This window comes from Nelumbo lutea, chromosome 5 (assembly GCF_056320005.1).
Source record: "Nelumbo lutea isolate HS-2025 chromosome 5, American lotus-T2T, whole genome shotgun sequence".
Lineage (NCBI taxonomy): Eukaryota > Viridiplantae > Streptophyta > Magnoliopsida > Proteales > Nelumbonaceae > Nelumbo > Nelumbo lutea.
In genome coordinates this window covers 41641788-41785966 of record NC_142688.1, presented here as the reverse complement: position 1 = coordinate 41785966, position 144179 = coordinate 41641788, and the positions used below count along the sequence as shown (strand labels likewise).

General features: G+C 36.8%; 2 protein-coding genes, 2 long non-coding RNA genes and 2 pseudogenes across 5 annotated transcripts; 4 read left to right on the top strand and 2 right to left on the bottom strand.

The window, feature by feature from the left end:
* LOC148851963 (trans-resveratrol di-O-methyltransferase pseudogene) overlaps positions 1 to 927 on the top strand; it is a 4958-nt pseudogene extending 4031 nt beyond the window's left edge.
* A 12804-nt stretch (positions 928 to 13731) lies between these two features.
* LOC148851962 (trans-resveratrol di-O-methyltransferase pseudogene) lies at positions 13732 to 14904 on the top strand (annotated as a pseudogene).
* A 37745-nt stretch (positions 14905 to 52649) lies between these two features.
* On the top strand, positions 52650 to 78668 carry LOC148851961 (ARM repeat superfamily protein). The gene is made up of 21 exons (XM_088946248.1): positions 52650 to 53315; positions 54242 to 54374; positions 67413 to 67549; positions 67664 to 67709; positions 73037 to 73249; positions 73348 to 73851; positions 73935 to 74069; positions 74174 to 74389; positions 74516 to 74605; positions 74705 to 74952; positions 75033 to 75121; positions 75859 to 75899; positions 76215 to 76245; positions 76352 to 76474; positions 76572 to 76789; positions 76897 to 76992; positions 77095 to 77207; positions 77497 to 77632; positions 77740 to 77844; positions 77955 to 78232; positions 78319 to 78668. Exons 1-20 carry the CDS (start codon positions 53041 to 53043, stop codon positions 78153 to 78155), a joined length of 3150 nt encoding a protein of 1049 aa, XP_088802374.1. The 5' UTR covers positions 52650 to 53040; the 3' UTR covers positions 78156 to 78232; positions 78319 to 78668.
* Positions 78669 to 89446: 10778 nt separating this feature from the next.
* LOC148851960 (transcription factor bHLH160-like) lies at positions 89447 to 90535 on the bottom strand. Its single transcript, XM_088945725.1, has 2 exons — positions 90440 to 90535; positions 89447 to 89905 (listed from the first exon to the last, which is right to left on the bottom strand). The coding sequence occupies exons 1-2, from the start codon at positions 90500 to 90502 to the stop codon at positions 89447 to 89449; spliced, it is 522 nt and encodes a 173-aa protein (XP_088801851.1). The 5' UTR covers positions 90503 to 90535.
* Positions 90536 to 93900: 3365 nt separating this feature from the next.
* On the bottom strand, positions 93901 to 95518 carry LOC148851959 (uncharacterized). The gene is made up of 2 exons (XR_016099478.1): positions 94765 to 95518; positions 93901 to 94110 (listed from the first exon to the last, which is right to left on the bottom strand). It is a non-coding gene; the product is annotated as an uncharacterized LOC148851959 (long non-coding RNA).
* A 20987-nt stretch (positions 95519 to 116505) lies between these two features.
* LOC148851958 (uncharacterized) lies at positions 116506 to 129469 on the top strand. 2 transcript variants are annotated; one of them, XR_016098694.1, is made up of 5 exons: positions 116598 to 116835; positions 123968 to 124059; positions 124440 to 124579; positions 127958 to 129159; positions 129273 to 129469. It is a non-coding gene; the product is annotated as an uncharacterized LOC148851958 (long non-coding RNA). The 2 variants fall into 2 exon arrangements; XR_016098696.1 differs by lacking the exon at positions 123968 to 124059 and having other exon boundaries at positions 116506 to 116835.
* The last annotated feature ends 14710 nt before the right edge of the window (positions 129470 to 144179 follow it).

The window sequence follows — 144179 nt, the reverse complement described above, 5'->3', positions numbered from 1 at the left end:
CTATTATATACAAGCGTTTTTATAAAGATTTAAAAAAAAATCAATATAGACATATTTATAAATAAATATATTAATACATATATGTCTTTTTAAATGTAAATATGTTTATATATAGGTGGGATTGGATAGGGGTGATCTGTCTCTGGTCCGATACTCCTATTATCTAATCCGATCCAACCGCAAAATCCATCAAAGGTTGTCCAAATTCAACAAGAATAGAATCAGATCCATATCAAATCTTGATCTGATCCATTTGCTCCCCTAATCACAAGAAATTAGTTAATAGGGTAGACTAATTGATCAAAGTTAATTTTGTTAATAAAAAAAATGACACATGTAAACCACTTCTGTAATCTAACAGGGGAATCTCATGGTATGAATTCAGGACATTGTTCTAAAAGTAAGGAGAGTTTCAGCTAATAAGCCTTAAGGCTCGGTTTGGAAAGACTACAAATACAGATTTATAGAATGCAAAACCTTATATTTTCTATTATTTTATATGTATTTGCACTATATATATTTGTATTTGTACTCCTAAACTGAGCCTAATTTTTTATCTACCGCATTAATTCAACCTTTTCACTAGTATGCTTTCTAGCTATAATTTTCTCGTTAAACTTATGGCAGTGGGTTCTACATGATTGGAATGATGAAGACTGTGTGAGAATATTGAAACGGTGCAAGGAAGAAATTCCCCCAAAGGAAGACGGAGGAAAGGTGATTATAATCGACATAGTTGTTGGAAATGGAGATGATGATAAATCTTTTGAGGTCCAGCTTTTCTTTGACATCACTATGATGGTGCTATTTGGGGCAAAGGAGCGCACAGAAGGTGAATGGAAGAACTTATTCATGGAAGCTGGTTTCTCACACTACAAAATAAAACGTGATTTGGGTTTTCGATCCATCATTGAGCTTTATCCATGATTATTATATGTATCAAAAGCTTGGAATTTGAATCATATCCTTCATATAATAAGAGATGATGCAGACATGGGGTTGGAGGTACTGTTACTAATTAAGATAAGATGGGGATGTATTGGGTTCAAGCATCATTTAATTGCTTTCATTATGGGTAATCTTTCAGTAATGTACTTGGTTTCATTTTATGTATCTTGGTTCTGAATAAGTTGGTTTTCCACCATATCCTCTATGTTTCCTCCTAAAATTGCTTTTATTAATGTGTTGTAATCTATTAATGTCTTGTAATCATAAATGAGCTTAACCACTAGGTTTAAAAACCAATTGGGAAGAAATTAACCCACTTTTCTGTCTAGGTGGCTTGTCAACAGTTCCGTAATTGGGTGAAGGCTTCCACCTAAGCTAATTAATGGCTCTAACGGGCAGGGCCAAATACTTGCAATAATGGCTCTAACCGGTGAAGGCTTATATACCTTAATAAGGTAGGACATGACAGTTGGGGATGAAGACAAAGATCATGATGATAATTGGAATGATGATAGTGAACAAATGAACTTTGGAACAACAAATTTTAAAAATATTATAGTTGATAGGATGTGGGAACAATACAAGTCATACTAGTTTGATGCTTGACTTTTATTATTTTTTACTTAGTTGTTATTTCATCCCTTAAATTTTTAAACTCTTTATATATACTTGGAACCATATTAAACTCTTAAATTTTATTTATGGGAAAACTATGGGCTTAGAAGAAATCAACATTTTTTGGGATTGCACATATTAAACTAATTGACTTTGCATGGAAAAAAGTAATATTTAATTAGATAAATGTATATTTTATTTTTATTATTTTACATAAATAAATAGTAGTAATGTCAATAATATTTTTATTAATTAATAAGTTTTAAATATTATTTTTACTAATATTATTAATCATTGGTAATTGGTAATTATTAAAAATCAGTAACAATATCATTAAATATTTTCAAATATTATAAATATTATTATTAATATTGTTAATTATTTTTAAAATTATTTTATTAATAATAAATTATTATTGAAATTATTTTATTAATGATTAATTTTTGAATTTTATTTTTATTAATTATTAAATTTTTTGTAATTTATCAATATTTTTCTATTATATATATATATATATATATATATATATATATTATTAAAAAATAAAATATTCTTTTTTATGATTAACGGCATAGATAATCTCACATGTTGTAATTGAGATGTATGGAATCAAACACAAGGTGTGGACATAAATGTACTACACCTTGCAGAATGCACATTGAAGTATGGTTTGGATCAATCCACACATTTTTGTCTATAGTACAAATAACTATCATGTTGGAGTGTGATGTGTTTTCATCCACACCACACCTATGTGGATGAAAACACACTACCCAATTTCAATTTTACACAACACTCCCTAAATAACCCCACCTGCCCCTTTAATTAAGTACACCAACCTACTTTATAAAATTCTCCAACATCCAATACTATTGAGTTAAGAAATTAATGAGGAAGAGATCTTATTTTCGGAACAAAAATATCTTGGACCTCCACCCTAACGGCCTAACCCAACTTCATTCCTATATATTTCACACTCATCTCTAAAACTTCCCATTGGGTTCAGTTTGGTTTAAGGTTGGTCCGACTTCTTTACTTCTTAATATACTTGTTTCCAACACTTATTATGGGTCCATGTTAATTCAATATTAATATTATTGTGCAAAAGAAAATAGCTATTATGTTTAAGAAAAAAAATACCTTTTAAGCTTAAAACTTTTGACATACAACATATAATGTATAGATAATATATGTATATCTATACTACTTTAAAAAGTACGATTGGCCTCAAGAATATTTCTGGAATTTTCTAAGGACAATATTTACCCCTGTATATTTAAATTTAATGATAAAAAATAAGGGCAAATAGGATAATTGGTTCTTGATATTAAATGAGATGAAAATAGGTAATTTAAAGATATTCAATGCATTCAATCCTCTCTCATTAAATCCAACATTTAAGTTATTAACTTGCATTTTTGTTCATTGAATCATTTTTTTTTCTTCTCATCATTAAGTTCTATTAATTAAATTTATGCTTAATAAATTAATAATTCCTATAACATAAAGCTTATACCTTTAAAATCTACCTAGTAAAAATAGTGTTTTCATCTAAGTGGTGGTAATAAATTAAATCATTTTGGGTCAAATGGGTTATGCCATAGTTAAATAATAAAATTAAAAAATTAGAAATTAAAAAATTGGGAACATTTTTAACATATATATTAAACAATAATAAGTATGTTAAATAAGAAATGTTTTTATTAATGATGAAAATTGAATGTAAAATTTAAAACCAATTGGAAATAAAAATATTTTCCTATTCTCTCTCATTAAATTATATATTTAAAATATATTTTTCTCATCACTAAATTCTTGTAATTAAATCCATAATATTAATTTTAATAGTATAAAAATAAATATTTTAAAAAGTAATTTGAAAACAAAACCATTTTCTTCCCTCCTAGTGGTGAGCAAGCAATTTGACCATTTGAGGTCAAATGGATTAATAAATAATGCCATAATTAAATAATAAAAAATATAAATAAATAACTATGAAATGTAAGAAGTATTTTTATTAATGATGAAAATGGAAAGCCAATTTCAAAATCTACCTAGAAATTCAATAATGTCATAGTCAAATAATAAAATTTTTAATAATAGAAAATACAAAGAATCACAAAAATAAAAGAAAAAATTATAAGAGAAAATTTTGGGCACATATCTAATTTTGTATATTTATAAAAAATAAAATATTGGGTACATCTATAATATTGTACATTCATTATATTGAACAAAAATAAGTTTTACACATAAAAATAATTTTACCAATGGTGGAAATAATACAAAAGTTATTGTCAACATAGAAATCAAACAATTTTTATTTTTACAACATGGTTTAGTGGTTTGAGTAAAATGATACCTTAGACAAACAAAAGTTAAGTGTGAAAAGAAAATTATTTTATATAATGTAAATGAAATATATAATTTAAAGGGAAAATTATAGTCAAAGTCAGTTGTACATTTAAAATTAGGTTGTAGATTGGTACAGAAACCAATCAAACTCTGAAAACCGGCTCTACATTTCAAATTATAAAACTCCTGCCATGTCATCAAAGGCTTATGTGGTTGTTGCCAACATGGGACTCTTATTCCATTTTAGGCACAGCAGAAAACCTATATCGGAAATAGGTTTTCAGTATCTCACCCACTCCCTCTGTTTCTCAATCTCCCTCCCTCCACCGACACTCTCATAGTCATCTCCCGATCTCTTGCTCCCTCTATCTCTCCCACTCTCTCTGCTTCGGTCTGTAGCCAAATCAAAACCTCTCTCTCTCTATTGTTCTCACTCAATCTTTCTCATTCTTCTCCTTCTCGGTCAAAATTTACTTATCCCTTGATATCTATCGTTCTCCAATTGGTGTAAATTTCATACTTTTCTAACCTTAATCCAAATAATTTTGGGCTGGGTTTAGGCTAACCTGGCCAAGTTGTTGACCTAATAATATTCTTGGGTTCTGGGTTCCCTTTCAGGGTGGATAACTAAGCCACATCTTCTTAAAAGTAGCTATTTTTTCTCCACAGGCCAATGTCAGCGCTCATTCAAGCAACGAATTCCTCAGTTTTTTCATTATAAATATGTGTGTGCTCTTGGCAAGGAAGCAGACATCCTCGGGAGCATACAGATAAACGCTCTCGTAGACTCTAATATCATGGCGCTTGTAGAAGAGGAAACTCATGATGTGCTAATGTAGTCTCAAGTCCAAGTTACGGGCCACTATTTTAGCTTCATAAGAGCCACTGTTAAACTAGGAATACCAGAAAAAATCCACAGGCATGGCCGACCTATTTCTGTCTGAGTTGGTTTGTGCTCTTGGGGTCCCCTCAACAAAATCCGATTGGTTGCGTCGCCTCATGCTCGTGTTGGTCAACTCGAGCCTTATCACAGTCGAGAGAAATGAAAGTGGAGAGGAAGAGTTGTATTTTCTCTCCCTCTGGTAGACTTCTGCTGAAGGATCACCCATTCAATATCCCAAGCTTTGCATGGTTCTCCTTCCCTGAATTAAATTGGGCAGGGCAATTCTTGAGCAATTCATTCCATCAAAGTAATTCTGTTCCCTTTCAGATGGCTCATGGCATGAGTTTCTGGGACTTCATAAGCAAGCATGATGAGCTTAACACGGGGTTCCAGGATCGAATGATCAGTGACAGTCGTTTGACCATGAGTGCAGTGGTCAATGAATGCAGTGATATTTTTCAAGATTTGAAGTCTTTGGTCGACGTTGGAGGAGGATCTGGAACTGCAGCTAGACTGATTGCAGAGGCCTTCCCACATGTGAAATGCACCGTCTATGACCTTCTTTGTGTGATAGAAACCATACCAGAGAACACACGCGTGGTTGTTGATTCATTGGAGGTGACATGTTTGAATACATCCCCCCAGCTGATGCAGTTTTGCTCAAGGTAATATATATATATATATAACTCGGAGCTTCTCTCATATCTTAATCTATTTAATATACTATAATTTGCAATAATATTATATTATTGAAAAAAAAAGCTATTTTTGGGTGGGGAATTAAAAAATTCTCCTTTAGTTTTTGGGTATCATCTGAACACCCCTCCACTTTTCTGACTATAATGAGCCTCAATTTCAAACATTTGCTACTGCAAGCTAGAACCAACGGTTGCAAGATTTATTACAATGATGCCCCTATATTCAACTCAAATTTTTTATCTAACTAGGCCCATCAGTCTCTTCCTTTGCTCCATCCATGCTGCCTCTGTTGCGATTGCAATTGTTATGAGTGAGGTGTTATGGTGTGACCATACTATAATTGTTGATGTCCTCTTTGAAGCAAACTTGACTCGTTTGGGGTCTTCGTTTAGTTGCAAACTTAATAAATTTGAGATTATACAACGGGTTTCGGCCTGCCTGTGGTTGTGTTGATTTTGATCCGGTATGTTGGAATTGGCCATCCTTCGGGTGGTAATTAAGGATGAAAAAACACTCCCATAGAGTCGTGTTTGGTTTTAATGCCGTTTGCTCTAGAAAACGTGGCACATCAGGGCCATGTTGGAAAACCGGTGCTTCAGAAAATGGTAACATGTTTGGAATCATTTTTTTCATAAAAAAATTGCTCTAAATCATGTCTTGGAAATTGACAAGACGTGATTTGGGGAAACGTGAAATTTGACGTTTTCTCAATTTTGGAATTCATTGCTGCCAATGCATGGATTTCCCATAATGGATACCAGTGCTAAAACATATATAGAGCATCGGTACCAAACAGAAGATGTTATGCTTTGTTTCTGAATTATCATCAACCAACTTGCAAACTAGTGCTAAATGTACGAATTCACAAGTTTTGTTCCCTATAAGCTAAGTAAATATGATCCTTACAAGGCTATGTTTTGGATTGATTTGAGATTTTCCTTGTTTTTTGGGTCATTCACCGGTTTTTAATTGGAAAACGCTTTTTTGAGAATGGAAAGTCTAAGGTTTCCAAGGGACTCATTCAATGCCAAACAAATTCATGACCTTAAATCGATATTGTGTTCTCTGTTTAAAGCAATGTTTTAAAAGCCAACTTGGAAACGGAATCTCCATCGAGGGCTTTATAAATTTATGCAAAAATATTTTTGTAAATTTTTATCTGATTTTTTGAAATACTTTTTAAAAATTTATTGCAATATTCATTGGATGCAATGTTTAATTTTCCTTTGATTTTGTTGATAATTTTTTTAGTTTGTTTGCAATTTTTTATTTTTTCTAAAATTTATATATTTTTTAAAATAAATGAGCATTTCTTTTTAACACCCGTTAGTCTATTTAACATCAAGTAGTGATATGGTGAATTTTAGACAATTTCCCTTCTTTCATGTTTTAAACCTCAACTCAATTTTTTAGTAACAATTCACAATTTTCTGTTGGATTACCTATCATGATTACGGGTCCCATCTAGGCCCATCTGTACTAAACACTGGCGTGTCCACTTATCATAGATAGTCCAGCCCAATGAATTCACATCTGCGCCCCACAACGTCCGACAACACTTCCCTGCCGTGTATTGAGAACATCTCTTGATGATGTATCAGAACCGATAATGTCATCATTGGGAGATGTTCCCAATACACAATGGGGATGTGTTGTCGGACGTCGTGGGGCACCCCCTTGTAGGGCACAGATGTGAACTCCAGCTCTGTGTGTATTATCTTATCCAAGGTTTTAAAAATCGACCGGAAATGGAACCGTTCTATCTACCGGTTTTCGGGTCAGCAGTTCAACCATCCGAGTCAAACGGTTCAGACGGTTTGCATATTAGGACAAATATTTTATATGAGTTATGATATTTGAGAATGGAGAGAAGAGATGTTGGCTGAGAAAGAAAAAAAGAAAGAAGAAAAGAAAGAAAGAAAAGAGAAGGGAAAAAGAAAAGAAGAGAAAGGAAAGGAAGGAGGGAAGAAGGAGAGGAGGAAGGAAGTTCGACGCTCACCAGTGACGGCAACAATGAGGCGGCGGCAACAGACACAGATCTGAGATCTTCTTCTTCTTCCTCCTCAGATCTGAGACAGGAACTCAGATCCGAGACATGAACTCAGATCTGAATTCGTGTGTTTCTCTCATGCAATTTTATATTGTGAACTGCTATCTGGATCAAAAGAGTTGACGGTTTGACCATTTGGGTCAGCATTTTCTGACAAAGTCACGGTTTTTAACCCAAAAACGAGTTAAGGATGAAATAAAACCAGTTACTGGGACAATTTCCGGGCCGAACGGTCTGACCGTCTGAATCAACGATTGTTCAAAAACATTGATCTTGTTTCCCCCCACCCTGTATGGAGAAATCTATGTTGCCCGAAAAGACTTTTTTTTTGGAAAAAGGCCTGAAAAGACATTATACCGAAGGGTTTTGACCAAATAAAATCTTCCGTGAATATTGATAGAAACCACCTGATTCTTTTGTAGGATATAGGTTGTTAGTCACAAGTTTTTCCGTTCGGATACCATGTCTCTCCGATGTCACTGTTGTAAACGAAGTACCCTTTGACTAAATAACTCCATTTAATTAAGTACACTAACCTAATTTATAAATTTCTCCAAACTCCAACGCTGCTGAGTTAAGAAATTAATGAGGAAGAGATATCAATTTCGGAACAAAAATATCTTGGACCTCCACCCTAATCCAACCTCATTCATATTTCTCACTCTGTCACTCATCCCTAAAACTTCCCGTTGGGTTCAGTTTGGTTTAAGGTTGGTCCGACTTTTTTACTTCTTAATATACTTGTTTTTACACTTATATATTATGGGTCCATGTCAATTCAATATTAATATTATTGTGTAAAAGAAAATAGTTTTTATGTTAAAGAAAAAAAATATTGATACGCTCAAGTTATCTAACAAGAGGGAGAAGGATCCAGAATAAAGAGAAGAGAGAGAGAGAGAGAGAGTTTGTAGAAAAGCCAATGCCAACTCCATTCATTCAAGCTATATTTATAGCCTTATGGTGCTACAAACTGGGAGTAGAAATAGGAACTAATGCCCCTTAATCTTAGGAGCTTATCAACAAAAAAACAGAATGCACTTATCTAGGAACAGAAATTGAAGACTTATCTAATGCACTTATCTAGGAAACAGAATGCACTTATCTAGGAGCAGAATTGAAGACTTATCTATTCTAACAGAATTAAAACTGAATGGATAAGGCTTATCCCAACTAAGAGCTAACATGACCGGGTCTTCTACTGCTATCCACTTTGACCGGGTCTTCGGCTGCTGCATGCATGCACGTATCAAATACCTTTTAGGCTTAAAACTTTTGACATACAACATACTACGTATAGATAATATATGTATATATAAATGATTATATACATTTATGGATGCATTAGTGACTTATATGTGCATGAATATTAAATACACATATATAGCTACATGAATAAATACATACTTAAATAGCATTTGTATATAAAGTTAAGTCAGTTTTATACTTTTCTAACCCTAACCCAAATAATTTTGGGCTGGGTTTTAAGCTAACTTGGCTCAAGTTGAAGACCTAATAATATTCTTGGGTTCTGGGTTCCCTTTCAGGGTGGATAACTAAGCCACATCTTCTTAAAAGTAGCTTTGTTTTCTCCACAGGCCAATGTCACCGCTCATTCAAGCAACGAATTCCTCAGTTTTTTCATTATAAATATGTGTGTGCTCTTGGCAAGGAGGCAGACATCCTTGGGAGCATACAGATAAACGCTCTCGTAGACTCTAATATCATGGCGCTTGTAGAAGAGGAAAATCATGATGTGCTAATGAAGTCTCAAGTCCAAGTTACGGGCCACTATTTTAGCTTCATAAGAGCCATTGCCATGGACTGTGCTGTTAAACTAGGAATACCAGAAAAAATCCACAGCCATGGCCAACCTATTTCTCTGTCTGAATTGGTTTGTGCTCTTGGGATCCCCTCAACAAAATCAGATTGGTTGCGTCGCCTCATGCTCGTGTTGGTCAACTCGAGCCTTATCTCCGCCGATAGAAATGAAAGTGGAGAGGAAGAGTTGTATTTTCTAACTCCCTCTGGTAGACTACTGCTGAAGGATCACCCATTCAATATCCCAAGCTTCGCATGGTTCTCCTTCCCTGAATTAAATAGGGCAGGGCAATTCTTGAGCAATTCATTCCATCAAAGTAATTCTGTTCCCTTTCAGATGTCTCATGGGATGAGCCATCTGAAAGACTGAACAAAAAATACGACCAAGGGGTTCCAGGATCGAATGATCAGTGACAGTCGTTTGACCATGAGTGCAGTGGTCAATGAATACAGTGATATTTTTACCCTTCAAAATAATAGAATCAAACAACATTCTTGACTTCTCTAAGAAATCATTGTTTATGACTATAAAGTTTGTCGAGTAAACCAAAGGCATCCACCCCTAAAGACTGAACAAAAAATACGACTCCAAAGCTGCTTGTGCTTCCATTTAATCACACTGTAGGACAATTAATGGATTTATATTAGTGCATAAACCCAGCTAACCTAGTATAAATTCGGGTTAGATTGGACCAAATCAAACAAATTTAAACCTAGTATAAATTCGGGTTAGATTGCACAAAGGCAAAATGGGAAAAGTGGAAAGAATGAGAAAACTCTAGAAAATAACCTAAAGATAAATAGGGTCCATACCCATATGGGACCCATTAACAACCTATGGACAATACCCATTAACAAAAATGCATTAAACCCACGAAGGATCCTCTCTTCCCTCTTCCTCTCTCTTCCACTGGCCTCTGCAGCCACCGCCATTCCTCTAGACCTTCGGAGCCAGACCACCATGACCACCCCACCGGAACCGATAAGTTTATAATCACTATTGGCCAATTTGAGAAGCTATAGGGCCCACCCATGAATGAACTTTCTTTTATCGTCTTGAATCACCACCCCTACCCCTACATGTTTCTCACCTTAAGGCTTCATTGAAGTTTGCTCTCAACCCTCCAAGAGATTCAACCAAGATTGTGAATTCCATCCTGTAGTCTACCATTACCTCCATTCTCCAACTGTAAATTGATTTTGAATTTTACAATCTATACACCGGTTGCAAGAACCACAACTATTGCCTATTGGATCAAAATGGTTATTTTCAATAGTGGATGTATATAGACTCTTCTAGATTATGTAAAAGAGCCACCCATGCTTTAGCAAAAGTAGAGAGAGCGTTCTTAGGATTGTTCACATGCATGGGCTCACCTTACAAACCACTTCCTAAGAGATCTGCTTAGATCAGTAACAGTTTGAATGGATAGATTTGATGATAACTAAGCAGCTCTTAAGGCAGGGCAAAATAAAATGATTTAACTTTTCAACCTCAAACCCACAGAGGGCAAGAGGGGTCAAGCTATTCATTTGTAGAACTCAGTAGCAATAACCAGTAGACTATGCATTACACAATGCATAGTTGTTTAATGACAGCAAAGGGATAATAAAAGGGATAATAGCAGGTAAAGGAATAATAAAAGGCAAAATTGGGTTCAAAAAAAAAAAACCTGCACATGATGTTACATGCAAAGAAAGTGCTAATTGAAATGAAGAGGTTTTTGTCGATTGGATGGCATCAGTACCTCAAAAGGGAAGTCTTGGTCCAATTTGAAAAGGGAGGGGATGTTTCAGTATTCAGGAGAAATCTCAACTTCCAGTGGAGGTTTAAGTCTTTTGCCCTATAAATTTTTGTTAGATAGTGTAATTAATTGAGTTCTTTTAATAATTATTTAAATCAATTTAGTCAATTAAAGAAGCCAATAAGGTTAGTTAAGTTAATAATTGAGTTCTTTAAGTTTACTCAATTTAAATCTATTGAATTAAAGATGTCAATTAATTAAGTCAATTTCAGGTGGTTTTCATTGTTCTTTTGATATCATACATTTCTACCATCATGGGTATACCCTCAGTTAAATAACTTAACCGATTAATTTCATTACTTAGTAATTAAAAGTTAACTTGGGGTGGATTAACCCATGTTGGTATAGGTGGGGTCTTAGGGTTTGGGATAGATTGGATTAGGCCCAATTATGGCCATCACTTATCCCATCTACCTACTCTCTAGTCTCCCCAATGTGAAATGGATTTTGTAATTACTATATTCATCCAAAGAAAAACCCACCATCATCTCCTCCACCATTGATTATAAATCTTGCCTTTGTTAAATTACTTTTTTCTTTATTTTTATCTTCCTTAATTATTTTTTACTTTATCTTGCCTATTTATTTTTCTATTGTTTTTATCTTCCTTCATTATCTTAATCATCAATTCAGTTGGGTGATAGGTGTTAAAAGCAACCAATAACCCCACCGAGAAACTCAAAATCCATTAGTCAATTAACCTTCCAAGAGAGGCTTTAACATGCATCACGCATGATCCACTATCATACTAGAACCAATAGAAAAATTGGTCTATCTCTCTTACATATCAAGGTCAAGGGATTAAACAAAAAAAAAAAAAAGTAACAATTGACCACTGAGCATACCATATCATCATCCATTAATTCAATTGTCATTGATGATTGAATCAATTTTATTATGTGAAAGTCTGGTATATATGGACAAATCCAAATTTATCATCTTTTTCACCCATATAAAATACGGTAAATACGGACAGATTCAATGCAAATTTTTTATTTTCACTGCAGAATTATAGACATTTAAAATATCTAAAACCCACACTTCATGCATTCATATTTATCAGTGAATTGACATCAATTCTAAACTGACACCTACCTGCTACCTCAAATGTATTTTGAGCCTACAAATTCTGATGCTAGGCTGAACTATCATTCTCCCCTATAAAATAAATATCAACCATTTGTGACATTATTGTTATTTGGATGAAATTTTTGTTGACCTATCATAATAAAGAAATGAATTAAAACGGGAAGCAAAATAAATGGAAGAGAGTTGCAAACAGATGGTCTACATCAATCACAAGATCGATCCCTTGTCTCTCTCATTCCAATCCCCAAAGAAGAAGAATTCACCTTAATAATAAATCACCTATACTTAAGAAAACTGAACTGGTCAATTTTCACCAATTACACTCGCTATTAACACAGATTCGTAAGAACAATTTCAAAGAAGAAGAATTATTTAGGGCTTGGAATTTAAAAGTGATAGTCACGAAAACTCTCCGGACATATCAGTGTCACAAGTGCTGTTTGGTATATGCAATCTCTTTTAACAATAGTGACATTCAAATTTTATGTCGAAGTCAATTTACAAATTTCTGCTTTTAGAATCATGTGAGTACTGTTATGAGTCGTAACTCAAGAGGGGTTTGATTTTTTTTTCTTTTTTTTTATTTTTGGATAAATTATTGAAACCTCCCCTGAACTTAGATTTGGGAGACCCAAAACTTCATAATTAAAGGATAAATTACTGAAACCTCCCTTGAAGTTTCTAGTTGTTGGTGAAACTAGGGATAACCATTTAAAATCGAAAAACCAAAAAAGACAACATAGCCCATTAGGGCAATATTTGGATCCTAACTTTATAAGTGCATTAAATGTTCCTACAAAAATTTCCAAGATTTTTCCTTAAAAAGTAATCCAAGAAACAAACAACCACCAATGGATAAGATATGATAAGGTGGAAAACAAAAATAAACTACACCTACCAACAATGACATATACACAGAAAACAGCAACATTTTGAAAAACGAATTTGAACCGGAACAGCCTTGACCACCAGTTTTCAGGTCAGCGGTTTAATTGTCCAGTCTAGATGGATCGGATGATGAAAATTTTATAAATAAAAAAATGGTTTAAAAACTGTTGTCAAAACAGGTCAACAGTTCAATCCTCGAGTCAACAGATCACTAATCAAGTCAATGGTTTTTAACAAAAGAATGGTTAGGGGTGAAATGGAACCGGTATCCTGACTATTTTGTATGTCGACTAGCAAATTACAAGAGTTTATATACAAAGAATAAAATAATGATAAAAAGAAAAAAAAAATGAATAGGCATGCAGTTGCCTATTTACATTATTTCCTAAATAAACCATTGCCTTCTTTAGATGTTTCCAATCTTAGAGAGTTGCCTTCTTTGGAGATTTCTAATCCTGGAGAGTTGACTCTCATGGAATTTTCCTCAGCCCATAGCTTTCCTTTTTCACTATAAATATGTGTGATCTTGGCAAGCACACACAAACGCTAGCTCTCACTGTTTCACAACCCGTTATCTCATGGCGCTTGTGGAAGAGAAATCTGACGAGCTACTGAAGGCTCAAGTCCAAGTTATGAGCCACTATTACAGCTTTATAAGATCGTTGGCCATAGTCTCTGCCGTTCAGGTACAAATACCAGAAAAAATCCACAGCCATGGCCAACCCATTTCTCTCTCTGAATTGGTCTCAGCTCTCGGCATCCCTTCAACAAAATCGGATTGCTTGCGTCGCCTCATGCTCTTGCTGGTCCACATGGACCTTATCTCCATTCAAAAATGTGAAAATGGAGAGAAAGACCTGTATTCCCTAACTCTCTCTGCTAGAATCCTGCTGAAGGATCATCCATTCAACCTCGGCCCATCCTGGTCATGGTTCTCAAACCCTGCACTAAATATGGCAGGGCAATGCCTGTGCGGCTCATTTCATCAGAGCAATTCTACACCCTTTGAGATGGCACACCGAATGAGCCTCTGGGACTTTTTGAGCAAGAAAGATGAGCTTAACAGACAATTCAACGATCTAATGGCCAGCGACAGTCGTTTGATCATGAATGCAGTGGTTAAAGAATGCAGTGATATTTTTCAAGGATTAAAGTCTTTGGTGGATGTTGGAGGCGGCAATGGAACTGCAGCTAGACTGATTACAGAAGCTTTCCCTCATATGAAATGCACTGTCTATGATCTCCCTCATGTGATAGCAACCATCCCAGAGAGCACACACTCTGTTGTTGATTCCATTGGAGGAGACATGTTTCAATACATGCCCCCATCTGATGCAATTTTTCTAAAGGTACGTAATATATATTTTTTTAATTTATTGCTATTGCTATTATCTACTGCATTGATTCAACCTTCTATATCTAATTTATTCTTTAATTAATTCAACTTATGGCAGTCTATTCTACATGATTGGAGTGATGAGGACTGTGTGAGAATATTGAAACGGTGCAAGGAAGCAATTCCCCCAAAGGAAGACGGAGGAAAGGTGATTATAATAGACATAGTTTTGGGGAATGAAGATGATAAATCGTTTGAGCTCCAGCTTTTCTTTGACATAACTATGATGGTTCTACTTGGGGCGAAGGAGCGCACGGAAGGTGAATGGAAGACCTTATTCAAGGAAGCTGGTTTCTCTGACTACAAAATAAAACGTGCTTTGGGGTTTCGATCCATCATTGAGCTTTATCCATGATTTGCATGGCTATATGGTCAAAGCTTATAGCAGTATAAATAATTCTTTCTCAATATAATAAGACATGATCAATGCAGATTCCACTTTATTGCTTGTTCAATGGAGTTATTATTAAACTTGGAAGGGTTGTTCTTTCTGTAATTTATCTTATTTTCTTTGACATTTTGATTCCCAGTAAATTTTCTCCATTGATGTACCATAGTGAAAGATGATTTTTAAACATGGGTCATATGGAAAAATTAATTAATTAATTCCTCGATTTAAAGATGTAGAACCAGAGCTACTGGTCATGGGAGGAGGATCAAATGAGTGAGTGGTATACACTTTAAGACATAGAAAGAATGGTTGGAAAGAAAGCTTCTTAAGTTCTTATCTTTCCAACTTTCCATGAAGATTTTATCAGGATGAAATAGAAAAAAAAAAAACAGGCCAAGGGAGGATCAGATGGGTAAGTGCATTTATCTTTCCAACTTTCCCTGCAAACCTGAGTATAAGTTGAAGTAGGTTCATCAGTTTGTTTTAATTTGAAGAAATAAGAAAGATTTCTTCGGAAAGCCCTCAGTCAAAATATCAACTACTTGATCAATTGTAGTATGTACCGAACAATGAGATTCTAATTTGCAACTTTATCACGAAAAATGGGAATCGATCTCCAAAGGTTTTGTTCATGAGCAAAAGATAGGATTAGCCGTCAAATATGTGGCATTGCGATATCATACCATATAACAGGGGGAGAGGGAACGAAAGGCACCGATCGGAGCCAAGTAATCATCGTCGTTGCTGTGGCAATACTCGATATTCAGCTTTGGTGGAGGACCGAGCTAATAGCCTTCTCCTTCTTAGAACATCAATCGGAGTCTAAATATGCATCTAACGCCCTGTTCGCTTTTTGGTAAGTTAATTATTCAGGTAAATGGACTTACTCTGGTACTGGGAAACACTTATCGGGGTAAGTGCATTTATCTGTGTTCTTTTATTTCCCGTGAAAATAAAATAATGACCATTTTAGCCATAAAAATCCATTATTATAAGGGGCATTTTTGCTCCATTCAAGTGTTGGCAATTTTCCCCCAATGTGAGAAAGTTATTTACCCACCTAAGATTCCCTGGTCTCCACATAAATCTAAAAAAAGAACATGGGATTCTTGGTCAATAGAAATCAAAATCCCATTGGCCAACCTTCCCCCTCTCAAAATCCAGAAAAAGAATGCCCCCTAAGAGTAAACAAGGAGATGGATCTGATAAGTAAGCCATGATTATCCATTGTGTGTCCCCACCCCGAATCCCATTAGTGCTAGAAATCCCAACTCCATCCCCGTCCCATGCCCCTGTGGGGAATTCCTATTTACATACTTGCAAATTTATTTTTTTTCTGAAACCTACCTAAAACTATATTATATTTTGTAATATAATATAGTATACTATAATATAACACGATATAATACATATATTATGTAATATAATATAGTCAAAGCAGGTTCGAGGCTAGGGTAAAGGAAGGGTGAATAAATACCATCCCCATGTCCACCCTGCCTTGTCTCCAAGTTTCCCCAAAACCTACCTTGAACCCCGACCAATGGCTAAAAAATTTGCCCTGATTGGGCAGGGCAAGACGGATCCCCATGAAGATGAGTTAAATTGTCATCTCTATTGTGCACTTGAGGTAACAAAGCACCCTCTCAGTAGCAGCCCAACCAGAGGTAGAGGGGCAATGCGTGTGACGTGTGTTGACACAATTTTTTGACACAAAATGAAATATTAGGCCTAGTGATGGACAAGTATTGTAAAGTAAGACTATGGGTTTGGATCCATCCATATGAGTGTGATGGAGAAGATCAAGGAAATATGGTGACTTAGACGTAGAGCTGCATCGATGTTATGGGCCTCAATCCCCAATAAATAGTGCAATGACCCAAGATCCTTAAGACCAAAGTGGAGAGAGAGAGAGAGAGAGAGAGAGAGAGAATAGAAATTAGATGTGAGAAAGATGAATTGTTAACCTCAGTGACAAGGATGCCAACAATGCATATGAGAACGTAGATGGTGAGCCATTGCATATGCAAATAAAAATGAAATTTTCAGATTCCCACACATTACAAATTTTTATCTATTTATACAATTGGGAACAATGATAAGTGGAGGAATATACAATACAAGGGGGTAGTTTTAGATAAAATATGCCCTTAGATCCAATTAGATTGATGTACACAAACAATTCTATATGAATAATATAAGTGTATCATTGTTTTATGTTGGTGTGTTTCTATAAATTATTCCTTAAACTGAACACTTATGAAAATTGTGTTAGTTTAGAATGTTTTTAACCATTGAATAGACTTGTGGGAACTGATTTTCATCAGTCCTATATTATGTTTTTGAAGAAAAACATTAGAAAATACTAAATTCACATAGTTGCATCAGTCCAAGCAAGTTGGGGTTTGGTTTTGCTAAAACGGTATTATTGAATCAGCTTTGCACATACAACTATTCCATCTTCAGTTGGAGGCCGATTTAGGTATGATATTGGGTGTGAATCACTACTTTGGGAGCTTTGTTTTATGGACTCCATATCAATTATATCAGTTTTAAATTTGACTTTCAAATCTAGTCCAGTTTAGTGTAAGACCGATCTAGAAATTCAGATTTCAAAATACCAAAAAAACAGTACTCAGGTTGGACTAATCTTTTTTGTTTTAATTTTGACCAACAATTGTAACAAATTTAGTCATGTTTAATCAAATTTCTACCTCTTACAATAGGCAATACTACATCATAGGTGGGGATTTTGGAAAATAAAATTATAAAATAATTAAAAATTTGTTAGGTATGTAAGGTAAAGTAAAGATTTATCTAAGTAAAATATAAGGTATTCATCTTGGATCCAAGAAAGCCCATAGTCAGAAGCAAGTTGAAAAGGTGTTGAACGAGGCTCGTAGGGCCTATTTCAGTCCATATAATGATTTATGCACTAAACAAACATATTTTGTCTTGGTTGGATCAACAAGGGCTTGAAGTTGAGTCATATAGACTATTTATTGCAATGTTCCATGAAGGAAAGTGATGGTATGCGATCTGGTGCTCCTTGTTGGAAGATAGTTCAGATGCCTGGATGATGAGGCTGGCCATTGCAAGAAAAACTATCAGAGTACTCGGGTTGCTTTACCCGGTTAAGTCAGCGAAGATTATATGAATGCTTGAAAGTGAGAGAATTTAGAGTCTGGGAGCAAAAGCACGCATACCTTCTCTAATTAAAGGGACGCCTTTATATAGGCGTAGGTTGTCATGGGCTTCACGTCGCTCATCTGAGATCTCTGAGGGGACGTGGCTTATCAGTCCACCTCGCTTGGAGGTAGTTTCCTACTCAGAGACTACTTTTCGTGTAGAGCAATAAAGCTTATCTAGTTGCTTTTGAAGCGGTCAAGGCGGGAGTCAGCTCCGTTAAGGAGGCAACATGCTCCTAGAGGATTCAAAGACGATAGTCCACAAACAGTAGATGTCAATCACCATGTCGTGCAGGTCGCCAACTGCACCCCATCCAGGTTGGTGACAACCAGCTCACCATGTCGATGTGATCATAGGTCGGCCTTGTCAAGGTGATGCCATAATACTTAGCGTGCACGTGGTGTGCCTGAGGTGTGTTAGATGTAGAGTTTGCATTGAGCAAGATATAGGCGTTGCCTGCATGGCACTGCACTGCAATTCAAGGGTCCCAGGGTTCCATATGTCACAATGTCACTGGAAGGCCGAATCACCCCTCATAAAAAAGTATTGGAAGCATTGAGCTTCTAAATAGCCCAACTTCTAGACTTAGCATGTGAAAGAACTAGTTAAAAGGTAGTGGGTTTGAATAAAGGTTTAAAATTTCCTTGTAGTCAATACCCTCTCATTGATGAAAGCCCTTAGCAATTAAATGGGCTCTGAATCTATGAAAATATCGACTGATCCATCAAGTTTCTTCATCACCTTATAGGCCTATATACCCATTTATACACAATGACATATTGAAGATTGAGCAAGGTTCAAAGTATCAATACACCCCATACATACAAAAAGGTGTATTGGGTGTTTCACTATTTAATAACTTTGTTATTTTAGTATTTTTTTTTTTTCAAAATTGTATCAGGGGGTCGGTTTTAAGCATGCCTACCCCTTAAAAATGGTCAAAGTCCGAAGCACCTCTTATTTGAGGTTTCGGACAGTTTCCGACCCCTTGATACAATTGGCACATGCCATTCTAAATCAAGGCATTATATATTCGTTCACATAGTAGTGCGCCATTATACATGTTTTGAAGATTGAGTATAGATTGAGGTCGGGTTCCATCGGAGGAATGTACCTAAGGGGTGTCTAGTGGCATAATATATTTTAGTTTTACAAACACCTGTCTTGGACTGCTGGATTTGTATGGGATGGTGTTTATGGTAGAGGGTGGAACAATGAGTAAGGCTAAGCCATAATGAAGAGCACTAAATTGGCGGGTTAAGGTAAGTAAAAGTGGTAAAGTGGGTTAGGTTGTAGGCATAGGACTGAACTAGTAGTATTACAGTAGTGCAAATTGGGTTTGAAATGGGTGAGTAAAGACGGGTGTGGATATATGGGTATTAGATGGAGGTGTGGGTGTTGCATTAGTAGTGGATTGAGATGGGTGAAAGTAGGCCAACTATAGTGAAGATCCCCATATCACAATTCCTGAAGACTCATGGGAGTCATTTGTAGAAGAATATTGGTGAGTAGAAAAAGGGAACCATGTCATATCAAAAACCCGAAAAAATAGGTGGAAGTTGAGCATGAGAGAGAAATACAAGGATGCTTTACTTTAGAGAGAGTTTGATACTCTCCTCTCAATCAGATTGTATATGATTTTAACATTGCAATTGAAGTAAATTTCAACAACAGTCTTTACTTAATTAAAATATATGTAGAACATCATACTTGCATTCAAGTGAAAATAACCATCTATATTTCTTGAAGTCTTCAAAATAAAGAGTACATAGCCCCACAAGTCACTACAGAGAAGTGATAACTGCAAGTAGAACTATAAATTGGGCCGTGTCAAACTGGCATGCCATGACTTTGCGGGACACCCATGCCTAAGTGGGCTGGGCTGTGCCAGCCTCCAGGCCTAAGTGGGTCATTCTTGCTTGGCCTAGAACCACTAACAGGTCAAGCTTGGCATTTTCTATCACTTTTTTTTCCGAGTCTAAAGATGATACAAACTTTGGGAAAATTACAAATTTAGCAAAAAATACTTAACAAAATACAAAATGGACAAAAAATTGAAAAGAAAGTTTTAGAATTTTTATTTCATTTGAATTTAATGAATACATAGTAAAAAAAATAAACAATACAATGGAATATTGGAATTGGAGTAAAATATAAAAACAATATAATAAAATTGAAAAAAAAAATACAATGGTATTGAAAAAGTAACAAATAATTTAAATAAAATTAAAAAATAAAATTTATAATAATTTTAAAAATTCTATACAAAATATAATTATTGAGTATACAAAAAAAATATTGACTTCATTGTTTACTTCAGGCTCCACCTTCATTTCCTTGACCTTGATCTACATCATCTGCTTCTGGTGAAACATTAAGGTTATGTTTGGTTTGAAGGAAAAGGTAGGGAAAGGAAGGGAAATGAAGGAAAACTTATACAAGATTTGTAAATATTTCCCTTTCTTTCCCTTCCTTTCCCTATTTTTTCATCGTTCGTGTAGTTTTTCTTGCCATCCAGCATCTTAGTACTTGTACTAAAACAGGACTCCGATGGAATTATAGACACCAAGGGAATTAGTAGATTGCATGCCATGGTGGCAAAAGCTAGATAGTTTTTTTTAGGAAAATTGCATATTAGCACCCTATACTTTGGGCCTAGTCTCACTTTGGTCCCCGAACTTTAAAACATGTCAACCCAATACCTAAACTTTCAAAACTAGCCAATTTAGTCCAAAATCGTTAACTACCGTTAAGCAGCATGTAAAATGACACAAATGCCATTTGGGTGTCATCGAATTTTATTTATTAACAATTTTTTGGCACTAGTTATAATACATGGAGGATGATGCCAGAAAACTGTCCAAAGAACGTCATACTCAATTTCTTTTTATCACCGGCAAGACCAAGTGTTCACCAGCTCCGATCTCAATTTCTTATCTTTTGCTTTTCTTAATTTCTTTGGAGATTGTCCACAAAGACCATGTTTGGCTTGAAGGAAAAGGTAGGGAAAGGAAGGGAATGGCAGGGAAACTTAAACAAGGTTTGTAAAGGTTTTCCTACCTTTTTCTTCCTTTCCCTACTTTTTCCTTCAAATCAAACACAGCCAAAATGTTTCAGATTTTATGGTAGAAACCTATTGGACCAAGAACTAGCCACCATAGGTTGCCAAATCTTCATCCTCTTCAATTCAATGGTTGAGGTCGAGGTTGTAGAGGTTTTATATGATTTGAAGCTACAATCACAGTGCCCTCCTAACGAAGAAATCACAGTAAATTCATCACAGAAGTTGGATTCAAATGAGAATAATGGATTGAGTAATGAGGCCAAGTCAAGAGTTTTCTCTCTGGTCTAAATCTCATAATCGTCCGAGGCACCTCAGTCATCTTTGTTGCCTTAGAATTCTGGCACTTCGGCCACTCCGTTACTAGCTGTGGGTAAGTATCTTAAACTACTCGTCAAAAAAGTTGATTCATTTCCCAACTATTTTTTTGTTATTACATTGAAAACCTTCTGCGTTTGATCTTGCTGGGTATATACAGCCCCAAAGAGGAAAAGGATGCAACCTGTGAAGTTTGAGGAGAGCACCACTCATTTTCCAGTCCAAAATGGTTCCATTTCATCTGCTGCAGCTAAAGTTAAGAATGAATCACCTAAAAAAACGGATATTTCCTCCCAAAATTGGAGAAAATTTCAGGATGGAGCGAGGGAAATGGTGGGGTATCTTTGGATTTGTGTTACTCCCAAGCCATTGTTATTATTGTTGTATCATCATCGGAAGTCGGAACCACATAAAAATCAACTAAGCTGAAAAGCAATACGATCGAGTATTCAAAGCCCTTTGTTGAAGAATCAAAAAGTCGAGATGCGATTCAGACAAGGGAAGAAGTTTTGTCTCCGAAGATGGAATCTCCTTGTGCAAAATTGGACGTTGAACTTGAGGATAATACAATGACAAAACCGTGAGCACCATAGAGATCTATCGCCATTGCAGTTTTTTCTTCCGTCATATTGTTAATGTGATTTCTGAAGTGTTGATGTTTTGATCATACAGGGTCTTAAGTGGACCAGAGGTTGAAACAAGCGGGAGGAAAATTTTCAAATCGACTTGATGGTATGGATTTTTCAAACCCTACTAAGTATTTTGCAATCGTTGAAGCTATGGAGAGCAAGGTTCAAAGTATCAGTACATATCAACTGATATGTATCGTGCCGATGGCTTACCGATACGCCCCTCCAGGGGTTGTATCGGGTCAGTCACCGATTCAGATGGTAGTCGGGCCTTAAACTGACCCCTTTGAACTGGTTTCAAAAAAATAAATAAATAAAACTTCAAAGAATGTACCAACACAGGCCGATCTGTGTGGCCTGTATCGATATTTAGAACCTTGATCCAGAGCGTTAACATGTCCCTTGGCATTAAGATGGGAGTGTAGTACAAGTAATTTGGCATGATTTAGTCTCTTGCTCTGTTTTTCTTCATCTCATGTGTTTATATTTTTTCCTTTTTACTCTAGCATTTTGCAATTGTCGAAGTTGTCTAGAGCATCGACATATCCCTTGGCATTAAGAAAGGGTTCAGTAGTAAAGAACCGAGTTCAAATCAGCCCCCCCCCCCCACAACGTCCCACAACACATCCTTGTCGTGTATTGGGAACATCTCCCGATGATGATATCATCATTTCTAGTATTATCATCGGGAGATGTTCCCAATACACGGCAGGGATGTGTTGTGGGACATCGTGGGGAGCTGATTTGATCTCTAAAGATCCCTTCTTCATTCACTCAACCTAGCTCAACTCTATATTTTTGAAATGGAAAGAACCCTAACTTTTAACATTTAAAAGAAACAAGGGAAAAATGGTCTCAAAAATATTACAAAGGGAAATTTTTCCATTTTATAAATATTTAAGTCACACATGGTGTCACATGATACACATAACTAACTGTTGGTTAACAGTAGACAGTGGTGGATTTGAGTCGAGCCGAGTCAAGCCAAATACTTGGCTATTTGAGCTCGGCTCACAGGAATAGTATTAGGCTCAAACTCAGCACGATTCATAGCTTGCAAGTTTGAGCTCGGCTCGATTAGCAAACGAGCCTATATATTGGGTTGAATTCGGCTCGAAGCTCAGTTTAAACCGAGTTGAGTTGAGCCGAGCACAAATAGCTTGTGAAAGGCTTGGCTCGTGGCCACCCCTAACAATAGATACTAAGTTGGCATGCTTTGAAAGGTTAGGTATTGGATTGGGACATTTTAAAGTTTGGGGATCAAAGTGAGACTAGGCCCAAAGTATAGGATACTAATCTGCAATATTCCCATGTTCACTCCACTAGACTAATATTAAAATTATTTAATTCCTCAAAGTTGAGGGAATTGGTTAAATTAGAAAAAGTAGCTTGTAAATAAAAAATTAAGTTCAATAAATGAATTTGATGTTGAATTGGCAATAGATTTCCGCCTTTTATTTATTAAAGACAATTTTTTCTCTTCTACTACTAGAATTTGATGTTTCAAAAGCGGAAGTTGTTGTACGTATACAAGCTCTCCCATGCCTTAATAATTGAGATTCATTTAAATTGTACATTTCAAATAAAAAAATTTATTAATTTCCTCTTTTTATTTCTAATTCAGCTCTCATATTTTCACAATAAGATTCAGGTAAAACATTTAAACCATCTTTCCAAATCGTAGGATCTAATATTGTAGCTAAGAAATATAGAGGTCATTATTTTTTAAATTTAACTTCGATTATTTCAATAATACTATGAACATTTAAATTACTTCTATATTTTGAAAAATATTCACTAATCATAAATTAATGATGAACTAAAATATAAAGAGTTAGGTAACAGGCACCCAAAAATTCATTAGTTGTATCATAAAAGATTTGTAAAAGATCTTTTATATAAATTTCCATTTTCTAGTCATCATCAGTTATAAAACCATGTAGCATTTTCTCATTATAAAAATTAGTAAGAATATCTTTGTATGAAATACAACTTTCTAACATAGAATAGGTTGAATTGCACCTATGTTGAACATCTAATACAAAATTTTTATTTTTAAACCATGTTTTGATATAAATTTTTAAATTCTTGTTTTCTTGTTCCATTCTTACATACTACAATTTTTAACTTTAGAAACATGATGGAAAATAATATTTAAAGCATCTTGAACACATAAATTTAAAATGTGACATGCGCATCTAATATGAAATATTTTACCATTTAAACATGGTTTTTTAATTGATATTTTAAAATATTAATTGTTGAATAATTATAACTAGTATTATCAAAACTAATAGAAAAAAAAAAACTTTATTTTCAATTTCATAAGTATGTAAAGTATTTAGGGAAAATTCCAGATCAACACCTTATACTTTAGGGATAGTCTCAATTTAGTACCCAAACTTCAAAACGTGCTACTGCAATACCTAAACTCCCAAAAGATGCAACTTAGTTCAAAACTGTCAATGACATTAATGACATTAAGTAACATGTAAAAGGACACAAATGCCCTCCAAGCGTCATCTAACTTTCTTTACCTACCACTCCCACATAAACCAACTTAAACAAAACTTTTCCAACTAAAAAGACTATATAAGGATGGAAGCATCCTTCAAATGATTATTGGTTCATAACTTTCAAATGAGAATATGAAACTACTTTGGCATCCCCAATGGACAGTCCATCGAAACCTGATTGCTCTATCTCTCTTTCTTTGTATACTTACTGATGTAGAAATCTAGTGGAAATGCCACTTTCGCGTTAGGAAACCATTACCTCAATGAACAGAACCGACCCTTTTATTTATTTATTTAATTAATTAATTAATTAAATATTTACCTTTAATTTAGAAATCCTGATTATTTGGTTGTCATATTACAAAGCACTGACGCATTGTGTCCTTATTTCTTATAACTATAGGTAAGATTATTGATCTTTTTCCTTTCTCTCCCTTGTATTATTTTCCATCTTCCCATTTTTGCGTTTCATTTCTTTCTATAGTCAATTATGTACATTCTATTCTATTTGTCCTTCATTTCTTTGCTGAATTTCATCGGTCTTAAGGTTTTAAGACTCGTTTTTTCTTTTTGGATTTTATTATTTTTGCCATTATATAAATTGGAAATTTGATTCTTTTGGAGAAAGGAACAGGCCAGTGGATAGATAGAGATTCATTGATTGGTTGGTGATGAATAGTGATTTGGCCCGACCTCATAGACAGACGACGCATGTACATGACTCAACGCAAGTGACAATTTGGCATAAGCCAGATCGGTATAAAGCGAGCTCGGGTATGCTAGTACTCCAAACTGGGATCACCACGACCCAATGACACTTCGGCAGTCACAAGGGCAGACCAAAGCACGAGCTCGAGAAGCTCGCTACCAAGCAGCCAGGTATCCTGCAGGTAGCCCATCTACTATACAGATTTCCGCATGGCCACCTCGAGGAATACACCCCCATCCTTGAACCCTGCAGGATCGTACTTATAATGGTAACATTAGTTCACCAACTCCCTGTTCTGACGGAAAGTGATAGTACTACCGTTTGGTGGCGCATCAACCACCTAACACGCGACAGGTCCCATCGTAACAGGGGTTCAGTGACCGTTCCACCTACCCACCTGAGCCAATGTATAAAGACCCCGCTCTCACCAAGGGTGAGGGTAAGTTCTATTATTATTGTTGTTGTAAAAAATCTCTACTCTTTGAGCTCTCTCACTATTATCATCTTCAAGTTCTACACTATCACAGTGTTCTAACTTAGCCATCGGAGTATCCACGCCGGGTGAGTCACCCCGGGATCTCTGAACACCTCTCTTTCAGGAACCCGTTCTCATCATCGCTGGAAGCTAGGTCACCTCCAACAGGGAGTAGCCGGATTACGCCACATCAATTGGCACCGTTTGTGGGAACTCTTACAAAAAGCCTTTTTATACCCATTCCGAACACCTAGAAAACTCAGAAACCGGACCTATGGCTTCTTCTAGCAATGCCGGACAACTCAGGGAAACGAACACGTCCGGGGGGCAACTTCAGTCCCCAACTGTCTGTGTAGGCCAGTTCACCATACCGCTTCCCACGGATGGGATCCCAGCACCTGCTGCGCCTCAACCATTTGGGCCTGTCAGTGCCCCATTCCCTCCTGTAGTAGGCCCAACCTCTGTTGAACCATCTGTAATTCCCCCTGGAGCATGACAAAACCAATTGAACGACCTAGTATACTGCGTACGGGCTATGCAGACCCAAATGCAGCAGGTCCAACAGTTCCAGCAATACCAACAACAAGTTCTGCATCACATGTACCAGCAGCAGTTCCCGCCGCTGCAGCAGAACCAACAACCTACCCCACCTCAGTGCCCAATCACCCCGAGCAAGCCTCGCCGTCAAAGTAGCCGTCCTGACCGAGAGGACACCTCCCAGGCCTCATCTCGTGGCAGAAAAGAAAAACAAGTCCATCCCACCTCACTCCAAGTAAGTAGGTCAAAAGGTACTCGACCCACCAGAATCAGTCCACCTCGGCCTTCACGACCTAAAGGAATTCTTGCAAAAAATCGGTTTAAAGTCCTAGTCGAGGACTCTAGGCAGGGCTTCTCGGCCCACAACAGCCGACAGTCTGAGTCACTCCCAACCAAAGCACCATTCGACAGTACAGAGGTCAACAGCACCGCTGCGGAACCATTCGAGCAGCGCCAAAGGCCTACCGAAGCATCCACTCGACTTGAGCAGCCTAAAGGAAAAGCACGGGTAAGCTTGAGGGTCACCAAAACCGCTCCCCTTCTTTTTGTACCCTCTCCGCTATCCCCCGAGCTCCTAGCTTCCCCGATGCCAACAAATTTCAGGGTTCCTCCCCTAGACAAGTATGACGGGTCTTTTGACCCCAATGACCACGTAGATTCATTCCAGTCCCATATGCATCTCGCCAGGACTGACGAGGCCTACATGTGTGTTGCCTTCTCCACAACCTTCAAAGGAGTAGCCTGTACTTGGTATAAAAACATTGCGCCTAGGACAGTTAAAAGTTGGGCGTAGGTCGTACAATTATTCACCTCGCACTTCATCACCAGTAAGAAGTGTTCGAGGTCACAAGAGAGCATTCTCAATATAGTCCAGAGGGAAGGAGAGTCAATCAGAAGCTACATCAAATGCTTCAACGACACTTGCCTGTTGATCCCGGACTTAGACCCAGTCGTGAGACTCGCGACAGCCAAAAAAGGGATTACTCATAGAGAGTTTAAGTGGCACGTGGTGGCAAACAAACCCAAGGACATTACAGAGTTCCTTAAGCTCGCGGATCAGTTCATCGGGACTAAGGAAGAGATGAACCAGTGGACTGAAGCCCTAGTGGAGAAAAGGAAGAGGGAAGACCACAGCTCAAACAACGGAGGCGGAAAGAGAAAGAAAAGCAGGTTACCTGTCAGGGGGAACATGTCAGATTTCCACCCATGAGCTCCCCCATTTGAAAGAATGAGCTTCACGCCCCTGAACGCGAAGCGTGGAGAAATTCACATGGCCAAAAAGGACACTTCCTTTGTAAAGTGGCCACCCAGGCTGAGAAGCGACCCAACCCATAGAAATAAAAATGTATATTGTCATTTTCACAAAGACCACGGTCATAGCATCGAAAACTATAAAAACCTCCATGATGAGATTGAGGAGCTCACCCGTCACAGGTACCCAAGAAACTTTGTACAAAGAAGTAATAAAGGCCACACAGATCAACGAGCGGAGCAAAAGAAAGATGCTCCCGAGTCTAGCAACAGGCCAAGTGAATAGAGACAACTGCCTGAAGAACGACCAATTCGCGGGGTAATCAATAAAATCACCGACGGGTCGGTTGTTGCGGGCTGTTCCATGGCAGCGGGAAAGACTTCAGCTCGCGAGCTAGAGCATGAAGAGCAGAACCCTCCAAAGTGGCCACGAACTGAGGACCCTATATTCTTTACTGAGGACGACGCGTGAGGGATTCAATACCCCCCCCCCCCCGACGATACGCTGGTCATAAGAATGAAGATCAACGACTTCAAAGTTAGGCGCATCCTAGTAGTTTCGGGAAATTCAGCCGATATCCTATTCAAAAGCACCTTCAACAAGATACGACTCCGGGAAAGTGACCTCTAGCCCGCTAGTACTCCTTTAGTGGGTTTCAGTGGAGAAGAGGTCAAACCCCTCGGACAAGTTTCCTTACCTGTGGAGATCGGTACATGGCCCAACATCGTGAGGTTTGAGCATGCCTTCCTAGTAGTTGCGACGCCCTCCCCATACAATGCCATTATAGGGCAGCCCATCACTCACGCACTTCGCGCGGTGGTATCTACTTACTACCTAGCCATGAAGTTCCCCATGGACTTCAGGGTAGGGGTGGCTCGGGGCGATCAGCTCGAGTCCCGAACGTGTTACGTCGCTGCTCTCAAAGGAAAAGGCAAACTGGCAGATGACCTCGGATTAGAGTGACTTACGGAATACTTTGAGGAACGAGCCACGACCACTGAAGGAACAATCCACATTCCAATCTCAGCGGAAGATCCAGCCAGAACTCTCTAGATTGGAACCACAATCGAAGATCCCCTTCGCTCTCGGCTGGTAAGTTTGTAGTTGAAATTTTAGATGTATTTGCCTGGTCCGCAGCAAAAATGACCGCCATAGATGCTAAGGTTATAACTCATAAGTTGAACACTGATCCTTTAGTTAGAGCAATTAGATAGAAAAAATGCAACTTAGCCCCGGAGCGCTGGAAGATAGTCGATGAGGAGGTCGGGAAACTCCTCGCGACCGATTTCATCAGGGAGGCCCATTACCCAAGCTGGGTGGCTAATCCCATTCTGGTAAAAAAGGCCAACGGTAAATGGCGCATGTGCACCGATTACACCGAACTGAATCGAGCCTGCTCGAAGGATTGTTTCCCTCTCCCCAAGATCGACCGTCTAGTGGATGCGACCTTAGGACATGAGTTGCTGAGTTTTCTGGATGCATACTCGGGCTACAACCAGATCAAGATGGACCCCTCCAATGAGGAAAAGACAATGTTTATAACTGAACTAGGCCTGTACTGTTATAAGGTTATGCCCTTCGGACTAAAAAATGTCGGGGCAACCTTTCAAAGACTTGTCAACAAACTTTTTGAGTTGTTGATCGGAGATAAGGTTGAGTGCTATGTAGACGACATGGTTGTCAAAACCCGATTTTCAGACTGTTTAATGAGTTACTTGCAGTGTGTTTTTGAAATCCTGCGCAAGTATAATATGAAGTTGAATACTAGTAAGTGTGTCTTTGGTGTCACCTCGGGTAAATTCCTGGGTTACATGGTTAACCAGTGTGAAATCGAGGCAAACCCCAAAAAAATCAAGGTTATCCTAGAAATGAAGCCACCTCGCAAGTTGAAAGAGGTTCAAAGGTTGAATGGCCACATGGCTGCCTTAAGCCACTTCATGTCCAAATCGGCAAACCGTTGCCTCCCCTTTTTTAAGGCAATCAAGAAAAGTAAAGACTTCGAATGGACTAAAGAGTGCCAACTCGCCTTCGACGAGCTAAAGGAGTACCTAATTAGTATCCCGGTTCTTACCCGACTTGAGGAGGGCGATATTTTGAAGTTGTACCTCTCCGCGAGTGATGAGGTGGTCAGCTCAGTACTAGTAAAAGAAGTAGATCGGGTCCAACGACGTATCTACTATGTGAATAAAGTTTTGCAGGATGCAGAAACTAGGTACCCAAAGATCGAGAAGTTGGCGTACGCACTGGTCACGAAAGTTGACAGCTTTGCCCATATTTCCAAGCCCACACTGTCGTAGTCCTCACAAACAAGCCTCTGAGACAAGTCTTACTCAAGCCCGAGGTATCTGGCAGACTGACGAAGTGGGTCATCGAACTTATCGAATACGACCTCCAATATGAGCCTCATACGGCAATTAAGGCCCAAGCCTTGGCCGACTTCATAGTAGAGTGTACCTTCAGCACCGCAATCCCCGAACTAACAAAGATCAGACACGGAGAAGAGGCTTCAACCAGTACGACACCAATCTCGGTCAAAGCAAAGCCAACTTGAGATGAAGAACCCTGGATCCTTCATGTGGACGGCTCGTCCAACCAACAAGGAAGCGGAGCAGGCGCCTTATTACACGGACCAAGCGGGGTGAAACTAGAGTATGCACTTCGGTTCAAGTTCGCGGCATCCAACAACAAAGCTGAGTACGAGGCACTACTAGCCGGACTCACATTAGCGAAAGAAGTGCAAGCAAAGCACGTCGTCATCTGTAGTGACTCCCAGCTCGTGGTCAATCAGGTCACTAGAGATTACGAAGCCTGCGATCCCGCCATGGCCGCCTATTTGACCAAAGCCAAAGAAATCCTACAAGGCTTCCAGTCTTATTTTATCAAGCAGATTCCAAGGACAAAGAACGCTAAGGCCGATGCACTGTCCTAGTTAGCCAGCACGAACAACAACACCATGAGGACCGTGCACATAGAGAACCTGCCTCGACCCAACATTCTCAGGGGGGTAGAAGAGGTCGCTCCCGTTACACAAGCTGAACCAAGCTGGATCGACCCACTCACAGGCTACCCACATCACGGAACCCGACCTGCAAATCGCAACACAACCAGAAGGATAGAACGACAGGCAGCCAAGTATGTCATGATAGACGGACGATTGTACCGAAGATCCTACACACTCCCCTACTTGCGTTGTTTGCGACCTTCAAAAGTTGAGCTCGTTCTCCATGACACCCATGAAGGCCTATGCGGCGGACACTTGGGGGTAGGGCTCTCGCACAAAAAGTGCTACGACAAGGGTACTTTTGGCCCACGATGAAGGCAGATGCACTCGAGCTCGTCAAGAAATGCAACAAATGTTAGAGGTACACCAACATCCATCACCGACCTGAAGTACCTCTCCAGCCCATGGCCCTTCACACAGTGGGGAATCGACATCCTTGGACCATTCCCACTAGCAACAGGATAGAGGAAATTCTTAGAAGTAGCAGTAGATTACTTCACAAAATGGGTAGAAGCAGAACCCCTAGCAATAATCACAGCTCGAACCATGTAGAACTTCTTTTGGAAAAACATAGTATGCCACATCGGACTGCCCCGACTGCTCATTTCTGACAATGGTAAGCAGTTTAAAGATATCAAGTTCCAGAACTGGTGTGCGGAAATGGGGATACAACAGAAATTCACTTCGGTAGCACACCCCCAAGCGAACGAGCAGACAGAAGTCACGAACAGAGCCATACTCCATGGACTGAAAGGTCATTTACCTCGAGCTAAGGGGCTATGGATAGAAGAATTACTCAACGCACTATGGGCCTACCGAACTACCGCCAAGACTGCCATAGGAGAAACCCCCTTCAACCTCACCTATGGCACGAAAGCAGTGATCCCAGCCGAAATCGAGGTACCCACACTACGTCTGGAAGCCTACAATGAAGAAGGGAATGATGACGAGCTCTGCACCAACCTCGACCTAGTAGAAGAGGTACGAGACCTTGCATACACCTGGATCACATCCTACCAGCAAAAAGTAGCCCGGTATTATAACGCTCGAGTCAGAAAGTGACACTTCCACGTTGGAGATCTGATCCTCCGAAAAATTATGGTACCCGAGCCCGATCTAGGTAAGCTCAGACCGCACTGGGAAGGTCCCTACCGAGTAAAGCAGATACTAGGAGAAGGGACGTACGAGCTTGAAACCCTAGAAAAAAAGAAAGTGCCCCAGGCATGGAACATCAGCAACCTAAGGCGATACTATCTCTAATTATGAATCATGAAAGCATTAGCCTAAAAACAAAGTAAGCAAGCTCTAACTCTCAGATTGTGAATTCTAAGCCCGTAGTCTAATATGAGAGTACTAACTTAGCCATTGGAGCGACCCCGCCGAGTTAGTGCCCCGGGTCCTCTGACATTTAGTTCCTTATAGGTCTCCAAGGAGCAACTAAATCCAGGAGCAGACTACGGGTCCCTCCCTAAGCCTAAGGGCCACAAGAAGACCCCAGTTGCCACTTCGGCCTGGGTGAAATCCAGGAGCGGACTACGGGTCCCTCCCTAAGCCTAAGGGCCACAAGAAGACCCCAGTTGCCACCTTGGCCTAGGTGAAATCCAGGAGCGGACTACGGGTCCCTCCCTAAGCCTAAGGGTCATAACAAGGCCCCAGTTGCTACCTCGGCCTGGGTGAAATCCAAGAGCGGACTACGGGTCCCTCCCTAAGCTTAAGGGCCATAAGAAGGCCCCAGTCACTACCTCGGCCTGAGTGAAATTCAAGAGCGGACTACGGGTCCCTCTCTAAGCCTAAGGGCCACAAAATGCCGAACTGACAAGGACATGGGCGCTACGAAAAGCTTGGTTATCTCTAACCCAAGAAAAAGACAGCTCAGGTATGAACCCTACGGTGTTTGCTCCACCCATTACTTTTACTCGGCTCAAAATCCCAACAAACCGGGGTTTAACCCGCGCAGCCCGAAGTGACACAACACTTATGGTTATCCTTTCTCGTTGTTGGCTCAATAGCTTGACAATTCAAGTAACCTATACGTTAAATCGTCCAGTTCGGAGTTCACTCACACTTGGAAGTATTTTTGCACTCAGGGATACTCAAAAGGTTGTATTTCATTAATAAGAGAAAATTTGGATACAAGGCTTTTTACCCGAGTTCATAGACTCGGACAACACATCCACAGTTCAGAAAAAAAAAAGTAAAGTAAGGAGCCATCATTCAGAAGGGTCCACCGCCTCGATGACGGGTTTGTCGAAGCCCTCAAAATTAGTACTAGTCCCACAATAAAATATTTGTAGTAAAAGTGGTTCTAGGTCGAATCCCACAGGGAGCAAATCAGTAATCTCTTAGCCAAATGGATAAAGTAATTGTGTGGGAATATTAAATAACTAAAATTAAAAGAATAACAAACTAAACAAACAAGAGAAAATCAGTCTTATCGAATTCTGGTTCAAGGGTTTAGGTTGAATCGATTGGCCATCGATCCTAGGTACAATTTAGCATTCTTGCAATTCAAGCATTTAACCTTAAATTTATTAAGATAGCCATAATAAACCTTGTGTTTTCCTAATTTAGTTGACCAAACCCAGCATTCGATCAACACTTATCACCACTCAACTGGGTACGATAGCGTTCCATGTTAAACAATGATAGCATTAAGATTTGTGAAAACAGTTAAACCAAAATAACAATAATTGAGATAACTGCAATTACTGAATTTTGTTCCATCAATTCTTTTAGGTTGAACCATGTTAAAACATTGGTCAATGGCTGTCATGAATAATTGACCCAAAAAAAAGATATCAACCTAATTGCTACTTGTACCATTATTCGTGACAATTACAGATCACCGAAATCATGGATAACAGTAGGAAAATCAACATTAATTCAGTTTGTCAGACTAATTAACATTAACATCCAATAAAAATGTGCACAAGAACCAATGAATACTTGAATTAAAAAAAAAAAAGAAAAAGAAAACAAAGTAACTACAGAACCTCACAATGACACAATCGAACCTCCCCCCTTGAACCAGAAAAAGAAGCTTAGCTACTCATGATCTGCACAATCTCCATGCTCTTCTTCTCCATAGCCGAACTGCCTTCTTGCTTCTTGGTCTTCTTGATGATCTCTTGGATCTTGGAATGAGTGATTGCTTGAGCTGGTTCGCCCCCCTCTTTATATAGCCAAATGAGAGGGTTGTTTTCCAACTCCTTCTAAGAGATCATCTTATCCTTAGGGAGTTTTGATCTTATCTTGAACTAATCCTATCCTATCTCTTATCTAATGCTCTAATCTCAATCTTCTTATCTCTCTAGGATTACATTCAAGACTTTAGATCTGATAAAACTCTCTCATTGGAGATTACATTCGAAATTCGGACTCTTAACTCTTGAATTCGAATTGGGCTGCTTCAAGGTACTTCTGCGAGTTGGGCTTAAGTTGTGAAATGGGTCTGGCTGCGAACTTGCTCCAATTTTGGGATCATTTTCGTACTCGATGAGGGCCGAATCTGTCAAAATCCAAAACATAAAAGTTATGGGCCTTCCTTTCATCTTTCTAATGCTTCTTGAATTGTCTAATTTGGTGTCCGGAATTGAGAGTTAGGCCCAAATTACTGACTGTCGCTGAAATTGTGCAAAATCACCCGATTTTCCCTATTTTCTTCCAATTGCTTTCTTTATTGCCCTGAATCGAAATACAAGAGTAATGAGTCCATTTAAGTGCTAAATAAATGTAAAAGAGTGAATATTAGGGGATAAAATGAAGGTTCGTTTTGGTCTCATCAAATCCCCCCACACTTAAACTTTGCCCGTCCTTGGGCAAGGCAAAAACTCAAATAACACAAGAGAGACTAACTATTGATTTTCAATCTTTCTTTTTCTCTACATGAGGCCTGGTTCATTTCATGCTTTAGTTCAGACTTGGTAACCTTTCCCTTTTCATCTCTTTCTCCCCTTTTTCTTGTCTAAGAGTGATCGCAAATCACCATTCCTCATGGTCCCAAATTAAATCGGTAGTCAATGAGACAAGCCTTCCAGGGCTGAAACTCCTTGGACTGCACGGGTGCTCATTGCTTTTAACAAACCAATTCAGCCAGATGCAATTACTTTCCTTTGAATCAAAACAAGGTGTGCTTATTGCCATAAGCTTGCTATGTATCACATCTTCACCACTTAGTGTGAATTCCTAGGATCTGAAGGTGAGAATGGGGTTGAGGTTTTAGGGTGAGTGCATCTTATGCTCCATCTCACCCTTGCCTTCTTTTCAAGATGTGAGTGCATTTTATGCTCCATCTCACACTTGCTTTCATTTCTAGATGTGAGTGCATTTTATTCTCCGTCTCACACTTATTTTTTTGTTTCTAGATGTGAATGCATTTTATGCTCCATCTCACATTAGTCACGATTTTAGTTTCAAACTCCCTCTTTTTTTTTTCGCAAGAATCACAGGGTTTCACCGCCTGATCCATGAATTCATTGATCGTGGTCTCTATATGCCTAACACAGCAAGTTCTAGAATAATCAACCCATGTTTGACAGATAATTATGTGAAAATCAATCAAACCCTTATGCATCTTGCCTATTGATCGATTAAAATCATGAGGTACCAAATGCAGCCAAGAAAGATTCAGTTAGTCATGCTTGCATCCTATCTTATCTATTCAGCCTAAGCACATGATTCCTGATAAGTTGAAATCATTCAAGGATAAGTTTCCAGGAGCAAAAATTTGAAGAAGGTAAGGTATCCCAAATTTCCATCAGATTTTCCTAATCCCCCCACACTTAAGTTATACATTGTCCCTAGTGTATGTGATTATGCATAAAGTAGAAGGATTTGGGGGTACTTCCCTGTTTGTCTTGTTGGGTTCTTCCCTGTTTGTCTCGTGGTTTCAGCTTTCGGTGTGCTCCCCTTCCATCCATCATGAGCGGGTTCAAATCTGGAATAGGGGCCTTTGTATCCAATTGTGCACTCGATTCTAGCTCCTCATTCATATCTTTTTCAAAAAATTCCTACACAGTTGGATCAATAGTATCAACCGAATGGTCTTCATTTGGGTACTTCATAGCTTCAAAAATATTAAATTTAATAGTCTCCCCGCCGATTTCGACGGAGAGGGTACCCTCATCCACATCTATTTTGGTCTTGGCCGTTTTCATAAATGGCCAACCTAATAGAAGTGGGGCTGAACTTTCGATCGTGTCCTCCTCCATCTTCAGAATGTAAAAATCAGCTGGGAAAATTAAATCGTTAACCTGCACCATTACATTCTCAACAATCCCTTCTGGGAAGGCGTTAGAACGATCATCCAGGCTTTGCCACGTCGGCCTAGCTATACTATTATTGTGGCCCCTATCTTATCCTTCCAGCCATGTCAACTACACGTCATGTGGATGAGCACAATTACAGATAAGGAGGAGTAAGGAAAGATGATTCCACAAGGAAATGGGACTCTATCTCGAGTACCTCTGGCTAGGATATGTATCTTTGGCTATAAAAAGGCACTCCATGCTCGAGGTAAGGGATCCTACTTCTGAGACCAGTACTGCTACTTAGCTCAGCCCGACCACCCACCACTTCTTACTAACTTGAGCATCTGAGTACTTACCCAGGGATAATTCCTCGGGCCTCTGATTTCTTTCTTGATCACAGGTCTTGAAGCGCAGCCTCGCCCTTGTAGCTCGGTCTCACCCTGTCAACAAGGACTACCTGGATGCTCTCCTCAGTTCGTACACCACCTCGGATTGAGCAGCATCAAAATCCATACTCACTATAGACCAGAACTAGAGAGAAAGCTGCACAGTTAGAATAAAGATAATCTCTCTCACGACTCACAATCTGACAATTTATGAACTATATAGAGGCTTGTCGATGATGCTAATGACATGTAATGTGAATGCGTGATGTGAATTGTAGTTTGATGGCAACCACTACTAGCCATTAGGTAGGCTTCTACCTAAACTTTTGTTTCTTTTTTTCTTTGTTACCAACAAAAATATCTTCTTTTTTTTTCTTTGGTTAATAGAATTTCACTCCACAAGCAAGAAAACAACAGAGCAAAGACGAGAAACACCAAAAAAAGAATTTACTTACAAGTACTACTAACTACTTTGGCTCAGTTTGGAAAGAGTACAAATACAATTATGTTGTGTAAATATATACAAAATAATGCAAAATACAAGATTTTGTACTCTACATGTATATTTGTATCTGTACTCTTTTCAAGTTGAGCTTTTGGCTGATTTTGGTTGCAACACAAAATTGTTTGCATTAGTATAAAAATGCATGGGAGTGCAAATGAAAATAATGCATATTTTGATTTTATTTTGTTTTGCGCTTTACTTTATTCTGCTTCACATCTTATTTTACTTTATTTGAACTACAATTAAAGAAAATAAGGTAAAATTTGGCACAAAAAGAAGGTGTTGGGCTCCAACACCTTGGGCTAATACGATAGAGGGCCCATACATTGGATCCCACTAAAATCTTCCATCCCATTGAGCCCAACATGAATTCAAGAAAATAAATAATAAACAAAAAGAGGGGGGAAGAAATTCTCGTTGGATCTTGACTGACAAAATTACCCATGAGGTGTTATTACACCTAGCTAACAAGTGGCCTCTTCGTAAATGATTTCCCAATTTGTTGAACATGGCCCCATAATTAAGGGAGATTGATTCAATTGCCATTCCAGTCTAGAGAAGAGCATTTAAATTAAATTATCAGATCTCAATGGCATCCAATTTAATCTATGTTAAGAAGGAATGTTACAATTAATCAATTGGATTTCCTTTTATGTGTAGGCCCGATCATGTGCCAAGTGGCACTTCGTTCCAAGTACAGTTAGGGATTGAAATTAACTTCAATTAAATGACTTAATTACCTTAATTAGGTTGACAAAATGATCACCGATATGTCAATTTAGTGCCCCCATTTCAATTAACATTAAATGGTGATGAATTGAATTGAAACCATTCAAATCAATTCAAATATTTCAAACCAACTCATCGTCTATTGGTGAGCCTCTATAAATAGAGGAGAAAACAAGAGAAAGCTCCCATTCGGCTGAAAGAATGGTCGGATCCATCTAATGGACGCTAAGAAGGGTGCGGAATGGGGGGCAAATTTCAAAAAAAAATTCCTACATTCTTCCAACTGGGAATCATATTCTCTAAATTTAGAATACTTTATTCAAGGATCCTATTTGAACAATAAACAAACCAGATCTAAACCAAAAGGAAACATGAAGGATTATACCTGATCCGGAGAAATAATATCTCCCAAAGTTGGTGTTCACGCCTAAAGAAGTAACCAAGATCCGCTCTTGCTGAAGATGACACAGCTGTGGATGGAACGGAATCAGTAGGGTGCGTCCTACACACTGGATTCATCACAAGAACCCTCTGGAAACCTTGAGCACCAAATCCTATTGTCTTTTTTGCAAGAATATTGTCCAGAACTGTTTTCTTGACTTCCTGTTGCTGCAAAGATCCAATCTTCCAACAGGTAGTGGCGGCGGCTGAAGGAGGAGAAGTGCAGAGACGAAGAGGGCAAAACTATCTCTTCTCTCTGGAGTTTGTTAGAGATCAAATCTCAGATTGCAAGATGTGTTTCTTGCTTACTCCAACCCTTAGTTCGAAATCTGATATTTCTGTTAGGATTTTCTCCTCTTTCTTCTTGATTCAGAAACCACCCAATATTTTTGGGAGTTATCCCAATCCAAATCAGTATTTGGATAGGGGTTAATCTTAATCCTATCTACAGATTAAGTTAGTTAACTCCTGATCTTATCAGGAGGTTACCAGATTCAAATCTAATTTGAATTTGGTCTCTTAGAGTGGATAAGGTTAAAGACCCAATCCTTTTACTAACATTAATCTCAGATTTGCCCCATGAACTGGTGATCATATCAGCCCAGTTCAAAATGGGCTTTTGGCCCATTAAGTGTTCAGTGTTTAACTAGTTTTCAATCTGCTACCCAGTTGGGCTTCTTTGTATGGCGTGGGACCCAATTATTGATCTACACAGCAACCACATGGGTTTGGCCCAGCCTTTATTACAAGGCCCAGCCGAATTCACTGAAAGACTCAGTGACCCCCTTGAGCCCATCACATGGACCCTATGGGCCCAACACTTACATTAAGTGGTCCCTGGGCCAAGTCATCTTATAAAAACCCAGGGATTGCGGACAGGTGCAAGATTAGCCCATCAGGTATTATCCTAAATGGTATTACACTTAACCTCTCAACCCATAATGTTCAAGCACTGCCCGACAAGAGAAGACCTCTCTCTCGGCTGCAAGGAACAGTGCCGCACTCTCCACTCACATGGATCCCGGGAATTAAAACCTTTTGCAAATCTTTTGAAACCATACATATATATATATATATATATATATATTAATTTTGCAAAACAAAATTCCAACGATTGAAATCAACTTGACGGATTTGTCGAAGCCCTCAAAATTATTACTAGTCCCACAATAAAATATTTGCAGTAAAAGTGGTGGGCCTTCCTTTCATCTTTTAGTGCTTCTTGAATTGTCCAATTCGGTGTCCGGAATTGAGAGTTAGGCCCAGATTACTGACTATTGCCGAAACTGTGCAAAATCACCCGATTTGCCATGTTTTCTTCCAATTGCCTTCTTTATTGCCCTGAATCGAAATACAAGAGTAATGAGTCCATTTAAGTGCTAAATAAATGTAAAAGAGTGAATATTAGGGGATAAAATTAGGGTTCTTTTTGGTCTCATCAAATCCTCCCACACTTAAACTTTGCCCGTCCTCGGGCAAGGCAAAAACTCAAGTAACACAAGAGAGATTAATTATTGATTTCCAATCTTTCTTTTTCTCTACATGAGGCCTGGTTCATTTCATGCTTTAGTTCAGACTTGGTAACCTTTCCCTTTTCATCTCTTTCTCCCCTATTTCTTGTCCAAGAGTGATCGCAAATCACCATTCCTCATGGTCCCAAGTTAAATCGATAGTCAAAGAGACAAGCCTTCCAGGGCTGAAACTCCTTGGACTGCACGGGTGCTCATTGCTTTTAACAAACCAATTCAGCCAGATGCAATTACTTTCCTTGGAATCAAAACAAGGTGTGCTTATTGCCATAAGCTTGCTATGTATCACATCTTCACCACTTAGTGTGAATTCTTAGGATCTGAAGGTGAGAATGGGGTTGGGGTTTTAGGGTGAGTGCATTTTATGCTCCATCTCACCCTTGCCTTCTTTTCAAGATGTGAGTGCATTTTATGCTCCATCTCACATTTGCTTTCATTTCTAGATGTGAGTGCATTTTATGCTCTGTCTCACACTTGTTTTTTGTTTCTAGATGTGAGTGAATTTTATGCTCCATCTCACATTAGTCACAATTTTAGTTTCAAACTCCATTTTTTTTTCACAAGAATCACAGGGTTACACCGCCTGATCCATGAATTCATTGATCGTGGTCTCTATATGCCTAACACAGCAAGTTCTAGAATAATCAACCCATGTTTGATAGATAATTATGTGAAAATCAATCAAACCCTTATGCATCTTGCCTATTGATCGATTAAAATCATGAGGTACCATATGCAGCCAAGAAAGATTCAGTTAGTCATGCTTGCATCCTATCTTATCTATTCAGTCTAAGCACATGATTCCTGATAAGTTGAAATCGTTCAAGGATAAGTTTCCGGGAGCAGAAATTTGAACAAGGTAAGGTATCCCAAATTTCCATCAGATTTTCCTAATCCCCCCCCACTTAAGTTATACATTGTCCTCAATGTATGTGATTATGCATAAAGTGAAAGGATTTGGGGGTACTTCCCTGTTTGTCTTGTTGGGTTCCTGCTAAACACAAAAATCAAAACCAAACAAAATAATAAAATTAACTAAACACAATGGGTTGCCTCCCACAAGCGCAATTGTTTAACGTCGTTATGCTCGACGTCCTCCTTTGCTACTTTAGCTCTCGTGGTTTCAGCTTTCGGTGTGATCCCCTTCCATCCATCATGGCCAGGTTCAAATCTGGAATAGGGGCCTTCGTATCCAATTGTGCACTCGATTCTAGCTCCTCATTCATATCTTTTTCAAAAAATTCCTGCACAGTTGGATCAATAGTGTCAACTGAATGATCTTCATTTGGGTACTTCATAGTTTCAAAAATATTAAATTTAATAGTCTCCCCGCCGATTTTGACGGAGAGGGTACCCTCATCCACATCTATTTTGGTCTTGGCCATTTTCATAAATGGTCTGCCTAATAGAAGTGGGGCTGAACTTTCGATCGTGTCCTCCTCCATCTTCAGAATGTAAAAATTAGCTGGAAAAATTAAATCATTAACCTACACCATTACATTCTCAACAATCCCTTCTGGGAAGGCGTTAGAACAATCAACTAATTGGATAACAGCTTTAGTTTCCCTTAAAGGACCTAATCTCAAAGCATAGTAAATCGAGTATGGCATGATGTTGATAGATGCACCTAAGTCTAGCATGGCATACTCGATTTGCTTATTGTCAATCACACAAGGTAGGGTGAACATACCTGGATCAGCATGTTTTTCTGGTAAGGTCCTCTTGATCATGACTGAAACGTTCTCTCTAACTCTTGAGTCCTGCACCTTGTCTTCTTCCTGCCCTTTATCCACCTTCCTTGGTGATGTAGATTCTAGCTGTAGTTCCTTCCCGCTTCTTAGCACCACTGCACTTACACTCTCCTTGGGGTTGACTACCATTTGTGATGGTAGTTTCCCGGAGCTCTGCACCTCCAACTTGCTAACGGCAGTGGCAAGTTGGCTGATTTAGTTCCCCAAATTCTGAATGCTGGCTCTTGTTTCCTGTTGAAATTGCTGAGTATTAGTAGCTAGAGCCTTAACTATATCTTCTAATGACGTACCTGAATTCGAGGGTTGGCCTTGCGCTGTGATGGGTGTTGAAAACTGGGGCTGTCGACTGAAAAAATGGGGCTGGTATTGCTGCTGTCCTCCTTGGTTCCCGTAGCTTAGGTTTGGGTGATCTCTCCACCTCGGATTGTAATAATTGGAGTAGGGATCATACTTTCGTTGGGGCTGGCCCGGGAATCCTCCTACGGCATTGACTTGCTGCATCGAACCATCTTGCAATGATGGACACATGTCCGTAGGATGGCCAGGAATCGAATAGATACCACACACCCTGGCAGTTTGTACTTGTCCTGCAGCGAGTTGTCTTACCAAAGCAGTTAGTTCAGAAATCTGATTTTCTAAATTTACATGGCTTACCTCATTAACCCGTCTAATGGTACCATTTGTCCTAGCACCGAACTGTTGTGAATTTTCGGCCATGTTGGAGATTAACTCCCTGGTCGCTTCGGGTGTCTTGTTCACCAAGGCTCCTCCACTGGCTGCATTGACCATACTTCTATCCATGGGCTGAAGCCCTTCATAGAAGTATTGGATTAACAATTGTTCAGGAATTTGGTGGTGGGGACAACTAGCAACAAGTTTCTTAAACGTTTCCCAATATTCATATAATGTCTCACCACCAAACTGTCGAACTCCACATATTTCTTTTCTTATATTTGTAGCCCGGGATGCAGGAAAATATTTATCTAAAAATATCTTGTTCATCTCGTCCCATGTGCGTATAGAACAGGGAGGAAGAATATACAACTAATCCTTTGCTTTATCACTTAAAGTAAATGGAAAGGCTATGAGTTTTACCTGGTCCTCGGTCATACCGTGGGGTTTCATGCTTGAACAGACGACATGAAATTCCTTAAGATGTTTGTGAGGGTCCTCACCTGGGAAACCATGAAATAAAGGTAATAATTGAATCAAACCAGATTTGAGTTCAAAGGCTACCTCAAGAGTGGGGTACGTGATGCATAAAGGTTGTTGGTTTATAATTGGTGCAGCCAACTCCCTTAATGTCCTCTCTCTGTCAGCCATTCTTTCTACTTCTTCGAAGATGGGAAGATCACAATCTGAATTCACCTTCTTTGGTGAACGATCCTTCCTTTGCTTCGCCTCCTTTCTTAAACGACGGGTGCCTCTCAATTTCAGGGTTGTACTCGAATTCACCTCATTGAGAAGCACGAGTCATAAAATAAAAGAGGTTAACAAGAGGAAGGTAATAGCTAAAAAATTAAAGTTGCTCCCCGGAAACGGCGCCAAAATTTTGACGGGTTTGTCGAAGCCCTCAAAATTAGTACTAGTCCCACAATAAAATATTTGCAGTAAAAGTGGTTCTAGGTCGAATCCCACAGGGAGCAAATCAGTAATCTCTTAGCCAAATGGATAAAGTAATTGTGTGGGAATATTAAATAACTAAAATTAAAAGAATAACAAACTAAACAAACAAGAGAAAATCAGTCTTACCGAATTCTGGTTCAAGGGTTCGGGTTGAATCGATTGGCCATCGATCCTAGGTACAATTTAGCATTCTTGCAATTCAAGCATTTAACCTTAGATTTATTAAGATAGCCATAATAAACCTTGTGTTTTCCTAATTCAGTTGACCAAACCCAGCATTCGATCAACACTTATCACCACTCAACTGGGTACGATAGCGTTCCATGTTAAACAATGATAGCATTAAGATTTGTGAAAACAGTTAAACCAAAATAACAATAATTGAGATAGCTGCAATTACCGAATTTTGTTCCATCAATTCTTTTAGGTTGAACCATGTTAAAACATTGGTCAATGGCTGTCACGAATAATTGACCCAAAAAAAAGATATCAACCTAATTGCTACTTGTACCATTATTCGTGACAATTACAGATCACCGAAATCATGGATAACAGTAGGAAAATCAACATTAATTCAGTTTGTCAGACTAATTAACATTAACATCCAATAAAAATGTGCACAAGAACCAATGAATACTTGAATTAAAAAAAAAAAGAAAACAAAGTAGCTACAGAACCTCACAATGACACAATCGAATCTCCCCCCTTGAACCAGAAAAAGAAGCTTAGCTACTCATGATCTACGCAATCTCCATGCTCTTCTTCTCCATAGCCGAACTGCCTTCTTGCTTCTTGGTCTTCTTGATGATCTCTTGGATCTTGGAATGAGTGATTGCTAGAGCTGGTTCACCCCCCTCTTTATATAGCCAAAGGAGAGGGCTGTTTTCAAACTCCTTCTAAGAGATCATCTTATCCTTAGGGAGTTTTGATCTTATCTTGAACTAATCCTATCTTATCTCTTATCTAATGCTCTAATCTCAATCTTCTTATCTCTCTAGGATTACATTCAAGACTTTAGATCTGATAAAACTCTCTCTTTGGAGATTACATTCAAAATTTGGACTCTTAACTCTTGAATTCGAGTTGGGGTGCTTCAAGGTACTTCTGCGAGTTGGGCTTAAGTTGTGAAATGGGCCTGGCTGCGAACTTGTTCCAACTTTGGGCTCGTTTTCGTACTCGATGCGGGCCGAATCTGTCAAAACCCAAAACATAAAAGTTGTGGGCCTTCCTTTGTCTTTCTAATGCTTCTTGAATTGTCCAATTCGGTGTCCGGAATTGAGAGTTAGGCCCAGATTACTGACTGTCGCCGAAACTGTGCAAAATCACCCGATTTGCCCTGTTTTCTTCCAATTGCCTTCTTTATTGCCCTGAATCGAAATACAAGAGTAATGAGTTCATTTAAGTGCTAAATAAATGTAAAAGAGTGAATATTAGGAGATAAAATTAGGGTTCATTTTGGTCTCATCACTCGACCTCAGTATCGCCATCCTCCCCTGAAGAGTCGGGCTCTACATCCACTGCCTTGGCCACTTTAGGGTCCAAGCCCGTCATCATGGTCCCACCAAGATCAAGGTTGGAAAACTTCTGACGAACCAAGTAACTACACAACTTAAACCCTGCGCGGTAGGAGTCCGATCCGTATGCAACCTGCAAGGCCTCGGACTCCTTAGACTCCTTGAAGCTCTCAACGACCTTGACCCTCTCCTGTGGGATAGAAGCCTCGAGGTCCCTGATCTCCTACTCCATACGCGCCTTCTCCTTGTTTAATGAGGAAATCTGCCCCTCTTGAGTTAGGATAAGCTCTTTCTGGGCCTCAATGCCCTTCTTGGCCCTCAGTGCCTCACCCCGAGCTTGATTCAGGTTGCGGTGGAGCTTCTGCATCTACATCCTGGCGTCGATGGCTTCCTTCGTATGGATCGCCGCTTTGCAAGCCAACACGCGACCAATAGAATTAACCTGCCAACAAGAAAGTTGAGATCAAACGAAAAAAAGAGAGAGAGAAAAGGGGGAGAGGAAAGGTAGAAGGATCACCACCATACAGTGGCTAGCAACTAGTCCCAAGAGAGTGCCCAGAGACAGCTCGGCCCACTTTGAGACTTCATCTTCGAAGATAGCATCCCGACTTTTTCGCATGGCTTTGACATGGTCCATGATGCTATCCTTCACAGCTGGAAGATAGCCTTCTGGTCCATCCACAGGTATGGACGAACTCCCTGGCTCTTGAGACCGAACTTCCTCATGCTGGACCTTAGTCGAAGTTATCTCAGGGGCAACAGGCTGGGCCTCCTCCCGAGAAACAGAAGAGGGTTCCACGATTAAGACCTCGGATGATTGATCGGGCTTCGGACGCAGTCTCTTCGCGCCCTTCTTTCTCCTCTTCTGGGAGCTCCTCAAAAGACTTTCACCGTTGACCGACATGGTAGCTGCCAAAAATAAAAAGTAAGATTAGTCACGAACTAATCAAGATCTTAACCCAATACGACCTATCAGGACTCAAGCCGGCTTGCACAAGCTTATCTTCAACAAGGTAATCTGAGCAGAGGAAGCCGAGCTCCACCCAAGACTTAAGTGTCTCTCTTGTCTTCAGACCCAGCCTAACACCGAGTACTTGGACTGCTAGCCTCCATTGGGTCGAGAAGGGCCACCCCTCGGGGTTATGAACTACAAAGTAACCCCGTTTCTAGGCCGGAATCTTGTTAGGAAGTGTGTGCAATAGCTTGTACCCCGGGTGGGGTGATAGGTAATAGGTTCTCCTGTGCTCAGGTAGAACACAGGAGGAGTTTTTCTTGATAGACAGGATAGTGGAAAAGGTATCGAGGTCAAGGGGAAGACAATACTTGTAAAAGAGTGAAATGGTCTCTACCATATTACGAACAGAGTTTGGGTGTAACTGATCTATGGTTATATTAAAGGACTTTAGGACCTCGGTGACCAAAGGGTGTAACAAAAGATGAAGACCAGCCGCGAGCTACTCTTCAAAAACCATGATCTCATTATGATCATGCTCCCAAGGGAAGTTACAACGAGGAAGGCTGTAGGAAAACTCCCTCGGGAGGTGGTACTGGTGAACTAGGGCCTGAAGTCGGTCCAAGGTCATGGTTGAAGGACCAAAATTTTCTGGCACCCGACCCTGGTAGGAAGTGGATGCCTGACCACCCGAGGCCTCTCGGGCCTTTCGAGGTGCTTGTGCTTCAGAAGGGCCACGGGCTGCCCTTGAACTCACAATAGCTCCATCCTGGCTACCGACCAGGGCCAAGGCACCCACCTCAGCCTCGTCAAGAAGGCCATCGGAACTAGAAGGCAACATGGAGATAAAACTGAAGGAAAAGAAGCGAAGGAAGACTTACCAAAAATGGACGACCTGACTAGGAAGGAACAATGAACTATAAAACCCAAGTTGAAGAAACAAGCGCGACCTCAAGACAAGAGCTGATGAATTTGTGGCAAAGGAAAATGGGTCCCGGATGACACTATTTATAGCCACTATACCGAGAAAGCAACGATCAAGATTAAAGCGATTCGACGGCTCCTAAGAAAACCGGCAGCATGACCCTCGAGACCAAAATCAATTTAGCACATTTTTTGGCATCCGTAGAGCCTATAAGATCGCCTAACGTCTGCGTGTGAATCGCACGTGACCCATCCCACATCTGCCTAAACTCCAAGCCAAATCCACTTATCGCATCATGGACTCCCCGCAACAGGTTAGGACCCCTAGCTTGAGGAGTGGGGGGCAATTGATGAATGGTGATTTGACCTGACCTCATAGACAGACGACGCGTGTACATGACTCAACGCAAGTGACAACTTGGCATAAGCCAGTTCGGTATAAAGCGAGCTCGGGTATGCTAGTACTCCGAACTGGGATCACCTCGGTCCAAGGACACTTCGGCGGTCACAAGGGCAGACCAAAGCGTGAGCTCGAGAAGTTCACTACTCATTAGCTTGCTACCAAGTAGCCCTGTATCCTGCAAGTAGCCCATCTACCATACAGATCTCCGCATGGCCACCTTGAGGAATAGACCCCCATCCTTGAACCCCGTAGGATCGTACTTATAACGGTAACATTAGTTCACCAACTCCCCATTCTGACGGGAAGTGATAGTACTATCGTTTGGCGGCGCTTCAACCACCTAACACACGACAGGTCCCATCGTAACAGGGGTTCAGTGACCGTTCCACCTACCCACCTGAGCCAGTGTATAAAGACCCCACTCTCACCAGGGGTGAGGGTAAGTTCTACTATTGTTATTGTTGTGCGAAATCTCTACGCTCTGAGCTCTCTCACTGTTATCATCTCTAAGTTCTACACTATCACAGTGTTCTAACTTAGCCATCGGAGTATCCACGTCGGGTGAGTCACCCCGGGATCTCTGAACTCCTCTCTTTCAGGAACCCGTTCTCATTGTCGTTGGAAGCCAGGTCACCTCCAGCAGGGAGTAGCTGGATTACGCCACATCAGTTGGTATATATATATATATATATATATATATATATATATTAACAAGATGGAAATACCTGTGGACTATATGTATGAGGTGTTAGACAGTTTTGTATGCCCTTAGCTTCAATCCAATTTGATGTACTTTTCACATTTATTGTAAATAAATAAAGTGCATGTTTGATTTATGTTGTTTGGTATAATTCTGTGTAAAGACCCTAAAACTGGACACTTATAGAGACTCGTGTTAGTTTTAAATGTTCACAGCCATTGGATAAGTCTGTGGAGATTTATCCTACTAAGGCTGATACTGGTGTGCCACCAAGTGTTGGGATGGCTTTTCTTGGCCACCAGGGTAAGACCCGAGGCACATGTAGTATGGGATTACTTGAATCTTTGAACCGGACCAGATTTCCAGTATTGCCCTGGACCTTGGAGACAGATGGGCAAAATTGGAAAGTTACACCTGACCCCTAGACTCGATTGTGACACTTCACTAGGTGTCAGATCGAGCTGTCTTTGATATGTCAATCTGTGAGATTCTTAGCAGGGATCAAAACCTAGGCATGTTAGGGCAGTCTGAGAATTCATCTGAGTGAGTGATCATAATGATAGGATCATACCCTTTGTTGAACAATGATAATGATCGGGAATGCACTCTCTCTAATGGAAACCAAAACTGCCGGCAGTTGATTTTAATCGTTGGAATTTTGTTTTGCAAAATTTATATATATGTATATGTACGGTTTCAACAGGTTTGCAAATGGTTTTGATTCCCGGGATCCATATGAGCAAAGAATGCGGCACTGTTCCTTGCAGCCGAGGGAGAGGCCCTCTCTTGTCGGGCAGTGCTTGATCATTAAGGGCTGAGAGGTTAAGTGTAAGACCATTTAGGATAATACCTGATGGGCTAATCTTGCACCTGCCCACAATCCCTAGGTTTTTATAAGATGGCTTGGCCTAGGGACCACTTAATGTAAGTATTGGGCCCATAGGGTCCGTGTGATGGGCTCAAGGGTTCACTGAGCTTTTCAGTGAATTCAGTTGGGCCTTGTAATAAAGGCTGGGCCGAACCCATGTGGCTGGTGTGTAGATCAATGCTTGGGTCCCACGCCATACAAAGAAGCCCAACTGGGCAGCAGATTGGAAACTAGTTAAACACTAAAAACTTAATGGGCCAAAAAGCCCATTACGTGCTGGGTTGATATGATCACCCATCTATGGGGTGAATATGAGATTAATGTTAGTAAAAGGATTGTGCCTTTAACCTTATCCATTATGGGAGACCAAATTCAAATCAAATTTGAATCTGGTAACCTCCTGATAAGATCAGGAGTAAACTAACTTAATTTGCAGATATGATTAAGATAATCCCCTATCCAAATATTGATTTGGATTGGGATAACTCTTAATTAGGAGGTTTTCTTAATCAAGAAGAAAGGAGGAGAAACCCTAAGAGAAATACATCAGATTTTGAACCAAGGGTTTCAGAGAGAGCAAGAAAGCATCCTGCGAACAGAGATTAGATCTCACAAAACTCCAGAGAGAAGAGAAGCTGTTTAGCCATCTTTGTCCCAGGAGTTCTCCTCCAGCCGCCGCCATTCCCACTTGCAAGATTCAATCTTTGTAGAAGAAAGAAGTCAAGAAATCAGTTCTTCACATCAGTCTTGCAGAAAAAACTGATAAGGATTCGGTGTTCAGAGTTTCCAGTGGGTTCTTGCAAAGGATCCTGTGTGTAGGATGCACCCTGCTGGTTCCGTTCCACCCACAGCTATGTCATCTTCAGTAGGAGCGGATCTTGGTGTCTTCTTTGGGCGTGAACACCAATTTTGGGAGATATTGTTTCTCCGGATCAGGTATAATCCTCCTTTTTTTTTGTTCAGATCTGGTTTGATTATGGTTCAAGTAGGATCCCTGAATATTGTATTTTAAATTTAGAGAATATGATTCCCAGTTGGAAGAAGGTAGGAAATTTTTTTAAATTTGCCCACCCATTCCGCAACCTTAATGGCGTTCATTAAATGGATCCTACCATTCTTTCATGAGGATGGAAGCAATGAATAGCTAGCCAAGGAATTTAAAGGTTATTGATTGAGTCATAGAATTAGTAGATATAATAAAAGGACTATAATCATATCTAAGCCTACTTAAGGCCGCATGAAATAGATCATCATTGGGTAGGGGCTAATCAATGGCAGCCAAGGAATTTACTATTGATCGTATAGGCTAAATATACTCAGTAGTAGATTTCAATCCTTTTTTCATTGTATTAAACTAGTAGCTTTGGCTCAGTTTGGAAAGAGTATAAATACAAATATAAATACAAATACATATAAAATAATATAAAATACAAGATTTTGTATTCTATATATTTGTATGGGAAAATTTATGATATGGAAAAGATATGACATAGAAAGAGTTTTGATTAATCAAAACCTACCTGTGAATTCTGATAAATAGCACTTGATTCGCTACCAAGTTTATGATTTCAATTGATTGGTCAGATGTTTTCGGATATTATATCTTTTCCATATCATAGTCGAACCCTATTTGTATTTGTACTCCTTCCAAACTGAGCCTTATTTGTACTCTTGCATAAGACATAGATGCAAATGTGCAAATGTGTATTTGCACTCACAACATGACTCATCACTTATTCAATCAATGGGGCTACCTATTATCCAAATCAAGATAATCTGATCTTGTTGGTTCCAAGGCATTCCTTGCTTATTTTAGTTTCTACCATTGAGTCATCCATAGTGGACTAGGTAGAATGCTTTGGGGGAGAAAGCAATGTTCGCTAGCATATCCCATTAGGTTATGGGCATGAAAAATTTGCATAAATTGGGTCCTCTAGTGAATGTAGTTCTTTCCATTCAATTTCATAGCAAAATAGTGTGCGATTTTTTACCTAATTAGAGAGTCGCAAGACGTTGGTACCACATTCATTGGTTAAGTGTTGATGGAGGAAGATACACTAAAGTTTTCTACCATGACAGGATTTTTTGTACTCTGATACCAATTTAGAATAGAGATTTGGAGAGACTAATATGTCAACTATATTTTTAAATAGATCATTGTACATATATATATATATATATATATATATATATATATATATATATTTTCGGAGAACATAAAATTGAAATTTAAAATACAATAAATCTCTCAAATCACATTGATCTCCAATCTATAGCTTCCACATATATACGGACATGCATGATTCTGTCTCTTAATAACTGTTAATGGTGAGAAGTATGCATAATTAGGCCTAAGTCTAGTCATGATCTTGAGTCACACCAACTATCTTACAACTGTCTTAAACAATCTCAATTTAGATTCAGATTACTGAGAAACAAATCAAATCAAATCAAAATGGGAAATGGTACAGGTTTGAAAATCTTTCACACTAGTTCTACTTTCATTAATTCTTATACCTGCCCTTTAGTCCTAAAATATGTATTTACATGTTCTTTCAGTTACCAAAAATTTACTCTGGTTGTGGGCCAATTTTTTGAATCCCATACTGATTTTTTTTTTTTTTCTTATGAATGATGATTTGAGTAAGTAGGTTTTCCTCCATGGGCTGAATAGAAATGAGCTTTATGAGTTGGATCCCAATGGACTTCCCAAACTTAGTTCTAGTTTTGCTCTTGTAGGCGAGATATTCAACATTTACTACAGACTTGGCTACCCAGCACCAAGGATCGTCAAACACATGGTTTCACATAATAAGCTACCTGTTTCTTTAAATAAATCTCTAGCTTTCTCCTCTTCATGTTAGTTAGGCAAGAACCATAGATTACCTCCCTTCTGTTACAGAAGGTGATTTTAAATACTGTATTGCTTTTATTGATATTTTAGCAAATGGTAAAATACAAAAATCTCCCGTAAAGTTTTTGACAATCAAACAAAAACCTCCCTTCTGTCACCTTTACAGATGGAAAACGTTATATTGATACATCAGTTTTTTCAAAATACCCATTTCGCCCTTTTATAAATTATTTTACATGCAAAATTACTAAAATAATCCTGTTTTAACTCGGAAAAAAATATTAGAAGATGATCATTAAAGGAGGTTTTCGTCAAATTAAAATAAGGTTATTTCAGTAATTTTGCATGTAAAATAATTTATAAAAGGGTAGAATGGGTATTTGGAAAAAACTGGTGCATTAGTCTAATGCTTTCTGTCTAGAAAGATGATGAAAGGAAAGTTTTTGTTGAGTTTCTCAAAAGTTCAGGGGAGATATTTGTTAAAATGAAACTATAGGAGAGGTTTTTATGATTGTCAAAAACTTCAGGGAGAATTTTGTATTTTACCTTTTAGCAAATTTACTTGAATTTATCCTTTACATGCTAAGTCTGATGTATTATAGGCCTTCATTAATTTTAAAACCATGTTTGAGAAATTTCTAAACACTCCCATTAAGGCCTGTAAACTGATGGTGGAGATCAGTTCAAGAGTTTTTAACCACAAATGGTGTGATGCACCAACTCTCCTGTCTACAGTCTATATACATCAGAACAAAACGACACTGTTGAACGACGTCACAGAACTATTGTTGATATGGGCTTGACATTGTTAACCCATGCTTTTGTTCTCAAACATTTTTGGTGGGATGCTTTTGATACTGTTGTTTATTTCCTAAATCGGTTTTCTACACTTGTTCTAGGTTACAGATCACCATGGGAAATGCTTTTTCAAACCATACCTAATCTCTCTTGGCTAAAAGTTTTCGGTTGTGAATGTTTCCTGTGTTTCCAAGCCTACAATGATAGTGAATTTGAGTTTTGCTCAACTCCATGCATTTTCGGTTGCCTACACTGAGGTGAGGTATCTTTGTAATATGTCAATGTATATAGACATAATTATATGTCTTTGGATCAATCAAAACATATCCTTATCATTTTATAACTGAGACAAATAATGCAGACATGAACCCTATATAATTGGGTCGGTTTGGGCCGATTTTGTTGCAGGGATGCCACTTGGATTGATTTGGGTTTAAATTTTTAGTGGTCTGAACCCTAACTCTAACTTGAGCCCGATGTACTTGAAATTCTTCACTGGCAACCCAACTTGCAGCCCTATTCTCTTGGATCTGCCCAATCTATTGATAACCCTACATGCAATGGGCTCTAAATCTGCATATTGAGTTCAGATCATTTAAAGGGTTGATTCTGAAGCTACATTTTAAGGTCCAATTGTAATTGGACCGAGTTTGGTTTTACCTGAATAAAACCCAAATCGATTATGTAATCCATATTATAATACATTTTAGAAAGATTTGATGGATTTTCATATAAACTTGAATACAATGTAAAGGTGTTAATACAATATAAATAAAATTTGTATACCTAGTTACCTACATATACATTAATGCATACCACACAGTACATACAGAAGGTGAGATTGGGCTGGGCCAAACTCAAAATGGGTCCATTCTAATATTCTTGGGCTACCTACTCTTGATTGACTCCCTTCAAACATTGTGGCTGCTGGTGTAAATTCCAGCAAAGAGAACAGCAGAACTTCTGCAATCCGCCCTTGAAAAGGACAACACGCACTTGTAATCCTGGTCCTGTGTAAAACGACCAAAAGCTGTCGGTATCGCCGTCGCTCAAATCAAAAGGCAGGCAAAAACCCTTGCATTGGGTTTAGGGTTTTGCTCTTCTTCGGTTTCTTCTTTTGTCTCTGGTTAAGATTTAAGTCTTAAGATTCAGAGAGAGAGAGAGAGAGAGAGAGGCAAACCAAAAAAATGGCACAATCACTGGAATTGCTTCTGATTCAGTTCTTGATGCCAGACAACGATGCCCGAAGACAGGCTGAGGACCAGATAAAGCGACTGGCGAAGGACCCTCAAGTGATACCGGCGCTTGTTCACCACCTCCGAACGGCCAAAACTCCCAATGTCAGGCAGCTCTCTGCTGTCCTCCTCCGCAAGAAGATCACTGGACACTGGGCCAAGCTCTCTCCTCAGCTCAGACAACTAGTTAAGTCTTCGCTCATTGAAAGCATCACCCTTGAGCATAGGTATCTCTCCTGTCTGTCCATTGATTGCTGATTGATTCAAGCCAATTGCTTCTTTACTCAATGCGGAATACATTACTATTTTTATCTTTGGCCTATTAATTCGCGTAAAAGTGTTAAGGGTTAATTGTTGTTATGCCGTATTTGTCTTGATTGATAGATTCAGCTGTATGAGTAATTCTTATTTTGCTTACTCGTCGACACATGATAAGCTTACTAGCTTCACTTGTCATGGTAACGTAGATTCTTTCTGACACAGATGTTGATATTGTATAATGTCACAGTTATAAAAGGCACGCGGAACTTTGATCTGTAGTTTGTCAAGATTTAATATTTTGTCTTTCTAGTAGTCTGTTACTGTATCGTGGGTGGATCTATAAATGTTGGCTTGTAAAGAATCAGTCAATTTTTGAACAGGACTGTTGTATTGAATGACATGAATGTCCAATGGTTTTTCATTGATAAATTTTGTATTCTTACCAAATATATTTGGTTGTGATAGGTATGGGCACGAATTCCAAGACCGGAACTTGCACTTTTACAAACTTTGCTCTCATTTGGAAGAAACATGTCGGAAAGAAAACAAATTTGCTGTTATTTTCATTACAAAAACTATTCTTACCAAATGCCTGTAAAACTGAACTGAAGTGCAAATTTACTTCAGTTCAGTGTTTGCACTCCTACTAAAAACAGCCTAATATTGTTTCTATGCTCTGTGCTTATTTGGTGGGATTGTTAAATTTTCTTGAGTGAATTATTATAAAAAGTATCTTCCTGAGAAGATTACTGTTATCATCATCACTTTCTTATCCCATCTAATTTGGTTCATTATTATTTTTATTGAGTAAATTTGAAGAATTATTGTCTTGCGGCATGTGACAGTTGAGTATTTGCTGAATTGGCATAATTTTTTTTTCCCCTTTTCTCAGCCCACTTGTAAGGCGAGCTAGTGCAAATGTTGTGAGCATCATTGCTAAGTATGCTATCCCAGCAGGTGAATGGCCTGATTTGCTGCCCTTTTTGTTCCAATGCAGTCAGAGTGCACAAGAAGACCATAGAGAAGTGAGTATACTGCTGTTAAAAGATGTTTGCTTTTCCAATCTTTAAAAGCAGAGAGATCTGAAGTGAGGCACTATGATATTTTGATGCATGAGGCATGATGCTTAAGCCTATTTGGATGTTCTAATGTGACTTTGGCCTTTACAGGGGCAAGGTTCTAGACACTAGACCTGGTTAGTGGCTTTTGCTCTCTCGCACAACACAGACATCCTGCCTATCTTGGATCTGTGGGTTTGAGCTCATGCCTCCTTGACCTTGTAACAAGGGATGCTGTACGACCAACTAAACTAAGATGTCATTTACATGCTTGAGACTTGAGATCTCATCATTTCAAGAGAAGCATAAATTCCAATGGGAAAGGTGTAGAACTATGAAAGAAAAGAAAAAAAAACTATTTTGTTATATAAGAATGTGTCAATGAATTAGTTATAATATAAACAATGACTACACGATAGAAAGAACTTTGTAACAAATCCTTACATGCTATTAGAAAGTTCTTAGTGCCAATCAAAACCTTAAGTGGGTGTTGAAAGCCCTATATGCAATTCAAAATATATGGGTAGAAGTCTTAGTATTGGACTTTTAACTCATGCTTGGGATGAGAACCCTACCTCAATTAATGTATAAAACACATATTCTTGGCTTAAGTCTCCTCCAGATGTGATGCATGTTCTTTATACTTTAGGCCTGAACCTCAGGTTGCTTTCTTTAAGCCTGACCTACCTTTTAAAACATTTGTGCTTTCTTTATTCGTTTATTTTTTGTTATCTTGGTTGTCTATTTCTTATATTAGTTAGTTTACCAGATGAAATATGAATGGATGTCACATTATCCTTCATTGTGAGACAACAACATATTTCACAGTGCTGAAGTAGGTTGGAGGTTGTCACCAGAAAGAACAGAGGAGATAAGTGCGAGACTGATCTAGTTGATGGTTGAGGAGCTTAGAGAGATTGATACAGGGTTTGAGATTTGGGGGAAGTTATATGGTCAATGGTGAAGATTTAGAGGAGGGGAGCAAGGATATGACCAAGGAACTTGCTGAGTCTTCATAAAGGAGTGGTCTTTTATCTGTTTGTCCTAGTTCAAATCTGATATCCATTCTGATTAAGTCAATCTGGAATTCCAGATTTGATCCATTTATAATTGGATCAAATATGGATCCATCCCAATCTTATCCCTGAGAATCAGAATCCAACAATTTAAAACAAGATAAATATATCTCTATCACATGGATTTTTGATGTAATGCAACTCTTTTAAGTTGGTTCTATCAAATGCAAGTCAACCTTCTTACCAGGGTTTTGACGAAGGCGAGATGTCACTGTTCACCGTCACTGTTCATCGTCCTCTTCATTGAACAGCGCGGTGTTCTCTCTTCTCTCATCTCCGGCGAGGTTCTGAAAACTCAAACTCACGAAGGCGAGAGGTCACTGTTCACCGTCACTGTTCATCACCTTCTTCATTTAACAGCAGTGGCGTTTCTCTCTTCTCTCGTTGGAATACAAAGCTCTCCGTTTCTTTGAATCTCTGGAAGGTCACTGTTCATCGCATTCTTCAATTAACAGCGGCAGCGTTTCTCTCTTCTCTCGTTGGAATACAAAGCTCTGTTTCTTTGAATCTCTGGAAGGTCACTGTTCACCGTCACTATTCATTGCCTTCTTTGTTGAACAGCGGCAGCGTTCTCTCTTTTCTCATTGGAAATTGATGTTTTTCTTGCTGAAGACTGGTGAGTGTTGGGGATTGAAGAGCTGCTTATAGATGGAAAGGGTGCAGTTTGGGAAAGGTAGGGGAAGTAGGTGCAGAGCGGAGATGTGGTTAAACGCAGGGAGAAGGGGTGTCGGTTTCAGAAGGAAATTTTCATACAAGAAAGTGGCAATGGCGGGTGTCTGGCCAAGCTTTGGAGAAACTATTCAAAGGTCGAATGGAGAGAGGGTGTGGTTAGAAACAGCGGAGGTGGGGGTAAGGGCGAGAAGGGTCTTCCTGCAAGGATGTCTAGTGGGCTATTTTGATAGGAAGTGTTCGGTAGATTAGATGAATTGGAGGCTTGGGCGACAGGGTGTTGGAGTAAGGTGGGCGGGGTGAGGGTGAAAAAACTTGTTGAAGATCTGTTTCTGTTCATCTTCTCGTCTAAAGAAGAGGCGGAATGGGTTATTCAGAACGGTCCTTGTGCATGGGGACAATAGATTTGCATTGGAGTGGTAGGAGAAAACGATGTTAAACTACAATCTGGAGAAGTTGGGGTCTTTCAGTGAGCTGAAAGAACTTTGGATAAAGGTTTCGGGCTACCGCTACCCCTGTGGTGTCTGAGTGTTATAGAAGGTATTGGAAATATCTATGGGGGCTTCCTTCGGATGGACGATTCTTTGGAAGAAATTAAGACCTGTGAATGGGTTAGAATGAAGGTGAAGGCAGGGGGAGTGATCCCGAAGAAGGTGGAGATTGTGATAGGAGATCTATCTTTCATGGTGTGGAATTGGACGGAGAGGGGTCCGAGGGTGACTAGAAGAGAGGGGGGGGGGGAGAACAGAGGGAGATTGGTGAGGGTGAGAGGGGTTGGGGGCTACAGGAAGAGAGGAAAGATTCGTCGGCAAGTAGAACTCTGGTTCTAGTGGAAAATGAAGAGGAAAGCTGCGGAGGGAGGGTATCGTTGGAAAAGGAGAAGACGGAAGGGGAGAGAGATGATTTCAGGGCCGGAATCTCAGACGACTCTGTTTTAGTCCGGTTAGGCTGAAAGGGTGGATCCGGAATTTGATCCCGCTTGGGACAATCGTCGGATGGAGATCTCTGTAGAATATCAGAATAAAATTCAAAATACAAAGGAAGAACAAAGCTGGGCGGGACTTTCAAAAAATTGGGTCAAAGAGACTCTGATGGAATGCCTTCAGGAGTTGAACCTATTGCTAGTTGGGGAATCATTGCAGTAAAAAAAGATGACAATTGGAGGGGAGCTGGGAATGGTTGGAGAGAGTGGAGGGATAGCTAGGGAGTAACCTGAATTTGAGCCTGGCCCAGAAAACCCAGATCGGGGATGGTGCTTCAGCTCTGTCCGGCCCGAATTGACTCCAAATGCATCCTCCCCCACCACTTGAAATTAGCAGAAGCCGTCTTCAACGCTTAGTGGGAAGGGATTAGTTGACACAGAGAAGACAAATGCAGATGCCACATCCAGATGGACAAGATAGGTCGATGATGACTCCTCCGGTGTTGCATGGTATTGAAGAAGATGGTGCTATAATCTTGGCGAATATCTAGGTGCCTGAGGTGGAGTTGGCGGAAATAACACCATTGGCAATGATACGTGGTCAGGAAGCCCAAGCTTCTCTGATGTTTTTCAGTCCTCAAGCTGGTGATTACTATGTATGTTCCTTGGAAGTGGGGAGGGGGGGACTATGGAAAGAGACAGGAATGGGGGTGTGGAGGAAAAATTTGAGGGCGGAAAGGGAGGGGTTGGGAAAGAGGGAGATAAGGGTAAAGGGGCAGAAATTACTTCGGCGTGGGTAATTCCAAGATTTTGGGGCTGGATAAATTCTTGGGGGTGTCTATTGAGAGTATAGAGGAAGAAACAGTGAAGTACTTAGAAAAGATTGAAAGGCGATGACTAGAGGAGAAGGGCAAGCTGAATGCAAAAAAAGTTGGAAATGGAGTGAAAAAAAGTAGGGAAATGATGAGGTTGGCGTGGGGATTAAATGACAAAGCGGGAAAGGGAGAGGGATCTATAAGAGGGGGAGGGGAGAAGAAAGGTCATTGAAAGGGTGGGGGTTTCTCTAATTTGTTTTATGGATTTAAAAATTCTTTCGTGGAATGTGAGGGGGTTAGGGTCAGGTAGGAGAAGGGTGGTGATCTATGATCTACTTAAAAGATGGAAATCGGATGTGGTGTTCTTCCAAGAAACCAAATTGGATGCAGTGGAAGCAGAAATAATCAGAAGTTTTTGGGGGGATGGCCATGTAAGGTGGGTGAGTAAATTGGCGAGAGGAAGTGCAAGGGGTATCCTAATGATATGGGACAGATCAAAGTGTAAGCTTGTCTCATCTCGTGCGTGGGCTTTTACGGTAACAGTAATCTTGGAGTTTAAGGGAGGCTTTCAAGGGCAATTCACTAATGTTTATGGGCCCACAATTAGTGCAGAGAGGGATAGGTTGTGGGAAGACCTGGCTGAAGCAAGAGGGGTGCACTCTATCCCATGGGTAATAGGGGGGAGGGGACTTTAATGTGGTTAGATTCTTGGAGGAAAGAAAGGGTGGAAATAGGCAGACAAGGGACATGAGAAGATTTGCTGACTTTGTGGATGGTTTTGATCTGATTGATCTCCCTTTGTTGGGGGCTCAATATACTTGGACTAATAGCCAAGAAACCACGACATTGGTCAAGTTAGATAGATTTCTCATATCTTTGGATTGGGAAGATGCATTTAGCCTCATAAAGCAAGTGGCCCTCCGAAGACCTATTTCGGATCATGCTCCTCCTATCTAGTTGGTGTGTGGAATGCAAAGTTCGAAAAAACCCCCCTTCAAAATGGAAAATATGTGGTTTGAAGAGGGGCTGATTCCCTTGTTGAGCTCTAAATGGACTGAATTGCAGCTAGAAGGTACGAGTTCATTCAAATTTGCTAAGAAAATCATAGTCAAGGAAACCCTGAAGTCTTGCAGACGAGAGTACCGTGGGACATCAGAATCAGAGAAAAAGAGATGCCTTGAAGTGATTAAGGAGCTGGATACAGTTGAGGAATCTGGTCCTCTAATTGAGGAAGATAGAAAGAGAAGAGTGGATGCAAAGGTGTCCATTGGCAGGCTATCTGTTAGAGATGAAATTAAGTGGAGGCAAAGGGCCAAGGTCAGATGGCTTAAGGAGGGGGACAGGAACTCCAACTTTTTTCATAAAATGGCAAATGCAAGAATTAGATATAAGCAGCTTGTGAGGCTGGAGTTTGAGGAGTTAGTGAGAGAGGATGGGGCTGAAATGAAATTCATTGCCACCAAATACTTTGCAGCGTTATTCCAGGAAGTTTGGACTAGAAGACCTTTTCTTACAGATCTGGAGTTTAGGAAGATTTCTGATTCTCAACAAAGAGAATTGGAAGCCCCCCTTTACTGAGGCTGAAATATGGCATGTGATCAACAATATGGAAGTAGATAAATCTCCAGGACCGGATGGTCTTACAAGCCTTTTCTATAAGAAGTGTTGGGAGGTGGTGAAAGAGGATTTAATGAAAGTGTTTGAAGATTTATTGATAAAAAAAAAGTGTTTCGAGACTTCCATCAAAATGCAGCTCTACAAAGAAGTCTAAGTTCCACGTTCATCTCCTTAATACCTAAAGTGGAAGGGGCAACCAACATTAAAGACTTCAGGCCCATCAGTTTATTAAATAGCTTCTATAAAATTCTGGCTAAGGTTCTTGCAAAAAGAATGAAACCAGTCCTGAATTTTGTGATTGCAAAGAATCAATTTGCATTTGTGCCGGGATGACAGATGTTAGACAGTGTCCTGGTGGCAAATGAATTCATAGACTCAAGGAGAAGGGAAGGTAAATCAAGGCTGATTTGTAAGCTAGATCTGGAAAAAGCCTACGACCATGCTAATTGGAAGTGTTTGGATTTGGTACTAGAAAAGATGAATTTTGGTCAGAAATGGAGGAACTGGATTAAAGTCTGTGTTTCTTCCCCCAAATTTGTAGAGCTAGTCAATGGTGAGTCGGCTGACTTCTTTAAAAGCACTAGAGGTCTCAAACAAGGGGACCCCCTTTCCTCTCTGTTGTTCATTTGTATAATGGAGTTGTTGTCTCTCTTTGTTCATTGAGTTAGCGAAGAAGGCTTATGGAAAGGGTTTGAATCAGTTCCAGGTGGGGAAAAAGTGCAGTTACTCCAGTTTGCAGATGACACATTGTGTTTTATTGATGTAGATCTAGGTCAACTGGAAATCATGCTTGGGGTGTTAGGTTGGTTTGAAGTGGTAACAGGTTTAAAGGTTAATTGGGCCAAGAGTAGACGGGTGGGATAAGTTGGTTTGAAGTGGTAATGGATTTAAGTTGGTTTGACATGGATGGGTGGAATATTGGAAGCTTATTTCAGGGTGAAGATTGTAATCGGCTTAACTCATTCCCAAGACTACAGAGTGTGCAAGGAATAACAGAAGGGGCAAACTGGGAGAACTGGAAGCAGAGCAGGAACACACCATCTAGGGGTGAACCAGGGGTAGAGTGGAAAGATCACTAGGGTGACCAAAGGACAAAAGTACTTTCCAACCAACTCAGGGAGATAGACGCTTACCAACCTCTGGAACAAGAGAGGAAGGTTGGGAACAATCCTTTTCTAGCATGTCCATCAGTACCAAGTAACCAAGTGAATTCGGTTTGTGGTACTGATGTGTCTCCTGTGTCTTTGGTTCCAGATTCTGTTCCTGTTCCATGTCTTGTAGCCAATGAATATGCAGCCGAACTAGTTGGTGGGCTCTCTGAGGAGGGGTAGAGGGGAAGGAAGGAAAGTGGGAAGGTACGGGAAGGAAGGTATATGAGTGAAAAGTGTGGAAAATCATTGAAAGAGTGTTTAAGGAAGTGGAGGGAAAGTTGATCTGGAGGAGGGGGGAAGGAGAGGAAGGAAGAGGGGAGGGGTCAGTGGAGAGGAGGGAAGGGAAGGAGGGTAGAGATGGAGAGGATTACGGGTAGAGAACAGGGAAGGAGGGAGGTAACAGGAGAGGGAGGATGGATGGAGAGGAAAGAAGAGAGGTGGAACCAGAGGAGAGGAAGAAAGGGTAAGTGACAAGAAGCTCGGGGTAAAAGGAGATAGAAGGAGAGGGGGAAAGTAGTGGGTAGGTGGCAAGGGGTTTAAAAAAGAAGCGGAATGAAGATTCTTAGTTGGAATGTGAGGGGTATGAGGGGAGTTGGGAGTGCAAGGAAGAGAGCAACAATAAAAGAGGTAATAAGGAGGTATGACCCAGACATTGTGCTGTTGCAAGAGTCTAAGAGAATGGAGTTTAATAACAAATGGGCAAGGAGTGTATGAAAATCTAGGGGGATTAGCTGGGTGGCTGCTCCCTCGTGGGATGCTTCTGGGGGGATTATAACAATGTGGAAGAGGGATGTGGTTGAAGGTTTGGAGGAGTTGATTGGAAAGTACTCGATTTCCATGAAGTTTAAGCAGCAAGAGGATGATTATATGTGGGTGCTCACAAATGTATACGGACCAAATGACTACAGATAGAGAAATGAGTTGTGGGAGGAATTGGCTGATGTTAGAGGGTTGTGGGATGGACCCTGGTGCATGGGTGGGGATTTCAATGTGATCGGATTCCTTCTTGGAGGAATCCAATAAGGTTAATCAGAGGGTGACAAAAAGCACGAGGAAGTTTAATAGTTTTGTGGATGCCTTTGAGCTTAAAGAGATTCCCCTAGCCCATAAGACATTTACATGGTCAAATCTCTAATCTAGACCCATTTGCTCTAAGCTGGATAGATTCCTGTTCTCTTTCGATTGGGAAGAACATTGGGGAACCTTGGCTTCTAGAGCTCTCCCAAGGGTGACCTTGGATCATTGGTCCATAGTGTTATGTAAGGGAGGAAAGAAGGTGTGGAGGTCCTACCCCCTTTAGATTTGAAAATATGTGGTTACTTCATCTAGGGTTTACTAACAAAGTGAGGGAGTTGTGGTATGAGTGTAACCCAATGGTGGAATGGGAGGGGATGAGATTCCATAAGAAACTACAATTCTTGAAAGCAAAAATCAAGGAATGGAATTTTGTGGTGTTTGGGAGGATAGAAGAAAGAAAGGGAACTCTGATGGATCAATTTGAAAGCCATGACTCTAAAGAAGAAAGGGGAGAATTTGGAGAGGAAGATAGGAGAGGTTTGAAAAGACGGTTAGAGGACTGCCTGCACAAGGAGGAAATTAGCTGGAGGCAAAAATCTCCATGTAAATGGTTGCAAGAGGGAGACAGAAGCACTAGGTATTTCCACTCTTTGGCAGATGGCAGGAGAAGGAAGAACTTTATCTCCAAATTGGTAGTAGATGGAGTTGATTTAATACAACAAGAGGAGATAATCGGGGCTTATGTGGAGCACTTCAAATCCATTCTAAGAAGGCCTGTGAGTAGAAGGGTGTGGGTAAAAGGATTGGATTGGCCAGATGTAGGGGTGGAGAACAGGAAAAGGTTGGAAAGAAGCTTTTATTTGGAAGAGATCAAGGAGGCTATGTTTTTATGGATAGAACAAAAGCTCCAGGACCGGACGGGATCACAATGGTTTTTTATTAGGATTGTTGGGATATTTTGAAAGATGTCCTTTTGCAAGTGTTTGAGGAGTTTTTCAGGAGAGGAATTGTCAATCCGGGTGTGAACTCTACATTTATAGTCTTAATTCCAAAAAAGAAAGATGCATTCCACCCGAAGGATTTTAGGCCAATTAGCTTGGTAAATAGCTTGTATAAGGTCATTGCAAAAGTGTTGTCTTTGAGGTTAAAGGAGGTATTGTCAGATATCATTGCACATTATCAAGAAACTTTTGTGAGTGGAAGACAAATTACTGATCAGATTTTAATTGCTAATGAGAGTACAGAAAACTTTAAGAGGGATAAGAAAAAGGGAGTGGTCTGTAAGTTGGACTTGGAAAAGGCTTATGACTTGGTGGACTGGGATTTCTTGAAGAAAATTTTGACTAAATTTGGGTTTGGGGCTAGATGGTGTAAGTGGGTCATGGGTTGTGTCCGGAATTGTCATTATTTAGTGCTAGTGAATGGGATAGTGGTAGATTTCTTTCTAGCCAGTAGGGGTATAAGACAAGGAGACCCACTCTCTTCTTTCTTGTTCATTCTAATTGCGGAGGTACTGGGGAAACTGATTCATAGAGTAGATTCTAGGGGGCTCATTAGAGGCTAGAGAGTTAGGAGGGTGGAAACCCCCCTCACTCACAGTTTGTTGATGACACAATTCTGTTTTGTGAAGGCGGTAATGTGAGCTTTATCAGGAACTTGAAGTCGGTGATACAATTGTTTGAGCAAATGTCCAACTTGAAGGTTAACCTTGGGAAAATCCTGAAGAGGCTATGTGGTGTTACAAGAATGTAATGAAGAAATTTAGTTGGTTGACAAGGAATATGTTGGTCACTGTACAGTGGGTGGGGAGATCAACAAATACTTTGTCAGATGTGTTAGCTAAGCAAGGGGTAAATAGGGAAGAATTGTTTTGGGCTCAGTTGTGATTCTTGCTTTTCTTTCCTAGTTTACTTATAAGATTCAAGGAGGGGCTGTAGCTCGCACCTCTCCCTGGGGTGTTGTATGAACTCACTCTAAATTAGGTTATGAATTAATAAATTTAATATCATTCATAAAAAAAAAAGGTTAACCTTGGAAAAGCTGTGTAGGGGGGGTGAATATGGAGGAGGGAGAGATTAGGGAGAGTGCTGAAGTGCTGGGGTGTGAAGTCTCGGGGTGGCCATTGAACCACTTAGGGTTGCCATTAGGTGATAATCCTATGAGAGAGAGCTTTTGGATCCTAGTGGTGGAAAGGTTTGAAAAAAGACTGGTATCCTAGAAAAAGAACTACCTCTCTCTTGGTGGGAGAATTACACTAATTAAGGCCACACTTGCTAACTTACCCATCTTTTTCTTGTTGGTGTTTAAAATCCTAGTGAAGGTTTCTAATAGATTAGAGAAGCTTATGAGAGATTTCCTGTGGGAGCCAGGAGAGGAGAAGAGGGATTATAGAGTTAGCTGGGAGATAGTGTGTAGGAGTAAGACTTGTGGTGGTTTGGGGTTTGGGAATATTAGGAGAAAGAATATGGCTCTTTTGGGAAAGTGGTTGTAGAGGTTCCCTATGGAGAAGGAGAAGCTATGGGCTAGAATAGTGGCAAGTATACATGGGTTGGAGCACAATGGATGTGACGCTAGAATCAGAGCTATGATCACAAGCAATTCTCCTTAGAAAGACATTCATGACCTACCAGTATTCTCCCCTAATATCAGGTATGATTTGAATTCCGGTAACTCCATAAAATTTTGGGAACAAACTTGGGTGGGGAGTGCCCTTCTAAAGGATCAGTTTCCTTCTTTGTATGCTCTATCTGATTTGAAAAATGAGCCAATCTCATCTTTCACCACCCCATCCTCTTCCACTTTTGGGGTTGGGTGGAACTTGGGTCTAAGAAGGGATTTGAGGGACTCAGACTTCGACAGTATTTCGAGTCTTACTGCACTTCTTGATAACGTTGTCTTAAACCCCACTAGGGCAGATTCTAGAATTTGGACAGCTACCCCCAATGGCATCTTTTCTTGTGCTTCCTTCTTCAAAGTCTTAAGTCAGTCCACCAGTCCTACTTTCCCCCCTTTCCCTGTTGATGAGGTCAATACTAGTGATCTACTCCAAAAGAAGAGACCCAATACTTGCTTGTCACCTCATTGGTGTGTTCTTTGTAAAGCGGATGGGGAGACTGGTTTTCACCTACTGGTGTCTTGCCATCTTGCGAGGTCAAATTGGGATTGGGCTTTCTCCCTATTTGGATGTAGTTGGAATCCTCCATCAGACTGGTAGGGCCTTTTTTCTCCTTTTTTCAAGTGGTGGATAAAAAGGGGAAGGACTATGTGGAGAGGACTAAGGGCTGCAGTATGTTGGACACTTTGGGAAGAAAGAAATTCTAGGATATTCTCAGAATCTGAGAGAGGAGCAGCAGATCTGAGGGCTATCATATGTATTATGGCTGTACAGTGGCTGAAATCTTTGGAGCTATTCACAGATTACACAGTGGATGACATGTTGAGGAAGTGGGGTGAAATTGCAAATTGCATACAAACCAAGTTAGTGATGAGTGTGTCTTGGACCCCTCCACCTGTTGGATTCTTGAAATTAAACTTTGATGGGTGTAGTAGGGGAAATCCGTGACAATCGAGGATTGGGGGTGTTTTTAGGGATGAGAATGGGGTCATTTCTGCCAACTGCCATGTTCTCAGGCCCAATTGGAGTGGGTAACTCCCTTAGAGCTGAGATCTTTGTAGTTATGGAAGGAGTCCAAAAAGCTAAGGAGTTGAATCACTCTTCTAAAGAGTTTTCTGTCTAACCTCCCCTCCTATTTCCTCTCTTTTTTCCCTATCCCTACCAAAGTGGCAATCAAAATAGAAAGGCTACAAAGAAATTTCCTTTGGAAGGGCTGAGAGGAGGAAAAGAAAATACACTTAGTTGGAAACAGGTGTGTACCCCGAAAGAAAGAGGTGGCTTAGCGGTGAGAAATCTTAAGACTTTTAACAAAACTCTTATGTGTAAATGGATTTGGAGATTTGCTAGAGAAAGAACTAGCTGGTGGAGGTCTTTAATGGCAGACAAGTATAAAACAGATGGAGGGATTGGACAACAACCTTGACCCTTCCTTGGGTTGCTCTCTTTGGAAGAAAATTATGGAAATCTACCCTTTGGTTCAAATTGGTTTGTCCCTTAAGTTGGGCTCAGGTCTTCGCTTGAAATTTTGGAAAGACAATTGGTATAACAATGGGTACCTTGAAGAGCTGTTCCCTCACTTGTTTCAATTTGTAGAGAACCCGGGTGTTATGGTGACAAATTGTTGTGAGCTGATGGGGAATAGTATTGTATGAGCCCTAAGTTCAGAAGACCTTTCCAAGATTGGGAAGTGGAACAAGTGGTGAACCTGTTGGACTTGCTCTCTAGTCAAGTTCTGCCCTAGTGAAGGTCTGGATAACTTTCCTGCTACTAGAATCTGGACTCAGATTCCTCCTCTCAAAGTGAATGCACTGCTGTGGGTGGTGGTATTGGACAAAAATCTAACTAAACAAAATTTGACAAAAAAGAGGAATTCTGATTCAGAACATGATGTGCGAGCTGCATGGGCATGCAGAGGAGGACAACAATCATCTCTTTATCCATTGTCCTTTTGCGGCTGGAATTTGGAACCATTTTCTCTCATTGGAGGGTATTTCCTGGGTCATGCCAATCAGTTTTCAGATCTGCTGAGGAGTTGGGATTTGTTAGGCCTTTCTAAGCTGGCTAGAATTGTGTGGTGGGCTATCCCTGCAGCTGTTATCAGTTCCATATGGGCAGAGAGAAACAGAAGAATCTTTCAGAATAAGAAAAAGGAGGCAGACTGTCTTGTGTCTGGTGCAGTGTGAAAGCTTGTATCCTGGACTGCAGGTGTAAAAGGCATACAGCCTAGGGTCTTGGGGTCTCAGTTAAGTTCTATTAGTATATTTGAATTGTAATGTAAACTGAGAGGCTGCTCTCAGTCTTTGCTCCCTTCTGGGAGGCCTTTGTATGGTTCTGATTTCTATTAATAAATTTACCTTACCTTTTTCAAAAAAAAAAAAAAATCACAAAGCACATACAAACATTCCCAAGTTAACTTCATTGATTCCTAGCTGGTGCTTTTAATGTCAATCTTGGTTTCGGTGAAGTAGGGGAAATAAGGCTATTTGATTTTTTTTTTTAAAGAATTCATTTATTTAAGAACTCAAATAAAGTTCTTTAATTTTTTTTGTTTGTTCATTGAGCTCTCCTTTAGGCTAGCAAAATGGGGAATGAATATGCAACCAATACCTGCAGCATAGCATATCAACAACTAATGTCAATTGATGCATTGTCAAGTATTGAATATACATATATAAGGTTGCTTTTTCATTTTTGAGGGGCTAATTTGTAACAATGGAATTTTACAAAATAACGTTATTGGTTTTATATTTTTCCAAATGGAAAAAAACAACAATTCTGTTTGATCCTTAACCTCATTAAGGATGATAGTTGCATCATTTGTAGAAGCCTATCGCCTAATTCTGGTTATAACTGTCTGGGTATTGGGAGGATGGACTGGATACATGTTTAACCTCCAGCGTTTTTAGCACAAAATGGCTATTCTCAAGCTTGAACCAATATTTCATGCTTGTCAGACCAAGATTTTACCATTCTACCAATATCATTTTATTACAAAAAAATATTTCATTATCTATGTTTAGTGTCTACATTTAGGTACCTTTGCAAGTATTTTTTTAATAATTTCTGTGGTTTTCTTTTAAAATGTGAGTGACCTAACAGATGTCTTGCTTTTTGGTGATATAAGGTGGCATTGATCCTTTTCAGCTCCTTAACTGAAACAATTGGCAGTACATTTCAACCATATTTTGCAGATCTCCAATCTCTGCTGCTCAAGTGCCTTCAGGATGAGACCAGTACCCGTGTCAGAGTTGCTGCACTCAAGTAATCTTATTCTTTTCTTAAGCATGATTTTTTTTTTTTTTTTGTTTAAGAATATTGTGTCTATCATTGTTTAGTGGGTATTGGGCTTTCTCAAATTTCTTTTCTTGTTCTCAGGGCAGTTGGTTCTTTTCTAGAGTTCACCCATGATGGGGCTGAAGTGGTAAACTTTCAATTTTGTTGCACTGCTATTGCTTTCCTTGTGTCTACTTTTGCTAGGAGCTTTCACAATGTCTTTTTTTGTTAAAGCTTCTTGGGTCCTTATTTCCTTGTGTTTACTTTTGCACAATGGTAGGATGATCTTATTTTCATATATAATCTTAAGGTGGTTTTTTTGGTTCTGCTTGTGTACTTAATTTTATTGCTCTGTGTTCCTTAACTTCTGGTTTGTGACTGGATTTTCTTCATGTCTGTCATGTTAACCTAATCTTAATTTTACATATGGTTAAATGCTAAAGCATTTTTTCCAAGTGAAATGGGCCAAACATTAAGATGCATCTATTGGATAGTTCAGTGTTAAATGAATTGATAGACCATGGGTTGATTAGAGTACTTTCTTTGACCGGAAGATCCTATAGATAAGTGATTTAAAAGGCATGCTTAGGCGCACAGACGAGGCGCATTTTAGGGTATGCGCCTCACCCAGGTCCTAGGCACACCCCTTTCAATGCTCACCGAAGCTTCGAGAACCCCCTATTTGCTAATGTTGTTCATTCATTCATTCCAACAAAATATCTTCTTAAAAGGCAATTAAAGTTATAAAATCGTTATTGTTTATGTGAGAAACATGGACTTGTTTGGGCTTGCTTTGAGGGGCGTGCTACAAAGGCGACTCATAGAATCAAGAATGCAACATGTTTTACATCACATTAGCTACTTGAAGTAATGCAATTGAGGAAAAAACAGAGATTGTGGGTTTTACATGCTTGAAAATGCGTTATATGTTTGCATTTATTTTTAAATTTTCATTTGAATATGCTTTACATGTTATGTTTATATATTTTAATTTTAGAATTTAGATAATAGATTTATTAAAACATTTATTTTAAAATTTAAGTTTATATTTTTTTATTAACATCATGTTTAATATTTTTTTTATTTTTTTGCATTTTGTTAAAAATTTTTGGCATTTTTTTGAATTTTCTGACTTTTTTTTTATTTTTAGCATTGTTTTTGTATTTTCGCGCCTTGCTTCAAAAAGGCGCGTGCCTTGTCTTGCGCCTTAGGCACAAATTGGCCCTTGTGCTTTTTTTGTGCCTTGCACTTTTAAAACACTGCTATAGATATGGTTTCGCATAGCTCGAATAAGGGGTCTCATGCTGAATTAAGGTGATTGGTTCAGGAGAGTAGGTTTAAAGTTTTGATGATTACATCAATGAGGATGAATGCTTCTCTAGATCCATGAAATAATATAGAAGTATGATGATGAAACTAAAGTCCCATGAAGAGGAAAGAAAATTTTGTCTGTGACTAATCACAATACAAATTTGCAATTAAGATCTAATCCACTAATCATAAACTGAGATCATTCTACTGCAAATCTACAGTTCAGTTCCATTGTTCAATGCTTAAACTGATGATATTTTTCTTCTGATTTGTTATCAAACTGCCAAGGGTTGGTTATAATGTATAGTGTGTTTACATGATACATTATAACTACACATATATTTTTATGTGATTACATGTTAATCGTAAACTATCAAGCTATAAATTAAATCATCAGATGATTAATGACATATTTAACCTGATTTTCAGGGTAAATGAGAAGATTTTTTAATAACTTCATTATTAAAAAAGCCGACTTTCAGCTTTACATACACTTATATCTTCTCAAAAGTGTGTGTGTACAGAACAACAGTTGGTTTCCTTGCATTAGAACTGTTTGGTTGTTGAGTTTTGATAAAGTATTTTGAAGCATTTACAGGATTGATTACCAAAGACAGATTAGGCAGGGGTGGGTAAGTGGGTATATTTCTGGGAGAACATACTTTCTGGTGGTTGGTGCTTGTGTGAAGCATTCCCTTTTATTGCATGACATGACTGTAACTAGGGATTTGGCTGTCTGGAACTGGTCTAAAGTGGTGTTTGGTGAAGTGGCCTGGTGTCCCCATTTAAGGGTGGCATATCAATAACAGGGAAAGGATGATCTTGTGGAGTTGTTGCCATGTTGGTTTGCTATTAAAGACAAAGAAATCTTTTAGATGGGCGGACAAAAGGTGTGGGATCTGTATTTTCACTGAAACCCTCTCTTAATCTTATTGGTGGAAAGATTCATACTTTCCATAGTGTTGGATATGATACTGGTTTCCAATTATTCTCCTTTTCAAATGGACAGAACTTGTTGATAAAAAAAGGGAAGTCGATCTGTTTATATCTCAGTGGAGACATAAGAATTTATGCTCCTTGTGTATTTTTGAAAGATTTTCTCTCCCACTCCCATTATAATTCATTGTAGATGATCCTTGGAAGCTTTGGAGCATTTTGTATAATTTCATGGTGACAATGAGTTGTTTTGGGAAAAATGTATCTTCACTTATTCATGCGTGTCCTGTTAAAAGTTCCACCAGTAGATGCTACAAAACTTGGCTTCATTTGTAATCTTTTGGAGTATTTGAAAGGAAGTAACTATTATCTTTGGAAGCAAAAGTATGTAGTGCACACGATCATAGGGAAGGAGTCTATGGCATTTTTTTTTGGTCCATGGATGTGACAATGTTGGGCTTCTTGCTTAAGAATGTCCAGTAGTGGGTACTGTGGTTTTGAGACTGTTAGAATGGAGAGCTCTTGTTTGCAAGATAAGACGTCTGCTGCTTTATCCGGCCTTATACTCTACCATGTATGTAATGCATCAGATATTTTAACTTCACAATTTTTTGTAACACATCAGATATGATGCGATCACTGGACAAAGGGTGAAGTTTTGGGAGGACATTTGGTGAGGAGACTATCCCTTGTGTCAATCTTTTCCTATAATTTACAACCTGTCCAATTCCAAAAACAAGCCAATTACTGAAATGGTAACTTTGGGGAGTAATGGGTTAGGCTGGGTTCTGGGACTGAGAAGACCTTTGAGGGATCAGGAAGCTAGTAAGTTGATTCCTTTGCTTACCCCCTTAAAGAGCTCAACCTTTCTTTTCCAGGGAATGATGAGAGAATTTGAACACTCAATGTCAAGGGCATATTTTCTTCATTTCTTGTGCATTCTTTCTTAAAACTTTTCTCCCATCTTTTGATGAAAGCTTCTTTCCTGTAAAAGAGGTATGATATAGCCCAGTACCCCCAAAAGTCAAGGTTTTCTGTTGGGAAGCTGCTAATCAAATCATTAATTCCTGTGAGAAACTCCAGAGGAAGTTAAAAGGTTGATATCTTCCCCTTATGTGTGTGTCTTGTGCCTGAAGAGTGGGTCAGTTTACAAACAATTTGTTAATGTCTTGCCAATTTGCATAACAGCTATGGCATCATTTCCTCTCTTTGATGAATTGGGATCTCCTACCAACAAAACAGGTTCCAACCCCCTACCAACTTCATCTAACGCTGCACATGTCACCATGAGACTGGGACCCACCATAAATGAGATGTGCGGTGTTAGATCATGTTGGTAGGGGGTTGGCACGTGTTTTGTTGGTATGAGATCCGAACTCCTCTTTGATAGGTAGAGCTTGGGAGGCACCTGCTGAAGTGTTGGACTTATTCAAAACAGATTGTTTGGGTCCATGTACTTGAAGGCAAAAAAAAAAAAAGTCATCTCATGTGAGGGATTATTTGGGAGTTGTGGTGTAAGAGAAATGTAAGGCTGTTTGAAGAAAAGTATAAACAGGTGGAGAAGCTGATAGAACTCCCAAAGATAAGAGTGGTGCATTGGGTTTCAGTGACGTCAGAATTTCAAGAAGTGCTTTTTATAGTTTTATTGATTTGATTAGGGATTAGCAAACAGTAGCGGGCTTGCAAAGAAGTAAACAGGCTAGGATGCTGGGTTGGAGTCCACCAGAATGTGGGAGGGTCAAGTTCAATTTTGATGATTTCTGTATCAGAAATCTGGGGCCATCAGATGTAGGGGTGTTGTTAGAGATCATGAAGGCAATGCTATGCTGAGTTTTTCAGGCCCAGTGGGACAAGGGAAGCCTCTGAGAGCCGAATTGTTGGCTCTAATTCAGGGTTTAAAGCTGCTGCACCCAAGTTTCAAAATATCGATATGTATTGGGCCGTATTGGGGGATTTCCGATATGCCCCTACAGGGGGTATTTCGGGCTCTTGACTGGTTCAGGGGGTGGAGGACCTTAAACTGGCCCCTCTGAACCAGATTTGAAAAAAAAGACTGAAAAAAATAAAAAACAGCTATTGATACACTCTGATGCGCATCTACCGGCGTATTGGGTGTATCAATATTTTGAACCTTGGCTGCACCAACAGCATTTAAGGAACATAATAGTGGAGGGAGACTGTCAATTGGTTATTTGCTGGTGAAAGGTCAAGAGCAAATACATTGGGTGAGGACTCTGAAGCTTTTTTCTGATTTTTCAGTGGACTTTTTCCGAAACTGTAGCTCAAGAATCAAAAGGTCTTGGAGGTTTGGTCTTCCCCCAAGTGAAGGCTGGATGAAACTTGACTTCGATGGAAGTAGTTTTGCTAATCCAGGTCCCTCTGGAATTGGAGTAATTAGGGATGGGAGTGGGATCATTTGTGACTTGTTTTCGGGGCCTATTGGGAATGGTCATTCAGTGAGAGCTGAGCTCTTGGCGGCTATTTTTGGGGTGCAAAAAGCCAAGGAAATGGGGATTGCAAGATTAATAGTAGGAGATTCTAAAATAGTCATTGGCTGGCTGAAAAAAAGAGAAGGGGTATTATGTCAATTCAGAAATGATCTCAGGTGGTTCAAGCTGCTGTCAAGACATATGCAAATCCAGTTAAGATGGTGAGGAGGTCTGCTAATGGTTTGGTGGATGGCTTAGCTAAACTAGGCGTGAATGGACATTGGGTTCAATGTTAGTTGGGTAGTGGGACTCTCTGCTGTATTTAGTGTTATCTCTAACAACTTCTTGTTATACTATCCTCTTTTTAATTTCTAATACATCTCTTTAAGTTGCTGATAAAAAAAAAAAGAACAAATACATTGAGAATTTAACGCTTTGGAAAGACTGGCTGTTTCACTATGTTCCTCCCAGAATGCCTCGTTCAGATGGGTCCCTAGAAGTGCAAAAATGCTAGCAGATTCTTTAGCAAGAGATAGTGGGGGGGGATGTTCTGCATCGGGGCCCTGGAACAGGTTGTAATTTGTAGAAAATGAATCTTGGTAGTGTGGTGGGGAAATTGCTTCTGCTTTATTGAAGTGTACTTGTTCTATTTCTGCTTGCACAGTGAACAGTTATTTTGATTACTGTAAATCTTCTGTTTTTATCAATAAAAATTTCTTTTCTCTACATGATTTCCTGCAGCAACAAAAACAATCTTGTTTTTTATATCTTACCATCTGTTTCTGCAATTCATATATAGGTTAAATTTCGAGAATTCATTCCTAGCATTTTGAATGTATCACGGCAATGCCTTGCCAATGGCGAGGAGGATGTAGCTACAATTGCTTTTGAGATTTTTGATGAGCTCATTGAGTCTCCTGCACCTCTTCTTGGGGAATCTGTAAAATCAATAGTTCACTTTTCTCTTGAGGTTTGCTCCAGTCAAAATTTGGAACCAAATACACGGCATCAGGTTAGATGAGATTCTCAAAAATCAGTGTCATTTGTCATTCTCTAACTTTTCCCATCATTTAGATTCCTCAACTGTTTCCTCCGTTTTGAATGTACCAGGCTATTCAGATAATCTCATGGCTCGCAAAATATAAGTACAATTCCCTGAAAAAGCATAAGCTGGTTATACCCATTCTACAAGTTATATGCCCTTTACTTGCAGAAACAAGTCAGGGAGACGAGGATGATGATCTTGCAGCTGATAGAGCTGCTGCGGAAGTTCTTGACACAATGGCTGTAAATCTTCCAAAGCATGTTTTTCCTCCTGTTTTTGAATTTGCTTCATTAAGCATTCAAAGCATTAATCCAAAGTATCGAGAAGCTTCAGTGACAGCCTTAGGCGTTGTATCAGAAGGATGTTTTGAGTTAATGATAGATAAATTGGAACCTATGCTTCATATTACCCTTGGAGCTTTGAAGGATCAAGAACAAATGGTAAGAGGGGCTGCATCATTTGCATTAGGTCAATTTGCAGAGCACCTGCAGCCTGAAATTATATCTCACTATGAAAGTGTTCTTCCATGCATTTTAAATGCCGTTGAAGATGCTTCTGATGAAGTAAAGGTAAAGATAGGAAGAATAATTTGGTTACTTGCTAAGGAATCTCTATATATGGATTTATGCCCTTAACTCTGGTCTTTTGCCAGGAAAAATCATACTATGCATTGGCAGCATTTTGTGAAAACATGGGTGAAGAAATACTTCCTTATCTTGATCCTTTGATGGGGAGATTGCTTGCAGCACTTGAAAATAGTCCTCGTAATTTGCAGGAGACATGCATGGTATAAATTGCTCAACTTTAGTGCTTTAGGGAACAATCCCAATTTGACTTCATTTTTCTTGGCTGACCTTTTGGCTGTTCTGGCATTTGATAATTATATTGCAGTCTGCCATTGGTTCTGTAGCATCTGCTGCAGAACAAGCCTTCATTCCATATGCTGAGAGGGTTCTTGAGTTGATGAAGGTCTTCATGGTGCTTACCAATGATGAAGACCTCCGCTCACGAGCAAGGGCAACTGAACTAGTTGGCATCGTTGCAATGGCTGTTGGAAGAACTAGGATGGAGCCAATATTACCTCCTTTTATTGAAGCAGCTATTTCTGTAATTCTCATTCTCTTTTAGAACACTTTCACTTGGCTGGACTTGTCAAAAAACAAAAAACACTTTCACTTAGCAGGCAGGCATAAAATTGTCTTGATGGATGATTCATGTCAATTATTTTCTCAGGGTTTTGGATTGGAATTCAGTGAACTTAGAGAATACACTCATGGATTTTTCAGCAATGTTGCAGATATTTTAGATGATGGTTTTGTGCAGGTATACCTATCCTTTGTCCAATTAGATTTGAATGCCAATTTTTATGAACTTTTCCTTGTGATGTTAAATGTATGTAATAGAAAGTCTTTTTTGTTACAGTACCTTCAGCATGTTGTTCCCCTTGCATTTTCTTCATGCAATCTAGATGATGGATCTGCAGTAGATATTGATGATTCTGATGGTGATGAAAATGTTAATGGATTTGGTGGAGTGTCTTCTGATGATGATGCTCATAATGAACCAAGAATGCACAATATTAGTATAAGGACAGGAGTCTTGGATGAAAAGGCGGCAGCAACTCAGGCCATTGGCTTATTTGCACTGCATACAAAGAGTTCATATGCTCCGTATCCTTTTTCTTATCTCATATTTTTACACTAAAAAAAAGTTACATAAATCATCATTGGGTTTCTTTAATTGTCTTAAGTTATTTGGAGGAGTCATTACGGATATTAGTGAGGCATTCTGGGTACTTTCATGAGGATGTTCGGCTTCAGGCTATTATTTCTTTGAAACGTGAGTAGCAATCACTGTCCATCAATTGATTCCATATTATTTCTGTACTGTGAATTATTTCGATGTTCCTCTTGAACTCATTGATGTGCCAAATGCTGCAGTTTTTCTTGGAGCTTAGTTGTTATGATATAATCATGTCCTTGAATTGGCCATCTTATAACCAAAATCAGTTTACTGTGAAGCCCTATTAATGATATGTAGGATAGGCCAAAGGGGTCCAGTTCTCAGACTCCTTATCTGTTGGTATTTGGCTTTTGTTGTATGCCATGTTGATAATATAATGTAGCTTATATTGGCCCTTAGAGAAGCAACTACTAGCTGTAGTGGTGGTCACCTAGGTTATTTTGTTAATTAATAAAGACAAATATTCATGTAGGAACCAGATGGGTATGATTTCATTTCTCCTAAGCTATTATGTCAATTCAGGATCCTTTGTTTTTGGTGATACCATTCTTGGTGTGATCTGCAATTAATAACTTTCTAATGATGTTTGGAAGCTTTGATATAAATACTACTGAAATTGATGAGATTCTGTTTGTTTATAGGTAACAATAAAACATAATAACTTGAATTTTTGTTGAGTTGGTCATTGATTTTGTTGATGGATTGGTGACACACACCTAAAATTCCAATCATAAATAACCATGCCATCTGCTAAGATGGCTTTTACTCCCTTACCTGCACTCCTTTTATGCTACTGACTAGAACCTTCTGTTAAAATCATGTTTTTGATGCAGATATGTTAACAGTGGCACAGGCAGTCTTCCAAGGTCACAATGTGAGTGTACTCTGACAGTACTGCCTTCCCCCTCAAATAAATAAATAAATAGAAGAGGCTGTTTTTGGTTGAGAGAGGAATTTGTTCTTGGTACTCTTAATCATAAGCTTGCCATCCAACAGAATGCTTTGCTTTGACTATATAGTCTTGACTGTGCTGTAAATTTTGAAATTGGAATTTCTTTTCTATTAGAACATAGAAACAATCCCTTCTAGTTATGGAATTGATTTGGGGTTATCAAAAAAAAAAAAAAAAGAAATATACCACAGATGGTAGATTTTCTATTAAAAGCTTCTCTTGTCCTTTTTCTTGCAGGAAGGGTCAACAAAGGAAAAAGAAGTTCTTGGTATGAAAAGAACCAGGAAATGGTTCTTGAATAGCTTGTAATGTGTTCTTTGGTAGGCTTAATTCCTCTTTCTGGTATGGTTTATCCAATTCAATATGACTTGTAGATACTGTGATGAATATCTACATCAAGACAATGACTGAAGATGATGATAAGGAAGTAGTTGCTCAAGCCTGTGAGAATACAGTGGATATCATCAAAGAAAATGAATACATGTCTCTTGAGCCTTGTCAGTCTAAGTGTCCTTACCCATGCCTGTTTCTTAAATAAAGTATGCTTTCTGATGCAAGTCTGATTAAGTTGGTATTTACACTATCTGGTTTCAGATTTCCCTAGGCTTGTTGATGCAACATTAGTACTACTTCGGGAAGATTCAGCTTGTCAACATACAGAGTCTGATAGTGACATTGAGGATGAGGACACTGAACACGATGAAGTACTCATGGATGCGGTATCTGATCTCCTTCCTGTATTTGCAAAATCCATGGGGTCTCAGTTTGGACCCATATTTGCAGAGCTGTTTGGACCCTTGATGAAGTTTGCAGTGAGTTACCATGGAAAACTTTTTTTTTTTTTATTTTCTTAATTTTTCAGCTGATCTTCTCTTCATCTCATTATTGCATGACCTGTCACCTATGTTAATGAATACAGAAAGCTTCACGCCCACCACAAGATCGGACCATGGTTGTTGCCTGCCTTGCTGAAGTTGCCCAAGAAATGGGCTCTCCAATTGCAGGCTATGTTGATGTAAGAGTTTTATACAAAACAAAATTGACCTCCATCATCCCCATGTCTCTTTGCATGCTGGATTACATGCATCTCCATCTGAGTAATTAAGTTGTGTTGCAGAATGTAATGCCCTTGGTGTTAAAAGAATTAGCATCATCAGAGGCAACTAATAGAAGGAATGCTGCATTTTGTGTGGGTGAATTGTGTAGAAATGGTGGGGAGCCAACCCTGAAGTATCCTTTGTGAAACAAACATCATTGTTCTGTAAAAGTTGATGGTTATGCTGTCAAATCTTCAACTATAATTTCCTTCATCAATTTGGTCAGAGTATTTCATGCTAACCATCTTTTGTTTTCCTGCTTTCTTTTGGGTTTAGTGTTTTTTAACCAGTTTAAAGCTTTATCACTAACAAATCTTGTCAATACTTGCATGGGCATTGAAGCTGTCCTTTTGCTATAAATATATGCTTTTATATGCCATTCTGTTTTTCTTGTCAAAGCTTTTCCCTTTCATGTTGACAAGATACTATTCAAGTATACTTCATGGACTTTACCCATTATTTGGAGAATCCGAACCAGATGATGCTGTAAGAGATAATGCTGCTGGTGCGGTTGCAAGGATGATCATGGTGCACCCTGAGTCTATCACTTTGAACCAGGTTATTTTTTTGGTCACCTCATTTCTTCTCTGTTTCAGCGCTAATTCTAAATCTAAATCTCATGGGCTTGCATTTCTTTTCTTCCCCATCCCCCTTTCAATTACTAGGTTCTCCCTGTTTTTCTGAGAGTTCTGCCTTTGAAAGAAGATCGAGAGGAGTCTATGGCTGTATATAGCTGTGTTTGTAATCTTGTATTATCTTCTAATCCCCATGTACGAGTGATACTCTGATGTTTCATTTAGATTGATCCTTACTGTATCTGAATTCTCAAAAGATGTTCTTCATAGTTTAACATTTATTGTCTTCCTGGAAATCTAAGCAGATCCTATCTCTAGTCCCAGAGTTGGTTAATCTTTTTGCTCAAGTGGTGGCATCACCTGCTGAGACTCCTGAAGTTAAAGGTCAAGTTGGCAGGGCTTTCTCTCACCTGATTTCCCTCTATGGCCATCAGTTGCAACCCATCTTGAGCAATCTTTCACCTGCATATGCTAATGCCTTGGCTGCATTTGTACCAAATAGTTGATTAAGCCAAATGCTCCGGTTCCTACACTTACGAATTTTGAACCAGAAAATGATTGAATATTTGAATATCATTCCCAGGTACCAACTGTTTTCTACATATGCTGAAGACTATAATTTCCCAGTTACATCATTATAATGCCGCCATTATTTTTGTCCTTGTACAGGTTTTGCAGTCCATTCTTGTCAAGTGCCTCCTTTTTTCCTGTGTGGTTGAGATTGTTTTTTCTTCAAGTTTCTCCATGTCTATGGCGTTCTTTTTTCCAATTATTTAACATTTTTTAACTTTTATTTGCTTTCAGTGAGCTTCTGTTTATTTTCCCCATTATTTCATTTTTTTCTTGTTTAGCTTAAGCAGCCCATAGTCTTTTTGATTTTGAGAGGAATTTGCAGATGATTTGTGAGGGGATTTTCCCATTCTTGTGTGAATATACATACGTTAATGTATATTAAAATGTGTTCCTTGCATTGAAATGATATGATCAATTAATTGAAGCCATTACCATTCTGTTATCAACTGCAATTTTCAGCATATTTTTTTTTATCTGGTTAAAAGTTTTTGCACTTTGTTGTATTCTCTAGTCTCAACTATTAAAATTTGTAATGAAACATGTGGCTCTTTCCCATATTCTTCGCCAAGCATTAAACTTTGAATTAGATTATATATAGATTTCTATAATGATCTAAACATTCATAGAATCATAGCTGAGACTACAATTTTACGCTGCTTACATCCTACGAAGGGTCTGTGGAGACTTGACTCCTGAGTGGCTTTTGTCCTCTCCCATGTTTTGGGGGTTACCCAGATTGTATTAGATAAGTTGGACCTCATGTGCTTATTGCTCAAGCTCAACCACTGTATTAAATATTTTTCTTTTTATTGGGTTTTGATCGGTCAAGCCTGTAGACTTAAGATAAAGGGGAAGCTCTTTTTTTTTTTTTATCAATAACTCTGAAAATTTTCATTAAGATGCTTTAATATACAATAAGAAGTTGCAAAGAAATCAGTATAGAAGCTAACCCGGGACAGAATTACAAATGTGCCCAAAACATATCTGTTCTTTGAACCCCTTGCTTTGCTAAACTATCAGCCAAACTGTTGGCAGATCTCCCAACCCAAACCACCTGAATAAACATATTCCTTGACATCCATTTGAACCTTCTGAAATCATTCTTCAGCTGCCAGGTCACTCCTTCCCCTTTTTGAAATCATTTTATCACAGTTTGAGTCTCTCTCGATGATCGGTCTGTTAATCCCCAGCTCTTAGGCTTTTTCAACCCCATATACTACAGCTAGAAATTCTGCCATAGCTACATCATCCAAGAAAGGGGAAGTTCTTGATTGCATGTGGAATGGAGATATAATATATTTGCATCTATAAAAGCACACATATATATATATTAATATATATTTATATATATTGTAATTATAAAGTTATCTGCATTTTCTCTCACAGAATTGGTCCTCACCCATCCTACATCACTTGCAGCCATGCATTCGGAACATTTCCCAATGGGCAAAAACATACATTATAGAGATGTTCCCGGCTATAAAGGCTGTGAGGGTGGGTGTGGAGCAATTTTGTGAGGAAATACGAACTTTATGTTAAGAGCAGGTCCAGGTTCTTCCCAATTCTCAAGTTCATGTGAAATAAATAAATAATCTGCCAAAAGTAGAGCAATTTTTAGAAGGAAGATATGCCAAAAGTAGAAAATAAATTTTGTTTATATACTTTTGATAGCATTTAATCTAGTTGTATTCCTAGAAGTTTTTTTATATGTAGAATTAATTGATATTTGTACAAAATTTTCAAATCTATTACCTTCAACAAACATATATGGTTGTTCAGCTTGTACTATATATCTAGCTAATATTTGTCTCATTTTCTTTTGGAAATTATAAAAATTAGAAAATTGTCCAAACTCATCCAATTTGGATTTGGGTTGATTCATTTTGAGCTTGTTGAATATGCTTTAGCATATGCCTTCTTAAATGGCCGGTGCCACTACTATTTTGATAACTAAAATTACCTTTGCATTTAATCCCTTTTCTAATAGTTCTTTTAAGGCCTCGTTCACTTTTCAGTAAGTTATTTACCTAGGTAAATGCAATTATCTTGGTAAGTTTTTCTTAGGAAACACTTACTCTGGCAAGTACATTTACCCATGTTCTTTTATTTTCCAGGTAAATAAGGTAATGACTATTTTAGTCATAAAAATCCATTATTAAAAGGGACATTTTTGTCCAATTCAAGTGTTAGCAACTTTTCCCATAGGCGGAAAAGTTATTTATCCACCTAGGAGATGGGTATCACTTACTCGAATAAGTGATGCCCAAGAAAATAAACTTTCCCTGGTCCCCACAAAAATCTGAAAAATGAACATGGGATTCTTGGTCGATAGGAACCAAAATCCCATTGACCAACTTCCCCGAGGAATGGCAACGGGGCAGGGCAGGGACAGGGAGTCTCTCCCCATCCCTGTCTCCATTAACGGGGACAAGGTTATCCCTATCCCCATCCCCACAGGGTGGGGATCCCCATTCCCCGTAATTTTTTATAATGTTAACCATTTTGTTTTTGTTTTTTGTTTTATTTAAAAAGATAAAAGTGAAATAATTAAAATTTACAATCTATTAAAAAAGATTCAAACATATTTTTTAAATATTAATATATAGACTTATGTATACATATATAACGTATTTATACATTTGTACATATATCCCGCTAACGGGGATGAAAATTTCCCCATCCCCATTCCTGCGGAAGGGGGTGGAATCACCCCATCCCTGTCCCATTGGGGTGGATCCCCACAGGAATCGGGAAAATGAGAAAAATTGCCATCCCTAACTTTCCCCAAACACCCCCTAAGTGTAAAATATTCTCAGCAATTGCTATTTCCTTTTCTCCATGATTTAAAATCTAAATGTACCACTAAGACTAGCCTCATCTTAGTTCTATTTAGTAGCGTTAGCACCAATTCCAAAATTGGTGTCACTGTACTATGATTGGGTTTGAGGATCATCAAAGCTAGTAAAGTCAAAGTGAAAGGGGACTTGGGAGGAACCTAGCATTTTAATAAATATTAAAATCTAAATTCAATTTATAAAAGAAATCTAGCTGACCTAGTGACCGCACAACTCCATTCTATCAATTCAGTATTTCAACTTGAATGTAAGCCTTTAAGCCTTCCCAATTGAGACACTTGACTAAGCTATAACTTCATTCTTGTTGAAATTTAAAAAATAAAAAATTGAAAGTACGAAAGTATGAGAGTATGAGAGAGATTGATTGTTATTGTAATGAAAATGTATAAAGGGTTAGTGTATTTATAAGGGCAGAAAACAATTGAATTGACAAACATGCCCCCTAAACTACTTGTTTATAGATGTTAGAGCGGTATTTTGGTTATTTGAAAACTTTAATTATCACTTTATTAAAAATGTCATCCTAAACTAGTTGTTTATAGCTGTTAGGGGCCTTTAGGGGCCTTTAAGTTATTCTGTGCACTCCTTTGGCAAAAACACAAATAATCTCTAAAAGGGGGGTTTGAGCCATGTAGTCCACGGGTGGTACGACCCGATTTACACCTCTAGGCCAGCAGTTTAACGGATCAAATGTTGTCATGTTACACAAACATAGAACTAACAATATATAATTACTTTCTGTATATTCGTGTTAATTTATAATTTTTTATTTGAGTTTTTAAGTTTTTATAGATAAATATTAAAAATTGAAAATTAAGGCCAAATATAGTGGGACAAGAATGCATAGATTACAAAAAAAAATTACTCAAAAAAAAAATCACTCTAATCAGACAACTGAGCATAGAGTTACGACTCTGAAAGTTTATATATAAACTATAATTTGTAACTTATAACCTGGTGACTAAGTTAAGTCAAGTAGATCAGCATAACCACTCAGGTTGAACGGATTTTGGAACAAATCAACATTTTCTTAAACTACTGGTAGGTTTGAAGTTGACCCGAATTGAAATTGTGGCTGAGTGGTAGACTGATGGTTTTATCGGTACTCTAACTGGTTGATTAAAAGATTTTTTCTTTTAATCATGTCATCTAGTGCTTGCAAACACTAGAACTTGTCATGTCATCTATGCTAGTAAATTTGCAAGCACTAATCTATTTGCAAATTGCAATTGTAGCAATAACTTATCATGTCATCTAGTGCTTGATTAACGGTACTCAAAACTAGAACTTGAGTTATATAATTTAGGCTCAGTTTGGAAAGAGTATAAATATAAATTTGTAAAGTGTAAAACTTTGTATTTTATATTATTTTATATGTATTTATACAGTACATGTTTATATTTGTACTCCTGCCTTGATAATTGAAATATTAAAATACAAAGAGAAGGGACTTTCTAGCTCGTTATATATATAAAAGTGTGCAAGTGACTCGGTTGAAGGCTCCATGTGGATAACATTAGGAAGGGCAACGGGGTGAAGTGGGCCCTATCTCTTTCCAGTCCCCACAGAAATCCCTATTTCTGTTTCGTCCTCTTCCCCTATAACTAGGATGAGGATTTCCACTCCCCTATAACAAAAACCCCACTAAGGTTTTTGTCAATCATAAAAACTTCCCTTAGTGTTCCATTTTAACAAAAGCCTCCCATGTAGTTTTGAAAAAAAAAAACAGCACTTACCTCTTACATTATTGTCTTAGTTAAGTAAAAAAAAAAAACATTATTGACTCCATATTAGAGACTTTGAAGTTACAAAATTAGCCTTACCACTTGTTAAGGAATCTTTTAATATAATCAAAATAACAGATTTTCCCTTTTATACTTAACACTATAACGAGTTTATAAAATGAAATTACTTTACTCTTTTTAATTTGACCTAAGAAATATTTTAGTTATAAATTAGAAGTTTTTTGGAGTATTGTAGTAAATATCCATCTGAATTGATCGATACAAGGGTAAAATGGGTATTTTCAAAAATAATAATAAAGTAGACCAATGTTTTCTGGATAGGACAATGATGGAAGGAAGGTAATTGCAAAATTTTGAAGACTACAGGGGAGGTTTTTGTTAAAATGAAACTTTAGGAGATGTTTTTATGATTGTCAAAAATCTCAGGGGAGGTTTTTATATTTTACCCTAAAATTTTATAATCCTATTAAAATAGATCCAAATATATTTATACATATTCAAATACATTAATTAATTCGTAAGAAAAAAACAAATGCTCAACATATACCCCAAGTAATTAACAAACATAGCCACCAAGGATTTAAACTGGTTTTGGGCCTCAAGGCCTTAAGTCCAATTAATCAAAATCCCAAATAAAAGAGACCCCATATAGGGTGGGGAGTGTTCTCCCCATGCCCCTAACCATGGGAGGTGTGGGGCAATCATCCCCACCCCTGCCCCGTGTAGGGCGGATCCTCATGGGGATCAAGAAATGGATAAAATAGTCATTCATAAATCACATGAAATTTGATCTAGATGGACTTCACTGATCCAAACTTCATTTTTGGGAAAAATGCTAAAACTTAGGGGGTCTGGACAAATTAGTGCCTAAATGGGTCTTCACCTTGCTAATTATACCAATATTTCAGGCTTCTGGTCATACTATCAGATGGGCCCTGTCTTTGGAAAATAAAAATCAAGCATTTATAGTAGCTTGAGGTTCGACTTAAGCCGAAAAATCAATGATTCAAGTTGGGCTTGGTTAGATTGAAGGTTGGGTTAGGGTTAAGGTTAAAAAATATGAATCATCCTAATTTTGGGTTATGTTAGGGTTGAGTTCTTTGGGTAAAAATGCTAAAACTTGGGGGTTTGGGCACATTAATACCTAAATGCGTCTTGTTCTTGACAATTGTGTCAATATTTCAGGCTTTTGGTTCCATCAGATGGGCCTTACATTTGAATAAAAGAATCAATCATTTTATCATAGGTTGAGGTGAAGTTCAACTTGAAAAATGAAAAATCAGATTAGGTTTGGTTATATAATGAAGGTTAGGATAGGGTTAGGGTTGAAAAATATGAATCCAACCTAATTTTGATTATGGGCAATCCATTCTAACCCAAATCTAAGCTATTATTGTTTTTATGGTGTATATTCACGGTACTTTAACAATATAATCAGGACTACATGTGGAGAATCATTAAAGATTTGGATGTAGCCTAAACTATTATTGTTTTTATTATCGCATATTATTCTTGATACTTTATCGATACAAAAAGAAAATGGAACATCTCTTTTTTCACCGCCCGGTATCAAAGATGGTGTTGTTTGGATCCGATCTCTGATTTAGAGATGATTCCTGCCCTCAGTTCAATGGATTGCCTCCTAGATATATATGGATGATGATAACCACGACAATCCTGTAACCAATATAGCGGCCTGGAAGTGTACCATTATTCTTTGGCATTTATGTTTGGTGACAAATGCAACTGTTTTTCAACATCAAGGACTCATAATGATAAACCAGAACCTGATCTTCAATGAAATTTTCTGTTTTAGGCTTAAAACTGTTAGACTTTCTAGTGCAATATAAGCATGGTAACTGTTGAAGGAATCTCAATTTACTTCTCACACTGTCATAGGGATCGAAATCTAGGATCCAAACCCAGATTTGGTTTGTTGATATGCAGCCTTGCCTCTCTGTGATGTGAGGGATAAAATTGTCATTTGTGTCAATATAAACACTTATGGGGAAAATATAGTTTACCAAATATCTCCACCCCAGTAAGTGCTTTAAAAACAGAATAAGTGATTTGGCAAGTGGGTTATCAAACAACCCCAAGTGGTTGTTAAAATAAGTACTTCTAAGAATTTTAACAATCACTTAATCATCAAACATGGCCTAAAAAGCTTAGAAAGCCTTGGTTGTCTCAAGAAAGGTATATTGAGAAATTCACATATGCACCCCATAAGGAGGCACCCCACAACGTTCCATAGCACATCCCCACCGTGTATTGGGAGTATCTCCCAATGATAGTACCAGAACTGATGATGATGATGTCATCATCAGGAGATGTTACTAATACACGGCGGGGATGTGCTGTGGGACATTGTGGGGTGCCCCTTGGGGGATGCAGATCTGAACTCATTGAGAAGGTATGGGAGAACATGAGCAAGGCTAAACCAATTATTTCTCCACTTGGAAGTTACTTTAAATTAAGTCTCAACATTGTCCCACAAGTAATAAAGAAAAAGAAATGAAGAATGTGGCTTATGCATTGATCATAGATAGTTTGATGTATTCCATGCATGATATATACTAGCCTTATCTTGCTTACAATGTTGGTGTTGTAAGTTGTTTTCTCCCAAATCCTAGAGAGGAACATTGGGCTATAGTAAATTATGGATTCTTAGATATCAAGGGCACTTTTAGAGTATTTTTATGTTTTGGGAACGGTAAGTCTGCATTGTATAGTTACATATGCAAACATGGTTGGTGATATTGATTCAAAAAAGTCAATCACAAGTTACTTGGCCATTTTTAGGGAGCAATTTCATGATAGCTGAAACTTCAGAAATGTATTATGTTGTCCACCATTGAAGCTGAACATTGCCATTATTAAAGCGAGGAGATTTTTATGGGGGAAGAGATTCATATAAGAGCTTGGGGTGAAGCAAGAGAAGTATGTTTCAGATATAACTGTAATGTCTTAATAAGAACTCAACTCTCCATTCAAAATCAAAATATATTGACATTAGATATCACTGGAAGTTGTTACAACTTAAAAAGGTTTATACCAATGAAAATGGGTTAGATATGATTAATTGATTTGACTAGTGAGAAGCTTTTTCTTTGTAGAAATAAGGCAGATTTGGTGGATCCCTCCTCATAAGTTGGGAGGGGGGATAGTTGGGTTCCCTCCTTATGAGGTGGAGCCCACTCACTTAAGTACTCAAAACAAAGGAAACAAAAAATTACAAAAGAAAAGGGGTAATTAAGAAAAAGTCTCATTTTTTTCATCTCTCTATTCTCATACATGGGGTGACTCTTAGGTTCTGGAAGCTAAGGTTTTCAAAGGGTTTTAGAAAACAAGGAGCTACTATGATGGCTATATCCACAACAAGGCTTAAGTTATAATTCATCTCCAAGAAACATTTCCAAGAGATTTTGTTCTCTCTTTGAGGTGGGAAGATTTATTCTAATTTTGTTGTTGTAAACCATCATTTTGGTATCTCCTATCTATTGATAAAGAAAAATACATTGTAATTTCATTATTGTTGTTATAGTAGAGATTTTCTCAGTTAAAGCCCTATGCATTTTTCTATTGACATTAGAAAAGTTTTCTTGGTTATTTGTTGCTTATTGTTGTTATTATTCTAAGTTCCATTGAGATTTGACTTGGTTCAGAACAAGTCATTTCGCACTTAGGTTGTGCAGTGTGAAACAAAGTATTGTGACTCCAAAATACTTCGTTTTACCACTATAATAGTGTATTTTGAAAGGAAAAATAGAGCATTTATAGTGCCACCCAAAATTGGTTTTAGATTGCTTCTAAGTGTTTTATTAACCATTTCACCATGTTTTCCAGACCTATATATACCTCACAGCACCATAAATTTGTCTCTTTATATGGCCAAACTAAATCTAAGAAGTGAAATATATATATGAACAAGTTAAGAGATTAGGCTAACCAACAAAAGTACAAAACTGAGGTCAAGCTCAACCTGAATCCTACCCTACCCAACACAACAGGGTTAGGTTGGGGTTCATCAACTTGGATTGGGTTAGGGGTGACTTCAATTACCTAACTTTCTGATAATTGAATATCTAGTTATTTGAGTTCAGCTCGCCAAAAAACTATGAGCCCCAATCTTGTTTCGAGTAAGAGACTTGAGCTCAAATTCAGTTCGATTCAAAAGCTTGTAAGTTTTGGCTCAACTGTGAGCCAAGCTTCCTATAAAAATTAAAACTATACATATAAAAAGTTTTATATATGCCTCAAAAGCCAAGTTTTATTGGGCTTAAGCTTAGTTCAACTAAACGAACCTATAAACTGGGCTCGAACTTGGCTTGAACCTCAGTTTAGATCATGACAAATTGAGATCATGAGTCGAGCTTGAATAGTTCATGGAAAGTTAGATTCGTGTCCCCCCAACCTGCTGGTGGGCCTGACTTGCATACACATGCCAGAAGCCTACAATCCACATGGTTTGACTCTCCTTAATTGGATAATTGACAAAAGTTTATGTCAAAGTTAAAACAGAAGCCAAGTTATGGAGGACCTAGACCCACATGAAAGTCCTCTGTGTGAAGCTTCACCTCTCCCCTTTATTTTATTATCTCGACATGGGTCTGCCAAAACAGCCTGGATAGTTTACCTTTTAAGAAGAAAACTATATACTCGCTAGCTAGTTGGAACTTCATTCAAAATCTAAGAGACATTAAGCACGAAGGGCATTGTGACTCGGCAAGTACTAGAGATTGGTTGTTGCGTTTAGGGGTGTCAATCGGCTGGTTTTGAGTTGGACTTAATCCGATTCAAACCTTATCAAATCGGATTTGGACGGTCCATATAATTATTGGATTGGGCCAATCCAAAATAAATTGATTCATATTCTTATTGGTCTGAATTGGACCTAAAGCACATTTCCAATAATCCGATCATGAGGCCAAAACCCTTGTCCAACTTGAAACCAATCAAAATAGAAAGTCATAAAATCACTTTTATGAAAGTACTTCTACGAAATCATTTTTATAAAAGTAATTTTATGAAAAGTACTTTTACAAAAGAACTTTCACAAAAGTGCTTTATGAAAGCACATTTACAGAAGCAGTTTTATAAAAGCACTTATGCGAAAGTACTTTTATGAAAGTATTTTTGCAAAAGAACTTTCACAAAAGTGCTTTATGAAAGCACTTTTACAGAAGCAGTTTTTTAAAAGCACATGCGAAAGTACTTTTATGAAAGCACTTTTATAAAAGTACTTTCGTTAAAGTACTTTTATGAAAGTATTTTTGTCAAAGTACTTTTATGAAAGCCCTTTACAAAAGTGCTTTTTCAATGCCAAAAAAGTATATTTTTATAATTTTCAGATTTCTTCATTTTAACATATTTTTTGTAAATTTTATATGTAATGCTTTTTTATATATAATTCTTGATATTTCATTTGGTTTGGACTGGATCCAATTCAATCCATTTACATTTTAATGGATTGGATTTGGCTTGGATTGGGCCTAGTCCATTTGTAAGTGGACTCACATCGGACTGGATCGGGTTGGACCAAATGCAGTCCAATTGACACCTCTAGTTGTGTTGCAAGTTGATGCAATAATATCACCCAAGCTGGAGTTATAGACATTTATCAAAATTAATAAACATGTCTCCAAGACAAAACTATTTACAATTCATGGATAGTTTTTGAACAGATATAAGTGGACAGTTTTTGAACAGTTAGTGGGAAGTGAGCAGTTTTTTGAGTGAGAGTAAATGACATATATGCCATTTTTAATGTCCGTTGTATGTTGCTTAGATAAGGGGTAAAAATGTCTAATGAAAAGTCCAGAAAATGGGGTTATTCGCTTTTTTATTAATAGTATATATAGATTAGTCTCACATGAACCCGCAATTTTCTCACCATGAAATCCCCACGTCATTTTATGAAGAAAAAAGAATAACTGAAATCAAATAAAAAGTTGAGAAAATAGTAATTTGACTTTACTTCTTCAGGGTGGAATTTTGCTAATTTCAGATTCTCAGTGCATGGAGGCAATCCTCGAACCATGTACAGTCTGCATTCCTTCTGCTACTATTAATTGAGATGTCTCTTCGGAAACATGGACATATAATTGGAGCAATTAATATACCCAAAAGAACAAAAGGTAAGGTTAAACACATACTTTTCTACTGGAAGATAGCATTTCCATCACCCTTCACGGATTTTCAATTTACACGTATCTGTCATCCAAAATAGATGAGATCCCGCACAACCAAGAAAGTAGCTTGGCCCTTAACACTGCAATATAGTCGGCTATTGGCGAACTTCCATTCACCTGGTCAATGGAGATCAGAAATAAGTATATATAAGATCCGACTCACATTGGTAGGAACAGAGAAACTAAGAGCAGTTGCTCTGGGAGGTTTAATTGGTTATCAATATGGGGAACTAATCTGCATATTATACCGGATTGAACACGGGGAACCCAGTGGATTTTGTGTTGGAGTTAGCCAATTTATTGGGTGAATGCTTAATTTATTTATCTCTTCATCACTGATATAGCTAGACAGGGCTGCAGATAGCTTGAAATGCAATACCAGATACCCAGCTTTTCATCAATTTTCGTTCTTGTTCCAGTTTGATTTTATTGATCATAGACTAATAGCTTCTATTACTACTTTTTCTGCTGCTACTGGTGGGACTAGTGGTCGGGGAAGTGGGAATTGAGTAGAAAAGAGAAAGTCAAAGATAAAAGATGAGAAAGTTACATGAAGATGTAGATGGTAGCAATCTCTGTCATCAGGGACTGAAAGAGACGAAGTGCTGACAATTTGCACTCCTTCACCTTCAGCATTAGCTAGTAGAGTAGAGAGAACACTGGAACTTTCTCTCTTCATGCATATTTGCACGATCAGTTCCCCTTTTCTAACTTCAGTTATTGAAACTGTGGGAATTTTGGATTCCGAAGGTGAACCATGGGTGGGCATTTGCTTCTTTTCTACGGTGGATAGAATTTGTTCCTTGCTTTGTGTAAGATTCTTAATCTCAGCCTTCAACTCCGGAATGTATTCTACAACTTTGCCAAGTATAACGGGAGCGCTCCATTTCTTCTGCAAGATGATAAACAAATAAATTATACAGCGAACATTTATTCTGCAACATCTTCTTACACCGAATGAAATGAACCAAAAGGATTAATGCCCGGTTTTAAATACCAGCAATACATGATGGGCATGGAGACTTCATTCCTCCAAATCTTGGGAAGAAATGGGTTGATCAAATTTAGTTGGGTAGGAAGGAAGGAAAAAAAAGAAAACCAATACTTGATGGCGTTGACAACAACAAACCCAGTTGCACTGGTTGCTGGTAAGTTCTTCCAGAGCTCTGAAGGTTGGGTCTTCCACATTCTTTACTATATAACTGATTGGGTCACCTGGAAATATCCAGTTGGTTGTGAAACATTGAGTTGCATCAGATGGAATAATCTGTAAGGGTTGTTTTCTGGATCCAAAAGGAAACCTGAAAGCTAGAAACAACATAGAGCAGATAGGCTGGTGCTTCAAGGATCGGCTAATCTAGTCAAAATCCGATATATTAATGCAACATAATGAGCGTTGAGAGAGAAAGAGTGATGACGAGACAACCTTTGATCTACTAGAATCTGGTAACAATGTACGAAGAGCCAAATAGGAGGCATTGAGATTCATCCTGCGTAGCTTCTCCTTTGCATTATGGTCGAGTTTCTTTATGATCGACTCCTCATCCGCACCAGGTTGCACCACTGATGACTTTCCAGTTTGAAAGCTCCTCATCCTACCAGCTATCTCTTTATTATTCTGATTGTTGCTACCTGCAACCAATCCTTCATCCAGAGATGGTTGCACCATGATTAGATCTTCTTGATGCAGGAACGAACTCGAGCCCACCTGGCCGGTAAACATATCATCTTCAAATGGTAACCATGGATCCTCAGAAGTTTCAGCTGCTGGGACCAGCATACTCTTCTCTCCATCACTGTGATGGCTATGAGCTATGGGTAGCATTTCTAGAACACAGTTTCAGAAGTTTAGTTTGGAACTTTTGATTATGAGAGAGAGAGAGAGAAGGTCACCTCCAGTGGTTCAAATACGGATGATTTAAGAGGAAATTTGCGAATGAAGTACCTCCTGGGTAATTTCACAGAGTGAGATCAGTTGGATCCCAAGTCCCAAGGAAATATTTGGCATGAGCTTGTATCAGTTTCTAGATATATATTGGGTTGACTTGACTGTAATATGAAAACGAAATCAGTCTATATGAAAACCCTAAATCTCTCAAGACAACCAAAAGCTGCAAGTCGAACAGCATCACGAGTTAATACGAATCCTCCTGCAAAACTAGAAAATATATGATTCCTTCATCCCATCCCCAGTCCTTTTTCCTGAACAAGGATGGATGAATGAGAGATGAGACACCCAAAGGCCAAAGAGACAATTTGTATCTACGTTCCCTGTACACCCTCTACGCCAAACAAGGCCTACATTTTTTGTTTCATACCGTAATAAAGAAAGTTAGTGTCACAGTAATTTTTCTTTTGTTTTTCTGTTGTGTTGTGTCTGATACACATATAAATAGAATTAAAGTTTGTCAGTGTTTTCTTTTGAGGTATGAATGTTTGATATTTTAATATAGGATTTTTATTTTTTGCATGGACCACGTACATAACCCCTTCCCCACCCCAGTGACAGCGAGATTTGGTCCCAAGTCTTAGCTACAACCAGTAAAACTTACTATCAGAGCCACCATATTGGTTGGTATAGAATCGATTATTGTAAATAAAAAATATTTTTAGAATATCATTTTTCCTGTAATTTAATAATATTTCAGGAAAAAGGAACACACGCTAGAGACATGCACAAATTATAAAATATTTTCGTTTTGAAAAATATACTATAAAATACTTTACAACTATAATTTCCTTACATGATTCTCATGGATTAATTTATAGTTTCATGTATGTTAGTCGGCCATGAGATAGTGCCTAGCAAGAGCCACATCAAATTTGACATGTATCTAGACTAAATCATGGCCAATATTCATGGCCGATGGTATTAAAGTATAGGGATAATTATTAAATATATCCTGTATGTTTAGGTAACTACTTAAATCACTATAAGAAATTTCAGTTTAGCCAGTAGTTTTTGTCCAGCGGTCTTGTTCAATGCCAATAAATACCCAAAAAAAAAAAATGCTTGCTCAGTGTTTGATTAGGGGGGGCCGACATACAAATTTTGATGAAAAGTAATCAATCATGGGTCCCGGTAGTCATTTTTTGGCCAAAAGAAAAATTCTTTTGATGAAATAGATTGTTGGAGGGAGATTCAAAATTTCAAGAATTTGATCTCCTCTTGTCCTACGTTATATAATGCTTTCCTCCTACTTGAAGACCTCTTTCTTACTTTTTTCTTTTGCTTATATGATTGAGTCTTTTAATGTTTGGCATGCTAGATTAAGACATCGTAGTGTTCCTTACATAAAATAATTATGCAAATTATGAGTCTTGAATGTTTCTATTGATTTTACAAGTGAAAAATGTCAAGTATGTATACAAGCAAAATTCACTAAAAAATCACATAGAAGTGAAGAAAAAGAATATGAATTGCTGCAATTTATACATAGTGATTTAGAGGATCTTAAATTTTATGAAGCTAGAGAAGAAAAAAGATATTATTAACATTCATAAATGACTTCTCTAGGTATGCAAAAGTTCTTTTACTTGGATCAAAAGATAAGGCTAAACGAGCTTTTATAACCTATAAAATTGAAGTAGAAAATCAATTAGGAAATAAAATTAAGAGACCTAAAACTAATAGATGGACTAAATATGATGGAAAAATAATCAAGAAATTCATTGAAGAAAATGGAATTATACATGAAACTACAATCCCTTATCAATCCAAATCAAATTGAGTTGTATAAAGACTTAATAAAACTTTAAAAGAAATGATGAATGCCATGTTAATTAGTTTAGGTGTACTGCTGAACTTGTGAGGAGAAGCAATCCTAACAATTTATTATTTATACAACAAAATACTTCATAAGAAAAAATGACAGATACTATTTGAACTTTGGCATAATAGGAATTAACCTAAACTATTTAAAAGCTTGGGTTGTTTAATAAAAATTGAAATACCTAAACCTAAAATAAAAAAACTAGGACCCCAAAACTTGTGATTGTGTATTTATTGGATATGCACAAAACAGTGTGGTTTACAAATTCCTTATATTAAAACAATTGAAAATATTGTAAAATACAACACAAATATTGACTCTTGAGATGCAGAATTCTTTGAACATATTTTCCCATTGAAAAAGTCAAAAATCTCATTACAAGAAATATGACCTTTAGCTACGGACAAAACCATGGCTAAAGGTCAAAAAAATCATAACTATAGACCTATAGCTATGATTTAGCTACAAACAGGAAGCCATAGCCTATGTTCACATGGCTATAGCTTACAACTACGGTTCAATTAATCCGTGGTTATGACCCATCTATAGCTACAATATCTGTCCGTAGGTAAAGGGCGTATGCAAACCATATGATCCTTTAGCCATAAGCTAAACCGTAGCTAAAAAATGCATATAGCTACAGATTTTAAATTGTCCGTAACTATATATTCAAATCTATAACCACAAATTTTTAGAAAACCATAGCTAAAGCTTTTCTTTTATAGCTATGGTTTATTACAAAATCATAGGTAAATATACCAACTTATAACCACAGCTTTTTTTACCAAAACTGAAGCTAAATACTTAACCTATAACTACATCTTTTTTGACAAACCGTAGTTGAAAGATGCATTCTATAACCATGGTTTCTTACAAAACTGTAGCTAATTGCTTTAATCTATAGCTACAGCTTTTAGCAAACCATGGCTGAAAATTGAAATTTATAACCACAACTTCTTTCAAAACCGTAGCTAATTGCTTTAATCTATAACTACAGATTTTTTTTGAAAATTTGTGACTATATTCCAATTAAAGTAGTAAAAATAATAACAATTGGAACCACCACTTTAAAGCAATACATGTTTCATTCATACATCACATAGAAATTATATAATTTCTAGCAAATGGTTATATTATTGTAATAAAAAATTACATGCCATTTATAATTTGAATACATCATTGTTTAAAATGTATTACAAATGTCAAATTTCTCTTAATACGTATTGAAATCTACATGACCTTAAAAAAAAGAGAAATTTTAAATATAAAAGAATTATCCATTGTCTTCAACCACGCTTTAAGAGTCGCTCATTGCATGTTTAACCTACAAAGAAAAACCAAAAATAAAATTAGAACATTGATTACTTTGATGAATCCAAGTAACAAATTGCAATATACAATGACAAAATGCAAGATAAATTCTTTTCAATATCCTGAATGGGCAACTCATCCCTTCCCTCTGATTCGTCTGATTCGTAGAAGCACCAGTTTTATTTCCCTCTCGGTTATCACTCCTCCCTTCCTTCTTTCATCTCTTTCATTTTTTATTTGTCTTACTAATGCAACCTTTATTCATTATCATTTTATTTATTTTTTGTATTTTTTTTCAAACACTAGGAAAATTCACTAGCTGGAGATGCGGATTTGTAGTCTCTCTTCTCTCCAACATCAAAGACATCCACTACTAAAAATAGCATAACTTGATGCATTCCAAATACGCTAAAAACAGTTATCAGCTCAATCCAAAATCAAGAAACTTTTTGGAGGCAATGAGCAATAAAGACTAACGAAGTCAAAATCAGAACCGACGGGGTAGCTGGTTCAAATTTTATACATTAACAGATCCTGGCTACATCTATGGGAATTGCAGAAGAAGAAAAAAAAAAAGCCGAGCTGGGTTGATGTCGAGAGTTTGCATGACTGTAAGAGAAATAGTCTTAACAAAAATAACAAAGAAATTATCAAGGCTAGAGTTTACCTGATTCGGGATTTTGGCCTGAAACCGAACGATGATGCGGGATTCCAGAACTGACACATGTCTCTATTCTTTGAATGACAATGGCTATCGGGAAGCAACGCACTATTTGAATGGGAGAACTTGATCGAAATGGAGAGGGAACGTCTGAATTGCCGCTATGACTGTAGATCTATTCCAGCGGCTAGGAAACGGAATTGGGGATCGGGAGTCTACCACTTCTAACCTACTTCATGGTGATGGAGAAACTCAGCTGTTGGTTCCCACGTTCAGGTTTTGGAGATAGATGACGATGCGTATCCACACCGCTGTTGTGATGGATCTATTTGGCTGATAGAAGAGATAGAAAACAGGGGATACGGTGGGATTTTGGCGATGACGAGAAGCGGGAGGTTAAGGGGTCAACAATTGAAATGGAAGGGAGGTACGAAGAAACGAGGGATTCAGTTATCGCCGATGGGGTTTAAACTCGCCGCTGGTTGCAGCGGCGGGAGAGACTCCTAGGCGCGGTCAAGAACGGCGTTGAGTGTGAGAAAAAGAGAGGGAATGGGGGAAGAAGAAGGAGGAGGAAGAGAGACGGAGATCGGAGAGAAGAGGAGAAGCCGGAGGGAGGTTATTTCTGCCGCTCTGATCAGCCGCTGCGTGTCTTGGTTCGAATGGGAAGAAGAGAAGCCGCCCTTCGAATTTTTCCGATTAGGGCGAATGAGACCTTAAAACGCGCGCACGGGACTTCAAATATTTTTTATTCGGTTTTTCGCGCGGGATTTCAAATTTTCTTTTTTCGGTTTTTTATGGGTATGAAGGCGCGCACGGGACTTCAAATTCATTTTTTTTTCGGTTTTTATGGGTCATTGATATTTCCAATCCATAATAAATCGGGCCGGGCCATGGTCATGCCAGGCCCAGCACAACCCGACACAAATGGATTCGGGCCATGCCAAGCCTGGCACAATCATGTGGTCCGTGTTGGGCTTGGGTTTTTAGGTCTGCGAGCCAGGCCAATACGGCACGACCGAGCAAACTATGTCGCTCGCAGCCCGCATGCTAGCATGGCCCAACCCACGGGCCATATATATTATTTATATATTTATATATAATATTATATAATTTATAATTATATAATAATATAGTATATAATATATTAATAAAATAAATAATTGTTTTCAATTTTATTATACTAATTTATTTAATTATTATATAGATAAGCAATTGTGTACATCAAAATTCATATAAAATTAAAATTTGAAGTTTTTTTTTCAATTTTTTAAATAAATAGCTTTGACCTAGTCCACGACTCGGCTTGGCCCACGGGCCAGCCCGACCTACAACACGACATGGGCCCCATGGGCTTGGGCTATGAGCCGTGCCAGGCCGACCCCCCCAAGTTATCCCAAGGGAGGGCAGCACGACATGACCCACACTTTGTACAGACCACCCACGGGTCGTGCCATGCTACCTCGTCATGACCCATTTTACATTTCTACTCCATAGTTTATGCAAATTGTCATTAATCCAATTGGTTGAACCAATAAAGTTGTCTCCTCATACCGATGTCACTTTGACCGGTACTGATGAGGTACCACAAGTCAGTCCTAGATGATGTGCTACTAGCCACTCTACTAAGGTGCCTGAGTTGTGTACGAGTTGCTTGGACAGGTTCCGAGGTGTGTCACCTTGACTTAGTGGGATCCACAGTTGTTTATGTAGCGCTGAGATGCCATACAACGATCTTGGCATGCCACATGTTACTGCACTCATAAAAAACAATACTAAAAATGAAAATTTTCACATAATAAAAATACTTCTATAACTAATAACTAATAATAAAATATAAAATATAAAGTAATAGAAGATAGCCACTTCGTTTGGTGTTTTGAGTAATTCCTAACTGGTGCTTCAGTCGAGTAAAAGGAGGGTGTCGCCAGAGCCTACGGTTCGTTGGAGATGGGAAAAATCTCCAACTGGTGCTTCGGTGGAGTCGAAGAAACTCTCAAAATGTGTTTTCTTTTGAGCGAAAACAATCCGAGAAACTTGTACTAGGATTTCCGTTCTTGAATATGGAGGAAGAATATCTCAAAAAATAGGGAGCAACCAATGGAGCATGTCTGATTTCTCGATGAAGAAGAACACCCGAAAACAGGGTTTCGATGAAGGATGAGAAGAAACCTTCGAAGGGGTTATTTTCTCTCTCCTCTCCGTTTTCAGTGCAAATGGGAGAAGCTGAATAGAGAAGGAAAGGGTTTGTTGTGCATGGGAGAGAGTTCGCATCAATTATTTTAGCAGTCTTTCAATTTTTTTACTTCCATTCAATCTCAACCATTTATAAAGAAAAATCAAATTTATTTAATATAATTGCACAAAGCCACTAATGCTTTAGTCATTTAATTATATTAATGTCTTATTAGTTGCTTAATCATTTATCATGGTTATTATATTATTTCAGCAATAATTAATAGTTTGTGTTAATTATTTAATTATTTGATCATTCTATCATTTAGTTATTTAACAATTTCATTTAATATTTTATTTTATTATTTTATTAACTATTTAATTATATTTTAAAACTTTAATTATTTAATTATTTGTACTAGTTATTTAATGAATTTTTTTAACTACAAATTTCTAATGGTTTTCATTTAGTTGGTTCGATTCAATTCGATTAGAACTAAGGACCTAACATTTTCGAAAAAAAAAAACTAAGAACCTAACTAGTATTTCAATTTATCCATTCTTATGAACCGGATTGAACCGAACTAGATATTATAACCAAACTGAATTTAATATAGTTTGGTTCACTTTTTGGTTTGGTTTGGACCCACTTATATTAGTATTTATAAACTTATATATATATATATATATATATATATATATATATATATATATATATATATATATATATATATATATATATATATAATGTTGTTTTGAAATATGTAGAATATATATATTGATTTATTTACATTTTATTTTAGTTTTTCATCTTCACAAATTAAACTGAATTACCCAAGACCAATTCATTAGTTCTTGGGTTAGACCAGTTTGGTGGATGGTTTTGGCTTTTTTTTTTTGGAGTAAATAGGGTTAGGTGTATGATCATATTGATTAAGGGTTGGGTCATGGTTTAACAATAATCTGACTAGCTGGTCTCGTCCAACATTCTAAACATTGGTTAGTGTTATAAGTTTTCTTATATATAGAATACATAATGTTGTTTTGAAATATGTAGAATATATATATTGATTTATTTACATTTTATTTTAGCTTTTCATCATCACAAATTAAAATAGTTAAAAATTACACTTTGAGGAAAAAAATTTGTAAAGTGGTTGAAATAATTTATTAAATAAATTATTAGTTATTATTTAATTAATAAAATAATAATTAATAATTATTTATCTATATTGTATAACTATTACTTTATTAATAATTTACTTATGAATTTAAATAATTTAGTTTAAATGTCAATATTATTTTCATTCATAGGTAATTAATTAATTTACTATTAGCGGTTTTCATATTTAGTTTATTATTTTTAATTAATTATTAATTTACTTAAATAATTAAATTAATTTTTGATGATTAGTTTAAACTAATCAAATAATAATTAATGCTTATTTATTTCTATTTTATAAATTAATTTCTTTTTATTAATGTACTTATGAAATTATTAATAATTTATTTTCTAGTTTAATTATTATTAAATAGAAATCATTAATTATTATTGTTATGCAATAGTAATGAGCTAATAATTTTTTAATTATTAACTATATCCATTTAATTTAATAAATTCTTAATTACTAATTTACTATAAAAAAGTAATTAATAAATAAATAGATATTTTAAATGAATATTATATGATTATTATTTATGGTCTAGGAATAAAATGATTATAGCTAAAGATGATTAACTTCATAATTATAGCCACAGAATTTTAGTTATCCGTGGCTATAGTGATAAATAGCTCTTTAGCTACATATAGAATAACTTTTAACCACGAACAAATTGTCCGTAGCTAAAGCTCAATTTCTATTTTTTGTAACTTATAACCACGGATACATTATAACCGTGGCTATAAATATCTTTTAGACACGGACAAATTGTCCGTAATTAAAGCTCAACTCCTACTTTGTAACTTATAGCCACGGATACATTATAACCGTAGCTATAAATATCTTTTAGCCACGACAGAATAACTTTTAACCATGGACAAATTGTCCGTAGCTACTTTTGCTTTGTAACTTATAGCCACGGATACATTATAACCGTGATTATAAATATCTTTTAGCCACGGACAGGATAACTTTTAACCACGGACAATTTATCCGTAGCTAAAGCTCAACTTTTTGCCACGAACATAAAATTATTCGTGGTTATATCCCATGTTTTAGTTACGGTTTTTCTGACCGTAGCTAAAGTGCCGTAGCTATAGCCCCATTTTCCTGTAGTGTCTTTTTCAAATAAGCCATGTTGTTAGTAGTACAAGTACACTCTAACTTGATAGAGACACAATGATAAAGGCTTACCTATATGTCTTAACCAATTATGATATAATTGCTCATTATATCTAGTAAGTTATTTGTATAATTTAGTAAAGATAAGGTTTAATTTTTTACCTATACTCTTTGGCTTATAAGTACATGCAATTGAACCATTCACTAATAACATTCTAGGTCTCAACTACATAATTTGCAAATGATTCTTAATTGGGAGTTTTCTTCATGGTTTAAAGACCATGTGAGTAATAAATTTTATCAACTTCTCCTTGTGTAAGCATTTAGTAATTCTGCTCTCTAAGAACTATTCCATATATAATACCCTTCTAATCTTGTATAGGTTTTACAATTGTGTAGGAAAGAAACTAAATAACTACTAAAATAGCTTAATTTGGTTGGTTAGTGGTTTGCTCAACCACAAATAACCACAAACCGATAGAAAGGAGTATGTATAAATAGCTTTAAGTTTCACACCAAGTATTATGATGAAAATAGAAGGATTCAAAATAGTGGTATGGATGTGATTGTAAAATCATCAAGTTTTTCTAGTGCAAGAGACCAAAACCCAACTTTAGGAGATGTTGCATATTATGGTGTTTTAACAAATATCATTGAATTGGATTATTATGGACAATTGAATGTGTTGTCGTTTAAGTGTGATTGACTTGATATTGCTGAAGGATTAAGGGTTGATGACTTTAGGTTTACATGTTTGAACCTAACTTCATGTTGTTGGCCACCCAAGTGAAGCAAGTTTTTTACATACGAGATCCCATTGATGATGTTGAATGATGCATGTTAACTGGAATAAGGAAGACTATGATAGAGATGATGTTGAATTGAGTGATGGTGATGGTGATACCAATCCAAATGTTGATACTCATTGTAATGGTGCCTTACCACCATCTTTTTGTCTTTTAGAAGGAAACTTAGTGTAGGGATGCAACCATTGGCCATATGTGTTTTTCTTACTTTCGTAATAGTTCTTTTGTGTAATATATGTAAATGGTTCCATGCAAGCAACAAACCAAGGAAAGGAAATTCCACTTTCAGGTTTTCTTTTTCTTTTTTTTTTTTTTTTGCCCAAGTCCTTCTACTCCATGTAGTACTAGAGTTATAAATATCCCTTTTAAGTAATATTAAATTGTTTGCATGACAAGTCTCTAAAAATGCATGTCATGAATAATAAACTTATTTTACTTTAGAGCCCATAAATTAATTGATGGTGATATGCTATTATTAGTAAAAATTGACACAAAATTTAATGTATGCATTGATGAAAAATAACAAGGTGGATTTTGTATTTCCTAATTAGGTGACAACATTATTTTTTGAAGTTCTCACAAGCAAACTACTGTATAGCGCTCTAATTTTCCTACACGCCATCTAAATTCCTGTAGCATTAACATATAATTTATTCAGTGGATTTTGATTTAGTTGATATATTATGGTCAACTGTAGTAATAAACCAATCTTCAAGGATGGCCTAGGACAATAGTTAACAAGTTGGTAAATAGTAATACAATAGTAGTTTAGGACCATTAAGTTAAGTCCTCAAAAATTAAAAATAACAAAGTACTTTAATAAGTTGATGCTTTTAAAATTAGAATATATGTGGCACAGCGACAAAGCATTACTATTTGATAAAATAGCTAGAATTGGTTTGGGACCACTGTTACGTACGTGTAACCTTCACTAATTAGGTCAAATGGGGACGTTCCCTACACGACCTATGCTGCTCCTGCTATGCTACTCCTGCCACGCACATTATGGGATGACTAGGCAGGTCCGAATCATCTGCTCTATAGGGAGACATCTGGACTGATGATCTAGTGTTCAATCCTCCAGTCCACATCGATCAGACCTATACCCCATGCATGCCCAGCTTGTATTGATGTTTCCCCAAATAAATATTAACCATTCAAAGCTATGATTTTTTTGGCATAAAATTGCCGTTAAGAAAAGGTTTATTATTGACACTTGGCAAGTGCATTGGAACTTGAAACTTGCGGTAAAAGAAACTGTCTTATTTCTAGGAGCCCATTTCATCTCAACATTTACAATATCTTGTACATGAGCCACTTGAATCCAGATCAGGTGATGGTAGCCCTAAGCATTGGTTCATGCATTAGAGAGCAACAGATGGAGGCTTCAAGACAAACCCTCAAGGTTTTTAAAATCAAATCGGTCAGGGGTCTGGTCCTCAGGTCGAATGGTCTGATTTCAAATTAAACGAATGACTCATTTTAACAAAAAAATTAAAAAAAAAAAACCAACCAAATCATTGAACGGTTCGACTGCCTGAGTTAATAGTTTACTGACCAAATCAATGATTTTTGGGGAAATAACAGTTCTGGGGTAAAATGGAATCAGTGACCGATTCTCAGTTTTCTAGCCAACTATCCAATTCAATCCAGTTTTGAAAACCATGCAAACCCTGAGTTGGCATTAGGTTGGATTGACTATACTGTCATGGACCAAGTACTTCAGCAGAAATTTCCATATGCCAATAGTAAATAAAATTAGGGTAAACGATTTAAACCTCCCCTCTCTTCTCAAAAAGTATTTAGGCTGTTAGCGTATTCCATCAGTCAGCAAACAGTTTGAAATGAAAGATCTTGGTCGACTAAATTATTTTTTAAGCATTGAGGTCTCCTCCGACCAATCAGGATATTATCTGTCTCAGGCCAAGTATGCCATTGATCTTGTTTCTCGTGTCGGACTCACTAATATTAAGATTGTTAACACTCCAATTGAGCCTAATGCCCATTTTCCAACCACTGATGGTATTCCTCTCGGTGATTGCACCTTATATCGGCAACTAGTTGGCAGTCTTGTATACCTTACTGTTACTCGTCATGATATTGTGTATGTTGTCCATATTGTGAGTCAGTTCATGTCTACCCCTCGCACTACTCATTATGCTGTTGTACTTCGTATCATCCGTTATGTCAAGGGCACTTTGTTTCATGGACTTCACTACTCCAGTTCTTCCTCTCTTCATTTGATCGCATATTTTGATGTTGATTGGGCCGATGATCCTACTGATAGACGCTCCACTACTGGTTATTGCTTCTTTCTTGGCGATTCTCTTATATCTTAGCGTAGTAAGAAGCAAACGGTTCTCTCGTTCCAGTACTGAAGCTGAATATCGAGCTTTTGCTAGCACTAGCTCCGAGTTGTTATGGTTACTCCATGACATAACGGTTGTCTCTCGTTCCAGTACTGAAGTTGAATATTGAGCTCTTGCTGACACTACCTCCGAGTTGTCATAGTTACGATGGTTACTCCATGACATGGGAATTACTCATTCATCTGCAACCTCTCTTTACTGTGACAATCGTAGCACCATACAGATTGCTCACAATGATGTATTTCATGAGCGCACTAAGCATATTGAGACTGATTGTCACTTTATTCGTCATCATGTGCTCAAGGGTACTGTTCGCCTTATTCCTGTCCCTTCCCAGGATCAGTCTACAAATATATTTACCAAGGCTCACTCTCCTCTTCGCTTTCGTACTCTAGTTGGCAAACTCCAGATGACTGATATATTACCATCTTGAGTTTGAGGGGAGATGTTAGCGTATTCCATTAGATTTAGTATTCTATCTTTATCTCTAGGAGAGATAGTTCTATCAAAACTAGTATCATTATCCCCTTAATTGGAATACAAAAAGGAAAGAAATAAGATATGTACAGCTAATTGGAGTGGAGCTATATCTCCTATAATTAATGGGATAATGATACTAGTTTTGATAGAACTATCTCTCCTAGAGATAAAGATAGAATACTAAATCTGATGGAATAATATTTCTCTTGATTATGAATTCAATAGGTTACAACCTATTTATAATAAAGCTAGGGATACAACCAGAGAACAGGTCGGCAACCTAAATTGGAATACAAAAAGGAAAGAAATAAGATATGTACAACTAATTGGAGTGGAACTATATCTCCTAGAATTAAGGGAATAATGATACTAGTTTTGATAGAACTATCTCTCCTAGAGATAAAGATAGAATACTAAATCTGATGGAATACGCTAACGTAGACCTTTCTTCCAAATGCATCACCCATTATGTCTAATGGAGTTACAAGAACAAATATACTCTTATGGGTTAAACGTTGGATTGGGTTTCTGATTAATGTCAAAATCAAAGTCAAACTTAAGGAGGTTTAGCACGAGCTTGAGTCATTTCTTACCATTGCAAGGTGTGCTTCAACGACCAAGCTATGGAACAAAAGCAAAATATCTAATTCAAGAACATCTTAAAAATCTTGGAGTATATATACATACATACATACACATACACATACACATACACACACACACATATATATATATATATAAAGCGGTCAAGAAATTTTCTTCTTTTTTGAATTTTTTATTTTTTTATTCTATGTTATTTTCAACACAACCAATGAGATGCACTTTCCCAATAACCTAAATAATTTCTTCTAAAAGTTCTCCTAAACTACCTCCCTCACTATCCCCTACTTTTTCCAAAGTTATCTCTAATTTAGTAGAGAGTTTATCTCCTAAATTATCTCTAATTCCTATTTATCCTCTCCTATACTTTTTATCTATATCTATCTAAAGAAAGTTTAGATTAAAAAAAATTAAGAGTTATTTAAATATTCTAACAAAATTATATAATAAATTTAAAATACTTATTAAAGACACAAAAAATAATTTTATAGTTTTTACAAAATATATCACAAAATTATGTACTAACAATTTAAATTATGTTTTTCTGGACTATCAATTTAAAAGTTTTTAAATATTTAATAATATACAATAGCTTTAAATAAATAAAATTCAAATTACAAAAGATTTTAAATATTTTATAGATTATTTAAATATTTAAATAACTAAATATTTATCATAACTAGATTTTAAATAGTTAAAATAGCAAAATTATGTAATGAATTTAAAAAATTCTTCAAAGTAGAAAAGTATTTATAACATAATATTGAATTTAATAATAATTTCATATATTACAAAATTAATAATGAAATTATGTAATAATATTAAAAATTATAATTTTATGGATAATTAAATTCAATAAATAATATATATATATATATATATATATATATATATATATATATATATATATATATATATATATATTAAAACAAAGCCGTCAAGAAATTTTCTCCAAGTTTTTTCAATTGTTTTTGTTGGAGGCACTGCACAAGGAGGACAATTGGTATCCTGGGGTATTATGGAGTTGCAGCAGAATCCTACAATGCTCGAAGATTTCTAGAGCATCTTTGGAGAAAGACAAGTCGAACAAATCTCAGTGGATCCGCCATAGAAGTTTGCAATTGGAAGATAATTTATTATCAGCGGATAATCCATGACTGATTTATATTAATGATCCAAGAAGGACGAATGATAGGTATGAATTCACAGGGAATGAAATCAAAACCAGCAAGTACTCCATTATCACATTCCTCTCCAAGAATTTATTCATTCAATTCCATCGAGTTGCTTACTTGTACTTCCTAGCTATCGCTGCTTTGAATCATCTCCCGCCTCTTGCTGTTTTTGGCGGAACAGTCTCTTTTTCCTCTGCTCTTTGTGCTTTGTGTCACAGCTATTAAAGATGGCTATGATGATTGGTGAAGACATAGATCAGATAAGAAGGAGAACAACCGAGAAGCCCTAGTGCTTCAATCCGGTGAATTTCGAATGAAGAAATGGAAAAAGATACGAGCTGGTGAGGTTATAAAGATCATAGCAGATGAAACAATTCCTTGTGACATGGTTTTGTTGGGGACAAGTGATCCTAATGGAATAGCATACATCCAGACAATGAACCTGGATGGTGAATCAAACTTGAAGACACGGTATGCTCGGCAGGAAACAGCTTCATCGGTTTTTGAAGGGAAGATAGTTTCAGGGCTTATCAGATGTGAACAGACAAATAGAAATATTTATGAGTTTGCAGGTAACATGGAATTCAATGAACAGAGGTTTCCCCTCAGCCAGTCAAACATCATTTTGCGTGAGCTGAAGAATACTGAATGGGTAATTGGTGTTGTTGTATATGTTGGACAGGAAGCAAAAGCGATGTTGAACAGTGCAGCATCTCCTTCGAAAAGGCGTGGATATCACGCTTGCTTTAGCTCGGAAGGCGTGGATATCACGCGAACTGGTCCATCCGTGCCCACCATCGATCTGGTGTTGCAGAGCGAGATGGTGTACCGAAGGATCTCCGGTGCGCATTCGATGGTCTGGGTATTCGAAGATGTGATGTATCTGGAGGGGGACTGCACCGCCATTCTATCGATGTGTCGTGAGGAAGAAGATGAACAGCACTGTTCCTTGCTGAGACAGTGCTATTTTAGTAAAAACGCACATTAATTCGTAAACAGTTATTTTGAAAAAAAATAATCATCTTTTTAACGTTTTTCGTCTTGGTCATTGAAGAAATAGAGGTATTTGTTGAATTTTTAAAAAAATAGAGGGGAGGTTTTTGCTAAAGTGAAAGTATAGGAGAGGTTTTTAAGATTGTCAGAAACTTCAGGGGAGGTTTTTGTATTTTACCATAAACTAAATAATCTCTTCTCCTATATATCAAGTAAATAACTAATTTAATATTTTTATATAATATTGTAAATAACTAATTTCACTTATATCAAGTAATAAATCGAGAAAATAACTTTAAAAAAAAATTAATATTTATTAATAATAATTTTAAACTCTTAATCTGTATTTATTATATAATTATATATACTAAAATTAAAATTTGTTGTATTTCAGTAATTATTTATTGTTTTTTTCATAAATTTATTTTCAATGATTATGCATAAATTTATTTTCTTTTGTTATTTAACAGAAAATTTTGAATAATTATTGGAGATTAAACTACTATTATTGAAAATTTTAAATTTAATTTATTGTGTTTGTTGTATTTATTGAATTTTTGTTATAACTTATTGGTTAATATTTATTAAAGATTAAACTATTATTTGAGATTATACTATTTATTAATTAAGTTAATATAGTTTAGTACTTATTGTATTTTTCATTATCAATATATTTTCAATAATTGTGTATTTTCACTATCAATTTTCAATAATTATTGGAGATTAAACTATTGCTATTTATTAGAGATGAGACTATTAGTTTAGTTAAAATTATGAGTGTTCATGAGTTGGTTTGATTCGGTCATAGGCTATTTGGCCAACCAAATTGACCTGGTCAAGGTGGGGAGTTGGTCGGTTGAAATCGACTGACCTTTTGTGAAAATTGACCCACTTAAGTTGTATCGGTTTTGGTCATTTTTTGGTTTAGTCAGTCGGTTCAAAAGATTTTAAACTTAAAAATTAAATTAAATTTTAAAAATTATAGTGCAACTATTAAAAAATTAGATTTATAATATAAAACATTTTAGACTAAGAAATCTGGGAAATTTCCCAATTTTTCATATTAAAAATTATATTTAAAATATAAATATTAATATATATCCATGGTTACATCATTCGATTTTGGTTGGTTTACAAATGGCCAAAGTGAAACTGATCTAACTTGGTCAAATTGGAAAATTTTTTAACCAAAGCCGACCTAAAATACTAGAAAATCGACCAATTCGGGTCGAGTTGATATGGTTGGCCAGTTTCATCAGTTTGACGAATAAACCTAATTGAAATTAATTATTATTATTTTTGTATTATAATTTTTTTTAAATGAGTATATAAAATATGAATAATTATTAATTATTTAAAAAGTTGAAAATATAAAACAATTGTATACTCTTATGTGTTTCTATTGTGCTACATTTGGATGTGATGTAAATCAAGAAAAAATGTAAATTTAACATTGGTTCGGTTTTATATCCGTTTGGAAAGAGGGTGTGATTATTATTGACGTAAAACTACACTTCAATTCAGTTTTGCATGCGTTTGGATGGTGTGCAGTTTTACGTCAATAATAGATGTAAACATCATCACCTCTAAAGTTTTACATCGATGATCGATGTAAAAACTACATTGATTTTATCAATGTAAAACTTTACATTCTTCCACCCATCACTATTTTAAAAAAACCAACGGTCACTTTTTGGTTCAGTGTAAAATGTCATCAGTGTATTTTTACATTGATGACGTTTTATACTGATTCCAAATGCAACCTTAGGGTCATTTACTAGAACACACCTTATAGTTTTACATATTTACTTAAACCTACATTATAGTTTTCATTTTAGTAAAACATCCCATATATTTTACAACTTATTTACTTAATCAACCTTTCATGAAGGATTGTTTGTTTTGCCATTAGGCCCATATTTTTTATTCCAAAAATATCCTTGACACTTTTTTTGTACAGAAAACAAAATTGACCAAATATAGCCAATAGAGTAGTTGTCCGTGTCTTATTAAGGGCAAAACTGGTATTTTATTTTTATTAAATTTATTTAAATGAACATTAAGGTCAACATTGTCATTTTCCATTGTCATCTAATGAAAGATTGACTAAAACTATTGCAAATTATAAGTGGTGTTTTAGTAAAATGCTAACTGCAAGGTAGATTTTATTAAATTCATGAAACTAAAAAGGGTATTTTAGTAAATGATCATTTCTATTATTTAGCTTTTACTTAATAAATCACGTACGATGCATGGGTCCTCGCTGGTACAATTATATAATACAAAGATGATGATTGCGTTTTAGAAATTTCTCACTAGTAATGTGGATAATCTTAGTCAAAGCAATAATATAATGATAAAATGATGAATGGTTCGATGATCAATAGATGATCAAATCCTTAATCCTTATGTATTTATAATGATCCAGTAATCACAATACAACACTTGGATACAACAATGACAGCTATGAGATAAGAGATATAATAGAAGTGAGAGATAAAGATAAGAAGAGATGGAGTCAGATCTCGTCTCGGAACTCATCCGAACTGCTCTAATAGTTTTTCTAAGAAACGAGCTCTGATCACAAAGATAAGAGATGTTTGAGAACCATGCATAATGTAGCATTTACTGCCCCTTAGAGAAGCAACTATTAGCTGTAGTGGTTGCATTTTTCCGAAGCTATTATGTCAACGTAACTCAGGATCCTTTGCTTTTGTTGATATCATTCTTGGTGCGATCTGCAATTAATACCTTCCTAGCTAGCTAGTGATGTTTGGAAGTATTGAAATAAATGCTGCTGAAATTGATGAGATTCTACTCCTGTTTCCAAGTTTATAGGTCATAAAAAAACATAACAATTGAATTTGTGTTTTGTTGGTCATTGATTTTGTTGATGAATTTGGTGATACACATTAGACTTCCTTTCCCTCAATTATATCCATACATTGGGAATATCTCTTGCTCTTATATTTATTATTCATAAAAAAATGTTTCCAATACATGGTGGGATGTGACTGTGAGGTCGATCACACTGTAGGGGCAGATCTTAATTCTATTCTTGGTACTCTTAGGCCCTGTTCAGTGCCTCTAATCTCTTAACGTTGAAGTTGTTTTGATACCACTTTCAATGCTAAAGAGGCATTCAGTGTCTCTTAACTTTGAAGCCCCATGATGACTGAAGTACAAATGAGTCAAGTAATTATTTTAAAGAATTTTTCCCATATTGCCCCTATAATGTTCCAATTAACCTATAATAACTCTATGAAGACCCACCCCAATCCACCGGACCCACCACCGATCTTTCACTTTCCCCATAATATTATTAATAATATTAGTATAATATAATATTATAATATACTATAGTATTCATATTATACTATTATAATAACAGTTCATTAACTATGTTATTAGTTATCGTCTTATAGTGCTATTAATTAATAATTACTTATATTCATTATTATAATTAATTATTTAGACTATTGTTTACCAATTATAATATTGTAATGATACCAATAATTATTTATATTGAATAATATATTAATTAATTAAAATAGTAGTAATATTAATATAATAATTTATTAATATTATTATAATATTGATATAACAGTAATAATATTAATATAATATTTATAATACTATAATATTATAATATTATCATATAATATTACTAACATTTTAATATAATATAATTTTATATTATATAATATTACAAATTAATAATTAAAATTATAATATGTTATAATAATATTCTAATAGAAATTAATTAATTACAATATCAATTATCAGCATAAGTTTTCATGAATTATTAATTCTAATTAGTAATTAATAATTGATGAATTAGTTATTATTAATTAATAACAATAATTAAATAATAAATAATTAGTAATATTTATTATTATTTTATTAGTATTAGCAATTAATAATTAATATTAATTATTAATTATTATAATAATTTTTAATATTGCTTCTTTATTGAATTATATAGACAAACAAAAATTATCTTATATGGGGTTAAATTGGAGACTTGACATTTTTAAGAATTCAGGATTCAAAATTCAGAATTCAAAACAACATTCTCTACATTCAGAGTTCAAAGGAAAGAAAAGTTTACCAGTACTAATATACCTCTTAGGGGGCGTTCTTTTTTCGGATTTTGAGAGGGGGGAAAGTTGGTCAATGGGATTTGGGTTCCCATTGACCAAGAATCGCATGTTCTTTTTTCAGATTTATGTGGGGACCAGAGAAAGTTCATTTTCCTAGGTATGGGTATCACTTATTGGGGGGTAAACAATTTTCCCACGTAGGGGGGAAGTTGCCAACACTTGAATGAGACAAAAATGCCCTTTTTAATAATGGACTTTTATGGCTAAAATGGTCATTGCCTTATTTACATTAGAAATAAAAGAACATGGGTAAATGCACTTACCCGAGTAAGTGTTTTCCAGGAAAAACTTACTCGTGCAAGTAATTGCATTTACTCGGATAAGTAAATTACCGAAAAGCGAACAGGACCCTAATATAATTATTGCATTTTTAGATATCAGAGCAAACTAGAAGGCCCTTAATTAGAAGCTTGCCATCCAATAGAATGCTTTGCTTTCATGACTATACTTTTTTTTTTTTGTATCAAAACATAATACAAGCCCTTTTCCTTAAGGAATTGAGATGGGGAAAAACCACATATGATAGATTTCCTATCTTATCCCTTTTCTTGCACGAAGGGCCAAGAAAGGCAAAAGAAGTTCTTGGTATGAAAAGAACCAGGAAATGGTTCTTGAATAGCTTATATATTGTTCTTTGGTAGGGTAAAATCCAGCTGATAGAACAAAAAAAGTGTCAACTTCTCTTTCTGATATGTTTAATCCAATACAATGTGGCATGTAAATACTGTGATGAGTATCTATATCAAGGCACTGATTTAAGATGAAGATATATATATATATATATATATGGAAGTGGTCACCCAATCTTGGATATGGCCTAAGATAAGAATAGTCTTAATTTGTTGAAAGTGGAATGGAAACACTGCCAAGGGTTTGAAGTCGGTGAAAGTTGTAGAAGTGTAAAGGCGAGGACAAACAAGAAAGGTGATGAAATGATAAAGCCCCCTTATATATGTAGAGTTCGGTTCCTGTATTTATAAAAATGGGGAAGCACACTACGTGCCATAAAGTATGAAATTCCAGGATTTTTTTTTTTTATTTAACTGATACTTAAGAAGCAAATCCCATCACATGTCCTAGGGAACCATATATAGGGTCGTTTGAATGTGTTTTTGAGACCATTTAGAGAGTGACGTGAAAATATGGCCATCAGGTACAATCGGTCATTATTTCCTTGAGGTGATGATCACACGTGGACTAACAGATCCCACTTGATCTCACCAGGTCACCATCTCGTACACATTTACCGCTGTAACGCGTCTACTTCGAATTGTTTCAACCTTGCTGTCATGTCTTTTGCCGGTACCTCGCTCTAAAATCCTTAAAAATATATATTCATTAGCATAGATTTATTAAACGTAAATAATAGAAATGTAGATAATTATTTTATATATTATTTTTAATAATTAATAATTATTTAATTTTAAATAATATATTTTATATATTATTTTTAATTTCAGTTAGGGATGTTCATCAAACTAATGAAACTGACCCAATTTGATCCGAGTTGATCACTTTCTAATATTTTTGGTGAGTTTCGGTTTAGCTATTTCCTAACCAAGTCAAGTTAGTTTTAGTTTGGCCATTTGTAAACTGATCAAAATTGAACCAATCCAATCATAAACATATATTAATACTTTATATTTTAAATATATATATATATATTTTTTTAATACAGGAAGTTGGGAAATTTCTCATATTTCTTGGTCTAAAATATTTTATGTTATAAACTTAAATTTTTAAATTTATTCTTTTAATAATTTCATTGTATTTTTTAAATGTAATTTAATTTTTTTAAGTTTAAATCTTTTGTACCAAACAACCAAACTAAAAATTGGCCCAAATCGATACCAATATTTTTCAACCCGCCATTGATTTAAATTTATTCTTTTAATAATTTCATTGCATTTTTTAAATGTAATTTCATTTTTTGAAGTTTAAATCTTTTGAACCAAACAACCAAACTAAAAATTGGCCCAAATCGATACCAATATTTTTCAACTCGCCATTGATTTGCACCGTTCAAACCGTCACTTGACCTTGATTAATTCCTGGTCTAGCTCTATTGAAACCTACGCTTTGGTAAAAAATCGTTGACTTCGTAAAAAAAAAAAACACTTGACTTGGAGGGTTCAACTGTTGACCCGTTCAACCCGATGACTAGGTTACAGGTTGCATACTTAATGCATATAAAACTTTCGAAGGCCATAACTTTGCACTCCACTGTCCAATTGAGGTGATCTTCTTTTATTTTGGATAACTTTTCAAGATCTATGCGTTCTAAGGTGTCGTGGGTGCCTTGTCTCACTATTTTTGCAATAAAAACCTTTTTTGTCCTTAAATCACAATTTTTAACATTTTGTATAAACAAAAAGTTAAAAAAATATAAATGCAAATATCAAATAATACATATATTATTTGTAAAACATAATTATACACTATTTATTGATAAAATATGTATTTGCACATACACATATACATATATACATATATACATATATGCAAATTTATGTATGTATATAAATATATATTTATTTAAATATATAGAGTGCTGACATGAAATGGTTTAATCCGTTCGACTAGGATGGTTGAACTAGTGACTGCATCCCAGATGCAAAAAGCAGGTTGGTCTTCGCATTGGATTTAACTAATGGTTGGTTAGTTTCGAGTGACCAACTCTCCATCCAGACTAAATCAATTTGACAAGTCAAACAATCTGCAATTGAACTGAACCGCCTAGTGAACACTCCTAATTTTAGCTAAATCAATAGTCTAATCTCTAACAAATAACAATAGTTTAATTTCTAATAATTATTGAAAATTTATAGCAAAATTAAAATAAATAACTAATAAAGCTTCAATACCTCTAAGTTATTATAATCTACTTTCACTATCTCAATAATATTTACATTTTTCAATTATTTATATTTTATATTCTTATTATCAAATACTATTAATTCTATTATCATTAATTTTGTGTCTTTCATAAATTTTTAAAGTTATTACATAAATTTATTATTTAATCTACTTTTTGTTTCTTAAATAATGTTTAAAATAAGATTTATATTAAAGTCTTTAATATTTAAAGCATTTAAAAATTAGTTATTTATAATATCATTTAGCTATTTTTTAAATTATTTATATTTTATATTCTTCTTATTAAATATTGCTAAATCTATTATTACATAATTTTGTTATTATGAAATATTGTTAATTAATTATTTAAATAAATAAATAAATAAATAATTATTTTATATACTTATTATAATCCCATCTAATTAAGTTGGTATTTGCACTATGTGATTTTAGATTTCCCTAGGCTTGTTGATGCAACACTAGTACTACGAGAATACTCATCAGCTTGTCATGGAATTTGATACCAACATTTATGATGAGGACACTTAGACATCATGAAACATGGATGGAGTATCTGTCAATGTTTTAAAAACTGACCTCGAATTGGAACCATTCTGGCCACCAATTTTCAAGTTGATGGTTTGACCGTCCGGTTTGAACGAATGACCCATTTTAACAAAAAAATAAAAAAATAAATAATTAAAATAAAAAACAGTAAAAAACCATTGAATAGGTTTGAATAGGTCGACAGTTTGACTACCCGGGTCAACGAATTATTAACCAAATCAACGGTTTTTTTTCCAAGATTGAATTTGGGGTAAAACAGAACTGATTGCCTACACAGTTCCAGGCAAAGCGGTCCAATTATCCAAGTCAATGGCGGTTTGCAAACATTGATCTGATCTCCTTCATGCATTGCAGAATCCATGGGGTTTTGGTTTGAACCCATCTTTGTAAAGCTGTTTAGACCCTTGATAAAGTTTCAAGTGAGTTACCATTTAATACATATTTTTCATTTTTCAAGTGAGTTAAATTTGTAGACATAACACTACAATTGCAAGCTCTATTTATAGGTTGTCATTTTATGGAGGAAAAAGTTCCTTCTCTCCTTGACACTATCATTGTTCATCTTATCAAGAAAAAAGATAGCCTCAATAACAGATTTTCTAAATAAGAGAATAATCCAAAAATACGTTCAATATAGGGATACAACTTAAATGGTAGAGTGCTCACTTCGCATGTGAGAGGTACAGGGTTTGGTCCCCTATATCTCCAACTGAAACATTGTAAAATAAACGTTTCATCATATGGGCATTTTTTATTTTTACAAATACACCCTTACTTTAATACCTATTTTTAAACAATATAGTTCTTAAAACAGAAATACTAGAAAATGTTTTTTAAAATTTTGATATAAAGAAAGTATATTTATCATGTTTCATAGATAACATAACATCTTTACCACAATTTATTTTTGTTTTAAGAAACTATTAATATTTGATGAACACAAAAGTATCAATTCTTTTTTTTTTAACCAAATGGCTTTTACCTCTCAAAACAAAAGTATAGTTCAAGAACATATTTTTGTTTTTTTGCTGATGTGGCAATTGTAAAAATAAATGAAAAAAAAAACATTGATATTGTAGAGCCCCTTTAATAAATGAGTGGTTTTGTTGTCATATATATATATATATATTAAAATAAGGATTTTAGGCTACAGCCCCCACCATCCAGATACATGGTTTTTTCAAATTTAGACACATGACATTTTCTTAGAAGTTGCTATTAAAGCCCACAACCCATTATCACCATTTAGACAAGTGACCTTCTCATGTCAATTTTTGAGAAATTCCTACTAAAACCCACAACCCACACTATCAGGCTACAGCTCCCCACCATTAAAACACATGGCCCTTCTCATTTTTCAAGAAAGCTAGACACGTGACCTTTTCTGAGAAGTTGCTGCTAAATTCCACAACCCACTACCATCATTTTCAATTCATCCCTAAAAAAATGCAGAAAATGCAAAAGTGGTTGTTTACATTCTATCAATCTCACTTAATCATTAACCCTCTATCGATCATAACAAAAGAAAATTGTCCATATTCTAATAATTATTGAAAAGTTATTTTTTGAAATAAATATTTTTTTAAATTTAATAATTATTTAAAATATTAATAAATATAAATTTAACAGTACTGATTCCATTAATATAAATTTAACATTACTGATTTCCGGTATTTAGTACGAGGTCACACTAATTACGTATTAAACGTGTAGCTGTTAATTGTAACAATGGGTCTAACGTCCCAAAGTTCAAATTAACAATTGGGTTCGCTTTTCCATTTTGGGTTTATTATTACAAACCCGATTGGTTCTAGTTTGGGATTGTTGGGTTGGATTTGGACTTATATGATTCCTTTAATTTTGCTTCAAGTTTACTTAAGAAAGCTCATCCATTATATGGGTACTGAATGGGGGAGGAAGATGTGGCAAAAAATCCAAGGTGAATACATTTCCAATTTCTAACCCCTGCACAATTCCCATGAGCTGATTGTAATTAAGTTGGTCTGCCATCAAAAATTCCAAGTGTGTCTTCCAAAAGAGGTCAAATGGAGATGAGTTTTCTTACCAAGCAATGCTTTAATTGAAGTTTGCCTAAGGCCTTGGACCTTGGTATGGGCAAATGGGGATAAAGTCTATAGTAACGGCCAACCATTTCTTTGCAGAGCTACCAGGTAAGACTTAAACTAGTATGAGTTTTCTTCTCACAGCTCTCTTAACAAAGTCGTAGAAGAATAATGGAGTGTCATCTTTTTTTCTCTATCAATGGTTCTCTATCGCCATAAATAGGGACCTGTTTTCTAGCCTTTATTTATGCTTGTTGTATGGATCAAATCATTGTTTTCAAAATAGGATCGGACTTTACAGTCGGATTGGAAAAATCGGGAATTGGTAAGTGATTTGTTTCGTTTTCCCCCAAAACTAGATTTTCTCAAAAAAACATTGATTTTGGTCAGTAAACCGTTGAACCATGCGGTTAACAATTTGAACGGTTTTGGCCATTTTTTAATTTTTTTTAATTTTTTGTTAGAACGGGCCAATCGGACCCCTGATTGATTTGGTCTCAGAATTGATACCAGGTGACAATTTGAAGAAATCAATTGCCAGGGGGGTGGTTTTTTATTAACACCCCTATGTTCATGACGATTTTACCCACACCTATCCACATAACATCGCATCCATATATAGGGAGGGAACAATTCATCCTCTTACATGTTATTATACACCGGGAGATTTTCCAATGCATGGAGGTAGTGTTTTAGGCTTAGTTTGGAAGGAGTACAAATGCAAATATGTAAAGTGCAAAACGTTATATTTTGTATGTATTTGCAATGTACATATTTGCATCTGTACTCTTTCCAAATTGATCAGCCTTAGGGTATTGTGTGGGTAGTGTTCTTGTGGGTAGGAGATCCGTAGTCCCCCGGGTCAATAAAATCCCTTATCTGAATAAAGGGCGGTCATTTCTCTGCCCAACGCCGCTACCTCCACCATCGCCTCCTGCAATGTTGCCGAAGGTGGGTGGAGACATAGGTGGCGGCGGCGGGCAGCAGTGGATAGAGGTGGTGGGTGGTGACGTGCAGCGGTGTCGATGAACAAATGGCGAGAAGAAGATGATTAACGGTGTTTTTATCCTTTATTGATATTATTTTTAAAATGTTAAACCATTTTTGAAAATTTTTAAAAAGTATTACTTTTATTGATATTAAACCCCAAAAGTTGTCCTTGTATGCAATACGTAGAAAAATCCTTCCGTGAAAAAGACAAAAGAGGGCGAATCGAGAGACGAATCAGGACTCAGGACTCAGGAGGGAGTTTGAAGGAAAAAGAGACAAACCCTGGGAAAGTATAAGAGGGAAGAAGGAAAGAGGACCCACTTACAGCTTCGGCGGAGGGCTCCCAAAGTGCCAACTGCCAACTGCATCTCTCTTCCAGTGCAGCATGCCCATCATCGACGTTCCCTTATTGGGTTGCAAGGAACCTTGAAAGTTGAAACCACTACTCTCATAAACCAGCAGGCAACGAGGTCATCAGCCTCCTGGGTGCTAATGATCGACACCAATCGTGACAACCATCTGAGCCAACGTTGGTAACATATCCATGTATCGCTAACCCAGGTTTCGATTCATTATTTGATGTTCTTCGTTTTTTCATTTTCATTTCTTTTTATTTTCTATAGCTGTTTTTTGGCATGAACTCGACAAGTGTAGGTTAGCCCCTGTTTAATCTTGATTTTATGGTAATCAATGACAATGGATTGCACCCTGTTTGGCCCTAATTCGGTTCTGTCAATCGCATGTTGGTAGTGGTAGATTACCCCTATTTGGCCTTGATTTGATTTTGTTAATGACATGGCAACAGCAGTGAGCTGGGTTCGGTTTAATCCGGACGTAGCTTCATTAGTGAACTGCATGAATAAAGCTTCCTCTGGTTTTATTGGACTTCTTGACTTGAGGAGATGGATTTTGGTCTATCTTGAGTTCAATTTGATGTCTTATTTTGGCTTATTAATGTTACGAGCATGTTTCAAGTTTAGCAGAGAATAGTCTACAGTTTAATCTTGGTTCAGTAGTGCTGGTTACCTTGTCTCTTTGCGTATGATCTTCTTATATGATGGCTTGTTTTTGTTGAAGTGCTTTGATTTGCTTGAGAAGGCTTCTTGGTGGTGGTAGCCTCTAGCCATGCAGGACTTGCCAAATTTTCTCAAATAAGGTGGCGGTGATCCAAGAAGAAAAAGGGCAAGGCTCTACTCTGTACCCTTGCGTTCTCAAGGACTCTCATACTCAAATGGGAAAGTTAGACGATACCTAGGGTGCTGCTTATGCTTCTCATTCTGCTATTTGGTTTTCATTTTGTGTTATTCTCTGAGATTTCCATGATGTGGTTCATTTGGAACCTAAGATAGAGGGGGGGGGGGGGGTAATTCTTTCCTTCTCTCTGATCCAAAACCAACCTAGTCTCTGGTTTGACCCTCTCTTGACCTTCTTTGTAGTCATCAAAACCCTAAATGATTTTGAAATAAAATAGCACGGGGACCCATCACCTCAAATTCTTTAAACTCGATGGGTGGTGACTCTTAGAAGTTAGAATGACACAAGTGAGTTTTCCCATGCTCACGCCTTGGTGACTCCACTGGGGAGTTGCTTGGACTAAGAAGAACCTTGCCTACGTTCAACTCTCAATATGAGTAATGTATGTAGACTGCCACAGTGGGCTTTTCTTGTGCTGTTTTAGGGAATTTCTTTGTGGAGTTGTGATTACTATTTCAGTTTACTGGTTATTGCAGCATGATTAATTTTCTTATCAAACTCACATTCAACATTGGCTTGGTGCTTTCAATTCTGTATTTTGAACTTAGGCCTAACAGTTTTTGAAGTGAATGGTGATGTTTGGCTAGGTGTTCTTAGTAATGTTTGAAAGCATGACTCATGACTGTAATGCTTTTGGTTATGAAATTGACTTAGCATTTTGTATAGACTTGAATTCAAAAAACTTTTAATCCAAGGAGTCAATTCAGCCTTCTGTTTTAGTGTTTTGTTGGTATTGACTATGATTTTCTAAAATGGATTCAGGATTTGTTTTATTAATTGAACTGCTGATTTTATTTTGCCCCTTTTCTTAAAAGCATGTATTCCAAATTTTGATCAACCGAAGTGTGAGTTGGCATTGTTCAAAGAATGGATTCAAGATCTGTTTTATCAGTTGGAGTGCTGATTTAATTTGCCCTGCATTTTTTAAAGAATGAGTTGGCATTGTTCAAAAACATAGATTCGAGATTTGTTTTTTCAATCAGAGCACTTATTTGATTTTTCCTATCATTTTTAAAAGCATGTAGTCAAAATTGATAATCAATGAAGTGTTGAGTACGCATTGTCCAAAAGCATGGATTTAAGAGCTATGGCTTGGCATTTTGACTCTTTTGGACACAGGAGTTCTGGGCTGCAAAATTCATTATGACTGCTGATTACCTCTTATGCATGAACAGAGAACTCTTTATTTGCCTACTCATCTGACTGACCAGTTCATTATGTTGTTAGTAATCACTCTGTTTGAGCTCTTGGAATGTATGGACTTAGATCAGGACATGTGGCTCTTGATTTAATTTCCCTCTTCTTACATGACTTGGTTCATACCTATGGGCTGATGCTTTTCATGAATGGTATATAGGAAGGTCTAACATGATGGTGGTTAATAGTACTGACTGATCTCAAGGTGATTCAGCCACATCTTGAGCTAGTTGTGAATCCATGATTAGGAGGGCAGTAGGGGGATTGAGTGTTGTTGTGAAGTTGTTTTTGCAAATTCTTTTTGTCCATTTTGGAAACAATAAAATCATGGACCCTTGATCGAAATAGTGGGATTGAATGTTGATATCTGTGAATTTTGGGGTGGGGGTGTTTCCGTCTTACCAAAGCATGTCCAGGTCATGATTGAGGATAATTGGGATACAAATGATGTTGGGAAGGTGTTTCTTATATGTTTTATGGTTTCTTTTGGATAATTGGAGCTTGTAAAAAAGAAATCACAGTTTTTCTTTAGGTCATGCTTGATGATGAGCCAGACATGACTTGCTTTGGGTATTGTATGGGTTTTTTGTTTTTGGCTTATTTTTTTGTTCACATGTTGGTTCTTTCCACTTGTTTTGGGGCTTTGTTTTTTGAGGTTTTGGATTTGTTGGGAGGGTTTGGCCTACAAGGGTGTTTTAAGCTTTAGTTGGATGTCCTTTGGGTGTTTTCATTTCATTTGGGTGATTTCTTATCACCTTTCCTTGTATCTTGGTTCAATAAAATTTTTATTTATTGTCAAAAAAAAAAAAAGCTTGATGATGAGCCAAGACTGTGTGCTTAGAATTGAGTGGTCAGTGGTCTTGTCCTTTGGGATAACGTTTAGATTAAAGAGGGCCATGGCTAGGCCCCCTTGAAAGGAAAGATGGTAAGGTGATTACCGTTGTTTATGATGCCTTTTAAATTTGATGCATGTTTCTAAATGCAAATCCAAGCTTGGTTAGTTGACTAGACTACTGACATGTCTATATGCAAGGATCAAAATTTTGCAATATATTGATCCGTAGCGGCCGATACGTATCGTATCAGCAGGGTATCAATAAATTATTTTCATGCTTTTTTAGAAGGTTTGTTTTAAATGTTAACAGACATTATTTCCAGCCCCTTTAAATTTTGAAGAAAACTAAAAAAATATAAGGCAGAAGGTTCAGTGTACTGATACACCCCTTGTGCCATTATCAGGGTGTATTGATATTTTGAACCTTGGTGTATGTTCTTATGTTGCATGTTCAGGAATGCAGTTTCCAAATTTCCTTGCATACTGCTATGGCTGTATGTTTGAGCTTACTTTGCTGTGAACTCAAATTGTAGGGTAGCACACTACTTTTGTGGTCATCAGCACAGGTCTCCCATCAATGCATGGTATGAACTCAAATTCGAATGCTACCTTGGCTGCTGGGTTGGCCTCCTTGACCAATCTCTTTTGCTTAACTGCATGTGGTGAACCTGGGTCTTAGGGCCATGTCAATGGTTGTTTTGACCTTCTCTGATTTCCACTTCATATTTTCATGACATGGACCTAAGTGTTTAGATCATTTTGCTTGCTGATGGCCATTGCATGTGTGAACTTGAAGGCCATGTCAGTTACTAAGTTGACCCTTTCTTTGGCTTTCCTTTCATGGTTGAATGGTTTGAACCTAATTTTCAGAGTTATATTTCAATCTGATTTTTTCCCCAATTGCATGTGCAGGCCTCATTTGTCTGTTGGTTTTGTTTTCCCTTTTCATAATTGGTAGATTGTAATGCAAGTTGTGGTGCTATCTCAAGTAATTGGTTTGAGCTTTTGTAAGGTTGTTTTAGTGGATGACTGGGTTTCTTGCTTAATCTTCTTGTCATAGTGCAATATTCAACTTCTAAAGCCTTTCTAGGTTGGACCTGTTGAGGCACCCCTTGCATGACATGATAGGAACCTGGTTTTCAAAGAGACTTAGCTAAGGGTCTGTGGCTGCATCCCATGAGCTTAATTGTGGGTTCATCTTAGGAGCTCAAGTGTCAAATTTTTGGGGGTTTTCTTGGTACTGTTCATAAGGTCTACTTTTATTTTATTCTTTTTTGATGAGCAACTGTCAAAAAATTTATTAATAATTATGGAAGAAGTATACATGTTGACTTACACCCCAAACAGAGGTTAACCTCAGCTAACACTGATCCTGACAAAAAGATTTCACTAATGCATGATATTTTACATAACTTGGCCCCAAAACTTGCAGTCCCTCAATGCCCCTTGTTTTTCCAAGCCATCTTCTCGATTTCCCTAATGGTGTATCTATATTTCCATGATATTGTGTTGATTCCACTTAGCCACCCAGTTACTACTCTTGGGTCTCCTTCAATTACTAGGGCACTGATGTTGAGATCTTTTGCCTTCCTTAAGCCATGGAAGATTGCCCACATTTCTGCCTTGATTGAGTCTCCATTCCCTATAGGCACATTGGGAATATCAGAGCAAAGTCCATTCGAACAGACATCAATGCCTTGCATTGGGAATATCTCCTCATGAAATAAAGCACAGAAGTATGGAGATATTCCCGATGAAAGGTTGTAAAGGCTGTTCGAACAGGCCTTGCTCTGACTGAAGCCAATCTCTCCCTATAGGACCCGAGCACATTGCAATGTTGTTTCCTTCTTCATTTTTGAAGACTCCTCTAATGCCTCCCAAACCTGGATCATCCAAGCTACAACCATCAAACTTAAGCTTTATATAGCCTGGTCTAGGAAGGATTCATCTAGCAATAGTGACGTGACTGTTTTGGGTGAAGAATCTGCTACCTGTTTCCATTTTTCAATTTCTAAGGATGTCATCTGCGTGAAAGGTGGAAAATATCCAATGTCTTCATCCAACGAGCAACTTTGATGGAGATAGTGTCTATTATATCCTCAACAGTCCTCTCCTTGCTATTGGAAAGACGTGCATTCCTTTCTTCCCATATACGCTAGTGTTTTAAAAACCAATCTAGAAGCTGAACCATTTTTGCCTCTAGGTCGTGGGTCAACCATAGTTTTCAAGGCACCAAGGTGAGGCTAGGCGACTGGGGGGTGCCTTGTCGCCTAGGCGATGGATTTTTTATGTTAAAAACATAGATCCTAGGGTTGTTCCCTAGGTACCATAACCATGTTTCTTTAATAATTATTCATGATTTTCATAAGAAAAGTATAAATTTCATATTAAAGTATAGAAACTCAACATATTCATGAGAAGAAAAGGAAGAAGGAAAATAAAATTAAAAAAATATAGGGAAGAGGAAAAGAAGAAAATAAAAAATATTGGTAGTCGTAGTAGTAGAAGAAGAAGAATATATGGAAGAGGAAAATGTGCTGATTAGATAAAATTTTAAGTTCTTCCTTACTTATTGGTGCAAAGACCAGCTGCCACCAAACTGTGAGAGAAAGAAAGTCCAAATAGCAAACACAAATTGGTTGGAGATTAGTAAGTGAAATGTGCTTTCTCCATTTGCTTTGCAAAGGAGACAAACATGTGATGAGAGGCACTAGAATGACTTTTTCTTCTGTAGGTTCTCACAAGTATTGATTTTGTATGGAAACACCTTCTAACAGAATGCCCATATTTTGGGTGGTATCGGACCTCTCCAAATGACTCCAACAGGGAAAGACAAGGCAATAGATGAATCGGTGGTTAGGGTTTTGAAGCAGGCACAAGCAAAAGAGCTAGAAGTTGTTGATGTCCAAATTCTTGAGTCAGGTTTGTTAGAATCAATGAACAGCTCCTAAGTATCTCAAGGAAGGAAATAATATATGAGGTTTAGCAATCCCTTACTCCCCATCTTAAGTCCAAGTCCTAGGTATCGCATTAGGAGAATTTGAGATGTAATTCGAATCCAAGTGGCAGTGCTTGTTACAAGTTAAGGCATATATAGTGGGGATCACATACTCCATCAAGGGTTAATCCTCCCACCATACATCCTTTGAAAACTGAGTTTTAAAGCTTGAGAGAACGCCATACCTGATAAAGGCCAATAAATGTGGGAGCAGCAAAACAATGGCCTTCCAAGGGGAAGATAAAGAAGCTCTAGCATGAAGACCTGCATCTCAACCATTTAGATTTTGTCCATGAAATGGCAGCATACCAAAGTCTGTCTGAATCAATGAGGAATCTCCAAAGCCATTTACCTAGCAGGGACAGGTTCCTCAAATGAATCTTTCCCACGCCTAATCCTACTTCCTCTTTTTTCCTCCTATACTCCAACTTCCAATTAATTAAGTGGTCCTTCTTTGGGTCTAATTTTATGGATTACATGCTTGTGAATTCAAAAAAATTGGGCCTAGGTGAAACTGATCGTCTTTGGTTTTGTTAGCTGGAGGTTTGGGCCCTGTTCTGGTTGTGAGAGGATTAACTGAACACAATAGCTGTTCAGCAGGCTGTTGGACCAATAATAATGCTCCACACCAGTCATGAAATACCTGGGGCCCACAACCATTCAATCTTTAACTGACGTGGGGTGTTATCATTGGTTCCACAGCCCGCCACACAGCCAAAGAGTTTGGATACTCCAAATTAATTTAGGTCCTATGGAATTCTTCAAAAATGGGCAACAGCATGAATTGGTGCTGCGTTCGAGTTTCTTTTCATCAATGAATGCTGTAGTATTTCATATGGGTCAGATCCTTGCCCTTTTAATTTACCAAATGAAGCATTTTGTTACTTTTATGATCTTATGGAGTGGGCTCTTTTGTGCCTTGGGTAGGTTTAGGATTGATACTTGATAACTTGAAGCACTTAATGTAGGCTGCTAGTGGATGGAATGTTGTTCATATTTTTAGTTCATTTAGGACTCTGGTTTTCTGCTGTGACCTGCAATGAATTTTGGTTTCAGTGCTTCGATTTTTGTATTCTTTTTTCTTTCATAGTGTAGTTATACGTTTGAGATAAGTAGGAATAATTACTTTTTGTTGCCAGTATATAGACCTGAATTCTGATTTAGCTCACACATGCTGGTTAGAGGTCTAGGTGATCATATGCTGTATTGCAAAATTTGCAATATTTTGAACTGTTGTCTTAAGTGTTTCTGCCCTAATGGTAGTTAGTAATAAGAATTCTGATTACAAGTATAGGGATCTGAGTTTTGATTAGGACTGTGTTGTATGCTGCATGGCAATGTTGAGAGCCAATATGCTTAGTGTTTCAACCCACTTATTTTCATGGCTGCATGAGCGCTTTCTTTTGCAGATTTACATAATCACTAGGAGACAATGAGCTGTTGCTTGGGGAATTCTCGTCAATACTGAATAGAGTCCATTCAAAATCCAGGAGGCATTTGGGTTTGCTTGATCCTCTCTTTCCTTTCAAAATAGCATTTCAAATACAAGAGGCCATGAGGGGTGCTGTTTTATCAAATTTTTTAAAAGAAATTCATGGGTCTAATCTAAAGCTGAAAATCACTTAAGTTGCTGAATTGGGGAGGGGGGGGGGTTCTGTTTGATCAATCTCTCTTTCAAATTGCAAGGTGTCAATTTGAAATTCAAGACCATTACCATTGGTGATTTTGGCACTCATTTAAATTTAGAATCATGGTTGATTTGGGAATCTTACTGGTCTCTTGCTTCAATTTTGCTTAACAAAGCCTGTGTATCACATGAGTCCTGACAGTTTCTTTTCCTCTTGTCTTTTCCAGAATCCTAACTCAAGTTTTATTTCTCAGGTGCACTTCCAATGTTATTAGCCATTAAGAATAAAACAAAGATTGTGTTTCATCTTGGACTCCTTAATGCGGCTTCACCTCGAATGTTTTGGCTCTATCATGCAGCACCTTTTTGGGTTCTTTCATGTGGAGTCACACAGGTTAGTTGACTTTTGCCCTTCATCAGATTTTCTTTTCCCTGTTTTGGTTTCCTTCTTAAGTCATTAGGCATTCTTTCGTCTTCTTTTTCATCTTGTTCAATTAAATGAACTTTGAAATCAAAACTACTTCAAAGGTAGATTTTTCTATAATTAAACAAAAGGAATATTTTTTCGAGACGTTGGAGACCTGTCAAAGGAGATTCATGGGTTCTGCATTGGTAGTCAATCCATAGTTTTCAAGGCGCCAAGGTGAGGCTAGGTGACAGGGAGTACCTTGTCGCCTAGTCACCTAGGCCATGGATTTTTTAAGTAAAAAAACATATATCCTAAGGTAGTTCCCTAGGTTGCATAACCATATTTCCTTGATAATTATCCATAGCTTTCATAAGAAAGGTATAACCTTCATGTTACAGTATAGAAAATCAACATATTCATGAGATGAAAAAGAAGAAAGAAAAGAAAATTAAAAAAAATAGGGGCTGAACCCCTATTTATGTTATAGGAAAAGAAGAAGTGTTGATTAGACAAAATTTATGAATTCTTCCTTACTGGTTCAGCTTTTGAAGTCTTAGAGGGTTCAATACAGCATTTAGCAATGTTTGTGTTGATTAAACAAAATAAGAAAATAATAAAAATGAATTAGTATATAAAGTTATAAACACACAAAATGAATCTTTTAGTTTAATAATGTCTATTTTATAATTATAATATCAAAAAATTAAGAATATAGAAGTATTTTATAACACAATGTACAAAACTGTTTGGCGATTAGGCAAGGCGAGCTTCCAAGGGCGCCTTATCGCCTAGGCGTTGCCTTGACAACTATGGGTCAATCCAGTATGGTGCAAGTAGGAGAAACCACTAATTTTCTTTGGGTGATTCTGCCCTGGAAAAAAAATTATATATTTGCAATTGTAAGCATTTTTGTTTTATTATACCATGCTGGGTGCTCACTTTACAGATCGCTTTATTTTTTTTTTTATTTTTTTTGAAGAAGGTATAAATCTTATGAAAGAAAAGAGGCCTCAAAGCCCAAAACTAAACCAATGCTAGAGTCCAAAACACAAATGAAAGCAGAGCTTAGAGCCCGCAAGCTCAACAAAAAGCCACCCCTGAAGACAACCAAAAAACTGAAACCAACCACACCAAACGAAAAGACCAATACAAAATTTCCACCTCTGAGACATGCGGAACCAAAACTCGAAAATCACACTACAGAAATTTTTTTCCCTGATTGCTTCACCTCTACATGAGTGCTATGAGACCCCCTGTTGCTTGCCTTCACCACCATGTCGTCATAGAAATCCTTAAGCTTCTTTGTCTTCTACGGCCAAGGAGGCAGTCAAGACTATCACAAGAGCAAAAAGAAGCTTTGCTGCTTATGTCTAAGCCCTGCTCTTCCTTCATCTTAAACTGCTTCTTCTGTAACTTCAAACTTTCCTCTTGATCTCTAAGCTCCCTGGACCTAAGCATCTCCCTTACACTATCTTCAACACCCTCAAAAGAAATCCCAACTTTCTTCCCAAAGATGATGGCAGATTCCACCCTCTAATCAATAAAGTTGATGTTGCTGCTTCTGTCTCGGGGGTCAACTTCTGCTCTCCCGCATTTGGGAACCTAAGGCAGAGATCTCCCAAAATTAGGATTAGAACCTTCCTGTAGGTCATTGCAGTCCTCTCTACCCAATTAAGCAGCTACACACAAGGGCCCACCATTGACTGACTATGCCAGATCCAACTCCCTAGAATCATTTTCGATGAGCTTCTCCATTATGAGTACCACATCTTTTAATAAAGGTGATTTTCAACTCGGGATGCTTGAGAATACCTCTAGAGCAGCCCAAAGTTTTTGAATTATGAGATAGAGCCTAGGCCCTTCATAAGCCTTTTTTTCCTTCAAGCCTAGGTTCTAGATCCCTTAATCACAAAAGAACAAGACTTCACACCAATTAGCCTCGTATAATTGCATATGAACTGATTGCAGTTTGTCATTTTATGATTAAGAGCTTGACGGAGAAGGTTCTTCTCTTTTTGATGCCACCGTTGCTTGTCATACTGGAAAAATGTTGCTTGCCCATCCCAAGTTTAATGACTAAAATACCCTGAAGGACCTGAACATTCTCTTCCTAAGTCCTAAATATCAAGGATACAAACATTTTTTCCTTGTACTCCTTGCGTTAGAGCTGTTCACGGGTCGGGTTGGGTCGGTTTACTGGGGTTTTCCTAACCGACCCGACCTGGTCGGGTTACCTGAGGTGGAAACCGAAACCGAAACCGACCCACTGATAGGCAAAACCGACCTGGTCGGTTTGAGTCGGGTTGGGTCGGTTTGGGTCGGTTTCGGTTTTGCTCCTGTACAAAAAGGACAGAGAAGCCTAGAACTAGAAGGAAATTTATTTGAGAAGATGGGAGAGTTGGGAGAGCCAAGTTCAAAAATCAAATGATGTCTTGAGTTGAGGACTTGAGGGGGGCGGACCAAGTTAGAGAATAGAAGAGAAGACAAAAGTTATCAATAAAATAGAAAGTCAAACTGTTTTATAAAAAGAAGGCTGAAATATTTATATTTCAAGAAACTTTCTAAATTCTAATCTAGGTAAAAAAGGACACCTAATTCTAATTGTAATTGCCTAATGGGTTGCCTATTTGGTGTAAAAGACTATAGAAACTATGATAGATACAATTTAGGTAAAAAAGGATACCTAATTCTAATAGAAGACAAAAGTTATCAATAAAATAAAAAGTCAAACTGTTTTATAGAAAGAAGGCTGAAATATTTATATTTCAAGAAACTCTCTAAATTCTAATCTAGGTAAAAAAGGACACATAATTATAATTGTAATTGCCTAATGGGTTGCCTATTTGGTGTAAAAGACTATAGAAACTAGGATAGATACAATTTAGTTAAGTAGGAACTAGAAGACTAGTTAAGTAGGAACTATCGAACTAGAAGACTAATTGGTTCGGTTCGGTTCGGGTTGGTTTATGAATTTGCCCAACCCGAAACCGACCGGTGCTGATGAAAACCCGGCCAAATCGGGTTGGGTCGGTCCGGGTTGGTTGGTTTGGTCAGGTTGGGCCTTCTTATGAACAGCTCTACCTTGCGTATCTATCTTATGCTACCGATCTGGAATTTTGTGTCTAGGACCCACTTGATATGACACAATGCTCCATGTATGTGATGTAGGTGTATTTGTAAGGGTCACAACAAATCCGATTTGCATCCTTAGCATTGCTCAAGTCTCAATTACTTGTTTGGGCATCAAAACCTACTAAACAGTGGAGGCAAATTATGCAGGCATTCTGATTCATGCATATTTATAGTTTTGAATTTGATTGGATTAATATTTTCTAATTGTATTTTTCCTAACTGAATATATAGGAAGAAATTACCAAGAAAGTGGCGATTGGAACAAGAAAGTAAGAAATCCTATATGGTAGAACAGAGAGAGATGGCAAAGAAGGAAAGATTGAAGAAGGAAAGGAAGAAACAAAATAATACAGGAAAGAATTATTCCATTGCAAATCTTCCTGAAGAAACCATTGCAGAGGTTCTTGTTAGAGTTTCACCGTACTCTCTTGACAATGCCAGGCTTGTTTGCAAGGCATGGTCTAAGATAATTCTTTATAAGTTCCACTTGTTTAAGCCAAGCTTCATTATCCAAGAAAAGAACCCTGAATGCAAAGATGGATTTGATACCCGATTTGTAATGATTGAAGGAGGGAAGATTAGAGACACTGGATTAGATTTCCCTTGCAATGGACGAATTATGGCTAGCTGTAATGGTTTGTTATTGATTGAAAGTTGCTGCAAATTGCAAGTACCTGTATGTGACTAACCCAATTACCAAACAATGTGTAATACTTCCTCCATGTGTACCATACATTGTGAGGGAACTAACTATGGGTGGTTCTATGTATGGGCTAACATTTGTGCCTTCTCCCAAGGAATTCAAGGTTGTGCATGTTGTTCTATTCAGGAAAAACCGCCTTGCAACTGTTGAATGTGAAATATTTGTCTTGGGAAGTAATACATGGAGGGAGATTGCAGATGAAATAAATTTTCGCAATGAGAATGTATTTTGGGCCAATATATTCCCTGTTTCTGTGAATGGAGTTTTGCATTGCAAGGGTATCTCATACATAGGTGAAAAATGCTGTTACATATTGTCCTTAAATGCTGCTGATGAGAAGTTCCGACTGACGCAAATCCCAAATTACTACAACGCACAGGGTCATGGCTTTATAGAGGTTGGTGGCTATTTAGCTAATCTGACTCCTAAAACTCCTACCCAGATGGATCTATGGTTTTTGAAGGATTTTAAGTATGGAAATTGGATCAAGAAACATAGTATTGCCTCAGAACATGAAAGAAATGCGATTCAGAAATGAACCATATTCCATGTTGTACCCTTCTGTATCTTGGATAATGGGAAAGTAATAATGCTCAGGGTTGGTTCAGAGAAAGGTTACATGTTATATGCTTATGATACTGAGTCAGAACAAACAAGATTGGTGGAAACAGGAATCCATTCAATAAATAATTGCCTGCCTCTTCCTCACATCAATACCCTTGTCTCTTCGGTAAATATCTTGTTTTATATCAGCTTTTTTGAAGATAATTTCATATGATTCCAGAGATTGCTTCAAATTAAATAATTATAGTTTATAGTTTTTTTTTTTTTCATTGATGGTAGGTATCATCACACAGCGGAAGGTGGACTTCTATCTGGATTGTTGATCATCCATAGAAGGATTAAAAATAGAAATAGGGGTTTTTGATCACTTTATAATCTAATAACAAATAACAATTTTTATTTTATTTTTTCTAGTTATCCTTATGTACGAGATAGCTGTAACCTGTAAGTTTAAGTTGCCATCCCTTTTAAACCCACTTAGGAATGTCCTTTTATAGATGCCTTAGGACATGTTTGGGAGTGCTTATTTAAAATAAGTGCTTATTTGGGCCATTAAGCACTTATTGGTATTTGGGAAATAAGCCCGAAATAAGTGCTTATTTTAGAAATAAGGATTTATTTTTTAAGCCCAAATTTATAGTTTTTTTTTAAGTGCTTATACAATAAGCACTTATTCAACTTTTTTTCTTACAAAATTATCCTACTTGAATTTTAGAATACCACTTATAAAATTATCCCTATTTGAATTTTAAAAACTACTTTTATGAAAGCATTTTTACAAAAGTATTTTTATGAAAACACTTTTAAGAAAGTATTCTTTATGAAAGTATTTTTTACAAAAGCACTTCTATAAAAATACTTTTACAAAAGCACTTTACGAAGTATTTTTACAAAAGCACTTTTATGAAAGTACTTTTATGAAAATATTTTTATAAAAGTACTTTTACGAAAGCACTTTTATGTAAGTACTTTTACAAAAGTAATTTTATGAAAGCATTTTATAAAAGTTCTCTAAAGTGCTTTCATAAACTAAAGTGCTTTCATAAAAGTACTTTTGTAAAAATGATTTCATAAAAGTGCTTTTTTAAAAATGCTTGTAAAAGTATTTTCAAAAAAATACTTTTATAAAAGTGTTTTTGTAAAAATGTTTTCATAAAAGTATTTTCTTAAAAGTGCTTTCAAAGGGTACATTTTGAAAATTTGAAAGAAAATTAAGGACAAAATAGTCACAAATGCTTATTAGAGAAAATGACTACCAAATGCCCAATATAAAATAAAATGAGTGCTTATTTAAAGATAAGCACTTGAAAAAGTTGGATGCCAAATGTAAATAAGTGATTATTTGAATAAACACTTGTTTTTAAGCACTTTGTTTTTATCTTAAGCACTCCCAAACATAGCCTTAATGACACAAGATGTTTTACCAACTATATTTACGTTAGTTAAGTTTAGCAGAAGAGAGATTAAGTCTATGTTGGGCATTGATGCTGCAGTTGCAGCACCATTTTTCTCTGCTGATGTGTTGTTGGAAGGCATTGTTTTGGTACCTTTATTTTTGTTTGGAATTGTTGCTGCCAGGTAGGACGTTTCTTGGAGCAACAACTTTTTTTGTTTGGTACCAATGCTCCAGGAAATGTTTTCAGCACTGATACCCATTATCCAGTGCCACATCATTGCCCTGTTGGTGGCAATCAGCTACAGCTCCAGGAAACGCCAAATTTGGCATTGCTCCAAGCCATGGTTTCCTGATTTCCGAGGCATGGCTTGGAGCACCATTTTTTATAGAAAAACGGTTCTAAACAAATGCCCATTTCCTGGAGCACCGTTTTTTCCAATGTGGCGTTGATGTGGTGCTGTTGCTCCAGGAAACGACAACAATGCCAAACAGGCACTAAGGTGCTTGGTGAGGAAGACCAAAGTTATGATAGCTGATGGCTGTGGTTACTTTAGCTGTAAATATGTACTGCACAAATACATACAAAATAATGTAACATATAAGGTTTTGCACTTTACATATTTGCATTTGTATTCCTTCCAAATTTAGCCTAAAGTGTTTTAATTGAATCTTGAATCAGGTTCCGGAATTTTAGACTCCTTTGACATCCCTAATAGAAACTTCTTAGTATCCACTGGAAATGATGCGTGGAACTAAACCATAAAGGTTAAAGAAATCAAATTCATAAAATAAAAGGTTAAAGAAATGAAGAGACACAATTAAACCATCAGAAATGGGGTTTATGGACGTTTTTTTATGGCTAGATAAATATAACCTTTGTAAAATCATAATCACAGAACAGATGCAATAAGGATTGATTATAACTCCCAGACAACACACGAACAACTTTCACATTTATATCCTTGCTGCGTTTAAAATGTTTTTTTTTTTTTTTTTAACAGACCATTGCTTAAAATGATTTATTTTTTCACAGAAAAGCACAACCAGATACGTCCTCCAATCAAATAAAATAATCTTTTAATCTGGATGATGCTGGAAAGACATGACACCAGAAAAACTAACCAATCAATAAGCATCATAAAAGCAGTAACCAATCAGGTGGATTTTAATCAAAATTCACAAGGGGTTTTGATTGGTCAAAGCTTTACCAGTATCATGTCTTTCCGGTATTATAGATTTTTTCTGGATTAAAGACATTGAGTATTCAAAATATATCATACCACAATATTATGACATCATCACGAAAATTATTACTTAACTCAGATGAAATCCAATTACCAGACAATTGATTCCTTGTCGGAGGTCTTGTAGGAGAAACATAGAGATCCCCTCAAGTATCCAGGGAAAATTCCAGGTATTTTGATTTTGAATTCATACAGATCTGGCAAGCTAATTTCTCCTTAAATTTAACAAAATACTACCCAAAACCTTACAAATATTATAGAAGCAAATTTACCATTCTTCCAAGAGATCATATCATTGTTAAACAAATACCTTGTCTTCAACAATTTAACCCAGGGAGAATTTGGAGACCTCACAAACCTCCAAGCTATTTTGAATAACAAACTAACAAAGCATTACTAAATAAAATCACTGGATCGATCTTCTCAACTCCAACCCACCCTACTTTTTAGAAGTACATAAACAATGCCCCATATGCATCTTACAGGTTAATGGGACCTTCTTGTGCTCTTTTCCATCTCCTTTTATGAAGGTCCACATCTTCACAAGCTCAAGCTGAGGCTAGAAACAGAGTTTTCTAAAGATCAGACCTGGCAGTAAACGGCTATGGCTAGTAGCTGTAGCTCCTTATTTTACTACTTTGATCATGGATCAAATACTAAATTGTGAGATTAACATGATACCATAGAAGTGAAATGATTGGTTTTTGAATGATTAACGGCTATGGCTAGTGCGTAGTTTTACCGGTTCAACCATTCGATTATATTTGGTTTTTGAATGATTGGGTTTGCTGCTCCAAATTAACCTCCAACCAGTAATGAAACCTAAAAAAGAAAGAGATTTCACTTTAATAAGGTTTTACATGTGGTTATAGCAAACGAGTTCTTTGTTTTATTCAATAGAAATTTATAAATAGGTAAATACATAATACCAGCTTATTTTTCAAGAGTTAGAAATGTGGCATGTGCACCATTGAAATAATACTCAAGTATCTACGCTGGTATAAATACAAAACTATAGAGTGCAAAAGCTTGTATTTTGGAAGGAGTATAAATACAAAAATATAGTGCAAAACCTTGTATTTTGTATTGTTTTGTTTGTATTTGTATTGTATATATTTGCATTTGTACTTCTTACGAACTAAGCCTTAGTCTCAATTTAAAAGGAGTACAAATACAAATATATAGAGTACAAAACCTTGTATTTTGTATATATTTATATTGTATATATTTGTATTTGTCATCTTTTCAAATTCAGCCTTAAGAAAGAAATATTGATTATTACAATTAATATTTTTAGTTACTATGGTGTTGGAAGACCATGATACCCGCAAAATCATATAACCGATCAACAGGGGTCATCATAAAACTGGTAATAACCAATCAGTTGGATTTTCATCAAAAAATTTACAAAGTTTTGATTGCTCGAAGCCTTTTTTGGTATTATGTCTTTTCGGCATTATAGATTTTTAATTTTTATGAATAACATTTTCAAGTATTAATTAATAACTTTTGCATCTGTTGTGTAAAAAACACTCAGAGCTTTGTACATACCCACCTGGACATCAATTTATATTTGGTGCTTATTTTCATAAATTTTGTTTGTGAACCGTATCATTACTATCTTGTTACATCACATATATTAGATAACATCGATCAAAGCATTTTCAATAGGTTCAATATATATTCTAGTGAATCCCATGCTAGAAGGGAACACATAGAAAATTAATATATATACGCACATAGGACTTGTTCACAAGAGATGAACACTACTTACAATCCAGAAACCTAAGTATTTAGTATTTTATTATTAATCATGCATTAATTATTTAAAATCTATAATTAGTTAAATAATTATTTTAATTAATTAATGTTTTGCATTTTATTAGTTTATAAGTTATTATTAATATTATATTTTATTAGTACCCATGACTTAATTAATAATTTTACTATTTTACTATTAATTATTCAGAAATTACTAAAATTATTTTCATTGATAAATTATTGTTTTAAAATTATTTTAATTAAGTTATTAATTATAAAATAATTAATTAATTAGTATACTAATTAATTATTAAATATATATATTTTTCAATTCTTAACCAATTAATAATATTTTTATGACTTAGTATTTTATTCTTAACTATTAATTTGATATTAATTAGTTAATTAATTAATAATGATTATCATTAATATTTTTAAGTTTTATTAGTTTCTATTTTATTTTATTAATACTTATGACTTAATTAATAATTTGAATATTTTATTCCGAAAATAATTAATTATTAAATTATTTATTGTTTTAATTAAATTATTTTATTAATATGTTATGAAATAATTAATGATTTATTTATTGATCATGGATCTAGTATTAACTCTTAGAAATACTATAAGGAATGTGTTTTTCTGTTAAATAAGGCCCTATTTGGCATCAATTGTTTAATTGTTTTAATATGTCCATCTCATGACATCCTACAAACTAAATATGGGAAGGAAAGAATATTTTAAAATATTCCATAATTTCCTATCGCATCCCACAAACCAAACAGAGCCTAAAAAAAGTATATATTCTGAGTCAATATACCGATGATATTCATTCATCAATAACTGGACCCCACATGTTCAAACCTGCCGTCGTCCCCTTTGGTCCTACGCATATCCTAATCTTTCCACCATTCCCCAATATTTGCATAACTTATACCTCATGGTCGTTTAAACCTCTGCAGGCTGTGTTCCTTCGTATACTCATGTTTATCATAATCAATTATATTGTTTCCAAACACCTTCCTAGAGGGTTTGTAGCTCCCAATCACATTTTCTCTTCTTGAGTTTGGGAACACTGTTTATGGGTTAATAGCCATTTTGATTTACTTTGAGGGGGTGTTCTTTTTTTCAGATTTTGAGAGACGGAAAGTTGGTCAATGAGATTTTGGTTCTTATTAACTAAGAATCTCATATTCTTTTCTCAGATTTTTTGTGTGAAACATAGAAAATTTATTTTCTTAGGCGTCACTTACCTGGTTAAGTGATACCCATCTCCTAGGTGAGTAAATAACTTTCCCACATAAGGGGAAAGTTGCCAACACTAATGGGACAAAAATGCCCATTTTAATAATGGATTTTTTATGGATAAAATTGTCATTGCCTTATTTACATGAGAAATAAAAAAACATGGGTAAATGCACTTACTTGGGTAAGTGTTTCCCGGGAAAAACTTACCCTGGTAACTGCATTTACCTAGGTAAGCATCATACCGAAAAGCGAGCGGGGCCTGAGGGGAAACTAATTTAGGGTCCGTTTGGTTTGCAGATGAAATTAGAACTATAATTGTATTCAAAATCATCCAGAATCAGAATCAGAATGGTCCATTCTCATGGTCTGTTTGGTTCAGACAGGAATGAGAATGAGAATTAGAATCAGCAGGAATGAAATTTCATTCCCAATGGAAGGGCAGAGGGGAATGCCATTCCAGAAGGAATGGGAATCCCATTTCCATTCTGCCCAACCAAACAGTTGGAATGGAATAACCCATTTCTAGACCCCATTCCCAAAAACCAAACGGGTTCTTATATGGATCAAGGAATTAACGTGGCAAATGTAAGTGACTTAAATAAGGAATTGATCCCAACCAATAATGAAGATGATCTTGATTGCTGCTTAGCTGCTTTTATTTCTCTTCTCTCCCTTGCCTATACAATATTTGCATTTCCATCCAGGAAACAAATGAAGAAGTTATATAAAAGGTAAAGGTGGGTGGCTTCATGCATGTGCGCAGTTGGATGACAGGAGAGAGAGAGAGAAATTAAGCCTTTCTCACATACTGTGCTGCCGACTCATCCCTTGACTGGGAAATAGGGTGCCCCTACACACTATAGTTTTCCTAATGTTGTACTAATTTTGATCCTTGCCTAGAAGGGCTGGTTGGGTAGTACATGGGAGTAGAGTTTATTTTAAAAGTTTTGTAACAAGTGGAGTTATTTATAGTTATTACTACAGTTGTTGTTGTCAAGCTTAATTAGGGATTGTATTAAACAATTGTATTCAAATTGGATATAAGAGTGTGAAGGTAAGGATGCTGGGATATATCGTGATTGGAGTTAGGGAACCCCTTCAAATGATTCATCAGCAAACTTCAAGTTAAAACTATAGTGTGTTTCCAAAGTAAAACAAAAACAATAAATCCAATTAATCCAGAGTACCTATTCATTTTTGGTGAAATCAGATTCAGTCGGTGCAAATCCGTTTGAACAGTCTTTAAAGCCTTGCATTGGGAATATCTCCCAATGAAATAAAGCACGGAGATATTCTCAATGTAAGGCTATAAAGGCTGTTTGAACGGTATTCGAACGGGTCTTGCAGTGACTGAAGCCGATTTCCCTGCAAAGAAAGTCAAGAAGGGTGCATTCAAGGAATTAATTAAAATAATTATCCAAACCAAGAATGGGTGACAGTAGAGAAAAAGAAAAAGATCCATGGGCCAAAGGAGGATTGAGAAATGGTTCCCAGTAATCGATTATTAAAAGCAGTTCAACGATCGTTAAGAACTAAATAATAAAGTTCTTTTACCCCATTATTCTTCTTGAGAGTTTTTGTTCCTAGCTAGTTAAAAGCTAGTGATTAAGAGATTTTTGCTCCTTGTAAACTTTGAGCAGGGCCAGGTTACATTATGCCTCCCTCCCAGGCTGCCTTTTGCATAATCATTTAATAATTTTTTCTCTTTTCTAAAAAAAGATAAAATTTATAGCTCTTTTTAGTTTTTTGTTTATAAGAAAATGAGATTATTTATGCTAATATTTATAAGGGATCCACAGGGAGAAGCTTCAGATCTAGCCAAGAACGAAGGACCCATTGATATTTTATTATGCATCAGAACTTGCTGTTGTATGTTTCAGGGATCAAGAACCACCAGTGGATGGGTTCTACCTAAATAATGATTCTTGATCATCTGATTTGGCTAGAATTGATTTGTGGAGCTCTTTTATGCTTTTGAAACAAAGTTCGACATTGTCCCACATTAAACTCCATGATTCTAATTTATGGGTTCTGATCTTTGTCCAAGCAGATCTATCAGATGGGATCCATCAAATGAAATTTCTGAGAGAACTTTCAAATTCATTCTACTAGCCATATATTTATCAATAAACGTATAAAATTCAATTCTGTGACGTGATCAGGTCATTACATCTACACCAATTCAGTGATTTGAGTTATTTGTTTACTACCAGATTGGGTTCCGGCCAGTTGGTGCTGGTAGTCAAACTGGGACCAAGCAATCAAAGATCCCAAGTGTTGAAGGTGATAACCTACGAGTCATAAGCAGTTTATATATGCATCTAAACTGAGAAGACATAAGCAGGTCCATGGACTGACTTCATGTAACTCGTCATCGATCTCTTCAGGTCTTCAGTGAGTTTCTGCCAACTTTTAGTCTTCAAACTAAAGGTTTCCCAACAATCCAGGGCTTTGAAAGCTTTTGTGTTAGATTGATCAGGGTGGGACAATTCTAATGATCACAATCAGATGATGCTGTATATGCAGTACATTTTTTGCTCAAGAAGTAGCCAAACAGCCCCTATTGGTGGTAACCAGGCATTTGTGAATCAAGAGAGTACTTGTACTTCATGAGATATGAACCTGTACTGACTCTCTTGTATATCTGTACTAGCAACAAATGAGTTTAATAATGGGATAGTAGACTTTGACACAATAAATTTCACATATTATACGCATATATTCATATTTATTTATTATTTTACCATGTAATGGGAGATGCAGCTTGAGGAGCAATTGTCTTCCAACCTCCCTCCCTCCCTCCCTCTCTCTCTCTTTCTCTCTCCAACCATCTATGAACATGATCATATTAAATGCGTCTATAAAATATGTTACTACTTTTTAGTCTAAGTTCTATATCTCTCAATACGATTGGCTCTTAAACGCTAATCTATCTCTTCCACACCTCAGTTCTCCCTCTGTCACACATCAAGGAAATTCTTGAACTCCTTTCGTTTTCATTCCTAATAATTTGAACGGGTTTGAGTGGTTCATTGTTTACATGTGTAACATCACCGTAGAAGATGACAAAGTGACCGATGAAGATGGGAGGTATTCGATTATCCGTCTCTTCATTTGAACTCTCTCTCTTTCTCTCTTGCCCAAAAACTAATCTATGGCTCCGAATGTTTTGGAAGTTTATAGGTGCAGCACCTTCAGGAGGAGGAGGAGGAGAAGAATAAAAGGTTTTCTTTCTCTTGGTTTGATTTCCTTTCCTGTATTAATTTTATTTTCTTTCTTCCGTTTCATTCCCAAAACTACTTGATTTAGTAATATTATTCTGCCATTTCTCTTTTTGATTTTCATAGGATTGTCTTCTTCTGTAGTCTCCTGATATCATAAGCAAAATTTTGGTTTTATGTAATACGATAAAATTAGAATGCTACCTCCTGATGAAAGTATATTGAGAATAGAAAAGCACAAACAGAAAAGTTTGGGTAAACTTCCCAACCACCCAAAAGAGCTTTATTTAGGATTCAAGAATAAGTAATTTAAGAAACTGAATCATCTTCCATCGAAATGGTTTTCCCTTGCTTATAAGGTGCTGTAATTATGCATCAAAGTTAGGGTGCAATAAATCCTAAAATGATCTTTCATTCCTACTCATCAAGATAGATTCTTGTAATGACTTCATGCTAGATTATCAAATCATGGACTACTCAATTCTAATGTTTTAATTACGAAGAAAGATAATTTTGTTTCATCTAGTTTCAAATATGCATCTCAACAGTTTAAAAACGAAATTGTCAACAGTAATAAAAAGTTGGGTGCTGCAAACAATATTTAATAATATTACATGTGTACTTGCTACATTGGTTTTTGTTGCACTATACATTGTATTTATCCACAAACTGATATTTCAATTTTTCTAATGGAGCACATGGAAGAGACGACACAGCGGGCTTCTACTCTAATCAGAAAAACTGGGTTGCTTTTTGACACTTCAACACGTGCATGTCCCAAGAAAAATAGCAGAAGTGGTCATTGATGTCTGTCGGGCAAATAGTTATAAACCAGAACACCCATAAAAGGTAAGAGGGGTTTAATTTGTGGACTGTGGAAAAGAAAAGTGATTCCTCCAGAGTAGTTCATTCTGTTTGAGAAACTGGATTGATATTGAAGCCATGGTCTTGATGGGAAAATGGGTATTTACATTAGTGTTTCTCTATGCTTCCATATTATCAAGTAGATAGTCTTAAGAAAATAATTTCCACCCATCATCATGGGAATACCATTTCAGAAAGATCAAAACTTTAGATTAGCATAAAGCCCAGGATATGTAAGTGTAACCAAGTGCTAATTTGTTCAAAACGTTCTTACAGAGAAATCCATGGAATTTCAGGACAGATATATTACACTGTGGATGTGGAAATTGGAAAGAACAGCTATCTTGTTATGGTGGAACTGACGAGAAGACTAGGTCTTGAAAAGATATATACAGAAGAGTTTGTTAAGTAAGCCTTGCATCCTAAATCAGGTTAGAAATATTTAGTCTTTGCTACTAAAGAGTTTCAGCTCATATAAATGGATTGATGACATGGGGAGAAAGGAATGAGACTAGAGCAAGTAAATTTGTTCTCTCTGGATCGATCTCCAATTGTTCTATCCATGTAATAGTAAATTTCAGGGATTTCCAGTTGGGGGGTGGGGAGGTTGGCACTAAGAACTAATGATGTTATAAGGGAAAGATCTTTTGTCCTCAAACAAACCATGCCAAAGGATACAATAACTTCACAAATCCTTACAACAAATTCTAAGATATCAGCCCTAAGGAATACGATAGAAACGAAAACATACAGGGAAGGAAATAACCTTTAACCTAACCAGTAAGTATCACAGACCTTAATGACCAGACTACAGATCAGTTTGGAGCACGAAATAGAAATAGATTACTGGAGAGAGCTAAATTTTGAAATATCCAAAATTTGAAGCTTATGGACGTGCATCACAGACTGAAATAAGATTCCGTCTCACAAGATTTTGATGAGAAATACTTCAAATTTTTATATACTTTAATTTAATTAATTCAGACTAATACTTTATCTAGGGTGTCTGAAATACTTACTTTTATTTAACAAAACCATTTTCAGATTTTATTTCTCAAGTTGGAAACGAAAGATTGATGTACGTAGTTAATTTCAATATATATATATATATATATGTCTTATTTTAATTTGTTGAGATTGAAGTTTGTGGCCTTCTCGTATAATTGAATGGCATAACTTCATTGTCATTCTGCAAATAAATAAAAGAGTAAATTACAGATTAATATCTTGTACATTGGGGGCAGTACCTGAACTTCAAAATGTGCCAGCACTGCATTACCTAAATTCTGGAAAATTACCAGTTTACCCCAAAATTGTTAACTTCAAATATCTTTTAAGTTTTGAATAGGCAAGAGAAATATAATTTTAAAATGGCCAAAATAGCCATATTTAAATCCCTTTTTCATTGTGATTGGGCACCATTGTTCATTTTATGCCCTAACCTTTATATCAAAGAACCAATATTTCTCATAAGAGAATTAAATAGAAAAAGCATCACCTGAGAAGACGATGTCATTGCTAGAGAAGAGGGACTTAGACCATTGTCGTTATAATATTTTTTTTATAGTTATTCAATCCATAACCGAGAGGGGGGAGAATTTAGACTGTTGTTGTTAGTGGAGAAGACGAGTAACTCTTGCCATCGCTGGGGAAGTCAATCAAGGTAAAATGGTCTCAAAAATATTAAAAAGGGTAGTTTTGCCATTTAAAAAAAGTAAGTTGCACATGTCCTCATGTGATACAGATAATTGACGAACTGCTTATAATGGGTACTAAGTTGACAGTTTTGGGGAGTTCAGGTACAGTAATAACAAAATTTTGATGTTCAAATATATTAAAGTGAGACTAGCCCCAAAGTACAAGGTACTAATCTGTAATTTACCCTAAATAAAGAGAAAAATATTAATCTAAACAGTTTATACCACGTTATTTTTTCATATGGCTCAATTTTGAAAGAGTGCAAATACAAATATATACAGTGCAAAGCCTTGTATTTTGTATTTCTAAACCTATATTTGCACTCTACATATTTGAATTTGTATTGCTTCCAAACTGAGCCTATCTTACAATTTAAATTTTATTCACTCGTAAGTCTTGGCCTAAGTAATTTCTACCACTTTACTTTTTTTTTTCTCGTATAACAATTAAACTTTTTAATGATTCAAAAGTTTTAGTCCTTTCCACTGGAAATTTCTAAACATTTCCATATTCTAATTCATCCTAGTATAAGAATAATAATTTCCACATGGGACATAGTTTATAACATATAAATGGTAATTGTTTATAATTGGAGTGGGCCTGCTAGTTAAGTTGTTTTCCTAAATGAGCCAGAGTTTCATTTTTTTTTTCTTTTATGTAGGAATCTAGGGAGACCAAAAGAGCCCCACATGTTTGCCCAAATGTGTCCATAATACACATTTCTTTTAGGGCAAGTTTTATGCTTCAAAATTATAACATTGAATGGCTTATATTAATTTGTTCAGGGAAACCATCAATACAAGATGGGGTATAGGATTGATGTGGACTGGAGGATTGAACACTTAGCCAGTCCAGACTCCAGAGGGTTCCCTATATACAGATGTTTTAGATCTGCTAAGTCATCCCTCAATGTGGACGGTGGAAGGGGTAGAATAGGTCATTTAGGAAAGGTTTCTATTTGACCTGATTAGTTTTCTGCTGTTAATGAAAATCACAAGTAACAATGGTCCCAAACAATTCTATTTTTTCAAATATATAGTAATGCTTTATCACTATGCCACATATATGTATTTTACTTATAAAAGTACCAACTTGTAAACTTGTTTTCTTATTTTTATTATTTTTTGGACTTTAATGGTCCTAAACTATTATATTATATGATGTTGGTTATTTTAGGTAATCAAGTATCCATCACCGACAATATCATCCCTTTCATATTAAGATTCTAAAACCATATTGGGTTTTTCTAAATTTGTTTGACTGAAGTGGCACCCTCTTACTTTAAAATATTTAAATGGATGAATCCATATATATATGTAAAGGAAATGTTTGAACGAGATAGCTCGGCCACACCATCCTTGAAGATAGGTTTGCTAGCTAGTGGGCCATAATATATCTCCTTCTAAATCGAAATCCACCCTAATATTATACAGGGATTTATATGGAGTACTCTCACATTAACCTCTATTGATGGAGAAATTTTCAAAAGGATATCATTTCTCTTAGCATGCAATGATCAATTTAGAAGTAGGGAGCTTTCAGTTACGGGTGGGTTTGAGTCGAGCCGAGTCGAATGGTATGAGGTCCGATATCGGCTCATTAAGGTAGTACAAGGTTTGAGCTCGAGCTCAAATTCATTTTTAGTTTGGCTCGAATTAAAAACTTATAAGCTTGAACTCGATTTGAGAAAAATTGTTTTATAAAAAATATATATATATAAATAATATTTTTTATTTGATATTTAAAAATTAAGAATTATAATAATTAGTTATTATTATATATAAAATTAAAAATGTTATATAAATAATATTTTGATATTATTATTATTATTAGTATTAGTATTAGTATTAGTATTATGTAACTATACGAGCTCAACTAAATTAATAAATGAACTTGTAAATTGGACAAGAACTCAACTTAAAGCTTGATTAAAACCGAACAAAACCAAAATTTTCATGAGATGAACTCGAGTAACTCATGAAGAAGTCGGTTCATGACCACCCCTACTTTCAGTGACTGGTATCAGCAGGTTGATGAAAACCCAACCCAGCAGTCCAGAGATGCTCCTGTCTAATTAATGGATAACATACAAATTCCCACCATTGGACAGGACAACCCATGAAGGGAAGAACTCTGTGCAATCTTTCGATTCAGTGAGTGCCGATTCATCAAGAAATCCATGTCAACCCTATACTGATAATCATGGGAGTAGGGTTAAGATGAGGAGAGCACTATTCTAATGTTATGGCCATTCATTTAGAAAGACATTCCACCCAGTTGTTACATGCATTAACATTTGTGATAAGAGAAGCTTTAATCTCTCATGTCTGTAACTGTTGGAAGGAGAGATTCTGGATTAACCTAGCTCATGTATATCAAACCCCAGAGTGTATTTTATTTTTTCACATGGTTAGAATTTATTGAGTTCTTTTGACAAAGTTGAGAAAACCCGACAACTGATTGCTGTTGGCAGAATTAATGTTAGTGAGATGGAAGTTGCGACATTAATGTTAGTGAGATGGAAGTTGCCACATTAATGTTGGTAATAGCAATAACAATAACAAAATGAAACCTTTAATCCTTTGCATATATCTATATATATTCACACTCAAAGAGGGGGAGATCTATATTTCAAAAGTTTCCTTCAAGGTGTGGTTTATCATCTTGGTTCTTGGGGGCGGCCTTCCTAAGGAGATACGACCTTTTTCTTCTGTTGTTATTTTGTTTTGGTTTCTAGAAAGCATTTCGATTTGCACAAGATTAATTTATTTAATATATCTGTCATCTGTTATTTAATATAGCAATAACAATAACAAAGTTATGAACAATATAATCAATAATCTCTACTTTTCTTTACTGCAATTTCTAAGTCATAACAGATTAGGAGGTCTCCTGATCTTCTGAAAATAATGATTTCTTGATCATCTAAAAAGAGAGAGGAATCACTTGGACCCTTCACCTAACAATAAATGGTAAGAATGAGCTTATGGATTTCTACAACTCATTTATCAGAAACCTCTTAGAATTGTCGTTAGCAGGGGTGAGCATTGTTGGGTAAAAACCGAAAAGCTAAATTGAAAATTTCGATTTTAGTTTCTTTAGTATGGTTGATTCAGTTTTGGTTTCAATTTTCAGATTTGCAAATTTGGTTATATGAAAAAAAAATCAAATTAACCGAATTTTATTGTTATATAATAATATATATTATTACATTAATTATATAGTAAAATATATAATTTATCATATATATTGATATATTAATTAACCAAAAACCAGATAAAAATTTTGGTTTTAATTATTTTGATTTCAATTGTATTTTTCATTTAAAATTTTGATTTATTCGATTTGACTCTTAATCGAATAAACCGATTGCTCACCCCTTAAATAGGTCCAGACTCCAATTCAACTCTATGGACTTAGTAAGCAAAACATTATTTATCACATCGAAGCAAGACGATATATGTATAATTGTATAGTATGATGCATTATGACGGGTTCGGATGTAGTAGGCATGTTAAGTAAGCACAATGAATGAACACGTAATAGTTATGTAACACATGTCCCGGTTAATGCACCTTTCATTCAAATACTTTTGCTCCGTTAAACAGAAATTATCCATTATTTTATTATCTTTGTCATACAACTATTACGTGATCACTCATTGTGTTTATCTAACATGCCTACTATATCTGGATCCCGCTAATCCACTATGACACATCCCAACTCGGGCTTTTATTGAAGCTTCCAACGTCGT

Coding starts and splice junctions, on each gene's coding strand:
- LOC148851961 (XM_088946248.1), top strand. CDS start 53,041: ATGGCACAATCACTGGAATTGCTTCTGATTCAGTTCTTGATGCCAGAC. Junction 76,475..76,571: donor ATACATGTCTCTTGAGCCTT/GTCAGTCTAAGT, acceptor ATCTGGTTTCAG/ATTTCCCTAGGCTTGTTGAT. Junction 77,845..77,954: donor TATTATCTTCTAATCCCCAT/GTACGAGTGATA, acceptor AAATCTAAGCAG/ATCCTATCTCTAGTCCCAGA.
- LOC148851960 (XM_088945725.1), bottom strand. CDS start 90,502: ATGAATCTCAATGCCTCCTATTTGGCTCTTCGTACATTGTTACCAGAT. Junction 89,906..90,439: donor CAGATTCTAGTAGATCAAAG/GTTGTCTCGTCA, acceptor ATCATCTTGCAG/AAGAAATGGAGCGCTCCCGT.